The following is a 125,640-nucleotide window of genomic DNA, read 5'->3' on the forward strand; positions in this document are numbered from 1 at the left end:
TCTAGAATAGATAATAAAATGTGTACTATGCTGTTACATTGGTGTGGAAAAATGCAAAAAAAAGATGTTTATTATTACTTGATTTGGAGCCTAGCTTTTAGTTTATTTTTATTTTTTTTCCTTTAAAGAAAGAGAGAGAGCATGTGAGCACGAGGGGGGCAGGTGGTAGGCAGAGGGTGAGGGAGAGAGAGAATCTTAAGCAGGCTCCACGCCCAGCATGGAGCTCGGCGTGGGGCGGGATTTCACGACTCTAAGATCATGACCTGAATGGAAATCAAGAGTTGGAGGCTCAACCGACTGACCTACCCAAGCACTCTTTACTTTCTTATTTTTTTTTAAAAAATCACAGATATACCATCATTGGATTTAATACTCTAATGGATGTGTATTTCTCCAGAATAAAATGAAGTGGTTTTGTTGTCTGTCATTGATATTGTTACTTGACTGCACTGAGTATTATTATTCTGTGAAATAAACATTTTCTGACAGTTTTAGAACATGACTTGCAACCCTGCTTGGTAAGGATAGCTCAGAAATCATTCTTCTCCACTGGGAATTTTTTAATGAGAAGTCAGTGCATAAAAATGTAATTTTAACTAAAACCGATTATGTCATGTCTTCCATGGCCCTGCCCTCTTCAGCAGAAAGCCACTGCGATACATGCATAATGAAGGTTATTTCTGTCATTATCTACAAACCGTGTCACCAACAGTGGTTATAATCTGTCTTAAAGACTGTGCCCTGGACAAGACAGAGAAAGGTGAACTTTGTGGTTTTCCCCATCTTTCAATTTATGCCTCAGATCACTCACTGTTGCACTCATGAGCCTACATCCATTTGATATGAAAACACCTCACCTTCAAAAATGCAGGTAACCACTGAAGGACTTAAAGGAATACATCTAAATTTTTGACAGTGATGGGGGTTAAAGAAGTTTAAGGTTTTTGAGGCCCCAATCATGGCACATAATCTAGAAAATAGGGTTTTAGTGCACAGAACTGGAATGGAGACGATTTTTCAGTCTGAGGGTAAGTTTGCTGCCAAAAATGTTTTTGAGAAGCTCAGCCTCGTAACATCAGTTATGACAACCAGTTCTGCTCTAGGGAAAAGGATTGGTGGGACATTAGCATTGATTGCTTGCTTTCCCACTTCGCATGGAGAGGAGATGGAAAGGTAACGGGAGCAAGGACTGTGAATGAAGTTGTTTAGACAGGAAGGGAAATGATTTTTTTTTCCCTCCTTTAAGCTTAGTTTACAAAATGAGTTACCTATAAGAACACTCTGGAACTTGTCTTGGTGCCAGTGAAGACCCAAAGCATTCGATTGAGAGAAACTAGCGTTCAAATTTTGGCATCTTTATTGTTTCTCTTATCACTAAATTAATACTTACTGAGTTGTGATCAATAGAAACGAGACACTGTGCTATGTGCCTTCAGAGATCTACAATTCCTGCCTCAAGAAAATCTCCACTTTCATGGAGGAGCATGGAGGTGAAGATGGGGGGAGTATCTCACATCTCACACCATGTCCTGTATTGACAGGGTCACCTCCCTTGACTTGACCCCCCTCCACCACTAGTGCTCAGAAAGCAGACGATAACCTTAGAGATGAAGAAAGTGAGACCCCCAAGTTCAGTCACTTTCTTTCAGGGATCTGCATCTAGTAGAAGCAGAGTTAACGATCAACCGCGGTTCTTCCTTAAACCACTTTCTCACCTCATGAGGCTGCCCAGATCACTAAACAGACATCTTCTTAATTTCATTCAAGCCATTCTTGACCTGCAGGTAGTTTGGCTTTCTAGCACTCAACCCCAAAATCTTTCTGGCTACAGATTTTGTCTGTGGCCACAGGGTTTCTTCTCATTGGAGCTGGAGGGAATTTTTTTTCTTTTTCAAGTGCTTGTATGAAAGAATGCCTAGGGTTGCAAGTAGCTATGGTTCCAGTCTTCCCAAGGAAATTAAACCAACTTCCTCAAGACAGAAAGACTGAAAAGTTAAGAGGAGAGGAGAAAAAGGCAAAGACCTGAGGATGTTTGAACTTTTCAGTCCTGCTGTCCCTGACACAGGCTCCCCACTACCCCTTCCACCCATGCTTTCTGCAGTTTAGTTATATGAAAGGTAATTTCCCCATTTTTGCTTGAACTGGTTTAAATAGGGTTTCTGTATCTTGCAACTGGAAGAATCCTAATAAAAACCATGTTCTTCATACATTTATTTCCTGTACAATTAAAAAAAGAGAGGTAGGACACATCTTTTGTACTTATTCTTCCCTTTTTAGGCATTGAGCATCCTAACTTTGACACGTGTGTACATATAGAGTGTTTGTGTGATTAGGGGGAGAGATGTGGAAGGATCTCAACATTGGTTGCGATAAAGGAGAGGTGAATTTTTTCTTTATAAATCTTTTGTTTCACATATTATTTTTGTTCTTAAAATTTTAATAAAGAAAATAAAGCAATTAAAAGCCCAAAGTGCCCCATCCCATCACATGCATAGCACACCTTCCCCAAATATTGATGCCAACTTATTCCTAGTTTATATTTTGTTTGTATATTTAATACTGCACAGAGCACAAAAGAGAGGGTGTGTCCCAATTCTGTAAAAAAATTGGTGAGGAAAGAACAAACCAGTGGTGGAGCATGTAAAGGCAAAAAGTGTCAGCATTCTTTGGATTTTATGACAAAATCCCAAGGGAGGTGTTCTGGGAGAAACCTACCAGAAGCTCTTTAGTATAAAATTGGGTCTTTTCTCACAGAGCAAATCTTCCTTCAGCTGTAACGTACAATGGTGATTGTGGGGAGTTCTGAGAACTTTCCACAGACCTATCTTGCTTCCACTGTGTCAGGGATATTTTCCTATTCTAAGTAAAGATAACTTTTTAAAAGGCTGTGATGTATCCATATATTGTTTGAAAGCAAAGTAAAATGAATTCTGTATGTTACCCAAATAGGTCAACATTCCCATCTACTTAAAGGTGAAGTATCTGATCCTTCCCCTACTATGGAGATTTAATTTTATATTAAAAAATAATTGTTCAGAGAAAAGTAATATATGTGACTTCTGTTAATTGTCTTGAAAATGTTTTTCAGACATTAATGCCGTCAGTCGAAATGGACAGATGGCTGTGGTATAGAATTGTCTGTACAGCATAAGAGGAAATTGAAGAAGTGGATTCCAGTTTTCTATCCTTTAGAAAAAGGTCACTGTTGAACTCTGTGCAATAGATTGGGTCCAGAGGAGACAAATATTAAGCAATCCCATTTTCACTTTCTTGCTATAAAAATTTCACTAACTAAATTGATGGTCATCAATCCCTTATAACTAAAAGAAGTATTAGTCATTAGGTTAAACAAGTGCTTTCATTTATAAAGAATTTATTTCAAAGGAGAGTCAGTGCAGTAACTTGAGATTTGACTTTCTATGGAAGACTAGCAAATGTGATAAACCAGTCTCAGAGAAAACAGCTTCTAATTAGATTAATTTGATGATGACATTAAAAACTACTCACTGTGGCTAAGGTGAAGGTTGTCTTATTCATCTTTTCGTATCCTGTATCCCCACAGCTTAGGTCTCTGGTACTTAGGAGTTCAAGGTTTCTTGGGAAAAAAATCTGTTCCTCTTGCCACTTCTTCTGTCTACCCACCCATTTACTCTTCTTCACCTAAAAGAATTCTGATTTTGTTGGAGGTGGCAATGTCCCCAGCTAAAAAGTCACATTTCCAGGTCTCCTTTCCATGTATCTTTCCATGTAAAAGTAGCAGTGTGAAATCTTGTCAAAAAAAGATTTTTTGACCGATGCTCTGGGGAGAAGTTAAAAAGTAGGGCTGACCTAGCTTGAATGCATCTTTTTACTCCCCAGCCCCTTCCTGCCTGAGACATCATAGCTAGAGCTGTAGTAAATATCTTTCTACCATGAGGTGACTTTGAGGATGGAAGCATGACCTTATGCATGAAGAAACAAAGACAGCTCCTGGGACATTTGCTGCCATCTGTCATGGAACTGCCATATTAACTCTGAACTGCCTATTTCCATGCTTTTGTTTTTGTTGTTATGTGAGAGAGAACTCCTACCTGATGTAAGCCATTGCCTTGTTAGGCTCTTTTACTTATAGCCAAAAATAGTTCCTGACTACATTCATGTTAGTGATTAGGATGAAGACACAGAAGATACGCGTATATCTACTGAAGACAAAAGAAATGACCAGTATGTTGAATGCCAGACATAAAACATGATTAAAATATCTCAGAATTTTGTTCAGAACAAGTCAGATGAAATGGAACAAGTAGCCATTCTGTATCAAGATTTAAAATTTTAATGAGACAAGGATTGATATTAGTTCACGACATAAAGTCCTTGGAGTTTAAGCTTACACCTTAGAAATGAGCAAAGTGTAGTATAAGACTATTGAAAACAAGTTAATCTTGTGTTAGAAGTTTGTGTCCAGACTATAGGGAATGATTTTCCCAATCCTGAAAAGAGAAATACCTTGTTACATGTTCCAATGTTTCAGAACCAGTACTGGTGAACATCAAAGAGATAAATATTTTATCTCATATAGAAATATTCTATTAATTTGAACTACCTCAAAATGAAATGACTGCGCAATAAAGTAGTGAGAACCCTCAGAGCGATGATCAAGAATATTCCTGAATTGTACAGCAGGTATAGCTAAATGACCTCCAAATTTCCTTTTAACTCTCCAAGATTCTATGGTTCTCATACCTAGAACATATACTGGGCAATGGCAAAATAAGACTTGGTACTGGTTATCTCACTATATAAACCTGATACCATAGAAAGATCTCTAATAGAGAATTACCTTAAAAAACAAATTTCATGTACAATACTAAGACACCTCTTTAAGCAATTTAGGCAGTTCCATAGAACTGATTATAACAAGATTTATCTTTTTAAGATTTTGTCAGAGAGAGAGAAAGAGAAAGAGAGAGAGAGCACAAGCAGGGGGAGGGACAGAGGGAGAAACAGACTCCCCACTGAGCAAGGAGCCCGACCCGGGACTCGATCCCAGGACCCCAGGACCATGACCTGAGCTGAAGGCAGATGCTTAACTGAGCCATCCAGGCGTCCCAAGATTTATCTTCTTTATAATCATAGCATTGTAATAACATGGAAGGTACTTAATATTTTCTATAATTTCATTCTTTTCTCCACCTTGAGAAATCTAATTTCATTTCAAGGCTTGGATCAAATATTTCTACCAGAGAGCATTTTTAAAAAAATGTAAAATGGGGATAAATAATACCTAGGTCATAGGTTGTTAACCAAAGATGATCCATGCAAAGCGTTGGTAAATGGATTTTTTAAATGTTAGGTATTGTAATTAACAATACATGGCTTTATTATATCACTTATCCCTATATAATTTGCTTGTGCATTTGTATCCCCCTCTAAATTATGAGCATATTGAATGTAGGCAAGAGCCATGTCCTTTGCCATTGTACCCTCAAGGCTTAACCCACAGAAGTAGCTCAGCAACAATTAACATATCCATGAATCTTATACTCTCTGTTGCATGAACTAAAAAAATCATGGTATTGTGGAATGGAAGAAATCTTTAAAATGTTTATAATCAGAAGAGTACAACTCAGAATGATAAAGTGACTTGCCTAATATTACATGAAGTGATGGAGTAAGAATACAGGATTTTTTTAACTCCAAATCTAGTTGTTCAGAAGTTTTCTGTACAAAATTGTTTCAAAGATCTTTGGAATATTGGCATCCCATATAATAACCAACTGCGCTGCACTGTTTTTTTTTTTTACCTTAGTGGTCAATTAAATTCTGATTTTGTTGGCAATGACAATGTGCCTAGCTAAATACACATTTCCAAGTCTCCTTTGCATGTAGAGGTAGCAGTGTGACTACCTTGCTGTCAGAACAAGATTTTTTGGTGCTTTATGGAAAGTTAAAAATATATGTAATACATGCAAGGTGACTCTAGCCTGTTTCATTATAAATGGTGGTCTATTAAAAAATATACATCATAGTCATTTCCAATTTTCAAAATTGTACTTCAGTAACTGTTCAATTTATCGTAAGTACTCAAAAATATAAATGACCACATCTTAGTCTATGTCCTTTATAGCATATAAATAAAAAATGGAAAAGTAATTTCTAGTTCAATTTCTAGATCTTAGCTCTACACCACATTTCCTATGTTAGCTTGCCATCTTGTGGCCTCTTACTCCTGTGCAACTCAGTATCTGACCATCACACACTCACACATCCACTTTTTCATTTGTTTTATATGCAGCATGTAAGTTAGGTGCACATCCAATTTCACTCCGAGACCAACTTCATTCCAGCAAAGGTTGACAAACCTGTAGTCAGAAATACAAATGCTGGCAGCTACAAGTGAATCACCTAATTAAAAAAATAAGCTCTGAGAGACAAGTACTTAAAAAACATCTGAATATTTATTGAATAGAACATGCATACGTTTGCTGAAAAGGAGTGTACGTAATTTTTTTTGTGTGTGAAGTCAATATGAACATGGCCTCTGATAAAGATGGGAAAGCAAGGTAATAACAGGATTTAGATGCAGATTTTACCAAATCAAAATGGTGAGATGGTCTTTCTTCCCATTCTAACAGAATTATGAAATCTACTACAATGTTTACTTTCTCTGAAGGTATACATGTGTGTATGTGTACACGCACATATCTACCATTGTAACTACAATTTAAATTTTCCTTCAAGCAGTATTCTAGGTTTAACCTCAGTAAGAGCACATGGGTCTTTCAGAATAGATGAGTCAGGTGGTGACATCTGAATAAAAACTTTGACAATTACCTCCAATACCAGCTTCTTCCTTTCTATGGTTGTGATTAAATGAGTTGACATATAATGAACTCAGAGGTCTGACAAAATTGTTTATTAAATATAATCTATTGCCCATATGAGATAGATAATGCCAGATTTCAGTCTTTGGCTTCCCAAGCCTCCCTTCTAGGATCTTTGAGCTCAGTACTTTAACTGTTGCTCCCCTGACAGCCCAATTCAATGTACCAAAGACCTGAAAGCTCTGACAAATGGAGCATGTCTGCCCTTCGCTTTAGTGTTGTACTTCTGAGAAAAGCTGCCTACACAGATGTTAAGAGCTTGGTCAACGAAAAGGGAAAGAAAAAAAATGTATACATCCTATAGGACTGGGTTTCTGCTGACAGTTTTAAAATCAAAATTCAATTTTTCTCTCATTGTTGGGAATATTGGCTTAGAGAGAAAGAATAACACTGTTAAAATCTCAGTGATTACACACAACCCAGCATTTTGTGGTAGAAAGGCTCACACCATTACATTGAACATTCTGGATGTTTCTGGTCATTTCACTTCTAGCAGAACAGCTGTTGCCTCTCATACTTCTGGCTCATCAACTTTGGCTGGGGAGCTGGTGTAGGATCAAGATTTTAGAATTGCTTCAGTTCCTCATTTTATACTGGTAACATGTAGGCTACATTAAGAAACCTATTTTTAAAGTGTAAGACATCAACATATGCTGCAACATGTGACAGAACTTAGAATTTTGCCTTATTTACTCATAAGTATATTGCACTGCCTTCCATATTTGCAATGATAAATTTCACCATATAATCCTGACACTCTCCACATTCATCCTTCTGCTTTGAAATTGCAATACTTCCAGCCAGCAGGACAGTAGAGAAAGCATTCTAAGCGAGGGGTCAGACCTGTTTTGTAGGTTTACTATTACAAGTCATTTCATTTCCCCACATCACTGTCCTCATCTATAAAAAGGTTGTTACTTTTTCCTCTTATGGGGCAGGGCTTGAGAATTCATTTTAAACTGCCTAAATAAGGCTAGACCACCACCCAAATGTCATCATGGGATGAGAAAATTCCCTTTGAGGGCTTATATACTTGAGAAAAACTTTGTAATGCTCCAGCTTTAAGAAGCTGTTAAGTAGGTTTAGTAAATACTTTTAAGGATTGCTTTGAAATTTTCAAATAAGTAAATATAATGTGTTTACTAGGTAACTGTGTTTTAGGGTTGGAGGTGACAGGTAAGAATTGCCAAAATGACTTATTTGAATATTTGGACTGTATTGATTGCCGAAATATTTTTCCAAATTGTAAGAGATTGATTCTCTGTATATCCCATCCCCCTTCCTATCTGTGTTTAGGTGTTGGTTAACATCTTGAAGCCTCCACATAAAAGGGGCTATTTTGGCTTGGTGAGAAGGGGGGCACTCTCCTTTTAGGGGTGACTCTTAGGTACCTGTTTCCAGTGAAGAATTTCCTGGTGTGATCTGCTCCTTAATAGTTTGAAAGCTACTCTGTGTCCTCAAAAGCCTAGTGACATAAACACTTCACTGCTGTAGAGGGACCACAGCACGAGGGCTATCAGTATCACCCTGACGCCCTATTCCTCTTCTCCAACAAACCCCTGGGTGACAGGGGTTTTTAGGGGATCTAGGGATGGTAGTACTAAAGGCTGTTTTAAGGGCAGCTTGCATAGTGAACATCCTTTTGACATGCCCATAGTTACTTTGAGGGAACACAAGAACTTGGAAGCTGAAATGGCAGCAAACAAAACATCTACTAGTTTAATTATAGGGCTCCCAATACACACCGACTATAGAGTGAGAAGAGAGCTAGCTGGTCAGAATCCATTCAACCCCTCCACAACTGCTTATTTTCCTTTCTCTTAGCTTCTTTGGCTTAAGAGTACACAGCTGCAGCAAAAATCCCTAGAAGTAAGCCCTTTGTTCTTCTGTGCTCCCTACCTTCATCAACACAGCTACCTTCTTCATGGTGCCAGACTTGATGCCAGAAGTTCTTTTTTTTTTTCCCCCTTTGGAATCAATATTAACCGTAAACAACAACAGACAATATATATATGTATATAACATTAAAAATACCATTTACATTTACGAATCATATACTAATCGCCTGGGGGAGAATTCTCTTCAGCTACCACGACATTTTTTTTACATCATTCCAAATAAAGACACCGAGCAACTTGTTACTTCATTTGGCAGCCTATGTTTTCCAAATAAAGGCATATACAAGCTCTGGAGTCAATGAACATAGTTTCAACTCTCGGCTATGCCACATACTAGGCAAGATACTTAGCCTTTCCTCATCTTATTCATTTTAAAATGAGAATATGAGCACCTAAGAATTGATGTAACAATAAATGGAAATACAAGGAAAGCTCTTAAGCACAGTCTAGCACATAGTAGCAGCCAACAAATATTAACTGTTACTATCATTAGCAGATCTGATACATGGGACTAGGCCTGGGAGAGCTAGAAACAGCAGATTCTTGTTAGACTGTAGCCTTGGTCTTGAAGTATTCAAAGCTTCTCTCTCTTCTTGGTCACTATAAATGCCCTCTCCCTACTATCTCCATTCTTACTATTCTAATTCCTCTCCCTGACTTCTGCTTAAGCATTTCAATTCTATTATGTTCTTTAAAGAGTTATCTCTAGAGCTGTTTGCTACTTCACAAATTTGTATTCTGAAACCTTAACTGAATCTGGATCTCCCAAGACTTCTGGGCCAAGAGGATACAAGAAACTACTTCCCCCAAATCCTTACATGTCCCACATAGCCTGGAAGCATCCTCCCTGACAAACCTCTTAATTAAGGACTTCAGCACTTGACTCTGTCTCCTTATACCCAGTTCTACTAGGGATATCTTCTGTACACAGTCCATTCAATAAATTAGACAAAAATTCTTTAAATTTTTCAACTCCAGTAACTTTCATCTACATTCTAATTCAGCGATCTACTACAGCCATTTCCAAACACTGCAAGCTGCATTACTCCTAAAATCTTAAATTTCAATGCCCTGGTCTTTCATATCTAAATCTTGGCTTTATTCCCATTATGCCCTTTCTTTGGTGCCACAAAGACCTCTAGTCCCTTGACCACGCTCTTCTCTTCAGTCCTTTTGGCTTTATTTCCTACTCTAATTGGGCTCAATTCATTGATGTATTTACTCCTGCCAGGACTATCCAACCTCTTCTTTCTCCTCCATTCAAGCTGAAGAACAGTACTGGAAATAGTACATAATCATACAGATGGTGCCACTACAAGATCATGCTCTCAATTCAGCTGTGCATTGAATGCTGATCAGTAATCCTTTTATACCTGCAACTGAGCTCCTTCCCTCATTCTTCAACTCAAACCTTTACCATTTAAACCTTGATTTCCTACTTTTCCAAGGCTTGCTATCCTGTACATTTCTGTTTCCTTTCTTCATGACAAGGAGCTCAACATTTCTACTTAACAATAGTCTAAGAGAGTAGGGTGCCTGGGTGGCTCAGTCTGTTGAGCGTTTGCCTTCAGCTCAGATCATGATCCGAGGGTCCTGGGATCAAGCCCAAATCAGGATCCCTGCTCAGTGGGGAGCCTGCTTCTCCCTCTCCCTCTGCTTGTGCTGTCAAATAAATAAAATCTTAAAAAACAAACACACACAAAAACAAGCCTAAGAGAGGTCATTTTTAATTGTGTAAGGCTAGTATTTCTAACCTGCATTCTTAAGACCAGGTTCCATCTACTACTCAAACTTCGACCTCTTTAACAGGTACGTCCCCAGAATCCACAAATATTTTAAGACTCATCTTAAAATCTCTCAAATAAGGGAAAGCACTGACCAATTTCCTTTTGTCATGCAAGATACTTAAATAATTCATTGCCTTGACTTCTTTAGCTCATTCACCAATTGAATATAACTAAACAAACATTACTTGGCATCCACCAAAACTTCTTTAAAGATCCAATAACTACCAAAGATTAATTCTAGTAGCCTCTTTATTCTTAATGATCTCCCAGTGGCACAATACAGGACCAACTATCCCTCAATATTCTCCTCCAGCTTCCATAATGCCCCACACCCTTACCTCCATTCCTGGTCTCACCTAACTTAAACCTTCCTTTCCAAGTCTTCTTTTCCTGCCCACTAAGTGTTGGTGTTCCTCAGGGTTCTCTCCTTGGTGATTTATCTTTCCTTACATGCTTGCTATTGCTTTCAATTCCAGCAAAGTGTAGTAAGTGCTCACTATATCTCAGATTGAGCAAAATGCTGATGAGACAGAAGCCAAAATACTTGCACTCAAGGGATTAAAGTCCACAACTGTAGTTTCAGACCCCTATAAAGAACTGATCACTATTCCTCTCTGCCTTAATGACCTATAAGAACCTCAAACTCAATATTAACCTTTCTTCCAGCCCTATTCCTTCTATATTACCTTGGCAAACAGCGTCACCATTCACAATTACCCAAGCTAAAACTTAAGAATTTTACAACATATGCTATATTTCACATCTTTATATATATATATATATATATATTAAAGATTTTACTTATTTATCTGAGAGAGAGAGAGAGAGAACAAGTAGGCAGAGAGACAGGCAGAGGGAGAGGGAGAAGCAGGCTCCCCGCCGAGCAGGGAGCCCAATGCGGGGCTCGATCCCAGGACCCTGGGATCATGACCTGAGCCGAAGGCAGCCGCTTAACTGGCTGAGCCACCCAGGCGCCCCTATTTTTCACATCTTAACCCCTCCTCTCTACCAAATCCTTCTCAATGGAACTTGAATATGCTCAATTTGTTTATACAATGAAAAACTGGTTGGACTCCATGACACTCTTTAGCAACTATTGTATCAGTCCTTTTTTCATTTCAATAAAACACCAAAAATAGGTGTTTACACTTGCTTTCTACACTTCTCAAACTGACTTCCACTCAAACTAAGTAATTGCAAAGGTCACGGATTACTTTCTTACCACTAAATCCAAAGGATACTTTACAATTTCCTTATCTCAGGAGAATGTGACACCTTGAAATAGTTCATCCCACAAGTCTCATGATTTTTCCTATTTCTCTCTTATCTACTTTGAAATTCTGAGTTTCTCAGAGTTAGGTCCTGGATCCTTTTCTATACTCTTCCCTTAGGCAATCATCAACTCACAAAACTGCTCTTTTATCCTCACCTACCTAAATAACATTTCTTCATTTATTCAAACCAAAAACCTGTAAATTTTCTCAATTTCTATCCTCTTCCTCTTTTCCCATAACCCATAATGATCAAGTCCTGTCAAATATCCTAGATCTCTCAAGTCTGTTCACTTTTCTCCTTCAGCTATCACCACTCTTCAAGACAGTATTCGTTCTTCCCTGGACAACTTAGCCTCCTTAACTGGTCTCCTTGAATTTTCCACTGGAACACTCCCTCACCAGAATGAACTTTTAAAACCAGCCTGGAGTTTTCTCTAACTTCCCTCCCCTTATCGCCTTTAGAGAAGTCTTTGTTAACTTCTTTCCCTTACCACAGACTACATAGTACCAAATTCTCACTCTATTATATATTCTTATAATGCCCTTAGCACTAATAATTACAGTAATTGTGTAGAGTCTGAGCTCCAGGAGAGTCAGAATCAAGTTCTTTTTATCTCCCATTTAAGCATTCAAGAAGTTTTTACTACCACTATGTAGTATGTGCAAGGTACCGGATTGTTCCATGGCAAAGATTAAAAAGCAATTACAACCTGATAAATGCTATCAAGGAAAGTTGAATGGTGCAATGGAGTAATTGATAACGGGGCTGAGGCCTAAGGCCTAAAGAATGAGTGAGTGAGTACACAGTAAAATATAGCATTCCAAGCGAAAGAACAGCTAGTGCAAGGACCTTGAGATGTGAAAGAGCCTGGCTTGAGGAACTCAAGAGAAAGCAATGTGGCTAGAACACAATGGGCAAAGGATAGCAACAAGATGTATTTAGATAGGCAGGCATCATAGTAAAACAAACACCTTATTTTATTCAAAGGGCAATGTGAAGAAAAAATTTTTTCTCCACCCACTCCCCACAAACTAAAATTACTTAAAAAAAATTAACCTAGCTTTTGGTGGGGAATATTCGGAAGAAAGCTCATAAGAATATTACAGTGGTCTAGGCAAGAAATGATTTGGATGAGAAGTGGGTTCCTTTTCACTTGAGGTAAAAATGCTTATACTTGTTACCAAACATAGAGAAAGGGTGTGAAGTGGTTACCATGATGATGTTAGAGAACCTGGATTGAGAAACCTAGGTAGTGATTTCACTTACCCAGATAAGGATACCGGGAGAGGAAGAGATTGAAGGTGGGGTAGGGAAAGAAATGATTTGGGGTGTTATGTTTAATTCTGAGGTAGGCAGTTGAAATTACAAGCCTGGAACTATGAACAGTTTGGTCTTAGAGGTATAAATTTGCGTGTGATGGTACATTCATACTGAACGCCAGAGAATGGACTAAATCATCCAGAGAGAGAGTGGAGACATATAGAATAAGCCAAGGTCAGGTATTGGGAGAGGAAACAGGGTTGGACTCAAGTGATGGAGCAGCCAGGAAAGGTAAGATAACCAAGAGAGAACATTTCCAGAGTAAGTCATTAACCCTGATGAATGCTCCTAAGGCAGTGAATGAGCAGAAAAAAAGAACAGATATGGCAGCATGGAAAAGAATGGTGATCCTGATGAAAGCAATTTTCGGAACAGTTGTGGGATATGATATATGTGGGATTAAATGAGAAGAAATGGAATATTTGACAACTCAGATTAGCTCTGATGGGAACCAAATAAAAGGGATTATAGTTAGATGGAATCACCCTCCCCATATCCGCCCCCCCCCTTTTTAAAAAGATTTTATTTGAGAGAGAGAGAGACACGGCGAGAGAGGGAACAGAAGCAGGGGGAGTGGGAGAGGGAGAAGCAGGCTTCCCACGGAGCAGGGAGCCTGATGCGGGGCTCAATCCCAGGACCCTGGGATCATGACCTGAGCCGAAAGCAGACGCTTAACGACTGAGCCACCCAGGCGCCCCCCCACCCCCTTTTTTTAAGAATAGTAACTACTAGGGCACATATATAGACTGTTGAAAGGATCTAGTAGGAGAAAGTTTGATGAAAACAGAGTAGCTAATTCAAAGTTTTTGAGGTGAGGAAGGATTGATTTTTGGTAAGAGTGCAGATCTGTAGATGGGCTTATAAATTTGGTGGTGAAAAGTGGAGAAAATTCCGGTCACGTTTTTCTATTTTCTCAGCAAATGTGATTAAAAGCGCATTGATGGAGTAGGAAAACTGGAAAAAAAAAAAAAAAGCGTGGAAATCATTTAAGTTTGTGGAAGCAAGGTATTACAGTAACACTGCAGAAAAACTGCCAGTTTTGAGTCTCTTTGAGATTATAAACTTGCCTGTTGTAGTAATTTCCTCCCACTCAACTGCTCAAAGGCAGACAGGTTTTGAAATTGTTCTAGATCACAACAGAGAGAGGGGCATGATCTGAGGATACCTGCAAAGGAGTGCATGTAACAGTTGGATCTAGTCTCTAAGTAGGACAAGTTGAGGACAGGGTGAGCGGATGAATAATGAGCAGGTGGTAGGATTAACTGACTAGTTGAGATGAGGTAGAAGTATTTTTTAGTGGAGATATCCCAAGCACGTGAGCTAGCAGTTTGTGGCTGGACAAAGGGAATCTGAATTCCAAATATGGAAGTGATACATGTAGGGCTCCCATTTATGGAGAGCAGATCACTGAAATGAAGCACCTCTACTGAGCAAAACCACTGAGAAATAAAGCAGGTACTATCATTTTGTTCACTGAGAGGTAGGTAGTGTTGGGAGGCACAGATAATAAACAATATAAAATTAAAAACTGTTATAAAAGGACATGTGAAACTTATCAATTGGAATGGATAAACTGGCCAATCAGAAAAATCACCACTTGTAAACAGATGATACATGCTGCACTGGTGCACACACCTGCTGATTCTCAGCCCTGGTTTAATGAATGCCATTTCAGAGGAGTGTTTCCTAAAATGTGCTCCTTAGAACACTTAGTAGGATATATCTGAGTATTAACATTAAAAAAGAAAAATATTTTCATTGTCAGTTAAGTCTGAAAAATTCCCATTTAACAGTTAACATGTTCTCTGCACAGAACTTTCAGTCTTTAATATACTGCTGTGCACTGGATTCTTTTAAGAGCGAGCTACAACATGCAGTTTAGAAAACTTTGATGACAGAAGTTCCAACCTGGTAGTAACTCATTACAATAAACATTTTGAAAAAGGTTGCCTTACTGTTTTACTGTTTCTCAACTCTGTTAACATCTTTTCTTCTGGCCCCCACCATTTTTTGCCTCAAGTCTCCCTGCTTTTAACTTCCAACTTATCCAATCTATCCTCTATATACTACCAATTATCTTTCTAAAATTGGCATCTGGTGAAACTGTTGAACTTAAATGCATTCAGTAACCACTTAATAAATCAAAACTGAAAACTATATGGCATACAAGAACCTTCATGATCTGGCTCATTTCCTCTTCAGCTTCTCCAACCCCCTATCTTTCCACATAAACCACTTGCAATACTGCAAATGCACTATGCTGCTTCATCATAACTCCATACCTAGAATTTGTTTCCCCTATGACCATCCAAGGACTGGTCATTCATCTTTCACGAATCACTTTTCTACAGACTTTCATAAACACCCACCCCTGCAATAGAGCATTCCCTCTTTGATATCTCTAGCTATAGTATTTATGAGTATTTATGTAATCTTAATAGCTATAGCAACTGTTTGCTTACCCAGTGATCAAAAAATTGCCTTGCCAAAACTCGATCTCTGTCTAGCCCTTTAAAATAATTTATGCTGAATTTAACATTGCTGAAAATCTCCCAAACTGTTACCTTTTCACTTCACGATACATTTTGAATACGCTCTGATCTGTAGATTCAAATTCTTTGGGTTTAGAAGAGGGAAAAAAAGTCCATTTTTAAATGATAAAACCTAGGCAAACTAAGGCTGTAGGAAGAAAGTATCTCAAGACAATAGACTGAGGAAAAGTATACATGAAAAATATATACTTTAAGATTACTTTTTTAATACTTAGGCATTACATTCCATATCAAATTTTACCAACATGCTGTTCTATAAATTAATATTTTATACCATAACTTGATTTTTGTTCCATGCTAAAAAGCCCACTCTGCCATAATTACTTTTAGCAAACAGTACCTGGAATATAAAAAAAATTAATTCAGTGTTGGCAAACTTTCTCCTGACATGTAGAACAATACAGAAATGTCTAAGGGTCAATTTTCTTGAGCTAATGAGCAAAAGAAAAGCCCCAATACAATGGTATTTTCACTTAACAGTGGCTCATCACTACATTTACCAGAAATAAATCTCCTTGCTATTGTACTGTTTAGGGCAGTTTTGCCAAATGCCTATCTTTAAGAACTAGGTCAACTTCCAAGAAAACTGTACGGAAACATTCAGTTGTTAACAAAAATTTAATATTAAAATTATTCAGAGTTAAGTTATTGTTAATTTAGGAAAAAAACATGTATTAATTACCCATAAGAACAACTTTTATTTTAATAAATAACAGTGGGCTTACCAAAGGGAAGGGATTTTAATGTGTCAAGTTTTATGCATATTGGTAATAAACCTTAAGGAGGTGAAACCAACTATTCAATATAACCCATTAGGCCCTAAAAATAAAACTATAATACTTTAATAAAACTTAAAAAAATATTTTCCAAAAGAAAATAATTCACTCCTTGACCATGCTTATTTATTCAGAGTACCAGCAATTTAAGTGCTTCATTTTTCCTGCAAATCTGATGTTGCACAGGGAATATACACATTTTCATATTATTACAACATTGTCAATATCTCAGGCTAATAATATTGTGAATGCAACTGGTTTATAACAAACACAAAGTCAAAAATCAATGCTACTATTTATGGCAAACAGAAACAAAAGTAAATTCAAAAGATGTTTTCTTTTGTTTCCAGTACTGACTTTAGTTGGACTTCAAATGAAGGTAATAAACTCTCCTGAAATAACCTCTATCTCTGCCGTGAATCCACAGTATAAATATGGTGAATAAAGCTAAACCATAAGAGCTAACTATATACTGAATAACCAAAATAATCAATTATAACAACTAATACTGCTCTGGAAGACCAATCTAATGAAAAAAGTATCATTAGATGTGGTGGGAAAATACAAATCTGTACAATCTAACATCTATAAACAGTAAAATCAAAACATCCAACTTCCTTATAGAAAGTGTTTCATCTATGTAATTATAAATGTTAAGGACTCTTGCATTTTATAAACACAAGATGGGCTCACTTTGATGATACCAATTTTAAGATTTATAAAAATGTTTAAAAAAATCTTTCCACAAAAGTTTATACAGTTTAAAGCTATACACCAATCTATAAATCTCAGAAAATGGAAAAAAAAAAAAACTTTATAAGATCACATGTATAAAACAAGAAATGAAATGTGATTTTATTTAAGGCAATACTGGGCTACTTCACAAATCACCACCTCAAATATTTACACTGCTCCACACTACTAGTTTCTATCACATTCACAAAGGATTTTTTTTTTAATACCAAATGTTTAAAATCTTTGATGTAGTAAATTCTTTATTCACATTTCCATTATATTTCATGGAATCATAGTAACTATATCCAATTAGAAGCACTGAAAAAAACCTGTAGCTATAGGAAATTGCTAAAGAATCTGCTATAATTTCACATGAATACCATCCCCAAATCCTGGAGGATAAATTTACAAAGCAGAGCAAGGTGTTGATATAATGTGCCTACTTTGTGAAAAGTAATTTTGAGATCATCTTGTAAATAAATGTTTTATGTAAAAAATCAATGAACCATGGCAGAGTTTCTACTTTTAGTTCAAAAAATTCTTAATTTAAAACAATAAAAGAACAGTTTTAAAAACTTGATCACTTAGTTAAAAATTAAAATTCCAAATATAAATGTGTCATTTAATAGTTTAGACTTACACACTGCTGGTGGCAGCAAATGATTTACAGTAATAAATATGTACAAAAAAGATATCTACAGACTACTGTTCTACATGAGCAGTGACCTGGTGAAACATAACAATCACACAGATAATTCAATTTAGTTCATGGAAAGGGGAACTGGCTGATAGAAATTTGAGGTGTAGCTCAACTATTTACAATATCTGAAGTATTGATTCTGTTCCTCAAGTCCCATAGGGATAAAAAAAAAAAGTTTTACATGACAAATGTCATGTGTTTTTTTTTTTCTTTTTCTTTTTGGCCAGGTTAATTCATGTCAGCAACAAAAATTAATGAGAAAGTTTCACAACTCTAGCATGCTTGATGGCTTCCTACTTAAAATAAAACCGTAAATAATGTATTTATAGTACATTAGTTATCAGTACTGCCCTCTACCTGTGGCTTTACCCATACTAATTTCTTTCATAACAGACACATCTGGATCATTTGAATGTACTTCAAGTTTTTTCAGACTGACGGTAGGTTTCATTTCCTGAAGTTGTTTTAACACAAGTTCAGTGCAATCTTTAAGAGTCTTGTCTAAAACGATTTTTACATTATCACTGCACTGAAGCTGTGATGGATTGGCAAACTGTACAAAGGTGTCACTTTCTTTACAAGAACATACATGATTTCCACCAGTCACAGCAGTCTTATCAGTATTTTTTCTTGAATTTGAATGGGATCCTTTCTTATTTCCACTATTTGGATGGTCTTTGTCAGAATTTTTCTTCTGCTTCACTGCAGACTCCTCAAGAAACTTCAGAAATGATACTTCAAATCCCATTGGTTTAAATGAGCTCCAGTCAAAAGATGCAGTATGCTCCTCCGTGGTTTGAATTGCAACAGCAGTTTCTTCTTCTTTATGCGTACTACTTAACTCAACTGCCGATGCTGGTTCTGCTTTTTCAACTTTTCTCTTTTTATTTTGGGAGACATTTTTTTCTTTATTAACTCTCTTCAAATTACTTGTTTTTTGTTTTTCTGACTGGCAGGGGTTATTTTCCTGAAAATCATTACTTACATTTGAAGAGGTATGAGCTTGGGTCTCCACACTTGCATTATCTTCATTTATTAATTTTGTAATAAATAATTCTGTTAGCTCATCCATTTCATCTTTCTCATTTTTTTCACTTTCTCTCTGTGGAACTGTAGCTGTTCTGGAGTTATCACTGCTCTCTGATACACATGTGTCAGAATTTTTCACATCACTCTTATCACCTTCTTGCTCAGAAGTGTCCTTTAGTTGTGAGTTGCAACACCGTTTGAAGACAATGAGAAGATTACGGTGTTGTGATGTAAATGCCTTTGATAATTTATGGCATTTATAATGTCTAATTATATTGCTTTCACTTGTAACAACCGATGTACATCCTTTTATCATACATGGATACTGGGTCACAAATCTGCTTGTACACTCAGATAAGGCATCATTTCTAGCCTTTATAGAATATACGTGCTTTCCACGTTTCAGAGAATAAGGCTTATTTTCTTCAATCTGCACAATTTTTGCAGTCTTGTTCTCTAAATTATCTTTTTTCTTTCGTTTCGTCTTAGGCATTTTGATTCCTTCCTTTCCAGATCTGTGTTTTGTCCCCCGATACTTAGACTTTGTCTTTTCTTGGTTTGCTTTGCTTGATATATTTTCCTGACCAGGTGTTAATCTTCTTGGCCGAATCAAATGAGCTTTGTGTTTGTCATTATGCTTATTAAAAATGTGTCGGAGGAGATTTGACCGAGTTGCATATATACGGTCACAGCCTTCACAGTCACACTTGTATATGCCATCTTCTTCAGTTTTACTTCCCCTTATCCCAATTCCATGATCTGCCTCAAGATGAACAACATAGTTCAAATATGTGGTAAATGAAGACTTACACTCTAACTGGTCACATGGAAATTTCCCAACATCCACAGAAGCAGTCATACTTTCAATCTCCTCAGGAGTCATTTCATGAAGTTTCATGTAGTGTTGTATCAGGCCAGTAATTGCTTGGAAAATTCGAGAACAGTCACTCACCTGACATCGAAATTCTTTCACAGTCTGTTTAGTTTCAATTTCTTCACTTTCTTTACCAGCTTCACTTTCTTCTTCAACCTCTGCAGAAAATGCAGGTAGATCTGACTTGTGTACAGCCTGGTAATGCAGAATTAAGTTTTGCTGTATAGTAAAAGCGGCAAAGCAACCCTGGTGAACACATCGATAAGGTCTGTAGGGACTGTATCTTGTTGGAAACTCAAGGGAGTGAGAAACTGGCTTCTTGCGTTTTTTCTCCTCCTTTTCTTTTTTATGTCTCCTAATTTTCCGTCCTTTGGTTTGTATGTTTGTGAGAGAATTTGTATTACCTTGTTCTGAAGTAACTGTGATCACTTGCAAGGAATTTTCTGTTTTTTCAGGACTTTTTTTTTCTACAAGTTGTTTTTCTGGGATCACTGCTACATTACCAAGGGCATTTTCCTTCATTGCTCCCAAGTCTAAAGCAGGCTGCAATTCCCTTTTATTTTCCTCTGTCATAGTTAGCTGTCTTTTTACTTGTGTAACTCGTGGGGCTGACAAATTTTCACTCTGGGATTTTCTTCCATAAGGCCGTTTTATTTTTAACTTTACCATTTCTTCTGTTGTAAAATGATGGACCAACTGACAGTGCGCCCGGAGATTAGAATTTCTTGTAAATGTTTTTGTACAGGTAGGTACTACACATTTAAATGGAGCAAATTTCAACTGATTCTTCTTAATTTCAAGAATCATCTCTGGAGTGTACTGATGAATCTTACCATAGTGCTTAAATAAAGCATCCTTTGTCATAGCACTGTAATTACAGCCTTGGTTTTGACACACAAACGGTTTATTAACTTTGTCACTAAACTGAATGTTGCTTATCATTTCAGAAACTGGCTGAACAACTGTGACATTTGGAATTGGTTTAACAGGAGTGGGAGTCAGTGTCACTGATGTATTTATTAGTACACACTGGGGTGCTGGAGTGGACAGGTCATTTTCTAATTTTAATTTCTGCAAGCCTTCTAAAATTTCCTGTATTTGATCCTCCTTATGTAATACTTCAGACGGAGGAATATTACTTTTTGCTGGCATGACACCTACGAAGGAAGAAAACTGAGAAGAATCAGGTAACTTGTTATTTTGTACAGTGTTTACTGAAGGAAGCTGAATGTTATAATTTATTTGAGCATTCTGTGATGTTTCACCAACACCATGAGATCCACTTTTTACCTCAAGTATTTGAGAATTCATAGCACTTTTAATAATTTCAAGAGTCTTTTCAAAGTTTTGTATAACATTGTCTTCAGAAATCTGCAAATCAGAATTTATTGAAGTCGTGCACGAATTCAAAGCCATCATTTGGGAATCACCATTTTCAGTTTTTAATGTTAAAGGAGCTAACACTGTATGGGACTCAAGATTGGTTTTAAAGTTTTCTTTCACATCAGTAATAAATAACTGATTGTCAACATTATTTAATTTCTGTGTTAGATTTTCCACCAAACCCTGAGGCTCACAATTTGGAATTACATTTGAATGGAGGTTACTAGTTGGTATCTCTATACTCTTTGCTATAAGTCCCATTGCTGTTAAATCACTTGTTACCAAGTTTTGGGAAGCATTAGGTGCAATTAAGGGAGGAGCAACTTTCTTTCTTCTCTTCGAAGCACTGTTTCCCTTCTTATTTAAATGACTGGACCTCGTGTTCTGAGGACCACTTATAACTGAAACACGTGAACTGTTATTGGTAAAATTTTGTGATGGCCCACTAGAATTAGGGAATGAACTAGAACACAAACCATTTTCAACAGTCTTCAGTAGTAAGTCATTTGTTGGGAAAACAGGCAAACTGCTGCATTCCTCAATGGAGGAAGTTTTGGAGTTTGGGGTCCTATTCTGGTTTGTCAGCAGGGGGTTTGGGTGGCATACAGTCTGCAACAGGGGTGGCACAGCTGAATTTGGCATCACTGTTGCACTTACTTGTGCCGCATCTGAAACACAACCTGTTGGAACATGAGAAAGCATTTCGGCACCCTCAAATGTACTGGGAATGCCAGCAGTTTCCAAAGCCTGTTTAATAATTTCACTTCCTTCTTGACTAACACCAGTACTAAAGCTAGTCACACCAGTCCGAGGAAATGTATTTGGTAAAAATGTTGATGAGCGATTTTCAGCAGCAAGAAGTTGCAGGAATGATGGATCTTTAAAACATGCTTCTGGACTGAAGGTAGACTGTTGCGGCTGCTGCAAATTTACTGCATTTGTGGAGAGAATCATGCTGGCAAGAAGAGAAGGCTGTCCATTATTCTGTAGAAGTTCTTGAGCAATTTCTGCTCCATCCAGTGGTTTACAGTAAGATCGCTTAGACAAGTGTCCACCCAGAGATCTGGGATTAGTAAAAGCCCTGTAACACCTGCTACAGATAAATTTCCCATCTCTGATAATTGCAGGCCATTTAGCCCTTTTGTTGTGCTTGGGTTTTCTTTCCTTCCCATTTGGGACCCGCCCACGGTCTTTTTTAACCTTTTCAGGTGCAGACTGTTGGGCACTGGTGCTATTAAAGTCATTTGCAACACTGACTTGTGAAGAAAAAACTGCATTTTCACCATTACCTCCCTTTAGAAAGGAGGAATTAGTGTTTCCTTCAATCTGTGAGGAAAAATGATTTGTATTATTTTCCAGTTGGGAAAAAACAGAATTAGCCCCATTATCTGCTGGTGAAGGGAAGAGAGACATTGAACTACTTTCTGCAGGTAGAGGAAGAAAAGGATCTGAGCCACTGTCAATATTCAAAGGCAAAACTGTTTTGGTTAGATCTTCCATTTGTGCTGGCAAGGTAGTAGTAGATAAATTTTCCATTTGGGAACATATAATACCACCACCTTGTTCATTTTTATCCTGAGAAGGTATATTTGGATTTATGACACTTCCCACTGAGGGCAACAGTGGAGTTGACACACTTGTTAAATGAGCTGGAAAAATGGAAGGCGAGACATGCTGCAACTGATTTGAACAAGTAGGATTCCCGTTGGCTTTGGTCTGTGGTGTAAAAAATGCATTGTTAGAGCTGCTCACCTGTGATGGCAAAAAATAAATAAACTTTCCATTATTTGGTGTATTTAAGTTGTTAGATTTCTGACCTTTTTTACTTTTGCGCTGCATTTTAAATGCAGCATACTGGTCAGGGTGTGCTGTCTTCATGTGTTTCCCAATACTCTGTGAAGAATTATAGGTTCGAGTACATCCCTCAACCTGGCAACTGAATTTCTGAACTGGCGCTTTTGGAGGCACTGATGGAGTTCCTAAAGAACTACTTGGGTTGGGCTGTGGTGGAACAAATGTGATACTTTCCAATGTCTTAAGAGATAAATTATAAAGATTGGATGATGTTTTAACATTACCTCCACATTCAAACTTGGAAGCTGGTAAACTGTTTTGAAATCCTGCCTGATTTTGCACAGAAAAGGTCATCAGGTTGTTCACTTGTCTTTCTAAGTTTTGTGGGGTAAGGTCACCTATTTTGAGGGTTTCTGAATTTACTAAAGAATTCTGGGTAATCTGGGCTTCATTAAAGCAATCCTGTTTTCTTTCTTGAAAACCTGGACGACACAAAATATTACAAGTATCTCCAACTGGTGTATGTAAGTCTGTGACCAGTGATTCAGCAGTGCCTTCCACAGCTGAGTTTTCTTGCTTTCCAAAGTTATCCTCGATCCCCTGATTGAGGGACACTTTAATGGATACAGCTACTTCACTGGCCTGAAGCAGAGGAGTAGTCACAGGATTTTCCAAACCATTTGACAATGGTCCATCAGCTGGCCTGAGCTCTGATGCAGAAATCTGGTCTTGTTTGGTCACAGCTGATTCTGCTTTGCTTTTATCCCAAGCATCACTTCTATCTGCCAGTAAGGTGTTTTCAATATTATTTTCTGAGGGAAGCATAGACCCCTCTTTCTTGATGCTCACTTCTGTGTTCAGATTCACTTTAGAAGGCTGAACACAATCTCCAGATGAAGTATGTTGGTCTTCAGGAGGCAGCACTTTTTCAGGAGTACTGTGATCGTCCAGATGCTTTTCTAGCTCACTCTGAGAACGATAAACCTTACCACAACCTGTGAACTTACAAGTATAGGTATTATAATGCTGTGCTTCATGATCATACAGTAAATAAGCTTCTGAAAAAATTCTGCCACATTTAGGAAACATACACTTTGCTCTAAAGATTTGATGTTCCTTTCGGTGTGTTAAGAGCTCTGCGTAACTATTAAAACCAGCCTTACATTTCATCTGTATACAGATATATGGTTTACTGCCACAGTGCATTTGTAGGTGATCATTAAGATGAGTAACACTTACAAAATGCCGTCTACAGTACTGGCAAATAACTTTTTTGCTTTGCATTTCAAGAAAGCGCTTGGCATCTTCATTATCCTTATGCCCCTTTACATGAGCAATTAAATTTTTGAAGTACTTAAAGCCCTTTTTACAAAAAGTTACAGGGCAATTAAATTCATTAACAGGTACTGGTTTCTGGACTGGGATCACTTCTGGTTCATAAGATTTATCTTTGTCATCAGTCTCATCATCTGAACCATCATTGTCATTAAATACTATGAAGTCTGTTGAATAGAGACTATTCTTTTTTATAGGCCGCTGTTCCTGCTTGGTCACAGCATTAGTCTTCTGATTCTCATTGGTAGTTGCAATCTTAGGTGGCCTCCCCAATCTTCTTAATGGTTTCATAGCTGCTAGTCTCTCCTTACTAGATTGTTTAACATGCAATGTGACATGAGGGACAAAAGTTTCTTTAGAATTGAAGTTCTTTGCACATATAGGGCAACTGTAAATCCCATCTTTGTAATGTTTTTGAGCATGTCGTACTATTCTATGACCAAGGAATTCTTTGTCACATAGCACACAATACTGCATGTAGGCTTGCCAATTCCTAAACCTAGCAGAAATAAATCCCCTCTCTCTTAATTGTTTTATCTCTCTCTTCTTCTGCTTTTCATCACAGATGTCTTTAAGAAGGCCAGAATTAGCACCAATTCCACCAGAAAGTCCATTCATAGAAGTTTCTTTAATCTCTTCCTGGTAGTCCACTACTTTCTCATAAACTTCACTGTCGTTTAGTTCATCTATCGAAGACACAATAGACGCTTCTTCCCCCATTAATGCAAGACATTGTCGTTTTAATGTTTTCCAATCCCAGAATTCTGGATCAAAGGGCCACTGAGTTTTCAATACAAGTAAGAGCTCACAGCGTAGAGAATTTGGTATTGGAAGATTCTCTTCATCATATTTCTGATCTGGCTGGTTATACAGCATTTCCACAGCATAATATGCATCTACTGTAGGCTCAATAAGAAATTCACTCAGTTGACAAGCACGTTTAACTTCCAGATCATCAGGCAACAGGCACGAAATGGTCTTGCAAATAGATATTTTCACTTCAGTATTTTCTGTAGATTCCAAACGAAGAGCTTTTACACATAATTCTATACAGGTGGCAAGTCCAGCCCCTTCAGTCTGTGAAAAAGCAAATAGGAAATGTTAATTTAATCTATACTAACACAGGTTTGTGAATTTAGTAATTTTGAAACTGACGTTTGCTATTCTCAAATTTTGCAGCAGCAACATATGAAATGCTGCCTCCTCTAAAGCACTGTAGCTTAGCCTTGTGTATGCATGTGTGTGTAAAACGAACTGTAAAGAATAGCAGAAAAAGGATAAGCACTGGGAACAAAGCGAAGACCTGGGTATAAAGTCATCTAATATAGCTAGGCAAACTTGGAAGTTATTAACTTCTCTAACCATTCACAGCCCACTTATAAAGATCAAAATAGCATTTAAACTTCATAAAACTGCTGTGAGCATTAATGAATATTATGCATCTAAAGTATCTGATATAGTTTAGTACAATGGTACTGGAACATAAGGAAATAATCAATAAATATCAACTTTATCACCAATCTTATTTCCTAAGTTTGTATTTACAATCCTTCTGAAATAAAAACCCTCTTAATCCAATTACAGAACTGAGAAAGTTCCTGTATTTCCTAACTTACTAGTAATGAAAGGAGATTTTCATTTTTAACAGAATAAAGTAATTTGATCCTTCATAGGGGGGATTCTAGTTCTATTATACATTGGCTAAATGCCAAATCACATACCTCACTGTTGAACTATCTTAAAAATTAGAAGTACAAGGAGACACAATAAATGTTTTTCCTTTTGAATAAGTATCTTGAACTATTATTATAAGATAGCAGTAATGAAGGTTAAGAGTCATCTGAAGATATATGTAGTAAAGAGATAAAAATGGGTTTTAAAAGGACTAAGAGAACATAAATATAAGAAATAAGCCAGCTATTAAGATGTGGCCACATTCATGAGAATGGAATATGTATTATACAAGATCAAAGGCAGAAAAGAAATAAGTAAAAAAAGCTGATAGGGTCTGTATTTTCAAAGGCTAAGAAGGAAATAAAATATTTTACTAAAACAGAAGCTTAGATTTGTGGGCCAGTAGGAAAAGTGAGGGGAGGATACTAAATTGGCCTGACTCTAGGAAAAGCAAGGGCACAAAGACCAAGAAGAAAATGGACAAGAAGAGATATAAGACCTATTTTTTAAAGTGACAGTGAGGAAAGGACAACAGGGAAAGAAGTGGGACCACATGGTTGTCTCCAGCTTTTACGTCAAACCTGTATAGTTATTTTCTACTATTCTGAGATAAATCTGAGCCAGAAAACTTTTACAGCAAAATATCTGCACCTCTCTTACATGCCTTAGGGGCTACTACTAATAATGGATAATTAGGTCACTGTCATAATATGAAGGGGAAAAAAAGACATGTGGTGACGAAAGGTGCATATTAGAGAGAAGACGTCTTGGAGAAATCAAAGGTCAAGTCAACCATAAAGATGATCTCAAGTGATAATGTAGACATATACCAGAAGGACTAGTAGATATGTACAGAACGAGAATTCTGGAAAAGGCTGTATTTATTTAGAGAATTCAGGAAATGATGGAGAAAGAAATGATTTTAAGAAAGGATTCAGGAAACGGGTTTTGCGGATGCCATCTGCGTTGAGGAAGAGGACTGTAACTATTCTCTGTCATGTGACTGCTGATCCCTTCATAAACAACAAAAGCAGATTCAAAAATTCTACTTACTGTTTATAAAATGCAACTAAGATTATTTCAGAGAGAAATTCAACAGTTCTATTCTAATACAGTCTGCTATTGGATTCAAGGGTGCATCTCAACTCATTAAGGGCAAATGGCTTTGAATAAATTTGCTTCAAAAATATCTTAATGTTGTGGGCGCCTGGGTGGCTCAGTTGGTTAAGCGACTGCCTTCGGCTCAGGTCATGATCCCGGAGTCCCGGGATCGAGTCCCGCATCGGGCTCCCTGCTCGGCAGGGAGTCTGCTTCGTCCTCTGACCCTATCCCCTCTCATGTGTTCTCTCTCTCTCAAATAAATAAATAAAATCTTTAAAAAAAAAAAAATCTTAATGTTGTAATTAAATGTGAAATCTTAATGCCAACAAAACTATAACAAAGTTTTTATTCTTGTTTTCATCTCTGTGATTAAAAATTGTTGCTAGGTATATAACAAGTGTTTTTAAAGATGAATTTGAATTAGTAAGTTCCCATAAATATGTTGATTAAGCAATTAGCCTATAAAAATCTACTTAATTCATATCATTAGTTAATAGAAGTTACTGATAACACCAACTTGAATTTAAGAGTGACAGGAGCAGAAGAAAGCTAAGTGCTAAAAATTCAGAGGAGGAATAGAGATTCACCCACGACTGACAATGATCCATCATGATGCGACCTTCTGAAAGATACAAGGTTTTATCTTTGGTAACCCCCCACTTTTCTGTTCCTTTCCTCTGACTGCCTAGTATCCTTGGCCCCAAGCTACCCGAGGCTTACAGACTGATTAGTTCTCCCATGTACATCCTATTTAGCCCTTCTCCATCCACACACAGCATCACGTCTTACCCTGCTTTAAAATTCTTAAATGGTTACCTTTGTACCTCAGAATTAAATATATTCTTAATGGGGAATACAAAAGGGCCTTCACAATCTTTAATAATACCTCATCTGGTCTAGACTCATCTTTTATTTTTTGCCCTACCCAAACAGCCTATATACCAGGTAAACTGAGCTAACTGTAATTCCTCAAATATGCCATTCTCTCATTTGTCTTGATACCACTTGTGATACTGTCATATAATACATACATACATATTTTGGTTTTCATCCAGGGTTCCGAGCAAATAGCTCCTAAAACCTTTGTAATTTCCTAAGTGATTAGAGCTGTAAGGGCATCTTTTGTTCCCAGCTCCTGAAATAGCTCCAGAGCCTTAAACTATGAAAAGGTGCTATTATTAATAAGGCCCTTTTAACTACAAAAGAGTTTATGTTAATGAGGCGATTTTTGGAAATCCCCTAGATAACCACTGGACGGGGGCTGATAGGGGAAGAAACCTGTGATTAGAGGGTTGGAACTTTCAGCTCTTGCCCACACCCCCACCCCCAAGGAAGGGAGAAAAGCTGGGGTCTGAATCAATCGCCAATGGTGGCTGATGATTTAATCAATTATGCTTATGTAATGAAGCCTCTCTAAAAACACAAAAAGAAGGGGGGTTCAGGGACCTTTTGCACTGGTAAACATGTGGAGATCTGGGAAGGCAGACTGCTCCTTGCCCTATGCATATCTTCCATCTGCTTCTTCCTGAGTTGTAGCCTTTCATAAAACCAGTAATCTAGTAGGTAAACTGTCTTCTTGAATTCTGTGAACACTCTAGCAAATTAATCAAATCTGAGGAGGAGGTTGTGGGAACTTTTGATTTTAGCCAGTTGGTCAGAAGCACAGGTGACAAACTGGACTTGTGATTAGCATCTGAAGAGGGGTGTGTGTGTGGCAGTCTTATGGGACTGTGCTATCTCCAGGTAAACAGTGCTAGATTTAAGTTGTAGGATACCCAGCTGGTGTCCACAGAATCAGAGATCTGCTTGATGTGGAGAAAATCCCCACACACTTGATGACCCAAAGTATTCAGTGAGTAGTGAAAAGAGGAGAAAATTTTTTTCTGTACACCACTTTCTATGCTTTTTCTATTACTAGAAACACTTTCCCCTCACTCAGAGTCAACACAGACAAGCGGGTTAGAATGCCCACCTCTTTTATTCATTCAGCACTACTTTATACCAGGCACTGTGCTAAGCAATGTGCTCTCACAGGAGTCTTAGCACTCCACCAAAACTGAAAGACCCATACCATATTACAACTGTTTGTGTGTCTCCATTAGTAGACTATGAAAGCCTTAAGGGCAGGGCTGTATTTTTCAACTTTTAATTTCAAGGGTCTAGGAAAAAGCATGAATAAACCAGCCAATAGTCTTCAATAGTTCCTGGAATTCTCATAGAGGGCTACCGATTAACCCAAATCACTAACCCTGAGACTAAATTACATCACGTGAAAAATAAGGAGTTATACCAGAACCTAGTCACTAGAGCATTAACTTTAAGGTCTCTTTTAGTCCTAAAATAATAATAATCTATGATTCTACTTTTTGTTGTTTTTTAAATATTTATTTATTTGAGAGTGTGACGCACGCATGCCACTGGGGGTAGGGGCACAGGGAATGAATCTCAAGCAGACTCCCCACTGAGCCCCAAAGCAGGGCTCGCTCTCACTGAGATCCTGACTGGAGCTGAAATCAAGAGTCAGATGCCTAACCAACTGAGACACCACCCAGGCGCCCCTATGATTCTAGTTTTAAGATAAAACCTCTAGGGACACCTGGGTGGCTCAGGTGGTTAAGCGGCTGCCTTCAGCTCGTCATGATCCCAGGGTCCTGGGATGAAGCTCCGCATCAGGCTCCCTGCTCGATGGGAAGCCTGCTTCTCCCTCTCCACCACTTGTGCTCTCTCCCATGCGCTCTCTCTCTCTCTCTCAAATAAATAAATAAAATCTTAAAAAAAAGAAAACCTCTGATCAGATTTCAGAAAGTAAAAAACAAAGGGAAAAACATTTTTTCAATAGGAAACAAGATTTTTGGGGCAGAGTACTTAATTAGCAAGTTGCAAGTTATTCTTGTGAATAGGTGAGCTCTCCCGGACCAACTTTCTAAGCTATTATTCATGCTTTTAACTGCTTTTTTTTGGACTTTACTTCTGAAAAAAAGTCTGTCCAGAAAGATACTATTCAACAGAACTGTCCGTGATGACAGAAGTATTCTTTATGCTATTCAATATGTCACTAGCCACATGGAGCTACTGAGCACCTAAAATGTGGTTACTGGCTACCATAATGGAAAGTGTAGCTCTTGTCCAAGTTTTTCCCTCTCCAACACAATCTCCTCGTGAGAGGGGTGTAAGGTTGAGGGAGGAGAGTCACTTTTACCTAATCTCCTTGATTAATCTAAGTAAGAAATGAAATACAAACTGGTTAGAGTTACCAGGTGGTCAAGAGAAAGTCGAGATTTATACCCAATCTGTCTGGCTTCTAGTTTCAAGCTCCTTCCACTTTGCTATACTGCTCTTCAAGTTAGACATAAAGCAGTGGCACAACCTATATTTTAAATTGCAGTTATGGGCGCCTGGGTGGCTCAGTTGGTTAAGCGACTGCCTTCGGCTCAGGTCATGATCCTGGAGTCCCGGGATCGAGTCCCGCATCGGGCTCCCTGCTCTGCAGGGAGTCTGCTTCTCCCTCTGACCCTCCCCCCTCTCATGTGCTCTCTCTCTCATTCTCTCTGTCTCAAATAAATAAATAAAATCTTTAAAAAAAAAAAATAAATAAATAAATTGCACAGTTATTTTTTAAGAAATTTACTATTAAGTTCATTTTTTTAACTACAGCATTACAATATATAAAATGAAAAATCAGAATGAATTAACAAGGTTGGTAGAAAAAGAACTAGAAAGCAGATGAATCCACTCCTGTTCTTTACTCCTGAAAGAGAAATTCTATTCTCCTGAAAAGAAATTATTTCAAGGGGCGCCTGGGTGGCTCAGTCGTTAAGCATCTGCCTTCAGCTCAGGTCATGATCCCAGGGTCCTGGGATCGAGTCCCGCATCAGGCTCCTTGCTCAGCGGGAAGCCTGCTTCTCCCTCTCCCACTTCCCCCTGCTTGTGTTCCCTCTCCTGCCGTGTCTCTGTCAAATAAATAAAATCTTAAAAAAAGAAAAAAAAGAAAAAAATTATTTCAAGAGAAAAAGTGAAGATATATATAAGATTTATTGACCAACTACAGATTTTAAAAGTTACTTTTAAAGAGGGACAGGAGAGTATCCTCCAGTCTCTCCTTTCAAAAAAAAATTACAGATGAATTAAAAAATACTTCTTGGGGTTTCTGGGTGACTCAGTCAGTTAGGCGTCTGACTCTTGATTTTGGCTCAGGTCATGATCTCAGGGTCCTGTGATGGAGATTTTCTCTCTCCCTCTCCATCATGCTGCATCCATGTTAAGGATTTCTAAACACTGTTTAGCACCCCAATCTATGCAATGGCAGCAACTTTGGAAAATGTCTTCTGTGTACATTTAAAATGGAAACCAACTGCATTAATACTATAAGGGTTACTATAAGAAAATTAATTAATTCTGGGGCACCTGGGTGGCTCAGTCCGTTAAGCAGCTGCCTTCAGCTTGGGTCATGATCCCAGAGTCCTGGGATCGAGCCCTGTGTCAGGTTCCTGGCTCAGTGAGGAGTCTGTTTCCTCCCTCTCCCTCTCTCCCCTGCTCGTGCTTCCTCCCTCTCTTTCTCTTTCTCAAATGAATAAATAAAAAAATCTTTAAAAAAATCTGTAAAATGTGGATTCCAATTGAGATAATTAGAAACACATGTGCAACCTCTGCTTATCACTTTCCTCTTCACTTGTTATCTAATCTGTTTAATCTACTTATTAATAAGTGTTTTCATTTCAATGACTATGTTTATTTCTAAAAGTTCTTTTGACTTTAAAATCTGCTTGATCACTTTGATAGTGTCTTTCTCATGCTTTAATTATTTTATATCTTTAAATATATGTATTTTAAGGGCGCCTGGATGGCCCAGTTGGTTGGGCAACTGCCTTCGGCTCAGGTCATGATCCCGGAGTCCTGGGATCGAGTCCCACATCGGGCTCCCTGCTCAGCGGGGAGCCTGCTTCCACTCTGACCCTCTCCCCTCTCATGCTGTTTCTCTCTCTCTCTAATAAATAAATAAATCTTTAAATATATGTATTTTATAGAACTTTCCATAATTGTGTTAAAGTGTTAGGCAAATAATTCTATTTCTCTACTGAAATTCATTCATGCCACTCTGTTTCATATGCTTTACAAATCTTTTTTTAAAAGATTTTATTTATTTGAGAGAGAGAGCACAAGCAGATGGAGAGCAGAGGGAGAGGGAGAAGCAGGCTCCCCGCTGAGCAGGGAGCCCGACACAGGGCTCAATCCCAGGACCCTGGGATCATGACTGAGAGCCAAAGGCAGCTGCTTAACGGACTGAGCCACCCAGGCGCCCCTGCTGTATAAGTCTTGATGGTTAAATTTATTTGTCTTTATTTTTTTTTAAAGATTTTATTCATTTGACAGAGAGTAAGAGAGGAACACAAGCAGGGGAAGTGGGAGAGGGAGAAGCAGGCTCCCCGCGGAGCAGGGAGCCCAACACAGGGCTCGATCCCAGGACCCTGGGATCATGACCTGAGCCGAAGGCAGACGCTTAATGACGGAGCCACCCAGGGGCCCCTATGTATTTAAATATACATAATTCATAGTGTCTATCCTTGTATATTTAATCCTATTCTTTTTCTCTGCCAAAATTCCCTCATGAGAAACTGTTTCATGTTCCATAATTCCTGACATGAACTCATCTCAAGCGGGGCTTACCTGAGGATCCTGCACTAAGTATATGTCCCTCCAAAGAAGTTCTGCATTCTGCCAGGTATTACCAGCCCAGTACTCCACTCTTTACCTTCTTAAACATTACTTACTCGGCATGGGGATTTCTAGACTATATAAATAGGGCAAATTTATTTATTTATTTATTTTTATTATTATTATTTTTAAAAGATTTTATTTATCTGACAGAGAGAGAGAACAAATAGGCAGAGGGAGAGGGAGAAACAGGCTCCCCGCCGAGCAGGGAGCCCGATGCGGGGCTCGATCCCAGGACCCCGGGATCATGACCTGAGCCGAAGGCAGCCGCTTAACCGACTGAGCCACCCAGGTGCCCCTAAATAGGGTAAATTTAGATCCCAAATCTGTGTGAGGGGTAGACCTATGGTTACAACTTCTTAAGGGAAACATTTTTCCTTCTCTGACCCACAGCTCAGTAGGACATGCACAAGCTTCCCTATCATCTATCTGTATTAAAAAGTAGTATTTTTTTGGTCTACTTTTTCAATGAAATTCTAGGACTTCCCAGGTGGGGCTGGGGGCCAGAGAGCTCAGCTGCAATCCCCAACGTAAGAGGGCCCAAAATCTTATCTTTTATCCCCATAAAGCTATCTCCTGTCCCAATGCGCAAACCCCTTAGTTACTGCAAGTAGTAACATATCCCAATACCCAGCAGCAGCTTAAGCTTTCTGCTCCAGTTTTTAAGTTCCTCTTCATTTTGGGCCTATGGATTTCCCCTAATCCCCTTGCAATCTTAGATGCTATACATCAAAAGAAATGTTTATTTTATTTCATCAAGTATTTTGGGGCATTTTGTAGAAGGATTTTTAGATAATGTAATCTGCCAGACTGCTAGTAAAGGAAGCTATCTCTATATTTCTCTTTATACTTTCTAAATTTCTACAAAGCCAAATTATCAAAATAGTGTTAACACCTAGGAGTAAAAATTGTAGAATGATACTTTTCTTTAGGTCAAGAGCAAACCCCTGGCTCTCATTTGTATTTTTAAGTTTTTCTATATCAAATGCCTATTATAAGACTAATTAAGAAAAGCAATGTTCAAAACTCTAAATGAAATAACAAAAGTCACTGGAAGAGGTGCCAAAATAATAGTTTTTTATTAAAGATAATTAATATAGAAAAATAGCTTGGTTATTCTTACCTCTGAATTAATAACTTTAATCAGGAAGAAAATGTGATACACCGTCTTGGTTAACAGAGAAAGTTGCCGACATCTTTCTAGGTACACTTGTATAGATGGTTCTACTCTTTGCTGTAATTTACTCCAAAAGAGAGTGAGTTCCCTAAAAAAAATGTATAAAAAATAAGTTGGAGTCAGAATATAATAATCATGGACTATGTTGGTCCAGTCATTACATTTGAAATTAAAACTGGTTTTAGATTCCAATTTTACACGTGGAAATTAAATTTAAATTAGATACAAAATACAAAATATTTCTCAATTTTTTAGAGACTAAATAAAATCAGATTTTGATTTATCATTCTTTTAATATTTTTCAATGTCAGAGAGAAGCACTGCCTGTTACTAGTAAAGCACCTCTCATTTAAACAAGTTATAGAAACGGTAATTGAGCCACGTTTGAAATTTATGTAATAAAGTACAAAATGTGTTTGTGTATATATAAAATGCATATATAGATCAATGGCATATTTTTAAAAGCATTTAATTTTATCTTCTACCTGAAACTGAAAACTGAGCAATTGGTTAATTAAATTTAAAATTATTATTAGATGAATGTTAACAATCAATGACGACACAGAACTCAAAAGTAACAACTAATTTCTGTCCAATTGGTGAAATAATAAGACACTTTGAAAAATGAACTTCGAAATTTATTTCAAATACAATTAGAATCTATTTTTCACAGAAAATAATCCTACTGAAATGATGAATTTTCCTCCCCTTTACCTATCGTCCTATTTCTCTTCTGTCCTCCGTGGTTAATTTCCACAAAAATCTTCTTCCTTGCTGCAACTTTTTTCATCAAGTATTCTCCTCAGTACAGGCCTTTCCTATTATTATTTCCTCAGTTTGCACTCCTAGGAACTCTGCCCTTTCACTACCCACTTGAGTAACTTGCTCATTTACTGGATTTTAACCTATATATTGAGGACTTCAAAATCTGTCTCTCCAGTCTTGACCACTTTCACCTCTCTAGTTCTTTATAAGACTTCTCCACTTTGATCTCTTCTGAAACCTGAAACTTAATATATGAAAAAGATGATTAACATTCTTTCCAGTTCACCATCTTTGTAATTTAATGCATCATTATCAATGACCCTATTAAGTCTCTGCTTTCTATTATCCTAAAGACTGTTACCTTCAACATTTTTTCAACCCATCCTACATCCATAAGGAAGCCTTCATAACTTCCCAGCTGGACTGTTAACTAGTTTTCTAGTTGACTTTTCTAGCTTAACTCTGTCCTGCCACTTCTTCCCCCCAACTCTGTCCTCACTGTTCAGACCTCAATCCATTCTCAAGTACTTGTATTACACAGCATTTCTTAAACATAATTTTTTTTGCCCTCCTACTTAAGAGCTTATAATAGATTGCCTTTGATGATATGAAATCCAGACTTTGATAGCTTTTTTAAAGCAGTGTGAGAGTTAAATTTTTAGTCACTAATATTTATGTTACATGGAAAATCTACTTCTCCTCAGTAAATGCATGTTTTTTATTCTCCCTTCAGAATCTTTCTACCCACCTTTTATATCAATCCTCTGTGTACTGCATATATGATTTTCCCTTCACAACAAAACTCGTAACTGCTCAGAAAACCTTTATAATTGTGAACTTTATTCTTCTTTAATTACACATTTAGTTTGCCTGTCCCATATTCATGGGATTTGTATGTCATATGTCATTTGGTAAAAATTCTTAAATGTCAGAATGTTGTAAACTAAATTTTGTGTTTCCAATATTACCAACAAAACATTGAAGACTAATAACGCTGTTCACTGACCAGATAAATTGCCAGTTTTAGCTAACACATTAATTTAAGACAGCTGATCTTAAGATTTTTTGAGTCACTTGAAGTCAACATCTCTATTAGTTGTATGTTCCCAAAAGAATGTAACAGGCTTTGCACACTTGAAAATGTACCATATAAAGAAATGTGCACTCAAGAAGTTAGTGAAATAGAATGATATTTCACAGATGGAAAATAAACTGTATTTCCATACATGAATGACTAAGCTAGTTATGTAGTTAAAAGTATGTAAAATGCAGAGGAAAAAAATATACACATTCAATCACAGATGGCTTACGTATCTGAAAAAATTGTGGCATTAGACAAAATAAACCTTTCTTTCATCTTCTAACATCTAAAAATTTCCTGATCATTATTATTCATTATACACTCATTACTGGTATACTAAGGAGTTGTCCTTAATATAAAAAAATTTTGAAGTTATAATATGAACTACTTGATAATCAGTTTATACAGCATGTAGTAACTGAAAATAAGCTTTTTGTTTTGTTAAGATTTTAAAGGATTAAAAAATACATCCTTAAGCTCTCTGAATTCTCACAACCTATCTTGTATTCTTATTTAACAACTTTTCTTTACAAAATAAAACCAACTCACCAAGCACAGTACATATCTCCTTGTTGGAGCTGACGTGATAAAAATGCAGTACATAAGACAAGAGCACTTTTTTCATCACCCTCGGATTCTAAGTTACAAATCATTTCTAGTGCATCTTTGCAATCAACTTCTGAAATCTACAGAAAAAAGGATATAGAAAACATGCCATAAAATGGTTTTATTATTAGGATATACAGTAATATACTTTAGAATCTTCACTAGATATTTACAGATCATTTTTATCAGTAAAACCTCATTGACTCATATACTATCAATTCATAGTTTGTCATTACTGGGCTTCAGTAAAGAAATAATCTTTCTTCAAGTCAGAGAACCAACTATTTTCATGAACTTTACAAATATTTACTTATTTGCAATGACTAATCCTAATTATAAGTACCCTCTACCCATTAATCAGTTCTATGATACTGAAAAAGAAAAGCTGTAATTTTCCCTCTTTTATCTGGTAATTTAAAAATCATTAGCATCAGCAGAAAGGCAAAGAAAGGTCTACTGGATATAGACGAATAAAGTGTCTATTCATCTGAGGGGAAAAAAATATACTATGAAACATTTTATGTAGTTATACCACCTTTAAGTTAAGCTCACCTCAGTGTTCTATAAATCTCCATTATTTTTCTTTTCATATAAATTCATTCCATCTCAAAGCCTGTCAACAGTCATGCATGCATAAGTATAACCTAGATGAAGGCAACTTCTTCATTTAATTATACATGTATATCTACTGCTTATTTTTTGAGAAATTAAAATTTACTACCACATTACAATCATTTAATACATAAACAGATCTCTATAAGCATTTGCTGTGAGACAAGGATATAGCAAACAGCATACAACCACAAATCACTGGCGTTCCACAAAAAGATTAATTCCAACATGGTATAAATGACAAATGGGGAAAAAAAATGAAGACCAATACAGACCACTGGCACCCATGTACCACAGAGATAACCATGCCCCTCCTTGTTGATCTTCTGTCTCTCCTGATCAACTTTTGAGTACAGGAAAAGTGTATGTGTGTGTGTGTAAAATGTAAAGTGTTTAGGATGAACAAGTGACTAAATGAGGATAATCTTTGAGGAGGATAAAGGTTGCATGAGGATAGATTCAGAGGTTCCATTTTATACATTAAGTTGGGCTAGAAAACTCTAAAGACCCAACTCTGAGTCTGTGTATTTAACAACAATGATTTCTTACAGGAATCATGAAGTTAGTGGCAGAGTTAAGACTGAAACCTAACTCTTGGAATTCCCCGGTGCAGTGCTCTTTCCATTACTCCTCCATCTGACTCCTTCTAACAAATCTTTAAGAGACCCCACTCAAACAAATAAAAAAAAGGGCTGAACAATATATAATCATACAATTAAATATTTTCAAATACCTACATTAAGTGCATTATCAGACATATTTTATTATTTAATCATATATTTCCTACTAGGTAGGTATTATCATTAACATTTTATACACAATGAATGTGGGGTTCAAAGAAATTATGTAATTTGACCAAGTTGCAACAGTTAATTAAGTGGTAGAGCTACAAATCAAATTTTGTCTGACATTAAACATGCTCTTTCAATTTCATCACATTATCTTTTATTTACAAGCTGTGTTAACTTTAAACAATTACCCTGATACACACATGTAGACAAATGTTAGAAGTCAACCCATAAGTTTTGTTTTTTCATGTTAATAATAACAATAATAGCAGCTACTATTTATTATTAGTGCCAGCTTCTTCAGAAATAGCATTGCTAACCATATAGCTTGCCTGGTAGATACTACTACTAACTTTTTAGAAATAAGGTTCAAAGAGTTTAAGTTAACTTGCTCAAAGTCACATGCTTACTTAATTAGTGGCAATCAAGATTTTAACCCAGGTGCAGCTTCAAAGTCTGTGCTCTTTCCAGAATTCCCCATGCATAAGCATATTGAGGCCCTTTATTGCTAAATACTGATTTTTTTACATGTTCAGGTTTAATAAAAAATCTTATATCCTGAAAGTCTGATTTGTTTTGAATCTGATCTTTTGTTGTTGTTCTCCTAAAACCTAAGCCACTCTTCTTGAATGCTCAAATGATGCAAAATGCATACATTATATATAAGAAAACTTACTTTCCCAATGATATTACCTACATTATTAGCTTACACTTAATAATGAGAAATATGTATTTGTATGTAAAATAGCCTCAATATATTTATTTCACATATATACAAAATATCAAGTGAAACATCTGCCATATTCAGTAATACAGAAAACCTCACTTTTTATAGGTATACTAGGAAAACAATTTTTAGTGTGTACTTCATAGCTTTCATTTCCCTGGTTTGCCACTAGATGGTCCTCTCGAAAAAATAGGACACTAAAGAGAATGGCAGAGAAAATGAAACCATATTTAAACTAATGGATACTTGAATTCAAACCATGAAAGTGAAATACAAATCAAATATAGCTATCAATGAACAAGAATTTTTTTTAAATCCAAGGCAGCATAAAGTAGGAATTACCAGTATATACCTAAATAATGACTATATATTATAGACATCTTTTCTCTATTGCTTTGAAAAATGAGCAAAAATTTAAACACCAGAAAATCTGGAACTATGAAATAAATTCTTAAAGTCAGAATGATTTGTTCGTTAAAACAACATTAAAGACATATTATGCTAACTCCCTCTGTAAAACAGAAAAATCATTTCAAGAATGTGAATAATGATTTTTATGTCTTCATATGGCTCGTTATGCCAGGTATTCAAAAAATACAGAACACTTCATCAGTATTCTATATACAATTGCCAAGTGTACTTTTAAAATGTATTAGCTCTCGGGCGCCTGGGTGGCTCAGTTGGTTGGGTGACTGCCTTCGGCTCAGGTCATGATCCTGGAGTCCCAGGATCGAGTCCCGCATCGGGCTCCTTGCTCAGCGGGGAGTCTGCTTCTCCCTCTGACCCTCCCTATGCTCTCTCATGCTCTCTCTATCTCATTCTCTCTCTCAAATAAATAAATAAAATCTTAAAAAAAAAAATGTATTGGCTCTAATCACATTTTAAGAAGTCTTGCTTATCAACATAAAATTGCTTTCCAACTAAAAAAGAACTTAGAGGGCACCTGTGTGGCTCAACTGGTTGAGCGTTGGACTCCTGGTTTCGACTCAGGTCATGATCTCATGGGTCTTGGGATTGAGCCCCTGCTCCTCCCCGCCCCGCCCACTCTGTCATGCTTGGGCTCCGTGGAGAGTCTGCTTGAAAGATTCTCTCCTTCTGCCCCTCCTCCCACTAGCTCTCTCTCTAAAATACATAAATCAATCTTAAAAAAAGAAAACAGAACCTTAATGGTAACCCTATCATACTAAGAAAACATAAAATCAAATCATGAGCTACTGTTTTTTAACTCTCAGGCTAGCAAAAATTTAAAAGACAATCTCCAATGTTAGGAAAGAGGAAATTTCATATACTGTTTATGGGAGTATAAACTGGCATAATCTTTTTTGGATGATAGTATGGCTCTATTAATTTAAAATGTGTAGACTCCTTCATCCAGCAATTCTGCTTCCAGAAATCTGTCCTACTAGTGTACCTCTGACAAGAATGAAAGGATGTATATATAAGGAAACCGTTTACATGTTCCCCAGTCTGACTAAAAATATTACAAATCCGAACTATGGAATTATGAAGCCATGAGAAAGAATGAGGTTGATTTATAAATGAACAATATGGAAAGATGTCCATAATAAATGGGGAAAAAGTGACCAGCAGGTCAGGGTGTGCATATGTATGCTCGAAGCATATAAAAAAAATACATGTACGTGCATAGAAAAATATGAGAAAGGTTACATATCAAATTTCAAACTGAATGATTACTTGGGGGAGTATTAAATGGGTAAGGGATGGTTAGAGAGAGAGGATTTTACTTTTTAAAAAAATTCTATGTTTATTTTAATGACAAAACCAATAGAAATACTGGCTCTAAATAGATCCAAAATACTAAAACACTGCTCACTTTGTTTTATACCTATACCAAGAATACAGGCCAAGCTATTCCTTCCAGAGAAGCCAGATAAACACTCCTCTCTCAGCCCCATTCCTTGGCCATCTACCAGGGCTAGCTGCTATTTCTATTACAGTGAAAGGATCCTGGGAAAATCCTAGTAGATTCCTTGTCTACTGGCTCCCCTGGACAAGGATTTCCTCAAAAGGATCACAGAATCCAGGCCATGGCTGACTCTTTCCAATATCTCTTCCTACCATACACCAAGGAATGGGTAAAAAAGTCAAATGCTTATAAGAACCAGACAGGAAAAGCAAATGAATGTGTGAGAGACAGCATACCTCTTCTGAAGAGGGCAGTATCTTTGGGCAATTGTTCCCAACAAAGTGACTACCTTCCCCTGGGGCAGAAATAATACAGGCCTTGGTGACAGCCAATCTTAACCCACTTCACATGGAACAATGAAGAAAAAGTTTCTATATATTTTTAATAGGAACATAAAAGAGTAACCAAACAATTTCTAAGCAAAAGAAGACTTTTAACAAGGAATGTGTAGACTTATACATATCCTGTCCTGTTCTGCACTTTATGATCTAGTGTTGTTTCTGGGATAGGGTACAGAGACTTTGGTGAACTCTGCTTAAAAACATGGAATGCCTTACTTCTGCTTACTTAATATAAGAAGGAAAAAAAATCATTTTATATGACATCAGAGATACCTGGGGCCCTCACACAGAATTTTCCTGAGGATCTCCCAGAGCAAGCTAGGCTGCTGCTACTCAACTCTGAAAAATTAAACCAAAAGGGAACTTAGGTTCAGTACTGCAAGATCTTCTGATTATTCAAGAGAGTTAGAAATACAGATTTTTCCTGGGGATTACAAATTCATAGTCTTCAACTTCAAACAGGGACTTCGCCTAATGACCCTATGTTTAGATAGTTTCCTATTAGAAGCTAAGCTGCTTTAGGCCAAGACTTATGCCTTAACTCACATTTAACCCCCCAGTGCTTAGACAGCACACATCACTGACTTAATAAAAATTTGATGAAGGGAGGATAGATGAATGGACAGACTGACATAAGGGCAAGGAATGAACTGATAATGAAAGCTTTACTATGGAGCTGAAAAATAACAGGTAGCAGCAACACAATAATTTAAGAATTTTAGAAAAACTGTTAAACACATTTCAAAAGCTATCTCAAGAAACTTTATATGTCTGTCAATTAACTGTCTACATAGCTATTCTGAACTAATAAGAAAACTTCAATCTTCTGTATGTCTAAACTAATGATGTAATTTCCTCGGCTACAGCCCTGAGCTCTATTCTATTCAGCCTAAGAATTGCCAGACATCACTCTTCCCAGTACTCTCATTATCCTCACCATCCACAACAACCTTATTTCTAATCTTGGTCCAAGCCTACCATCTCCCTCTTCATTTTCTTAAAAAAAACAAAAACAAAAACAAAAACATACAATTACCACTATAATTACAAACTCTAACCTCATGTGGGCATTCAGCTTTTTGTCTGAGGCTATCCTTCTTCCAGACTGATTACAGTATCTGTCTACTCAGCTGATCATGCAAGCTCTCTTAATTGTCTTGGTTTGTATCTCAACTCTTCCTGTTACACATCTTTAAGTGTGTCCTTCAGTCATTTTCTTCTCCTCTCTCTATTGCTCTGGGGTTGAAGGATACTTATATTAGAGATACAAGACAACTGTGTGCATTAAATGCTCAATCAAAACTGTTCAACACATTATAGTTTTCTTTATCTAAATTATTTAAATACATATTCCCTGTTTCTTGATCAACAACTTTTAATTTTCCTACCCTGTCTCCAACTTCATTTTGGAATTACGAGTCCTCCAAAATGCAAATTCCCATTTGGACCATGACTCTATCTCAGAATTCTGTAGTATAAAACAAATACATGAATACTATGCTTTATGCCAAACCAGAAGTAAAAAAATCATGTCTCACAAAAAATAAAGTTTTACATTAAATATGCAAATAAAAATTTGATCTTTATATATATATATAGATACCAGCTATATATATATGACTTCTCCCTAGGAATACATTCTGTTTTTGAATACGCTAGGCGTGTGTGTGTATATAAAACAGAGAACATATTTTTAGGAGGAAGTCACATAAATTCTATAGTTACTTAAATTAGCCAGTTAGATTTACAAGTATCTTGAAGTTAGGTAAAACTGAAGTTAAGGTCCAATTGCTAACAAAAACACCCTACTAAATTGTTAAGCCACCTCCATCTTCCCATAATTTAACCACAGCAGTAAAAAGGTTCAATTTTAAAAAGAAGCTAGGTGAAATCAGTTTACATATAACTCTGAAAGCTGCTTAGAATCACTACCCCAAAGCATACTAAAATTTAAGACTGACAACAGTCCCTCACTTTCTAAGAGAAGTCAAAGACATTCTAATCTAATTGAAAATTAACTTCTTCACTTTTAAAAATACTCACTTTTAAAAGTAATTACTAACAAAAGAAAACATACTCACCTCTTCGATTAACTTTTCATTTGGTGATGATGTACAAAGACAAACAAGGTAAGTTTGCTTAAAACTACCTTTTGTACCAATCTCTGGATGGTCAGAACACAGCTTTGCTAGAGCAGTTGCTTGACTTAACTGATTGGTTTTGATTAGATGTTTAATTCTCATATCCAACAAGATGGGACCCTCAAAAGCTAAAAATTCATTCACTTTAAAAAACAAGACAAAATAGATTATTAACATTTGGTAATAATTCATTTGCAATACAAATACTTAGAAGGAATATCTTTTTTAAAGCACAGGAACTAATACTCTTTTTTTTGCTTTGCAATTTTCTATTACTGTCATGCCACTATAAAATACCTGACTTCATAAGCAAAAGGAAATTATATTGCTAACTTTTAAAAGTTGCATTAAATATTTTTACCCGACAGTACCATTTAGAATGAGGTAAATTAACTTCTTTATGACAAAAATAATTTTGCATCGAATTCTAATAATCCAAGCTATTAAAATTACACTAAATTCTTTTCCCCATAGCATTTATTCTTGAATATCAGAAGTTAGCATCCCTGGAAATCTGCAGTGCTGGGGCATTACACACTTATACTGGTAACCACTGGATATTCTAGAAGATGAGATTCAACTAAAATTGTGTTCAGTACTGATGATGTATTTTTTTTTTTTACAAAGGCGAAGTCTACTTTGTTTTAATAGATGTTTTAGAACAAATTAAACATCTACAGAAAAATAAATAAGGGGGAGGGGAGTCTACTGAAACTTCTGTAGGTTTGTAATTTTTAAAACATCAACTGATAAACCTCAACATTTGCTTAAGACCCACATACACATAATACATTTCTATTCTGTTCAAATCTTCAAACACTTGTTTGATCAACTACAAATAAAATTTTTTATTTTTTTGTATTTGTGAAGGAGACTTTAAATTTTAACAAGTGCAAATTTAAACTCTTCCCTATTTTCCTTATCAGAATGAGAAAATCATGTTTAAAAATTTACTTGGTGATAGCTAGCCTGAAACCTTTGGAAGGCTTTTAGTAACAGAATTTTAAATACTCTAAATAAAGCACACAATTCCTCTACTTATGAACAGACTGGAAGATATGTCTAGTAAGTAATTTGTGGGTTAAAAGATGGAGAATGAGAGATGTTCTTCCTTCTTTAGATATCTGCGACCCTCTAGGGCTTTTATTTTTTAGATCTACCTGCACTGCATCCCACTGTGAGAAGATTCTTCTACGAGACACTATAATCATGGCTCCTCAGTATTCAAACCATGAACATGTATGCATTTTAACAGAGGATCCCAAATTCCATCATTTTTTTGAAGTCTAGACCTTTGTACCTGCCACTCTCTATTCTATTCTACTCCCTGCCATGTTAAATCAAAAAGAATAAAGATTGAATACAGATAAATACTAACTCTGTGGTGCCTCTGACTAGATGTCTTACATATACAGGGTATTACTTTTCTTTTTTTAGTATCACATGATCCCACTTGGTCAATTATATTGCAAGTATCTTTTCACTGTTTAGTTTGCTGCCAAACCAAAATCAGGGAAGATTCTAAACGAAAACTTAAAAAAAAAAAGTTAAAATAAAGTTGCTCTCGCTATAAATAAATCATAGACTTAAAAAATAGCTTTAGTTTCCTAATACAATAATTCTCTCAAAAGAGAAAATCCAGCAATAAAAAGTCTGGGAATTACTTAAAATACTCCCACTAAAACTCATAATCAACAAATTCTGAGGACTATGGCAAAGAAATTATTTAAAGGTGGCAAGTATTTAACAAAACTGATAATACTGAATAGAATCTCAAATCGTCCCTAAAAATCTCAAATAGCAACATATAAATTAGAATGACAAACTGTACAAAATAATTTCTGTGCTAATTCAATATATAGGAGAATATATGTTAATATTGTAAAATTTCAAAAACATAGATTTTTTTTTTTTTTTTTTTTTTTTAATGATGGGAAACCACTGCCACACTCAGGGCAAAACTGATTCCAAAGAAATATAGAATATTAGAGCAGAAGGGACTTTACAGATCATTTTCTGTAACTCCATCATTTGACAGATGAGTAAACTGAGGCTCACAGAAAGTAAATAACTTCCTAGGGTCATAAAGCCAGTTAATGACAGAACCAGGACCAGAATAATGGGTCTTTTGACTTCCAGCTTAATATAGTCGTGGGATGAGAAAGCCAAATTCACATTAAATGTGTCTACTTCTAATTGAATGGCACTTTATAGCAGTAAAGAGCTGTGAAGTAGCATTAACTTTTAAAGGAAAATAATCATGTATTCTGAAAGCTCAGGATTCAAACGGATCAAGAGTAGATTACATTTTATTTATTTATTTTTTTAAAGATTTTATTTATTTATTTGACAGAGAGAGACACAGCGAGAGAGGGAACACAAGCAGGGGGAGTGGGAGAGGGAGAAGCAGGCTTCCTGCGGAGCAGGACCTGAGCCGAAGGCAGATGCCTAATGACTGAGCCACCCAGGAGCCCCCATAGATTACATTTTAATACTCAACTCAGAACCTGCTAAATGCTTACTCTCCCTGGCCTTTTTCCATTTCTCCTGCACTGCTTTCCATTTCCCATTCCTTTAATATCTTTCTCTACTTCTCTCCAATCCAGAACATGCTTTTTCTTACAGTGTTATAATATCACATCAAAGACGGTTACCTGTTTTAGGGCTTGCCAGACTTATGAAAAAAAGTTGTTTTTTTTTTTTTTAAAGATTTTATTTATTTGACAGAGAGAGAGCACAAGTAGGCAGAGTGGCAGGCAGAGGGAGAGGGAGAAGCAGGCTCTCCGCCGAGCAGGGAGCCAGACATGGGGCTCGAGCCCAGGACCCTAGGATCATGACCCTAGCCGAAGGCAGCCGCTTTAACCGACTGAGCCACCCAGGCGCCCTGAAAAAAAGTTTTATATTTATTCTTGAGTAGCTAGTCACATCACATCTCATTCCCTACCCTGCTTTTCCCACATCCCAGAAAAATAAAAATATCTTTAATTTTACTTGTGTGCAGTCTTTTAATCTATTTTCTCTGTATTTATGGACTTGAACAGGAAAGCAAGTTTTACCACAATCGAGCCTATCAAGAGAGCTGAACGACATAAAATGATAATGTAAATCAGTAATATTTAGCCAATTCAATTAAGAATGGCTGCTTCTCACAGAATATCACTTACATAATATTAAAAAATACAATTTCTATATTAAAGATAATTAACTTTAAATATATTACAATATATAAGTTGAATTTTTGTGATAAATCATTATACAAACATTAAATGAGCATGTCCTATGCACCAAAGCTTAGACTAACAAGGTCCTGGATTTCCTTCAAAGTGGAGTCAACTTATTTACTGGGCATGTATTTCCATGGCCATATTTGCACACAATCTCCTCTGTAGCATCTCTGAACTAGCTATTTAGCAAGCATCTCAGACTCTGCATACAGAAATCTCTATACCACAATATGTACTATCTCAATTCACTTAGTCATGCTCAAGCCAGGAACCTAACAATGGCCTTATAAATGCTCTCTTGTGCCTTCTTCTCACCCACACATCCAATCCACCACCTAATTCTGTCACTTCTAATGCCTAAATACTCCATGCTATTCACTTTTCTCCATCTCTATTCCTGCCATTCATCCACTCCTCCCAGCCCTCATTAATCCATCAGACCACTTTGTAGCACTCTGCTAGTCTTCTGCATCCACTCTTAAACCATCACATCTTCTCCCAGCTTAAAACTCTCCAGTGCTTTCCCTTTGCCTTTAAATAGTAAATTCTAAACTTTTCACCATGGCCTACCTGAATCTGCATCAACTATTCCTTTTTTAAAAATACAATTTGTATTTTCTCTTAAAAACAATTTAGCATGTGGGCAAGAAAAAAAAAAAAGAAAGAAAAGGCATCCAAATTGGAAAGGAAGAAGTAAAATAATCCGACTACAAGATTACATGATCTTTTTATATAGGCAACCCTAAGGATTCCACAAAAAAACTATTAGAATAAATGACTTTAGCCAAGTTATAGGATACAAAAATTAAAATACAAAAATAAGCTGCATTTTATATACTAACAATGAACAACCTGAAAAGGAAATTAAGAAAACAATTCCATTTACAGTATCAACAAAAAATAAAATACTTAGGAATAAACCTAACCAAGAAGGTGAAAGACTTGTACCCTGAAATCTACAAAACACGGCTGAAAGACATTAAAGACAAGTAGATGGAAAGATCCCTGTGTTTGTGGATTCAAAGACTTAACATTGTTAAGATGTCCAGCTATAAAAACTATCTAAGAATTCAATATAATTCCTGTCAAATCGCAATGATGTTTTTTGCAGAGAGAGAAAAATTTATCCTAAAATTCATATGAAATCTCAAGGGACTCCCAATAGCCAAAACAATTTTGAAAAAGAACAAGTTTGAAGTGTCATACTTCCTCACTTCAAAATAATCTGTAAAGCTACAGTAATCAAAACAGTGTGGTACTAGCATAAAGACAGACATATAGGCAATACAATAGAGCAAAAAGGCCAGAAACAAACCTTCACATATATGGTCAAATGATCTTCAACAAGAGTGCCAAGATCACTCAATGAGAAATGGACAGTCTCTTCAACAAATGGTGCTGGGAAAACTCATGTCCACATGCAAAAGAATGGAGTTGGACACTTACCATAGACCATATAAAAATTTAATCCAAAATGGATTAAAGATCTAAATATAAGACCCAAAACTATAAAACTCCTAGAAGAAAACAAAGGGGATAAGCTTGAAGACACTGGACTTGGCAAGGATTTATTGGATGTAACACCAAGGTACAGACAACAAATACAAAAGAGGTAACTACAACTACATCAAACCTAATATTTTTTATGCATCAAAAAGACAGAATCAACAGAGTGAAAAGGCAACCTACATAAAGGAAGAAAATATTTGCAAATCATATATCTGATAAGAGGTTAATATCCAGAATATATAAAGAATTCTTATAACTGAACAATAAAAAAATCAAATAATCCTATTATAACGTGGGCAAAGGACTTTAACAGACATTTCTTCAAAGATGATATACAAACGTCCAACAAACACATGAAAAGGTACCCAACTAATCATCAGAGAAATGCAAATCAAAACTACAATGAGGTATCACCTCATACCCATTAAAATAATTACTATCAAAAACAAACCCAAAAAAACCAACAAACCCAGAAAATTAGTGTTGGTGAGGATATGCAGAAATTGGAACCTTTGTGCACTGTTGATGGGACTGTAAAATGGTGCAACTTCTATGGAAAACAATCTGGAAGCTCCTCAAAGTTAAAAACAGAACTACCTACCATATGATCCAGCTATTCCACTTCTGGGTATGTATACAAAAGATCTGAAAGGAGGGTCTTCAAGTGATATGCATATGCACCCCCATGTTCATAGTAGTACTACTCACAAGAGCCAAGAAGTGGAAGCAATCCCAATGTCTACCAACAGATGAATAAACAAAATGTGGTATATCCATGCAATGGAATATTACTTACTCTTAAAAAGGAAGAAATCCTGTGATATGTTGGATATGCTACAACAAGGATGGTCCTTGAGAACATTATACTAAGTGAAATAAGCCCATCACAAAAAGGTAAATATGGTATGATTCTACTTATAAAGGTAACTAAAGTAATCGAAGTCATAGACACCAAAAGTAAAATGGTGGTTAACCAGGGGCTGGGAGAGGTGTGGTAGAGGGAGTTGATATTGAATCGTTACAGAATTAAAAAAAAAAAAATTGTTGGGGAGACTGGGTGGCTCAGTCAGTTAAGCATCTGACATCAGCTCAGGTCATGATCTCAGGGTCCTGAGACTGAGCCCCGAATCAGGCTCCATGCTCAGCAGGGCATCTGCTGGCCCCCCTCCCACTGCCCCTCCCACCACTTGTGCACACTCTCTCTCTCACATAAATAAAATCTTTAAAAAAAAAGTTACAGAATTTTAGTTTTGCAAGATGAAAAGTTCTAGAGATATGGTTTACAACAATATGAATATACTTAACACTACCTGAACTATACAATTAAAAATGATTAAATGATACATTTTCTTATGTGTTTTTTACTACAATAAAAAATAAATTTAAAATATCAATGTAATACTGTCAGTCACAAATATCCAAATTTAGAAATTTAATAAAAACACAACACTTCAAGCTGCAGGTAAGTGTTTCTTAACCATGGCTGCACAATTATGTTGATCTTCTAAAAAGTACTGATGCCTGGGGCTCAGACCCAGAGAGTCTGGTCAGAGGCAGGCCTCCACTACTGAAATTTCAGTCTAAAAACTCTCTAGGTAATTTAAGCACAGATAGGACTGAGAACCACTGCTCTAGGTATCTATATTTCAGTGTCCAAATTACCAATTAGGGATAGTCTTAATCTTCACCCTACCCCTCACTCTTTCTTGGGGGAATATGTTACATTCATAATAGAATTTTTTACTTAAAAGATTTCAGAATTTCTTAAATCACGCTGCTTGCTTTTTCATTAAATCTGAAACTTTATGGTCATTACCTGACTATGGTAAAACTTTATGATCATAACTGATTTTCTGACATGGCTGCTATAAAACAGAATTTTTGAAGACTGGGGGTGCTTGGGTGGCTCAGTCGGTTAATCATGTGCCTTCAGCTCAGGTCATGATCCTGCTCAGCAGGGAGTCTGCTTCTGCCTCCCCTCCCCTCCCCTCCCCCCACTTCTGCTCTCTTACTCTCTCAAATAAATCTTAAAAAAAAAAAAAAATTTTTTTTAGACTAAAAAAATTCCATGCCATAGATGAGCCCAGTTAGTATGCAATACTAAAATTTTCGTGTGAAGATTTTATTATGAGTTCTGAACCTAATTAAGTTGACATATTTATCCATGTAACTTGATTATAAAATACACTCATTAAAATAGAATGCTTCAAGATGTTTCAAGAAACCAATGAGTGTATTTTAAAACCATTTTTAGTAAAAATGAAAATCTAGGGGTCACTACATTTATATTTAATTATATAAGAGTATAATCAATGTTAAATACAAATATGTCATCAGTCTAAAATGGGAGTGAACATTTCTATAGGCTTACTACAGTTAAGTTCTATCAGCTTAATTCTATCCAGTCACTGATCCTCAAGGATCTAAGGGTTATATATAAGTAAAAGGCAGTCTAATTTAGAAGTGATTTTTAAAAATAAAATCTAAAATGTTCCACTTATTTTTTATGCCAAGACAAGGTCAATTAAGGGCACAGAAGAGAGAAGGACATAAGGCAAAAAAAGAGAAATCAAACAAGAAAGAAAGAAACAGGGAGAGAAAGGAAAGAGAAGAAAAGAGAAAAGAACGAAACAAAACCAAAGAGAAACAAGTTAGGCCAACTGTATTTCTAAAAGTACTTAATATAGTCTTTAAGGTGCTCTTTTTATTGACTTTCTGTAAGAAATGTCCTAACACAAAATAACTGTCAATAGATTTAAGTCTAATTTTCAGAGTCACTTTTTCTAGCATTCTCTGTATACACATATAAAGCTATATATACACACACGAAAAATATACCAGAAGTATCAGGGTGAAGGAACTGGAGATTTACTATCCAAAACTAAATGCAGCTGCATGCAATCAGATCTGACCTCATCCCATTTACCTGGAAAGTATGAGTTATCACCAGCTCTCTCCTCCCATCTCCTCTCCAAAATATCACATTTTTTTTTTAAAAGATTTTATTTATTTATTTGAGAGAGAGTATGAGAGCGAGCAAGCACATGAGAGGGGGGAGGGTCAGAGGGAGAAGCAGACTCCCCGCCGAGCAGGGAGCCCGATGCGGGACTCGATCCCGGGACTCCAGGATCATGACCTGAGCCGAAGGCAGTCGCCAACCAACTGAGCCACCCAGGCGCCCCAAAATATCATATCTTATGTATGCTAATATCTGATAAAACGGAACAATTTTTCCACCTTCACTTTTAAATGCAAAGTTTATTACTGAAATAAAGACTTATTTTCTCACAAAATTCTTAAGGATTTATAAGTACTGTGGTAAAGCTTAAGCTTTAGAAATTTCCTTTGAAAAATAAGGGGTCCTGGGGAGGGAGGGAGAACTGCAGGGCTTAAGATTCAAGAAAGGACTGGCAAGCTTACAAAATATAATTTGTACAATTGCAAATTATCCCAATATAGAAGTATAAAGGACAGATTTGAAGGAATTCAGTGTGACTGTAATAGGGCGCTCTCTCAGAGTTTAGACTGTAAAATGATGACATGTACAAAATGGAAAGCAGGCTCAGGACCAATGATGCATGCACCATAAGTGTTAGAGACCTGGTACTAACCTATGCAAAATGTTATTAAAGCTAGAACCCAAGATGACCCCTAGCTCACCAAAAATGTTGAGAACAATCAAATTGGCAGAGGTGGGTAACTCCTGGAGAAAAGACTGCTACTTGGGTTTAACTATGTATTATTTATGATGACAGAGAAAAAGGAGAATTCCTCTAATGGTGGTTCTGTTAATAAGCTTTAGATTTAAAAGGGCAGAACAATGGAGCAAATGGAAACAGATGGAAAAAGTTATTTTCAAAATGGGGCTGAGCAAAAGATATAATCCTGAATAAGTCTCAAAATTAATTATATTAAAAACATGGCTTGTGATTGTTCAGAAGATATGTGAGTGTTAAGAGCCGAGAGAGATACACTAAACATAAATTAGGTTACACTTGTCACAAAAATGATCTCAATATGTATCAGAGACCCGAATGTAAAATGTGAAACTATAAAACTTCTTTGAGAGAAATCTACAGAACTCTAGGTTTGGTAATGAGTGAGTATGTATGTATGTACATATGTATGTATTGCTATTTTTATATTATTTCATTTTAATTTCAGTATAGTTAACATAGTGGTAATGAGTTTTTAGATAAAACACCAAAAACATGATCCACAAAAGAAAAAATTCGTAAGTTGGACTTCATTAAAATTTTAAATTTCTGCTCTGTGAAAGACATTGTTAAGAAAAAGGATGAGTTGGGGCGCCTGGGTGGCTCAGTCGTTAAGCGTCTGCCTTCGGCTCAGGTCATGATCCTGGGGTCCTGGGATTGAGTCCCACATCGGGCTCCCTCCTCGAGGGGAAGCCTGCTTCTCCCTCTCCCACTCCCGCTGCTTGTTCCTGCTCTCGCTATCTCTGTCTGTCAAATAAATAAATAAAATCTTTAAAAAAAAGAAAAAAAGAAAAAAAAAGAAAAAGGATGAGCCAGACTGAAAGAACATACTTGCAAAACTCATATCTGATAAAGAACTTGTATCCAAAATATACTGTTAAAACTTAACAATAAGAAAACAAACAACCTGATCAAAAAATAGGAAAAAAAAAATCTAAAGGGATGCCTCACCAAAGATATACAGATGGCAAATATGCATATGAAAACATGTTCAGTATCTTATGTCATTACAGAAATGCTAACTGAAACAAAAATGTGGTATTACTACACACCTATTAGAATGGCTACAATTCCCAAAACAGGTAATCCCAATTACTCAATGAGGGTCTAGAGCAACAGGAATTCTCATTCACTGCTGGTGAGAATACAGAATGGTATAGCCACTTTAGAAAACAGTTTGGCAGTTTCTTACAAAGCAAAACATAGTCATCCCATATGATCTAGCAATCTTACCCCTAATATTTACCCAACTCATGTGAAACTTATGTCCACCCAAAAACTTAAATGCAGATGTTTATAGCAGCTTTATCATAAAGAGCAATGGTAGTAAACAAGATGTCTTTTAATAGGTGAATGAAGAAACTGGTACATTCATACCACACATAATATCATGGAATACTATATAGCAATAAAAAGGAATGAGCTGTTAAGGTATTCAAGACATAGATGAATGTTAAATGCATACTGCCAAGTAAAAGAAGCTAGGCCAAAAGGCTGTAATTTTATGACAATCTCGAAAAGGCAAAACTATAGAGATGGTAAACAATTCAGTAGTTATCAGGTGTTCAGGAGAGGGTTCAGTGGGTAAAGATAGTTGATTTTTTTATGGCAGTGAAACCTACCTGTATGATACTGTAATGGTGGATACATGGTAGTAAGGATTTGTCAAAGCCTATAGAACTTTACAGCACAAACAAGAAATCTTAAGGTACGCAAATTTAAAAAAATTATTTAGGAGGTTGAGGAAGCCCAGGATGAAATGAAGAATACGGCAAAAAGAATAATAATAAATAAATAAATACATTTAAAAAATCTAACTGTATTACAAATGTTATGAAAGAACTTCACTGAAAGTGGTAGGGAAATAAAGTGCTCACCTAACTAACTTTGGATGAGTGGAGTCTATAAGAAAAATGGCAAGAGAAATTGTATATAAGCATTGTATTCTAATCAGTAAAGTTGTTTTCCACAGAAGTTATCAATTCTGAAACCACTATACATGTACACTAAGACTGATTAATTAAGTAAGTATATAGATGGCCAATGGTAGGAGGTCAGTCTGAAAAGACTATATTACTGCATGATTCCAATTATAGGACATTCTGTTGAAGTGAGAGGTTACAGATAAGCAACAAGACTAGAATGACTGGACGACATCAGCATGAACCCTCCTATTTAGTTTGATATAAATACAGCTGGTTACATATGGAAATATTTACTGATGTGTCTACACACAGATTAGTATACCTACAGATATTTTCTTGCTTTGTCTGTTGAGAGGTCCTAGAAGTAATGACACCCTAGAAGCAATGTCACTTCAGTAGCAATAAACACACCCAGTTATCAGGTCTTGGTTTCTATTACTGTTCTCTAAGAAAAAAGAACAAGGCCTCCTTGGAAAAACAGCTGATTCAAGGACTGGGGCAGGATATACGCAAAATAAGCTGGAGTACCTTACAGTGCCAGAAAGCAAGAAAGTACCTCAAATAAAAAACATAATCCATAATGACAGGGGTATGTCAAAGGGACACAGAAATTAAATCAGAGGGTTCCCAATGGCCAAAACTGGTCAATTTGAGTTAACAAAATAAATAAAATAGTATTGGATTACGACTAAAGTATAAAATGAATATCCATTAGTCCATACGGATATAAATAAATGACTAAATAAATGGGGGAAAGACAAATCTGTGTACATTCCAATAATCTGTGTAGATACCGCCCCCCTTCAGGGGGTGGAGCTTAAATTTCCACCTCTTAACTGTGGGCTGCATGTAGTAACTTCCTTCCAAAGAGTACTGTATGGAAAGGGAGAAAAAGAATAACTTTAAAGTGGAGCCTGACACACTACCTCAGCCAGGTGATCAAAATTAGTATCAACAATGAGAAGTCATGTGGATAGTATGTACCCTTGATATGATGTAATAACAATGGCATTTTACCTCTGTGATCTTCCTCCCCAAATCCATAAGCCCAGTTCTAATCATGAGAGCAACATCAGACAACTCCCAATTAAGGGACATTCTACAAAATACCTGACCAGTATTCCTCAAAACTGTCAAGGTCATCAAAAACAAGGAAAGTCTGAAAAATTGTCACAGCCAAGAGGAGCCTAAGAAGACATGACGACTAAATGTAATGTGGTATCCTGGATGGGATCCTGGAACAGAAAAAGGACATTATGTAAAAACTAAGGAAATCTGAATAAAGTATGGAAGTTAGTTAATAACAAAGTATAAACACTGGTTTATTAACTGTGACAAATGTATCATACTAATGTAAGATATGAAGAGTAAGGAAAACTGGTAGTGGGGTATATGGGAACTCTTCACAATTTTCCTGTAAATCTTAAACTATTCTAAAATAAAAAGTTCATTTTAAAAAATAATAAATCAGGTCATACTAACCTATATTAAATATTATTACTTAAAAGAACTCTAGCCAAATACTTGTTATGGTGTTATGGTCTTTCATCAAATCCTTATATACAAAAAAGGAGAACCATGGAGCAGACATAAGGAAAAACAGGCATATTTTATCAAACAACCATAATCAAAGAGTATTGATTAAAGGACTGAAGGCAAGAAGGAAGGTTTCTGTAAGTATCCCAGGGGCTAGGTTTTTGGACATGACCATTTTATGATTATTTTCAAGGACCTGGATGCCAACAGAATATATGTTAATAAGAGGAAACTGGTAAGGACAAAAACCTTGAATAACAAAATCAAGACTGAAAATAATACTGAAAAGTTGCATACACAGAATCAATCTAACAGTGAAATTAAGCAGGGGGGAAAAAAAAAGCAATGCTTCATGTGCCAAAAGACAAAGCATAAAAATGTAGTTGGTAATTTAAGGGTAGCATTTATATTTAAAAATTTTTGTGTGATTTTTGTAATCTCACTGAGTTGTGAGAATGATAGGCTACCCAAAAAGTTTAATGTCATCTTAAGTAACACAAAGTATAAATTGTTAGAATGAAAAATGAGAGTAAAAGACCTCAAAGTCGGCCAGATCATATTTAGGGTACACATTAAGTTCTGAGAATTACATATTAAAGAGAACAACAAAATGCACTAAAAAAACCCCAGGAATCGCGATTTAGATTTAAAATCTTTAAAAATCTCAACTGCTATGGCATGCAAGAGGGATTTATACTTTGTTTGACATGGCTCTAGGGGTAGCACTAAATCCAAAAGATGGAATTCTAAGAACGTAGTTTTCACAACTTTCATAGTGAAGATTTTCTAATCATAGGTTAAGAACAGACTGAAGTACACAGCAAACCACCTCTCTAGCGAATAAACTGGTGTTTAAGAGAAGGCCAATTTATTAGTGATATTTAGAAGGGAGTTAAAATTGGGTAAAAAAAATAAGCATTCATGGTCTTTCCAATCCTGAGATTATGACCAAAGAAAGGTACAAGTAATATGTAAGCTTAAAGTTCCTGTGATATTCAAAGGCCATCTACTTGAATTATGTTGATTTAGTTATTAGAGTTACTTTATTCTAGGATGCTAACACCTTAAAGTGAAACCAGCATTTCCACCCACCCTCAATCCCCCAAATCAAAGAGCGTTTCTCGGGTTGTTAGCCGGGTTGTAGTGAGTCCAAACTCAGTCAATAAAAAAAAAAAGTTCAGGATTAAGTAGATTACTGTTCAAATACTGTATCAAACCTCCAAAGGCTTCACTATAAACAAACTAATGAGCATAGCCTCCTGAAGTGCATTCATTATTCTCTAAGCTCTAGTTCTCTTCAAACTTGCTGTAGTTAAGTTAAACTAAGAGGCTGGATATTTAAAACTACAAGTTCCCCATCCTTTTGAATCATCAAGTTTGAAAATGTAAATAAATTATTATTTTTGTGTAAAATGTTAATTCCTTCAACTTTTTCAAAAGAGGTAATAAACATACACTTCTAGCTTTTGTGATTATCCATAAAATGACTCCCATCAAAGAGACATTCTAAGTAGCAGAGGACCAAGTAAAGACTATGGCTGCAAAATCTCTGTCATTTAACATCTGATTGCTTCATTGAGTTGTATTAAAGTCTGGCTACCTACAATCCACTGCTATTGTAAGAAACTGCTCTTGGCTGAATAGCCCAAATTACTCCAGTAGCTATGTCAGGCAAAGAACAAGAAATAAAGCAGCACAGAGATAGGCAGAGGCTTTGTTAACAGAAACGATGTTAGGCACATTAAAGCAAGTAAGGAAACTGAGCATATATTCTTTTAAAATGAATTTTAAATCTCTGCTAAGGTAAAGGTTCCATTTTCCTGTTTTAGTGTAATGCGTGAGTTTTAGCAAAAATGCTCTTCAGAAACTGACAACAGAAAAAAGGAGTTAATTCTTTACTTCAGCCAGGTGCGATTTTATTAGGCTAGGTGCAACAGGGCATGATATAAAAAGGAGAGAAGTCTTGACTTCAATTCCTGGCTCTGCCTTACAACACTGGCAATGTAATATAGAAAAGACAACCAATCGTCCTGAGCCTCCATTTTCTCATCTGTAAAATAGGGATAATAAAGATCCTACCTTTTTCACAGGATCATCAAGGTTAAATGAAACCATGAATATAAAAGCACATTTCAAACTGTTAGGAACTATACAATGTAATCTGATATTATTATTAATATATTACATCCAGTACTTCCAAAAGCTGAATAGATTAGAAAGTATAATTTGATTATAAGAACAAAATCATAGTGGTATTAGTATTGTGGGAATATAACTAATATGCCAAAGGCAAAAAAAATTCCAAGATTCTCAACTTTTAAATGTTGTTCTTATTATTAATTTAAATAATGAGAGTCCACTCCCCATTTCTCCAAGGTCTTGAGAATACTGTAGTTAATCTGTGGATATCCTTGATGGAAGGGGGGTACTAAAAATAATTTGCTTGTGAAAATTAAGGAACAGGTAACATTGCTAGAACTATCAGGAAAGCATGGAGAAATGGTAAGAGGGGAGCCAGGTAGGAAAAACCAGCTTGAAGAGAAGTCTGGAGAATGTCTGGAAAGCCTTTCAGTAAATATCAACGTACATAGTGTTCACAAGCAACGGACCTAACACTCCTTTCTCAGCCTTCACCATTTGCTATCACATAGCAAAAAGCTAAAGTTTGCCATCAATCAACAAGCAAAGCAGCAATAAACAACAGAAGAAGTTTATTTACTTCTTTAGTTAAATACCATGGGAAAAGTTTGAGTGAAATCTGGGCACTTTCCTAAATAATTTCAAGAAAAGTACCAAAGACATTAACTGTGCTCTTCTTCATGGTATATACCATTTTTGAGCTCTGAACATTAAGTGTTATACATATTATTAGTGATTTAGCCATCTACTTCCAACAGAGTGTCTGCCAGTTTGAGTTTAACCGGGATCTTTATTGCCCAAGCTCACACAATAACAACAAAACAATAAAATAAGATGGAGCGATAAGCTGTTTGAGAAAGAGTACTAATCTTAGAGACAGAAGACTTGAGAATTCTAGATTTAATTTCTTCTCTATTTTGAGGAAAATCATTTAACTACCCTACTTCTGCTTCCCCATCTGTCAAGTAGGTTATCAAATATAAGCTAGATTGCCACCTGTCAGGATATTGCAGAGGGAATTCCTCTATTTGAAAAGGTGCTGGGAAAAAATTTTAGTTTTTCTGTTACTCTAAGACTGTGTAATACCCTAAAAATACATCTTCCCCCAAATAAAATAAAGGTGAAGGGCCTCAAGCACCTCAGCTAAAATTTAATTAAATGGTCCTTCTTTGGGAAATCTTGAGATGAATTATATTTATCAAAACAATTTTAAGTACTTCTTTTTTTTCTAATCTAATGATTCTTTTTTTTTCTCTCTCTCTAGAAAATTTACCTTTATCCTTATCCAATGGTTCCTGGGAAAGAATAGTGCACAGTACCGGGTTTTTCCACACCCCAGTCTCTTGAGCTAGAGTAGCTAAAAAATGCAATTCACAGCTGCCATTCTCCATCAGCTTTTCATGAGCTACCTATAAATATTAAATAAACATCCAAAGAATTACAACAGATTTTTAAAAGCAAGCTTATCAGGCTCTAAATATAATACTAAACTTTTGAAAAATAAGATTTTTATCTTTAAAATTTCACATCACATTACAAAGTGCTGAATTCCTTTACTTCTGATTCTTAAAGATGAATCTCAAGAACTGTATCAACTGTAAATTTTAAATAAATACAATGTATTTCTAGCGATAAGTCAAAATTATTTTTCCCCCAAAATCTAAACCAAGAGCAAAGTTACTTCTGAAGGAAGCTATCAAAATATCCAAGCATAAAAGACCTTACACATTTTATATCCTTTGTGTTAGTAAAAAACTTTTTCCAAAAAAACTTCTATCATTAATAAAGGACAGATTTGCATCAAGGCCTAAGTGACAACGTACACATATTCCAACAAAAGGGACTTATGAAAACAACTAAATGCATGATTTTTCATTTATTCATTACATAGCCTTGGCAATATTCTATTTAAAACTGACACTAAAACTTGCTTACTAGTTGTTTCCAAGTGTTCATGCAATTAGCATATTCTTCAAAACACAAAAGACCAATGGTTTTTATTCAATTCAGAAAAAGTTTATTGGGACTTTCTATGGGCAAAGGACTAGGGAAGAGAGCAACTGGTCCCTGCATTTATGAGGCTTATCCTCTAGTGGGGTAAAGAAAGTTAAAACAGTAAAACACAGGCAAAATGAAACATATGCTATTAAGCAGGTATAAAATAACCCCAACGAAGCTCTGAAATGAGAGCAAAGTGTCATGGAAACTCTTAAAGCTACATGCTATGTTTTTAGTCTATTCCTCAAAACCATAAAGTCTCCCCACTGCAACAAGTTCCAGTGCTTTAAGAAAGTTTCTTCGAGCAATTGCTAAAAGCTACCATATAAGGATTTAAAGAGTTACTTCCTTCTCATTAACCCATATGAAAAAGTATCAACTAGTGCTACTGTTTCAAAAAGGAAAGTTTAAAAGTTTATCATATGCTGACAAAATAGCATGAGGAATTCAGTATTATATTTGTATATAAACAACTTAATTCATTCTGGGATAGAGTGCCAAACAATGAAAAGTTCTAAAATAATTATTTGCCTAAAAATAAATACTTGCTGGCAAAACAACCTAAGACATGAGTTACTGATATGCTGAAGTAGAAATTGCGTGATCAAAAAGTTAGTTGCAACGTGACATGACAAGACACCTTCATTTCAACAGTTAAGTATTATGTGTAAGACACTATATGGAATCCTATAATAGTAATAAGATATGAAACCTACCTTCAAGAATTTTGCAATTGATGAAGATTTTAATGGTTTATATTAAAATAGGAAAGCTGACTTCTCTAACTACAGTTTATTTCACATGCTTCTAAAATTTGAAACTAATTATCTTTAATATATCTCCTACAGAAAAAAAAAACATCAAGCCAAAAATATTTTATGAACTCTGGCTAGAGAAAGAGAAATACTTTCTGAAACTAGCTAGCAAAAACATTCTTTTTAATCAATTAATCAAAACTTACTTGAAGCTATAGTATATACAGCACAATCTAGTGCTTGAAACAAAGTTTAACATTCTTGAAAATACTCCAAGACAACTAAGTACTAAATTGCATAGTACTTCTATAAGGTAGAATAACAACACTAAATAAGAGAGACAAAGCATGTGTTCTCAGTTATAGGAGAAAAGCATGGACTTTGGAATAAAGAACCTTGATTCAAACAACTACTCTGTAATATTAGCTGTATAAATTTAGGTAGCTAAATATTTTAAAGTATGAGCCTCAGTTTCCTCACCTTTAAAATGGGAAAAATATACCTACCCCCACAAAGTTTTCATAAGAATTAAATGATATATTAAATTCATGTAAGGCATATTGCAGATGTTCAGCAATTAAACTGTTTCTAAATACAAATTAGGGCATTTTCTTTTGTTTTCCCTTACTGGTCTGGCAAAGTGCTAATTAACTGCTCCTAAAGAACAGTGCAATATTCAACCAATCTATCTAAATGCATATCTTCATTTAACACACATTTATGAACATCTACTATATGCATGACATTAGTGTTAACAAGAGCTGCAATTAATGCTGGTTATTCCCTAGATGTTTTAAAGTGTAGCCAAATAATTTTTTAAGAATAAAGAAAAGGATATACGATATACCTAAATGAAATCTAATAGGTAAATATTCTTACCTGCACCAGTGTCTGAAATTGTTCCCACTGTTTATCTGATAACTCAACAGGCAGACACAGTAAAAGTTCAACACAGCTTCTAAAAAAACAAAAAATTGGTAAGGATACAAATATTTATTAAAATTCAAAGTAAAATAAAATAAATAATCCTAGTATCAGTAGATACCCCATAACTACTCTATTTAAAATTAAACTATCATAAGACTGAGATACCGAATTAAAACAAAAAAGCTGAATCTAATTTTTTATTTACTCAAAGGTCTACTCACAATGCCAAGCGTTCCAGAACCAATGCTACATTTTCACATTCAGAGGTAAGATAAGGTCGGGCTTTAACATAACTTTGGATAGCCACTGTGTATACCTCCAATAAAGGTAAAGGATCTTCTGAAGTTTTCCATTTCTCTGCATATTCAAGGAGTGTCTGTTTTGGAAGGAATAATAAAAAGTATCCAATGTAAATCAAAATACACACAGGCTAATCAACTGTTTTTCTTTCCTCCTTTAGAAATTTTGAAAAATAACATTTTTTATTTTTAAAAACAAAAAGCAGCTTACACCGATTAAAATATTAAAAGTAATAAAGTCACAGTCTTATTTCCAACAGCTCTCTGTAAGAGAAAAGATTAGTGTTAATTATCCAACAACAGCATTGTTTCATGAAGGATGTAAGTAGTGCAAGCATTATCTTCTTTCTTCTCTATCAAAATGACACCTTTCACCTCAAAACTCCTAAGATTTAAAAGTTATTTTAAAAAGAAGATACCTAGACCAGCTTGACCAGAAGGCATGCAGTAAAGAATTTCAAATATTTTTGTTTCTATTTTTCATATAAGGAGCATAAAATTCAACACCTAAAATAAATAAATTGCATATAGTCAGAAGACATGTAATTTTTCAGTTAATAAAAAAATAATAGTACAACCTATCACTATTTTTATGACAACCTTTATCATTTAAAAAATCATCTAAAGTACTTCAACATACATAAAGTGTATATTAAAGATTAAAGAATGATAAGGTGAAGTAACTTTTGCAATAAAGTGCTTATTTTTTAAAAATAAAAACTCTTTATCCCTTAATGAAGTAAATATTTCAAATATGCCTTATCAGAATTACCAAAAGTAAACAAACAAAAAAAGACAACACCCCAACCCCCTGCTGTTTATCCTATAGAAGGAAGAGGTGGAAGAAACTGGCAGCAGCATTTAAAGACACCCACATTTAAGACTCTACACTATTAAAATAGTGAGTTACTAAAAAGTATTATCAAAAAGGTTCTATAATTATACTAAATAAAGAAGGACTCTAGGGGCGCCTGGGTGGCTCAGTCGTTAAGCGTCTGCCTTCGGCTCAGGTCATGGTCCCAGGGTCCTGGGATCGAGCCCCGCATCGGGCTCCCTGCTCGGCGGGAAGCCTGCTTCTCCCTCTCCCACTCCCCCTGCTTGTGTTCCCTCTCTCGCTGTGTCTCTCTGTCAAATAAAGAAATAAAATCTTTAAAAAAAAAAAAAAAAAAAGAAGGATTCTAATTGTTTTTATAATATAGAAAACTGCCATAGTTGGTCCTCTTCACACTTCAAGATTTAAGACTCCTCTCCCCACATGTGGACATTCAGGTACCCTTTCCCAGAAAAGAGGGTATCTTGAATGAAAACTCCATGAGGGCTTATATCCTCTCTGGCATAGAGAAACAGCTTTTAAAAAATATGTAGATAGGTAGAAAGGTAGGAAGAAAGTTAGAAAGTTAGGAGGGAGGGAGGAAGAACTTACATTCTGTTATCAAACACTCAAAACACTGCCTTGTCCTCTCTACTACCTGTAACAGTAATAAGTGATCAGAGAGAATAAGGAAGGAAGGACTAGAAAGAGTAAGCTGGTAAATTAAAGAGCAGCATAATAACAACTCACTCTCTGAGCAGTCATATATTCACAGACCGATTCTCTCCAAGTTGGACAGAAGTGCAGGTAACCTGGAGACCCAAACTTGCCACTGACATCTGAAGTGAGGGCAGTCTTGTGGGACTGAGCCCTTTAACCTAGGGGGCGTTTGATGCTAAGTTCAGGTAGTTACTGTCAGAATTTAATTGTAGGACACCTATTTGGTGTTGGAGAGTTAGAGAAATGGTATTGGGAAAGAGCATGTATTTCGTGTTAGCAGTAAAAAAGAAAAAATCCCGCAACACAACTTATAAATATCTAGCCTCCGAGTCTTCTCCCTCTCCCTCTGCCCCTCCCCCTGACTTGCATGTGCACGCACGCTTGCTTGTGCGTGCTTTCTCTCTCAAATAAAAATAAATAAAATCTTAAAAAAAAAAAAAACTTATAAAATCTAAACCAAACCTACCAAATGAATAGAAAGATCTGCATTTTGGGATTGTTGGTAATCATCTATTTCTAGGAATGAAACAGAGTATAATGTTCTGTTTTTAATGCTGGTTTTAACGTGTTCCTTGGGCGTTTTATGGTGATGTGGCAGAGGATGACCTCACATCTTCAAGAATTTCAGAATTAACACCAACTGTGCATACAATTCTTACTTTAGCTAGCACCTGTTTCTACACAGTTATTAAATATTATTTTTTTTCTGGAAAAACATGTTTAGATGTCTAGGAAATTTCATGCCTGGCAAATGTTTCTACTCTAACATGGATTGGACTGAATGCTTAGGTTTCCCCTATTAGTCCTCTAGCAGTAATGAATCAATTTCCAGAAGAGTTTTAATTTTTGCTGGAAAAGAAGAGAAAATATAGCATACCACTTTCCCAATGGGTTTGAAATTATAAGCTTCCTCCTTTTCTTATCTCCTAACCAAAAGAAACCCTAAAAAAGGTCATACATTTCTACATATATGTACATACATATCTAGGCATACCTCATTTTATTGCACTTCTTCATTATGTTTCAAAGGTATTGCGTTTTTTAAAAATTGAAGGTTTTTGGCAACCCTGCATTGAGTAAGTCTATCAGCACATTTTTTCCAACAGCATTTGCTCACTTTGTGTCTGTCACATTTTGGTAGTTCTTACAATATTTCAAACTTTTTCATTATTATTATATTTGCTATGGTGATCTGTGATCAGTGATCTTTAATGTTACTACTGTAATTGTTTAGAGCACCACAAACTGCATCCATCTAAGACAGTGAACTTAATCTATAAATGTTGTGTGTGTTCTGAATGCTCTACCGACCATCTCTCGCCCTCTCCTTGGGCCTTCCTATTCCCAGAGACCTGACAATACTGAAATTAGGGCAATTAACCCCACAAGAGCCCTCTCGGTATTCAAGTGAAAGAAGAGTCACACATCTCTTACTTTAAATCAAAAGCTAGAAATGACTAAGCTTAATGAGGAAGGCATGTCAACAGCCAAGACAAGCTGAAAGCTAGGCCTCCTAGACAAACAGCCAAGTCATGAATGCAAAGTTAAAGTTCTTGAAGGAAATGAAAAGTGCTACTCCCATGAACACACGCATGCTAATAAAGTGAAACAGCTTTCTTGTTAATATAAAGTTTTAGAGGTCTGAATAAAAGATCACCAGCCACAAGATTCCCTTAAACCAAAGCCTAATCCAGAGCAAGACCCTAACTCTCTTCTATCTATGAAGGCTGAGAGAAGTTAAGTGGCAGAAGAAAAGTTTGAAGCTAGCAGAGGTTGGTTCAAGAAAAGAAGCCATCTCTAACATAAAAGTGTAAGGTAAATCAGTAAGTCACCCAGAAGATCTAGCTAAGATCATTAATGAAAGTGCTACAGTAAACAACAGATTTTCAGTGTAGACAAAACAGCCTTCTCTTGCAAAAAGATGCCACCTACGACTTCCTTAGCTAGAAAGGAGAAGTCAATGCCTGGTTTCAAAGATTCAAAGAAAAGGCCAACTCTTTTGTCAAAGGCTAATGCAGCTAGTGACTTTAAGTGAAGCCCATGCTGAAGACCCTAGAGCCCTTAAGAATTATGCTAAATCTACTCTGCCTGAGCTCTATAAATGGGACAAAACTTGAGGGATAGCATATCTGTTTACAACATGGTTTACTAAATATTTTAAGCCCACTGTTGAAAAAAAGATTCCTTTCAAGTATTACCACTCACTGACGATGCACCTGGTCACCCAAGAGTTATGATGGAGATGTACAAGATTCATGTTGTTCTCATACCTACTAATACAACATCTGTTGTGCAGCCCATGGATCAAAGAGTTATTTCAACTTTCAAATCTTATTATTTAAGAAATACTTTCATAAGGCTAGAGCTGCCCTAAACAGTGTTTCTTCTGATGGATCTGAGCAAAGTAAGTTTAAAACGTTCTGGAAAGGGTTCACCATTCTAGATGCCATTAAGGACATTCATGATTCATGGGAAGAGGTCGAAATATCAACATTAAAAGGAGTTTGGAAGCTGATTCCAACGCTCATGAATGACTTTGAAGGGTTCAAGACTTCAGTGGAGGAAGTAACTGCAGATATGGTGGAAACAGCAAGAAAACTAGAATCAGAAGTGGAGCCTGAAGGTGCGCCTGGCTGGCTCAGTCAGAAGAGCACGGACTCTTGATCTCAGCCGAGGTAGTGAGTTTGAGTCCCACATGGGGTGTAGAGATTAAATTAACAACTAAAAAAAAAAAAGTAGAGCCTGAAGATGTGACTATATTGCTGCAACCTCATGATAAAACTTAAAAGAGGTGAGGAGTTGCATCTTAGGGATGGGCAAAGAAAGTGGTTTCTTAAGATGGAATCTACTCCCGGTGAAGATGCTATGAAGACTGTTCAAATGACAACAAAGGATTTAGAATATTGCATAAACTTAGTTGATAAAGCAGCAGCAGGATTTGAGAGGACTAACTCCAATTTTGAAATAAGTTCTACTGTGGGCAAAGTGCTATCACACAGCATCACATGCTACTGAGAAATTATTACTGAAAGGAAGAGTCAATCCAAACAAACTTCAGTGTTGTCTTATTTTAAGAAAATGTCACAGTCACCCCTACTTCAGCAACTACCACCCTGATCAGTCAGCAGCTATCATTGAAGCAAGACCCTCCACTTGCAAAAAGATTATGACTCACTAAAAGTTCAGATGATGGTTAATACGTTTTAGCAATAAAGTATTTTTAAATTAAGGTAAGTACAGGGGTGCCTGGCTAGCTTAGTCGGCGAAGCAGGCAACTCTTGATCTTGGGGTTGTAAATTCAAGCCCCACATTCAGTATAGAGTTTATTTAAAAATAAAATCTTTCAAAAAATTAAGTACATATTTTTTAGGCCTAATGCTATTGCACACTTAATAGACTGCAGTACAGAATAATTTTATGTGCACTGGGAAACCGAAAAATTCATTTAACTCACTTTATTGTGATATTTGCTTTACTGCAGTGATCTGAAATTGAACCTGCAATATTTCCAAAGTATGCTTGTACCTACATTTTTCCCAAGACCCACATTTCTTGATATGTCTAGCTCTGCAAAGGGTACTCATACATTATTTCTTTCCTTTATGAACTCAGTTCTACTGTCCCTCAGATGAAAGAAGTTTTTAAACTTAACTCTAATAGGTAACCAAAGATGAATTCTTTTGGGTTTAATAGAGTCTGGACTGATGAGAAAAATAACTGACAAATCACAGAATGTTAGAACCAGAAAAAAACTCTCTCTTCAGGGGCGCCTGGGTGGCTCAGTCGTTAAGTGTCTGCCTCCGGCTCAGGTCATGATCCCAGTGTCCTGGGATCGAGCCCCGCATCGAGCTCCCTGCTCAGCAGGGAACCTGCTTCTCCCTCTCCCTCTGCCTGCCTGCCTGTCTGCCTATTTGTGATCTCTGTCAAATAAATAAATAAAATCTTAAGAAAAAAAGAACTATCTTTCTTCACCTCATTTTATAGATGAGGAAGAGGGAGAGGAAGCCGATTCTGGTGAAAACAGAAACCACTCAGGTGGCTATTTAGTAGTCTGGGAATAATGTAACTAGGGAGAGGGTAGAAAGATGACAGCAGACTGAGATAATATGAGAAAAGTGATGATATGCTCATAATGATTCCATATAAGAAAGTAAGTTAAAAAGCTGGTTAAAAAACAAAATATCTATGTATATAAAGCTTTGAGAGTTGATATTTAGAGCCAGTAAGTGTGTTAATAGTAGAGCTTCCCTTGTTTCTCTAGGCACTAAGTTCAGGAGAACCACTGTGAAACTGAAGTATCCCCAACACAACTGGTTAATAAAATTATGCTTTCTTCAATTAAAAAAAGATTTACTTATTTATACCTCCTGCCTTAATCTATACAAGGGCTTTCTGGTGGAAATTTCAGAATGGTCTCCTATTCTTTTCACAGAATTAGAAGAGACCTTAAAGATCATTTAATTGTTTTACAGAGTAGTAATTAAAGGGTCCACTGACCTGCATACTATTAATAGAATTGGTAATTAGCAAAGCCAAGCACCCTCATTCTCTGTGAAACATTCTGTCTACCACAAATACTGGTTGCGTACTGTAAGAGAACTATATATCTGTGGTGTTACTCTGTAACTACGAAGTACCTTTTACCTCTATTACTTCAATTATTCCTCATAACTATGAGATGAAGTACTATTTATCCAATTTGCCAGCCATACTAGAATTAAATAACCTTTTTATTGATTCAGCTTATTTTAGTTGGAAGTCAGACTCAAAGCAGCATACAAGAAAAAAAAAGGAAATTTTTTTTTTTAAAGATTTTATTTATTTATTTGAGAGAGAGAGAATGAGAGACAGAGAGCATGAGAGGGAGGAAGGTCAGAGGGAGAAGCAGACTCCCTGCCGAGCAGGGAGCCCGATGCGGGACTCGATCCCGGGACTCCAGGATCATGACCTGAGCCGAAGGCAGTCGCTTAACCAACTGAGCCACCCAGGCGCCCCGAAAAAAAAGGAAATTAAGAGGAAGGGCAGTTCCAGGATTGGTTAGTGAAGTAGCTCAACAATGTCTTCAAGATTGTGATGAGCACTGGGTGTTGCATGTAATGAATCACTAAAGCCTATACCTGAAACTAATGTTACACAGTATATTAACTAATTGGAATTTAAACAAAAACTTGAAAGAAAAAAAGTACAAACAAATAAAAACAATGTCTTCAAGAACCCACCTATGTCAAGAACGCACCTATGTCTTCAGTCTGCTCTCCTCAGGTAGTACCTTAATCTATACAAGCGCTTTTCAGCAGCACTGAAGCCAAAGGAAAATGAAGCACTGTATTAAAAACTGAGGGGAAATTATTTCTATCCAACCATCATAAGTATTAAGACAGCAAAGTTATTTTCAGACATGCAAGTTCTCAAAAATTTCATCTTCTAAGCACATTTTTCCAGGATGCTACCAAAGAGGGAATTTTGCCAAAATTAGAATAAAGCAGGAAAGAACTGAGAATGATATCCAAGAAGGTAATCTAACAAAGAGAGAGGTGATGAAGATCCAAGAAGAAAGCTGTGTAACAGGCCTGAAGAATAACTGCAACCTAACAGTTCTAGCAGAAATTTCTTCAAGAGGAACTTGATAAACTACCTAATGTGCCTGAATAAGCTGAGAGGAGATTTACACAACTGAGGGAAGAGTTTGGATTCAATTAGCAATACATACACAGAAAATTCAGCTAAGGCAGTAAGTCTACAGAAAATGGCAAACAATTAGAGAATGAACATTCTTTACAAACACAAATAAAATATTTACAAAAACTAACCACAAACCAGTCACACACACACACAAAACACACAAACAATTAATGTCATACATTTCATTCTTTGAACACAGTGAAATAAAGTTAGAAACAATTATCACAAGAATATCCTATAAGGAAAACTACAAACTTGAAAATCTTTAAATGTACTTCTAAATCATGGCTAAAAAATCATAATAGAAATCAGAGAATAATACTTAGACTTGAACTATAGCAAAACACAACGTATCAAAATTTGTAGGATGCAGCTAAAGCAATCTAAAAAGGGAAATTTATAGATGCAAATGTTTATACTCCCAACTTCTGCTATAGTTTTTTCTTTAAAAAAAAAAACAAAAAACAAACCCACACATTTGTTTCAACACAGTATGAGCAAGACATGAATTTCCCACTTACGTGTGATTTTTTTTGGTGAGAAACATCAGGTAAAAGCTGAAAACTGAACCCAGTGGAACTGAGCTGTGCAGGAATATGCAAAATATACACAACTAAAAACATGTACCATCTATCTCAGTTCACCAGGTGTGTTGAACCACACTACACACACATGGTATTACACTTTCCGTCCAATGTCAGAGAACTCTCCTTCCACCACCTCACAGTAACTCGAAAGCTGTATCCCTTCTGACACCTACTTCCACAAGCAAACTTCAGGTCTTTTTCAAGGTCAAGTACCACATTCATTTTAGTACTTACGTATGTCCTAACCACTAAATGTATATAAAACAGTACTACTGTTTTTATAAGGTTCTCTGTGGGGGGGAGGGGAGGGAGGAAGGAAAGGAGGGAGAGACGGAAAAGGAGGGAGGGAAGGAGAGAAAAGGAGGGAGGAAGGGAAGGAGGGAGAGACATGAAGTTTTTGAATGTTATTTCTCTAACCCCATTTTCTCCATAAACCCTGTGATTTTTGTTGTGCAATTCTGCACAACAAGGTGATTGCTAGGAATACATAGTGATAAAGCAAAACTGACTGCATTAGAAAAGATATAATGAAAAACACTTAGAATATTATTGGGACAAATACAGAAGTCTAAACATATACTGTAATTAGATAATATTAATGTGTCAGTATTAAATCTCCCAAGTGTGATGATTGCCTTTGGCCTTAGGATATAAAAATATAAGGGGGACAATGTCATGACGCCTGCTAACTTTAAAAATCCAGGAAAAAGAGAAAAGAAAGTGTGAGACAAAGCAAATAGAGCAAAATGTTAACCAGCAAATCTTGTGAAAGGTATCCATTGTACTATTTTGTAATTTTTCTGTAATAAAAAAGATTTTTGTGATTATGCAGAAATTTGTGAAAACTAAGTAGCCAACTTAAGCCAACTTAACTTAGACAATGAACAGAATAAACTCAAAGTACAATAATTTTTTAAAAGTAAAATAAGGCTAAGAAATAAATGAAATAGAAACTAAAGATACAAGAGAAAGAATCAACAAATCCAAACACTGATCATTTGAAAAGATTAAAAAAGAAACCTTTTGATGAAATTTATCAAAAAAACCCCAAAAAACACAAAGCACAAATACAGAATTAGGAATGAGAAAGAGACCACCACTACAGAAGCAATACAATTTTTAAACTCTTAATACATTAAATAACCTTATTTCTTATTTGAAATGCTTAAAAATCTTTTTTTTTTTTTTTTACTTAATTGATTTTTAATGAAAAAGCTTAAAAATCTGAATGGGAAGTATTTTAGAAAAAGTTTCTAAAACTATCTCAAAAAGAAGTAGAAAGAGTCATTTACCCACTAAAGAACCTGAATCCAGTTAAATAAAAAAAACACCAAATTTTTACAGGAAAATCCAGCTAGCTGTTAGAAAACAGATCATCTCTTTATTATAGAAACTTTTGGAAAAAAGGAGAAAATGGAGGGAAAGAAAACTCTCCCAATTCATTGTTTGAGGCTACTATAAACTTGAAAACTGGGCATACGTAGTATGAGAAAGGAAAATCACAGGCAAACTCACTTACAAGCAGAGATTTTAAAATCCTAAATGCTGGGTGCCTGGGTGACTCAGTCGGTTAAGCGTCTGCCTTTGGCTCAGGAAATGATCTCAGCGTCCTGAGATCGAGCCCCACATTGGAGCCTGCTTCTCCCTCTTCCTCTGCCTGCTACTACCCCTGCTTGCACTCTCTATCAAATAAATAAATAAAATTTAAAAAAAAATCCTAAATGTTACTAAATCAAATCCTACAATAAACATTTAAAAATTTTAAAATATTTTGAAACAATCACAAAGTTACAGATAAGTTGGAAATACAGTACAGAGAAAAATTTTCCCTGAACCATTTGGAAGTTAGTTGCCAACCTGATGCCCCACTGCCTTTAAATATTTGTGTGTATTTCCTACAAACAAGGACCTCCTATGTCAACAGAGTATGACCATGAAAATCAGGAAATAAATATTGATAAGTTAATGCCATTTAATTCTCAGACACCATTCAAGTGTGCCAATTATCCCAATCATTCCTTGTAGAGAAAAGGACAGAGTTCAGAACCATGCAATGTATTTAGTTATCATTTAGGACCATTATACTATCAAAGATTATGGGCCAGTTATTTTGTAGAATGTCCCTTAATTTGGGTTTGGTATTTTCCTGTAATTGTATTCATGTTATGCATTTTAGCAGGAATACCACAGAAGTGACAGTGATTTCTTCTCATTGTATCGCATTGTATTAAGTGGTACCTGATTTCAGTCTGTCCCATTAGGACATTCCTTTTGATCACTTGATTAAAGCAGGGTCTGCCCTCCTTCTGGGTTCTGACTTAGCATGCTGGAATTGGCTGTCTCTCTAGGTAATTCCACCCTTCCCCAACCACCCTTCTCCTTCTGCTTAGGCTCTGACAGAAATGCCCCTCTGCAGAAATGCACCCCTTACCCTGGTCTGGCTGTGAAGCCCCACCTCAGGCTGCTCCCTTCCCCCTTCATGGATGCTCTCTACTCATTACACTTGGGTTCTAAATCTCCACACACAGCCATGTGAGCCACCTCCCTATGAAGCATATGTCATCCTAACTGGGCCCTGACTCCTGCCCCACTGAGCTGCTACTCTGTGCAGACATCCTCCCTGCCCAATCTGGGCTCTAACACTCACTGTAGGTCAATGCAGCACCCCTGCTCCCATCCCCAGATTACCTACTTCACCCTAAGCAATGGATTAAAGATAAGGACTGAGTTATTCGGGACAGAAAGAATGGCTACAATGTATTTTTAAAAAGTATTCTGGACCCAGTAAGATTTATCCTAGCAATACAAGGACGGTTTGAAATTAGAAACATCTGGGCGCCTGGGTGGCTCAGATGGTTAAGCATCTGCCTTCGGCTCAGGTCATGATCTCAGGGTCCTGGGATCGAGTCCCGCATCGGGCTCCCTGCTCCTTGGGAGCCTGTTTCTCCCTCTGCCTTTCTCTCGCTCTGTCTCTCATGAAAAAAAAAAAAAAAAAAATCTAAAAAAAGAAAGTAGAAACATCTATTTACTAATTTACCATAATAATAGATTTAAAGGGGACACTATATGATTATTTTAATAATTACTCAAAAAAGAACATATAAAAATGCAACCCATTCAAGGTAAAGAAAAAAAATAAAACCTTCATTGCAACAATGAATAAAAGGAAAGCTCAACATAATTGAGGGTATTCAGTAAAACCCACAGCAAATCTCATACTTACAGGTGAAATGTTAAAAATATTTCCCTTTAAAGTCAGAAACCAAATAAAAATGCCTGCTATCATTGCTTCTATTCAACACTGTAGGGCTAATCAGTGTAGTAAGAAAAAAAGTTTAAGTAATAAAGGCTGGATAGGAAAAAAAAAAAATCATTTATCGGGGCACCTGGGTGGCTCAGTCAGTTAAGTGACTCACTCTTGGTTTCTGCTCGGGTCAAGATCTCAGAGTCCTGAGATTGAGCCCCACTATGGGCTCCGCACTAGACATGGAGCCTGCTTAAGATTCTTTCTCCCCGCTCTCCCTCTGCCCCTCCCCCTGCTGGTGTGCACGCACACGCTCTAATAAATAAATTTTTTTTTTAAATGTCATTACTGCAGACAATGCATACATAAGAAGTTGAAGGGAATTCAGTATAGTTGCAGGGTTATCAAGCCAATGCAAAAAATCAATTCTGTTCACAAGTAAATAAGTAGAAAACATAACTGTTAAAAAAATACCACTCACAAAACCCATGACTACCTAGGAATAAATTTAACAAAATATTTTTAGGGTCTTGTCAGAAAAAAAATATGAAACTTCATTTAAAGACATAAAAGAAGGCCTGAATAAATGGAAGTAACCTCATTCATGGATGTAGTAAGATAAAATTAATAAAGATGGCAATGTGACCCAAATTTAATCTATAAAATCAAAGCAATGTCAATGAAATTCCCCACAGGATTTTTCATATAACTTGGTAAGTTGATTTTAAGATTCATACAAAAGGACAAACCAACTTTGAAGAGCCAGGTGGCAGTATCTGCCCTAATGAGATAGCAAAACTTATCCTAAAGATAAACTAAGAGAATGTGATATTGGTACAGATACAGATGATAGAAGAGAATCAGAGCTTTAAAAGAGCGCTACTAGGTATACATAGGAGCTTGGTACATAAAAGCTGTGCCATTAGAAACCAGTGAGTAGGGGCACCTGAGTGGCTCAGATGGTTAGGCGTCTGCCTTCGGCTCAGGGCATGATCTCTAGGTCCTGGGATCGAGTCCCACGTCCGGCTCCCGGCTCAGCCTCTCCCCCTGAATCTGAGTGTCAAATGAATAAATCTTTAAAATAAATAAATAAAATAAAATAAAAAACAAAAAAACAGTGAGTAAAGTACAGACTCTTCCTTAAAAAACAATGAAACCACCAGTTATCCAGGGGGAAAAAATTACAACTATTCCCAGCATACAGCAAAATTATACACTATATGGACTGAATACAAAAACGGGAAAAGTAATACTTTAAAACTGTAAGAAGAAAACATAAGAGGAGAATATCTCAAGGGAAAATAAAGGACTTCTTAAATAAGACACAAAATACAAAACCATAAAGGAAGACAATGACAACTGCAGCAACATTAAAATGTAAAACTTCTGTTCATCAAAACCCCACAAAAAATCAAATGAAAAGCCACAAACTGGGAAGAAATATTTGGAATCCATATTCCCAAAGAATACTTATTAATATATTCATTAACAGAAAAAGAACTCTTACAAATCAGTTTAAAAAAAAAAAAAGAAAAGAAACACACACAATCCAACTGAAATGGGCCAAGGATAGAAACAATTAGCTAGATGGCTAATCCAGTGTAAAGATAAAATTGTGATCAACTAAAATCCCAGGAAGACTTTGGGGTAAAAGGTACCTCTGACTAGAATTGGTGAAAATGAAATGTTAAAAATCATTTCCCTTTAAAGTCTGAAACAAAACAAAAATGCCTGCTACCACTGTTTCTATTCAACACCATAGGACTAATAAGTGCAATTCAAAAAAGAAATGAAAGTAATAAAGACTGGAAAGGAAAAATAAAAATGTCATTACGGCGGACAATGCAAATACGTAAGAGGTCCAAGAGAATTCCAACTACCAAGCTTGTCAGAAGTCTGACTTAAAGAACTGATGTTCATCTACATCACTTAAACTCCCAAGTCTGCCTCTGTATCTCAGGTTTGAGCTTTCCATCACCATATTTTCTTCTGAGGATGCTTTTATACACCTTTCTCCTAAACAACGAGAATTCAGGAGAGTCTCTTACTTAAAATGAAATCCAAGATCATTTTATCATCTTACTTCAATATAGATGCTATAAACACTCGCTCTCCAGAGTTTCTCAGACTCCAAGGCCTACCTTCTTTGCAGCACTTTGGTGGCATGAACATCATGATCTCCAATTTCCTATTCCCTACCCTGACATAGCCCAGTTCTTGTAGAGTATATCCTTTGCAATAAGGAAGGCTTACACATGCAACCAGATCAGTTTCTTGGTGTAGAGGGTGTCAATATTGGATCAATATGAACATGTTTGATACTAAACTATTCACAATGCTCACAAGTGACTAACTTCCTATGAAACTCGATGTAATGGAAGTAGTGAAAAAAAAAATGCCTACTACATAACCTAGAGTAGGAATGTTTTTAGATCCCATCCAATGAACTAATTCTCATAATGCTATATAATCATTTCTGTACATAGGGCACCCTAAAAAGGACAATTTTGACTTTGTATTTATATTCCAAGAACCATAAGGGCGTATGTCCGGCAGACCTGTACCTTTATATAATGATTCCAGTAGTCAAACAGTCATAGTGAAGGGAAGAATATGGCTCAAGTCTAGAAGGATGACTTTATTCCAACATATAGCTAAATGCCACACGGGAGGTCCAAAATCCTGCAGGGGGAAAAAACAAACACCCTCTACACAGAATTTAACCCTAGTATATCCAGGAACCTACAAACCCATTTGCACATAACCATATTCAAAAAAGCAGAGTCAAGATGCCATAAATAACAACAGCATGAGTTTCAATCTGAACTTGCTGGGGCTCAGCCAGAAAAGGGACCAGAGTCTACTGGGTATGTCTATCATGGGCCAATGCCACATATATGATATCCCCACTGCTATGGACTGAATACACGTGTCCCTCAAAATTCATATGCTGAAATACTAACTCCCAAGATGATGGTATTAGGAGGTGGGGCCTCTGAGAATTGATTAGGTCTCTTGAGGGTAGAGCCCTCATGAATGTGAGTGTGCCCTTATAAAAGAGGTTCAAGAAAACTCCTTTGCCCTTTCCACCATGTGAGACACAGCAAGAAGGCGCCGTCTATGAACTGCAAGTTGGCTCTCACCAGACACTGATTCTGCCAGTGCCCTGATCCTGGACTCTCCAGCCTGAACTGTGAGAAATGAATTTCTGTTGTTTTTAAGCTACACAGTTTATGGTATTTTTGTTATAGAAGCCCAAATGGACTAGTATACTTACCTTAGAACATGAAATACAATTGCAGGTACCCTAGCTTAAAAGATGCTCAATTTCTTTCATTTCTGTAACTTTTAATAGCTATTCTGGATGGCAATAAAATTAATTAGAAACCAGTTTTCCCCTAGTCACTTTCATTATACTCAATGATCCACAAGGAGCTTTGATTAAAAACAAATTAAAAAGTTACTTCTTCCCAGGAAAAATGTTAATCAACATAAGCTGAGCTATGAAGGGATGTGATCCATTCTCAACATAACAAATGGTACTGGTACAACTGGATATTCACATGCATAAAAAGGAAATGAGACATTTACATCACATATAAAAATTAACTCAAAATGGACCATACTTAAATGAACAGCCAAACCTATAAAACTCCTAGAAGAAAACGTAGAATAAATTCTTAGTGACAAAGGGTTAGGATAAGAGTTCATAGATACAACACTAAAAGTGTGATCTATAAAAAGGAACAGTTGAATTGGATTTTATCAAAATTAAAAATTTTGCACTTCAAAAAATGCCATTAAAAATGAAAAGACACAAATTCAGTAAAGTTGCAAGGTATGAAACCAAAATACAAAAATCAGATGCAAGACATCAATTAAAGAAATTGCAAAAGATACAGTTTTCCCGTTATCTGAAAGTTCGCTTTATGCTACTAGGCTTTTACTGAAGACCTACATTAGTACCTGTTTTCACTAACTGAAAGAAATCTGAAGAGGATTTTTGCTTTTATGAAATGGTAATTGCTTCTTCACTTTACACAATTTTGGCTTATGAAAAGTTTCATAAGAATGCTCTACTCTGGATAGTGGGAGAAACCTGTAAATGCAAAGATTAAGTCCATGCTCATGGATTGGAAGAATATTGTTAAAATGTCTGTAAATACCCAAAGCAATCCACATATTTAATGCAATCCTATCAAAATTCCAATGACATCTGCCACAGAGAAAGAACAAACAATCCTAAAATTTGTATGGAACCACAAAAGACCCCAAATTACCAAAGCAATCCTGAGAAAGAACAAAGATGGACACATAACATTTCCTGGTTTCCAAACTATATTATGAAGCTAGAGTAATCAAGACAGTATGGCACTGGCATAAAAACAGACACAGAGATCAATGGAATGTAACAGAGAGCCTGGAAATAAACCCATATATATATACGGTCAACTAATATTTTGACAAGGGTGCCAAGAACACACAATGGGGAAAGACTCTTCAATAAATGGTCTCTTCATTAAATGGTCTCTTCAATAAATGGTCTTGAGAAAACTGAATATTCACATACAAAAGAATGAAATTGGGACTCCTATCTCATACCACTCACAAAAACAAACCTGAAAATATATTGAGGACATAAATGCAGATAAGACCTGAAACCATAAAATTCCTAGAAGAAAACAAAACAAAACTCCTTGACACTGGTCTTAGCAATGACTTTTTTTGGCTACGACACCAAAAGCACAGGCAACAAAAGCAAAAATGGACAAGTGGGACTACATCAAACTAAAAAGCTTCTGTACAGCAAAGGAAACAATCAACAAAATTAAGAGGAAACATGAAATGAGAGAAAATATTTGCAAATCATATATCTGATAAGGGGGTTGATACCGGAAATATATATATCTGAAATATATAAGGAACTCATACAACTTGGTAACGACAACAAAAAATCCAATTAAAAAATGGGCAAAGGACCTGGAAACATTTTTCCAAAGGCTACAAATGGCCAACAGGTATATAAAAAGGTGCTCAACATCATTAATCAGGGAATGCAAATCAAAACCACAATGCGATACCACCTCACACCTAATATCAGAAAGGTAAGAGATAAGTGCTGACGATGGTGTGGAGAAAAAGGAACTGTACACTACTGGTGGGAATGTAAACTGGTATAGCCATTACGGAAAATAGTATGGGGTTTCTCAGAAAATTAAAAATGGGCCTACCACATGATCTAGCAATCCCACCTCAGTATCTCAAAGAGGTATCTGCACTTCCATATTCACTGCAGCATTACTCACAATAGCCAATATATGGAAATAACCTAACTGTTGGCAAATGAATAAATAAATGTGATATATATTCAACACAGAATATTATTCAGCCATAAAAAAAAAAAAAGAAAATCCTGCTATTTGCTACAATATATATGAACCTAGAGGACATTATGCTAAATGAAACAGGCCAAACACAGTCAAATAGTGTAATGACGTCACTCATACACCGAACCTTTAAAAAAAAGTTAAACTCACAGAAACAGAGAATACAGAGTGGTGGTTGCCAGTGACTGGAGGTGGTGGTGAGGGAAACTGAGAAATGCTGACCAAAGAGTATATAAACTTTCAGTTATAAGATGAACAGATTCTGGGGAACTAATGTTTAGCATGGTGACTAGAGTTAATATGTACTGTATACTTCAAATTTGTTAAGAGAGTAAATCATAAGTGTTCTCAACGCATGCACACACATGCAATTGGCAACTGTGAGGTGATGAATGTTTTAATTAACTTGACTATAATCATTTCATAATGTACATATCAAATCATCATCTTGTACACCTTAAATATATATAATTTTATCTGTCAATTATACCTAAAAAAAAAATGGAGAGTAAAAGCATTTCTCATTTAAAAAAAAGTTAAAAAAATGAAAAGAGGCACAGGCTAGAAGAAAATGTTTTTAAGTGATATTATCAGATAACGTAGAATACATAAACAACTATTACAACTCTATAATAAAAAGACAAATGACCCCTCAAAAATAGGCAAAGGTTTTAAATGGACAGTTTGTTAAAGAAAACAAATGGCTTAAAAAGTACATGCTATATCATTAGTCATCAGGGAAATGCAAATTAAACTACAAGAAACCACTGCATATCCACTAGAATGGCTTTAATTAAAAAGACAATACCAAGTTTTGGTGAGGATATAGAGAAAGTTTGTTTGGGATTGTTCTGTGGAAGCAGACTTGACAAATTTTAAACAAATTAGTGTCACTTAAGTCATAGATCCCTGGCTGTCTGAATTTTCTAATATAAGTAATCAAATTTATAGAAATAATTTGAAACTAATGAAAAATACCAATCAACATATATTAAACATTGCTTAAACATTAATGGTTCAAAATCATATTATTTTTTTAAAAAACATTAACTATAATTCAGAGGTACCTGACAGAAGGCTTAAAAAATACTCCCTAAAATAGAAATTATCTGAAAACTACTTTTACTATAGCACGCTCAATACCCAGATTCAGAGATGGAAAATCAAAACTTTTGAAAGACTTCTTCATTGCAAAGCATATGTGTAAGAAAAAGAAATTAAACCTCCAGAGTTGCCAGAAATAAAAAGATTACAAGGAGACACCATTTCACCCTGCAAAAGGGCAAAAATTGTAAAACTTTAAAAACGACCAGTGTGGGGCGCCTGGGTGGCTCAGTTGGTTAAGCGACTGCCTTCGGTTCAGGTCATGATCCTGGAGTCCTGGGATCGAGTCCCACATCGGGCTCCCTGTTCAGCTCGGAGTCTGCTTCTCCCTCTGGCCCTCCTCCCTCTCATGCTCTCTCTCTCTCATTCTCTCGCAAATAAATAAAATCTTAAAAAAAAAAAAAAATTAAAAAAAAAACGACCAGTGCTATAGAATGTTTATCAGTACAGTCTTCTGGAGGTCAAGCTGGCAATACAAACATTTTACATGAGCATAACTGCTAGACTAAAAATTCTGGTTCCACAAAATAATCCTAAACAAATACTGTCACATACATGCAAAAATAGAGATATAAGGGTATTTTGACATTTCCTGTAGTCCAAAATATTGGAAATAACATGAATGTCACTAATAGAAGACACTTTAATAAGTTATGGTATGTCCATACTATGAAATGTTTTATTTAAAAAAAAAATGAAGTAGAGGCGCCTGGCTGGCTCAGTTGGAAAAGTGTGTCTCTTGATCTTGGTGTCATGAGTTAGAGCCCCATGTTGGGTATAGAGATTACTTAAAAAAAAAAATCTTAAGGGGTATCTGGGTGGCTCAGTCATTTAAGAGGCTGCCTTCGGCTCAGGTCATGATCCCAGGGTCCTGGGATAGAGCCCCACATTGGGCTCCTTGCTTCTCCCTCTGCCTCCTGTTCCTCCTCCCCCGGCTTGTTCTCTCTCTCTCTGTCAAATAAATAAATGAAATCTCTTAAAAAATAAATAAATAAAAATCTTAAAAAATTTTTAAAAATAAAATAAAAAGAATGAAGTAGTTTTGAATTTATTGATTATTGATATGGAATGATGTCCACGGTATATCATAAGGTGGAAAAAAAATGTATGGCACAGAACAATATACATGATCCCACTTTTTAAGCTTGAACATAAAAATACGAATGAATTATACTTATGTGAATAGACAGGAAAATGTCTGGAAAGATACTCAATTTGTAACTAGTTACTTCAGGAGTAAAGAGGGGAACAAGATGGAGAAGATAATAATCTTTGTATTGCTTGGATTTTTAAATAACAAGAATGTTATTTTTATAACTTAAAAAAGGAAACAGTGAAGAAAAAACTGGAATTAGTATTAATACTATGTACTAGAGAGTTGTGACCACCCCAACCATTGACTTCACTGGCTCCTAGTAAATCAAACTATACAAACTGTTTATATATGAAAGTCCAATTACTGGAAATGAGTTTTATATCACCAAAAACTATTAAAGTTGATCAAAAGTAAAACTTATGCTTCAAAGATGTTTTTAGCTATTTAAACATTCCTTTGAAGGAATTTTTTCTTCATTCTTTTTTTTTTTTTAAGATTTTATTTATTTATTTGACAGAGAGAGACACAGCGAGAGAGGGAACACAAGCAGGGGGAGTGGGAGAGGGAGAAGCAGGCTTCCCGCAGAGCAGGGAGCCCGATGCGGGGCTCGATCCCAGGACCCTGGGATCATGACCTGAGCCGAAGGCAGACGCTTAACGACTGAGCCACCCAGGTGCCCCATTTTCTTCATTCTTCTTAAAAATATCTATCCACTTGCCTAAAAGCTCCACTTCCCGGTAAATTTCCCTGTAGCAAGCATGGGCATTCTTCACTGCTTTGAGAACTTCCAAATTTTTCAAGATCTTCTATCTTGACACAGTAGTTGAATTTTGTTAATTACTGGGTTTTAGGGTTAGCAAGGGTGTAAAAAAGGAGGGATAACTAGTACATAAAATGTAACCTGTATTTTAAAATTTTTCTTCTAGATAAAAAAACGTGCTAAAACACACCCACATGCAAAACACATACACGGACTGGGGTGAAGAGCTATGTCAAAGGAATACATGAGTCAACTGAAATAGCTCCCAATGCCCAAAGCTGGAACAATTTGGGCAAGAAAATACAATACTGGATTATAACCCAGAGTATACAATAAATATCCATGAATCCATACTGATGTAAATAAGTGACTGAATAAATAAATGCAGGAAAAAATTCCCAATAATTTACCTAGATTCCACTCTCAAGGAAGTAGAGTATAACTTCCCACCTCTTAATTGTGGGCTGTATGTACACAGTGACTTTCCAAAGAGTACAGTATGGAAAGAGCTAAAAAAGAATGACTTTACAGTGGAGAAATCTGACAAACAGTGCTAAAGCCAGGTGATCAAGGTGAAGATCAACAGTTAGGTCATGTTGGTAATATGCACCCTTGATATGACTGTGATGACAATGGCACTTTACCTGTGTGGTCTTCCTGCCAAAATACCGTAACTCCAACCTAATCAAGAGAAAAACATTAGACAAATTCCAACTGAGGAATATTCTAGATAATATCTGACCAGTACTCCTCAAAACTTAAAGTCATCAAAAATAAGAAAAATCTGAGAAATCATCACAGCTCAGAGGAGCCGAAGGAGATATGACAACTAAAAGTTAATGTGGCATCCTGGATGGGATCCTGACAGAAAAAACATTAAGATAAAAACTAAGGAAATCTGAATATAGATTTTAATGATACTGTATCAATATTGGTTAACTGTGACAAATGTACCATACCAATGCAAGATGTGACTAATGTGGGAAACAAACTGTGAGGTATTTGGTAATTCAATGTACTGTCTTCACAATGTTTCTGTAAATTTAAAACTATTTTAATAAAAAATTTATTTAAAAAAAATGATTTGTCAGGCCACCTGGGTGGCTGAGTCAGTTAAGTATCCGACTCTTGATCTCAACCCAGGTCTTGATCTCAGGGTCCTGAGTTCAAGCCCTGCGTTGGGCTTCATGTGGAGCCTACCGCAAAAAGATTCATATTTATAATTATTTATTTTTAAGATTTGTATTTTTTTTAAGGTTTTATTTATTTACTTGAGAGAGAGAACACAAAAGGGAGAGAGCAAGGGAGAAGCAGACTCCCCACTGAACAGGGAGCCCAATGAGGGGCGCTAACCCAGGACCCCGGGATCATGACCTGAGCCAAAGGCAGATGCTTAACCAACTGAGCCACCCAGGTGCCCCTAAGATTTTTATTTTTATTTTTTTATTTTTTTTTAAGATTTTATTTACTTATTTGACAGAGAGAGACACAGCGAGAGAGGGAACACAAGCAGGGGAAGTGGGAGAGGGAGAAGCAGGCTTCCCGCGGAGCAGGGAGCCCGATGCGGGGCTTGATCCCAGGACCTGGAATCATGACCTGAGCCGAAGGCAGACACTTAACGACTGAGCCACCCAGGCGCCCCAAGATTTGTATTTTTAAAAACGCTTCATTATTATACTCATTTTCATACTTGATACTGGCTACTTTTACTTGGTTATCAGACTTGATATTGGCTCTTTCAACACAGTGAACTAAACTTGCTAAAATAATCAGAAGCTAATACAGCTGGCCATTATTAATCTAAACGAGAATTTTCTCAGATAATGCAAAAAATTAAGCAATGTTGACATTCTATAAACTAATTTTAACATAAGTATATTTTTAAAATTTTAATCATGTAAGTTGCAAGTTAACATGGTTGCAAGCTAGAGTTATCTGACTGGCTCGCTTCCATCCTTCCACTGAGATATTCATTAAATCACACTTGGATATACACAATGTTTAAATAGTTAGAAAGTTAAAATACTGGCTAAATATCTGTCAGGCCTCAGGATAAATTAAACAAAGCAGGAGAAGACAACCAGGAAGATGTTAAGAGATTTCTACCTATCTGCCAATGGGAAACTTTACCTTAGAGATCTATTCCAAATTAGGTACCAAAACAACCTAGTTGTTTCCCTCACCTTACTTTATTGGCTATTTGTACACCTCTCTTTCCAGACGCATTCGGGAGACTAAAATTCCCAGGGATGCAAATGAAAAATGGAAACACACAGACTGTGATGGAATCATAAAGAACCAAAACTCACTCTGAGGGAGGAGTTGTTTTTCATGTCCTGTTTCTGGCAAACGATAGATTGCTCAAAATATCCAGGAATAAATTTAAATTACCCAGACATGTTTTCTTTGGCTCATACAGTGTATGGGGGTGCTTCTCCCCCAGACATTTTTAATTAGTTGCCAATATTTCAAAATTGTGATTTTATACTAAGAATCTGGATTTCTAGTTCTTGAGAAACCAGAAGATCTAGCAAACCTAGGCCAGAATTCCCACATAGCAGTAATAAGGAGGTAGTCAGCAATTAGTGAATCTGGGTGGGAACTCTAGTTGCTCACTTTCTTTCCCTAAGTCATTCATTTTACTTTATATTCCTGGGGTTTGTAGACATTTATTGTCACTGCTGGCAGAGACAAACAGTTAAGTAATGACAGTAGTTTTTAATCCAGAACCAAACTATATTTGGTCACCAATAAATATCAAACATTTGTCCACGGAATAGGTTCATCCAACAGCCCTTCAGCTGTAGATTTGGCTATGGATGTATGTATTTTCCAGTACTAAGTGGCCAGGCCTTGGAATCCAGAGATTTAGTCAAGTAAGTTACTGAACAAGATGATTTTTTTTTAAAGATTTTATTTATTTATTTATTTGAGAGAGAAACAGCATGAGAGGGGAGAGGGTCAGAGGGAGAAGCAGGCTCCCCGCCGAGCTGGGAGCCCGACGCGGAACTCGATCCCAGGACTCTGGGATCATGACCTGAGCCGAAGACAGTTGCTTAGCCAGCTGAGCCACCCAGGTGCCTTGGACAAGATGATTTAAAAAAAGAAAGTTCACTGATACTTATCACGATTGACCTGTACCCATAATTCACAATACTTTTTATGTATTTAAGTCAAAAAGAATTGACAAATTGTTATATGTAAGGACTTTTTACCTAAAAATTTGATCACTATTTTTATTAGGATGAGAAATTCAACACAGGTCCCTTAAATGAAAAAAAGGTAACTTACTCACATAATAACTGTTAAAAACCAGAGTGATGATGGCACAACTGGAATCCTGAACTTACTTGCCCTATTCATCTACTCCATGAAGCCTTGCTGCTAATGTAATATAAGTAGTTAGGAAACACTAAGAATCTGACCCAGCAGTGCCTAAACAGGGAGGGCCATGGAAAACAACTCTCTATGGTATAAGAAGAACTGCAGGGGGAATTGGGGTGTTAGCTGCTGGCTCTCCAGGAAGGAGACATGATGTTTGGGGTGTGCAATGTACATGTCAGGGGAACTATGGTGAGATGGTCACTAAGTTGGGGCTGGGGCTGTGAGCTCACCAAGAGTGTGTCTACTGTGGGCACTCAATCTGGGGCAGAGGACCACTGGATGTCCCCATTATCTGTCCTACTAGCAGTCATGCAGTAGGAGCAAGAAACCAAAACTAAAGCCCCTTCCTTGTGTAGTGTCCCTTCAGTATGCTCTACTAACAAAGCTGAACATCAATCAAAGAAGAAATGCTTAAAGGGTCAAACTCCAATACTGCAGAGCAAGTAATTGAGGTGATTCAGAGCTGAGAGGGAATCTGGTAACTGGGACACTTAATACTCAGGTATCTTCATAAAGGGTAAAGCATGACAGAAACAATAAACTGGAAATATACACTACATTAAATTTGACTAAAAGACAGTAATTAAAATCTGCTGTCACTGCTGTCGTATCTCCAGTACACTCTGAAAATCGGAAAAATAAATCAGGCAGTTATTTACTAATTTATCTCAGAAACATCAGCTACTCATAGCACTATAAACTAGCGGTTTCCAAAGGAAGCATACAGTGTAGTATAGAAAAAACTTCTTGTTCTATTGAATTTATCTAAAACATAAATTTTTAATTTAGTACACAGACTGAAATAACTATATAAGCTGTAATAGTACATATATGTGGTGTGCGTGTGTACACACTTTCAAAATACCTTATTGTGCTATACTAACCCTTCTTCTTCTTAGGATGAAATTAATTAACACCTACCCAATGAGATAAAGTGAAGTGAATGACATAGGCACTGTGATGCAGCATTAGGCTACTACTGACCTGTGTTAGAAGGAAGATCATCTGCTCTGGACCACAAATGACCATGGGTAACCGAAACCACAAAAAGTGAAACGAAGGACAGATAAGAGGGGGACTACTGTGTATACAAACATATACAATTTATAATTAGATACTCCTATATTGAGGTTTCATATTCAAATGTTTACTGGTAGAATACCCAATTAAAAGCTGCATAAAGGGCGCCTGGGTGGCTCAGTTGGTTAAGCGACTGCCTTCGGTTCAGGTCATGATCCTGGAGTCCCGGGATCGAGTCCCACATCGGGCTCCCTGCTCGGCGGGGAGTCTGCTTCTCCCTCTGACCCTCCCCCCCCCATGCTCTCTTTCTCTCATTCTCTCTCTCTCTCTCAAATAAATAAATAAAATCTTTAAAAAAAATAATAAATAAAATAAAAGCTGCATAAAGATCACTGATGTGACAATGACCCTATTTTTCTCCAAGAGTTTTAGGTACTTCTTTGTGCCAAATAAAAGAGACAAAACACACCACAAATGCAGATTTTTTTTTCTTAATCCAATAAAATAAAGAAATTATCTCGCTTATATGTGGAGAAAAAAAGATTTATTATGTGGAGATTAGAAACCAATTTCTTCAACAAGTTGCTCCCATTATAGTTCATAAATATGTATTGATTACCTTTAAAAGACTTATATATTACTCAAATAAATTCAAAACTAATAAAATTCCCACCACTGCTAAACAAAAAACCCTAATTAACACATTCTTAAAGAAGGCTATTAACTTAATCTTCACTACAATAGTAAAATGCTTATATTCATTGTTCTGCTTTCCTGATAAATTTAGTTTCAAATTATTAAAGTTTACTATTGTAAATTCCTTCTGTAACCTAAAACAATTTTCAAAAAAACAACACCTACATATTCCTCCCAAAAAAGAAAAAAATGTTTTACTTAGTTTGTGTTTTGCTTTTCCTGTTTTTGTTTTGTTGTTGTTGGTGGTGGTGTTTTAAAGGCTCCACACCCAGCGTGGAGCCCAATGCAGGGCCTGAACTCACAACCGTGAGAGCAAGACCTGAGCCAAGACCAAGAGTCGGATGCTTAACCGACTGAGCCACTCAGGTGCCCCTCTTGCTTATTTTTTAAACATTAAATCCTATTACTTGACTTAGACAAGTTATTTTACTGCTTAGTCCCTTAGAAATCTCACATGTAAATAGGAATAGCAACTCTACCTATTTCAGAGGGTTGAGGATTAAAGGAGTTCCTCCCTCTCAAGCTCTTTCCCTTTCCTGCCAACATACATACTCACTCTCTAACACACACACACACACACACACACACACTTTTAATAGTTCTGGCACATAGTCAGCATTTAATAAATATAAGCTATTGACTACTACTGATCATGTACTCATGTTTGCTTTATAAGAACTCTATTTGACCAAACTCAATCCTTGCCCGAAAACATATACCCAATGTTAGAACTGAGATGAAATAAGAGTGGTCAGAGCAAACAATTTCAGTAAGTAACAGCCTCTTATAAGCAAAAAATTTACTCTCCCCTCCAATAATTAAAACCACCTATTCAAGGGAAAAAGAAGAGACAAACATCCAACAATATTTAATTACCTATGATTCAGTAAAATAAGGCATGGCCCCTGCTTTTTATTTTTTTTTTTTAAAGATTTTATTTATTATTTTATTTGAGGGGTGCCTGGGTTGCTCAGTCGGTTATGCATCTGCCTTTGGCTAAGGTCATGATCTCAGGGTCCTGAGATTGAGCCCCATGTCAGGCTCCCTGCTCAGTGGGGAGTCTGCTTCTCCCTCTGCCCTTCCCCCTGCTCATGCTCTCTCTCTCTCTCAAATAAAAAAAAATATTTGTTATTTAGGAGAAAGAGAGAGGGGAAGGGCAGAAGAAGAAGGAGAATCTCAAACAGACTTCACACTGAGGGCAGGGCTCAATCTCATGACCCTGAGATCATGACCTGAGCCAAAACCAAGAGTCCAAGAGTTGTATGCTTAACCAAATGAATTACCCAGGCACCCCCTGGCTCCTGCTTTTAAGGAGCTCCAATTTGGGGGTAAGGTGAAGAGACAAATGCAATCATAACACAGAGAAACTATGATAAAAGCCAGAAAAACATATAGTCTAATATAAATATGGGAAATATGTCATTAAATCCATTTAGGAGTGTAGGAAGGCCTCCTTAGAAATTAATACCTAGGGCGCCTGGGTGGCTCAGTCGTTAAGCGTCTGCCTTCGGCTCAGGTCATGATCCCGGGGTCCTGGGATCGAGTCCCACATCGGGCTTCCTGCTCGGCGGGAGGCCTGCTTCTCCCTCTCCCAGTCCCCCTGCTTGTGTTCCTGCTCTCGCTATTCTGTCAAATAAATAAAATCTTTCAAAAAAAAAAAAGAAATTAATACCTAATAATTTTATTAGGGAAAGAAATGTATAGACATGGGGTTGATAAAAGGAGGAAACACTAAAGGAAAAAGCTAAAGCCAAAGCACAGACATGAGGGAGGATATGAAAAATGCAGTATAAGAACAGAACATAAAGTTCTAAGGCTACAGAGAAGTAAGGAATATGGCTCCCCCATCAGCCAGGCTGGTGCCCTGGGAACCAGGTCATGAAGGTCATGAAGCCAGGTCATCTAGCCACAGAAGGCTAGAGGAAGCAGTGCATGAGTAAAATCAACAGAACGTGGTGACTAGGTTGTGGAGGTGAAAGAAGGAGGAACTAAAAATGACTCAAGGTTTCAAAACCTAAATGTAAGTGTGAGTGGGGGCAATGTCACCAATACCAACAGGCTTTCTGTTTGGTGGGGAGTAGAGGAATGTAAAGGAGAGTGGATAAGTTCAATTTCAAACATATTTAATTAGAAGTACCTACTGAACTCCACGAGGAAGAGTTCCATAGGTGGCTGGAAATAGGAGCCAAGAGCTAAGAGCTAAGAAGAGTAGTAAGGTCTAAAAGAATGGATAGATACTGGAAATCCTATTCAGACCAGGTAATAAGAGATGCTGTCAGCATGGATGACTGCTGAAGATTAGTATGTAAAGCATGGATTATCAACCAGGGCATCATGAGTCACTTTCTGGTAAGGGTCCAATCTCAGACATGATGATAAGGTGAGAAAAATGGCTGAGGGTCATTCACATAAAATGCAAGGAAGAAAAGCACATTTGAGGAAATGCCACCAAAAAAATTCTGCAATTTTGGATCTAGTCTTCTTAAATATATTAATTTTAGCTAATAATTACTGTGCTATTCCAGCAGGTGAAAAGAAGAGTCAGTGGAGATGACCAAGGAGCAGTCACAAAGGTAAGAGATTAGGAGAATCGTGTAAATAAGCTGAAAGGAGATGAACTTAAGATGGGATCACAAACACTTTAAAATGCCAACAGGGGCTGAGCAGGCAGCCACTCCAGCCTATAGCCATGAATGAGTGCAATACTGCCAGATCTTCTGACTTTCCAAGATAAGCCAAACATCCATATTTCAATATGAAAGCTTGTAATTTTAAAATTCTGGACAATTACATTTTCTTAAAAACAATGCAGCAAATGAAGTAATCTGAGCTGGTGGATTGCTACTTGGATCTACAGTTAATAAAAGTATTACAGATATGCTGAACAAGTGACCTTTGAAAGAACATCTTCTTTAGTATGGTGAGGGGTAGAATCCAAACTGCAATGGAAGGTAAGAAATGAAGACAATAAATAGGGTACTTTTCCAAGATGCATGGCAATAAAGATTAGAAAACGAATTTAAAACGCCCCCTGTATAAGGTAAGAAAGGTCTCATACGTGAAAGAAGGCTTTAAAGAAAACAAAGAAATCTGAAGATAAATGACTAACAAAGCAAAAAGATGAAAAAGACACACACACACCTAAAGGCTCAAGGACAGGAGTGATGGAAAGAAAAATGATGAAGACACAATAAAAGGGGAAAGGTTCTCTGAGGGGATGGGGAATCTACTGCACAGATAAAAAGATCCACTTTCCAGGGAACAGCCACTTCTCTGGAAAACTAAGGAAGAAAATGAAAGAGGCAGAGAAAAAGAGATCAAGACTGGGAGGAATGTGTAAGATGGTGCAGGTCTTCTCCATGAACTTTCAAAAAGAATTAAATGTTAGCACTGAGTATATTTGTGGAAGTGTGCATAAGTTTCACTATTATTTAACATTTATTGTTCCTCTGATAAAGTACCATTTCCTTATTCATACTATATACATGTCAGTGCCATGCTTCCAGAGAAATAAATGTATTTTAAATATTAGGTACCCCAAAAACGAGTTTATTTAATGTGCCTTAGTATGTAAAACAAAACTAAGCAGCACAATTAAAACTCTTTAAAAATTAAATAAAATACATGAAAGTTCTCAGTGATGGTTTTATTATGTCTCTAAGACAAGAACATTCATTATGTTCTCCAAAATACAGAGAAGAAAGCAGTAAAATGAAGAAAAATAGGGAAAAAAGCCACACCTGTTTAAGAAGAAAATAATGTCAGAAAAGTATGCTTGAACTCCCTTTACAACCTCTGGCAATGGTATTCTTATATGCTAGATTAGTACTTCTCAAACTTTTCTGCAGAGGTAACTTTGTTTTATACATCAAGATATCAAGTAAGACTTTGGGGTAAAGGGAAGGGGTTCCCTTAATTTTTTTTAAGTTTTAAAACCACTATCTAGATGACAATAAAAAGTATTTTACTAACACTAAGATTAATGTTCTTTTACGAGGGAAAATTTCAGATCTAGTCCTCTTAAGTGTATTAATAGCTAGCATTTACTGTGTACTTCCAGCATCATAGCATGCAAAGTGCTCAGCAAACATCATACCTGAATCATGACAGCTTTAAGGCAGGTATTACCTCCAGTCTGTAGATGAGGACTCAGACACAAAACCAAGCCTCAAGTCCATAAGGAAGTAAGGGAGTTGTAATTCGAATCATAGTTCAAAATCTGTACTTTTAGTTACTATGTAATACTACCTTCTCTTATCCCAGCCTCTCAAATGCCATGTTTAAAATTTTGTACAAAGGAAAGGTTTCAATTGTAAAACTAATAATCTTCTCCTGGTGCATTCCACACATCAAGTAATCTCTCTCCTGCTCACCCCCCCAAAATCAAAATAATTTTTTATAAATTATTATGAAATAAAATTCCACCTTCTCTAAAATATAGACTTCAAAAAAGTTGGTAGATCAGTACTCTAATGTTATTTTTCAAGGTGATGATAATAGATGGCATTGAACCTGACAGAATTATTGTTTTCAGATTATGCTAGGTCATTATCATATATAAAACATCAAAGGTATTCCAAAGTAGTCTCTAAGTGTATATGAAAATGCTGCTTTATAACAATCATTTAAAATAACTATGTCTTTGATCAATTCTCACAGTGTACCATTTCCATTTCAAGGATAAAGCAGCAAAGTTATAAGTAGCATATCAACGGTCATAATAATTCTGTGAAAATTAAAACCAGTGTCCTTAGAATCCCAAGACTTTAATTCACACTATCTAATGGGCTGTCAAGCAAAGTATGTATGAAAGAAAGAATGTAAAGAGTAGGTTTTTCCATTAAGTAAAACAAGATCTATAAAAGACGATTCTCAGGGTTGGGCGGGGGGGAATCAAACACCACAAATGGTTTCATTCAAGATAAGTAAATCCTCAAAGGTCTTTTGGTGTTAAAAATAATTTCTCTTTGGCAGCATTTGCAACATCAGGTCACCTTTTCAGAAATATTTTATAAATAGGTCACAATATTGAATATGCTAAGTGTGACTTGCCAACATATTCAGTTTTACATAATAGGGTGAATTCTTAATTACTAAAGAAAGAGCAGTTATGACACGAGCATTCAGAACTGTTTCCTATAAAATATCTTCATGCTGACCATGAAGTTCATGATCAATTTGTTTGAGGATATAAATTTTATTCATAGTATCTGCTGTTACATACAATATCCCACTTTAGGCAGGTAACTTTTTTTTTTTAATTTCCCTAATAGAGCTTTAAAATAAAGTTATACAGGGGCACGTGGGTGGCACAGTTAAGTGTGGGACTCTAGGTTTCAGCTCAGATTGTGAGATGGAGCCCCAAGTTGGGCTCTGCACTCAGCATGGACTCTGCTTAAAGACACTCTGTCATCCTCTCCCTTGTGCCTTCCCCAACCCCCCTCGCCGCAGCACAATCACGCTCTCTCTCTGAAATATATAAATCTTTAAAAAAAATAAAGTCATGCAAATATGGTTTGGATAAGTTGTGGTCAGTCACAAGATCAAACCTAAGTATCAATTTTATTAAGTATTTTATTAAACTTTGTTTTATTCTTTTGAAATATAATCTTGTGAAAGTTTTGTTCAAAAAATTAAAAATAAAAATTTGTATTTTTCAGAATATAAATTGACAAAATGATAATGCTTTTGAGTTAAACATACAATGTTTCAGGTTTTTTATTGACTGAGATTTATCATATTAGCAAAAATTAGGGAAAGATCAAGAATATGTACAAATATTTATACAAAGAATACAAAATGTAAGCTATTAATTTGGAGAAAAAATTCTAAATGCCTCATTTTGATGATAATGGCTCATCTAAAAGAAGCAGTAAAATCATTCTTATTTAATGAAAATAATTTTCTCTCAAAAATCACAAATATCTGCTTCAATTAACTTTGGTAAACTAAAATTACCACAGGAATTAATTTAAATATCTAATACGCTAACTTTCTAATAGCCCTATAAAATTGGGATGGGAATCCAGTCAATTATTAATTACCACTTTTAAATTCAGATACCTCTTTTTAAATATAAAACCTGTACCTGAGAGTTATGAAGTTAATATATAACGTTGCCTATGTCAGGCATCAATAAGGATGCCAAATATTCCATATGAATACATTGTCCAGATATGTGAACTGCTTCATTTTAGCCATTTAACCAAATATCTCTGTCTTCCTAAACAAATGCCTAATAAAATTTAACATCTTCTGATGATTCAGTGTCATACTAAACAATTATTATATAGTAATGATGAGATCCTAGGAGGCAATTTGGTTTAAGCGAGATATTTAAACAAACTGAATGGTATTTAATCCTATGATCTCACAGGTCTTCAGAATAAACAATTCACTGTTAGTAAAGCATCTAACAATTCTGAACATTAATTCTCTTCATCTTCAATCTTAGTAGAGCCTCTAACTCCAAAAGAAAGCATAAGCTAAAGATCTTGTCCAATTAGAGAGGAGCTCATATCTGAAATCAAATCCATTTGGCTTTCCACTACATAACACTGCTCCTCTAAGCAAAATCACAAAGTAAGTAAAACGAACAGGGATACTTGTGAGGAATGAAGAGACCAATTTAGATGGAGCAGAAAGTTCCTGTTGAACAGTGAAAGGATGGGAAAAAAGTAAACAGAGCAAGCAGAGACCTGGGCTGAGGCTTAAATTTGTATGTTATCTTATGCACCAGAATTTCTCAAATTGGGTTCCATGGCCATAATGCTGGGTTTCTAGCATTCACAGTAAGAAATTTAAAAATGTATTTTAATTTTGATGCTCCTCCTAAATAAACTGTAAGAATGTTCTGAATCAGCTAGACTAGAAGGTCACCTTAGAACTTAGGACTGCCTGCCTACCTTTCTGCTTACTACTAAACGGAGCACAGTGATCCCCCTATAAGTAGTATTTTTCAAACTGTTGGTTATGACTATTCAGTGACTATAAAATCAAGAGCAGCTTTGCAAAACAATAATAAATAAAACAGAACGCATCACACACCTAGTAAGGATAAGTACTGTTTTGTGATATTTTTGTTTCAGTGTAACTAGGTGGTGAAGTTAAAAAAAAGTTACATCTTATTATAAGCTGAGTCAAAACTTGTAACTCTAAAGATCTAGACTTACTTTCTTGGGTTTCTGCAAACTCAAACTTGAGAAACACTGTTACAAGTATTGGACTGCCAGTTAGGTAGAAAGATAAAAGCAGGATACTGGGGACTTTCACAAATTGAAAGTAAGGTTAAAAGCAAGTTCACCAGTTACAAAAAAAAAAAAAAAAAGAAGAAGAAGGCTGAAGATAGGACAAGACCTAGGATGCTATTATTGGACTACACAATGTTCAGACAGCATAAAACACCAAACTGAGACCATACTTAATATTAAGGTATAACTATTGTAAATAAAGAGGTTGTTCTACAAATTTCCCAAAGTTTGAGTGATGTAGTGGAGACACCCTTCTTCTACTTAGAGACTGAGATTAGAAAACGGGACTGGAAACCTTTAGCCAAACTGAAAGAAAAGGAGCAAAGAGATGTGCTTTGATTACAGAATATGGATTGACAAGAAAAAAAGCAGAGGCAGGGATACAGAGAGGAAAAATTGAAATCTGGCCTATAAAAGTGCCTGACATTGCAGTGGGGAATAAAGAGAATTGGGGTATGTGGTAGATTGTTATATTACAGAAAGAATCACATCTCCTTGTACCCCAAAGAAGCTGGGTTTACCACTTTTGTACCCAAAAGGACCTTGGCAAACATGACACAAGCAGAGGCTTAAAAGTAGTTGTGCAACAGAACTTGTTCTCTTCTTGCCATGTAAAGAAATCCCAGGTAACCTTACTAGATGGTAAGACTGGAGCAGATGAGCCAACCCAACTGAGGAACCTTGACCAACCCACCTGACAACAAGACAAATGAGTGAGACCATCTGGGACCATTCCATCCCAGACAACCGACCAGCTGACAGCAAACCACCCAAAAGACCCATAAACTTGTGAACATTAAGAAAAACATCTAGTCTTCTGGGGCACCTGTCTGGCTCCATTGCTAGAGCGTGTGACTCTTGATCTTGGGCTAGTGAGTTCCAGCCCCACATCAGGCGTAGAGTTTACTTAAAACAAAACAAACAGACAAACAAAAAAACAGCTGTTCTGAAGCCACTATGCTTTGGGGTAGTTTGTTACACCACAATAAAACTGATACAGGATACTTCAAGAAAAACCAAAGTTGGGGGTGCCTGGCTCGCTCGGTCAGTAGAGCGTGTGATTCTCAATCTCAGGGTGTGAGTTCAAGCACCACACTGGGCAGGGAGCCTACTTAAAACACAAACAAACACCTAAGGCTGTAACATTCTGAACTTCTTTTTGTGTGTTTCAGTGTCCCAAATTAGGAGGGTGAGTCTTTAAGCAATGTAACCATATATTATCTATACTTAAAAGATTAATTAAAATTCCTTCTTTCGGATCCTAAACCCTTACTCTGGTTCTCATCTATCTTTTCTACCCTATTTTTCGATCCAACCCCTGACATTTTTCTCCAAGATGCCAGTTTGAAGTTGTTCCATTTTCTGAGTGTTTATTCCCACCCTTCTCCCTTCTGTTTACTTATCCAAATTGATTCAAGACTCAATGTAAATAAGTGTTTTCCTTTCCTGATCAATTTTTATTAAATTAACTTTAAAATGTGGGCTCCTGGGTGGCTCAGTTGGTTAAGCGACTGCCTTCGGCTCAGGTCATGATCCTGGAGTCCCGGGATCGAGTCCCGCATCAGGCTCCCTGCTCAGCAGGGAGTCTGCTTCTCCCTCTGACCCTCCTCCCTCTCATGCTCTCTCTCATTCTCTCTCTCTCAAATAAATAAATAAAATCTTAAAAAAAAAATTAACTTCAAAATGCTCTTTACACTCCACTTACTGTTATTTATCACTAGATACTTTAATATCTAATACTATTGCTTAACTGTTAACATATGCATCAAATTTGTAAGGGCTTTGAAGGCAGAGATCTCCATAATTCTCCATAGCTCCCTTAGTGCTCCCACATGACAAATTCAATTACCTAATTAAAATAAATTAAGAAAGGGGCACCTGGGTGGCTCAGTTGGTTAAGCGTCTGCCTTCTGCTCAGGTCATGATCCCAGAGTCCTGGGGTAGAACCCCACATCGGGCTCCCTCCCACATCTCCCTCTGCCTGCTGCTTCCCCTGCTTGTGCTCTCGGACAAATAAATAAATAAAATCTTTTTAAAAATGAATAAATTAAGAAAAAATATATGTAACGGACTGAATTTTAACACATCTTCTTGGCTAAATATGCATACTCACAGACCATAAGGTGTTTTTTTTTTTAAAGATTTTATTTACTTATTTGAGAGAGCGAGAATGAGAGACAGAGAGCATGAGAGGGAGGAGGGTCAGAGGGAGAAGCAGACTCCCTGCTGAGCAGGGAGCCCGATGCAGGACTCGATCCCGGGACTCCAGGATCATGACCTGAGCCAAAGGCAGTCGCTTAACCAACTGAGCCACCCAGGCGCCCCATAAAGTTTTTGTAATGTAAAGTTAAGGGGGAAAAAGGTAACATATTTCTTCTCAGGCACACTGTGCAACTCTCAATACTAAAAAAGAAATAATGAATCAAGAGATGTTCCTGGAAACAATATATAGTTAAAAAGTTATATGGGGTATGTAACAAATTCATTAATAAAAAACAAACTTTCCATTTTATAAATGATGCTCCTCCCATAGTGACTGGTTCATTTTATGAACTGGATTTATGTGTGGGAGTTGGAAAAAAGTAAGGTAATTTCTCAACTCTGACAGAATTTCAAAGAAAATAAATACAGCAGCAGCTTCATATAGTTAAGAACATATATTTTCAAAAATCCTTGGTTTTGCAGGCTAGTCATATAAAATATTATGAAGGGCAATTGCAGAATACATCTTATCTTCCTCCATTTCAAATTAGGACCAGGAAGCGTCAAGAAGGAGGCAAGCAAAATTTGGTAAAGTTTTCCTTTGCTAAAATTGGCATAAGCATATTCTGGAAAGTGGAATATCTCCAATATGCAATCATACTAATTATGAACATTTAAAAAATTATTTCCCTTGAGCATTACCTACACTTTTAAAGTTTAAATGACTTATTACTCCCTCAATACCTAAAGTAATTATCACTAATTAACAAGCAAGCCATCCTTTCTTCCCATTTGAAGTGTCCTAAAAATTAACTTAAGATATCCTCTAATAATCAAAAGAAAAAAAGCCTAGCTTTTTTTTTGAGGAAAGTGAGCATTTTCAAAACACTTGCCATATAACAAAGCTAAACAGAAGATGCAGGTAAAACAATCAACTCGTACCAAACAGATGAAACAAAAATATATTCTGAAATATTTTAACTACATAATTTAAATACTCAGAAGCTCTAACAGTTTTATTTTGATTTTTCTTCTTATTCCAATAAGACATCAGTTAATAAAAGCACTAAGGTCCAGCTCAAATCCTATCTCAGTAAAGCTTTCTCTGATATCCCAGCCAGAAATGCTTACCTCCTACTTTGAACAATTTATTGAAATTACATAAAATTAACTTATTAAATAGCCACCAATAATTAAGTGATTAAACACAGCCATAAACTGGAATTATTACGGTTTATTTTTTTAAGATTTTGTTTATTTATTTATTTGAAAGAAAGGAGAGAGCCTCAGCAGGGGGACTGGGAGAGGCAGACTCCCCCCTGAGCAGGGGGGTGCCCGCTTCTCCCTCTCCCTCTACCTGCCACTCCCCCTGCTTATGTGCGCTGTCAAATAAATAAAAATCTTAAAAAAAAAAAAAGGCCACAGATTTACATGAGGAGCTATGGAATGATCTCGAAGATATATTTTTTGGTAAATAAAAGCAAGATGCATTGTACAGTGTGTCCTCATCTTAATTTTTTAAAAAGAGCAAACATGTATTTCTGGAAAGAGGGATAAAAAACTATTAAGGGACTGTCTTTGTTGGGGGTGACAGGAGGTCTGGGATGGGAAGATCAAGTTTTTGTTATACGCCCTTTCTCTGTTTGAATTTGTAAAAAAAAAAAAAGAAAAGAAAAGAAATCAGTACACTACACCAACACTTCTATTTTTAAAGATTTTATTTATGTGCCAGAGAGACAGGGGGCACAAAAGCAGGGGGAGCAGCAGGTAGATACGGGGCTCGATCCCAGGACCCTCGGATCATGACCAGAGAGGAAGGCAGACACTTAACCAACTGAGCCACCCAGGCATCCCTAAACTACACTTTCAATTAAAAAACAGAAAAAAATTAAATTTGTTAATGATACACTGCCTTTTGACACCTCTTCAACTGTCATCTTGAAGTTTTATTTAAATCTTATTTTATATACTACAAGTCTTCTGTATCTTATATCCCCTGCTAACATCTAAATCTAATCTTTGCATTAAATGCTTTCTTAAAAATACAGAATTTTAATTATCTCAAAAGGTCAAATCTGTGCTTTAATCAGGATAATTAAGAATGCTGAAATTGCTACCCTCTTACCCCAGTAAAACTGAATTGTTTTAGTAATTGTTTAAGTAATTGCTTGTAATTTCTACTAAGGAAGGAGAAATTTTCTTGACCTCTCAAGCTCAGTGTGAATTTAAATATGGTTGAACAGCATTTACCTGGACCTGTTCCAGATTAGCTATATTTCTTAATATAACTATATTATCTTAACATGAAAAGATCATAACTAAAAAAAGTCTTAATATATTATTTTTCTTTCTGTTCAGTGTTTCTCAAAAGAACACTGCGAGTATTTAGGCAGAGGAATACATTTCATTGGGGTGGGACTCTCCTAATCACCTCAGAAAATTTAGTATCCCTGGCCCACGGGCACTAAATGCCAGTATCACATCTGCAGACACTGCAATGACAGAACAACTGACCCCACATATTTTCAAATGCCCTTGAAGAGAGAACTTCAGGGGAGAAAGTACTAGGCAGTTGAGAAACATTGCTTATATGAATTAAAGAAGTGTGTGCATGTGTGCACGTGTGCAAGATACAAACATATTTCCAAAACTGCAATTCAATCTCTTAAAACAATTATCGGCCACCAGAAGATAAATAAGCAAAACCAGTCACAACTCATGTATTAATCAACCAGTCATTCAGTCCTGCATATAATGCTGTCAACAAATACTATGTCCTGACAAACCGTTCTTCAACTATTACAATGGCTTAACTTTTTAAATGAATAATTATTTTAAAATTCTTTTAGAACAATTCTTCTACTGAAATGCTTCTGTTTAAATTCCCAAATAAATAACCTTTCACTGTACTGATCTCCTAAATAAAAGATATGAATCACAGTTTACAACAATTAGTAGTTGTCTACCTTCCTTCAAAGACTGTAGGCTCCTTGAAGCCAGGGACCATGATCATGATTGCCTGGCCCACAGTATAGGTATTCAATAACAATGTTGAGTGAGTGAGTGAATACTGACCCCGTCTAATACAATAAATAGTCCAAGAAGTTCCTATTATAATCAATTTTTATGTATAGTAATGATCCTCACACAAATAAATCCAAGAAATTATTTCTGGTTATCCTATATTCTTATTCTAAGTTGATTTTAAGAAAATCAGTGAAGTAATCTACATTACCCAGATTAAAGCTAGCTTGTAAAGATTTAAAGAAATTTGACATTTTTGACAGGCACTCCCTTATACTCATCCTCTACCACCCTTCCCTCCTCCTACTTAACTTTAAGCAAATGTTCAGGTAAACAAGTAAAAGTGGGGCATACTTCCAACACAATATAAAGAACAAAACAATACTGTTTACAGTAAGAAAAACTTACTTTGTTTCTGTTTTACTTCTCAGAACTCAAGAAATCTGTTACATTGTACTTCATTCAAAAAGAAAGAAAATCTATAAACTAGGATGCATAAGCAACTTCTTCTTTTGTAGGTTTCACTATATTCTCCAGAAACTCATCTTCTGCTGAGGTAAAAATTCAAAATATAAACTAGTTCATTCTTTAAAATACATGCAACAATAAGGATTACACAAGCACTAAGTGTTAACAGGTACAGAATATTAAGTCTGAAACCCACTAACTGACAAATATTGTTCATCTTTGCCTTTCTGAAGCATGTGAATATCACAGTTTTACAGAAAAAGCTTACAAAGAAAAAAGCTAATCTCAAGGTTAGAAACAAGACATAATTTCTGGCTCCTAGCATTTCCAGTACTGTTTTTAAATTGCTCCAATAAATTCTTTAATTGTTAACCACTGCTTTGCTCAACTCATATCTGAATGTTAAGTAATAATGGCTAGGATACAATTTTAAAGAAACAATTGTTTCAAGTTACTGCCCATTTGACCAAATCACTAGAACAAACAGATTATTAAAACAAAAAACAAAAAAACCCATAGCATTTGTTATAGAGGGGATCAAATATCAGATACATTCTGTAACTGTTCAAGTAATGGAGATTACTTTTAAATGCATTTAAGTTATTGTGGGATTTTAATGCATGAAATAGTTCCTTATTCTTGAAATCCAGAAACCCAGCATGTTTTATTACTGTTTCCTGTAGCACTGGTCAATAAAAACTATATACATGTTATAAAACTAATCACTTAAAACACAGTAAATTCCTTTTATATTGATAAAAAAACAATGGTGTTTCATCCATTAAAAATACTTTTTAAAGTGATAACTTTATGATATTGCATACACTCAAAAAAGTCCAACCTGCATGAGATTTCCATTTTCCCAGAATCACTAATCCTGCTTATAAATACTGCTCGCCAAGAATATTTACGGTAATTAGCCTTAAACCCATCAGTGGATAATGCTATCTGAAAAGTATCTTTCAGCAAAGCTAGACTTTAATACTTTTCACCGGTTAAAGCAGACTTTACTTATAAAAGAAACACTTCCTTTTATGGGTACTTCAAGTATTCTTTTACAACAAAATAAATCTTTATATCTAAAAGACCAATTAACAATGAGTTGGCGCTGCCAGGGTAGGTCAAAATGGCAAATTTCAACAATTCTTTAAAACAAGGATTCAAAGGAATGATGGAATCTCTAATTCTGCCATAGGTATTCACCAGACCTTTATTACCTTAAGTGGGGAGTTTTCACATTGCATAGACTCCTAGACAAGTCACCACTTGATCTCACAAAGTTTTTTTTTTAAGATAATGAAATACTATCAAATAATTAGTGACAATAACGTGCATACATTAATGGAAAAATTTTTTGTATGGGTTCAAGTATCCTTGATCTTCTAAAGGAAAGATTTCTGAAGACTAAAAATTAAGTGAAAATGTAATCTAATTCTAAAATAGTCCACCCATTGTTCGGCCTTAGGCTCATTATCTTTCCAGAACAACTTCTCTATAATGATACATTGACAAGTTAACTCTAAATGTGACCTGTATAAATTGTCCTTTTTCCTCCTCGAGACGACAATCTAACCAAAATCTTCACCACAGCCAGCAGCAGCTCCTTGAAATTTCAAACTAACTGGAGGATTTGTAATCAGGTCCAAATGTAGACCCAAACTCTCCGATTTCTATCGAGCAAACAGTGCTTTTAACGTTCCAAATCCTGGTTAGAACGCAGTTAGTGGAAAGCAGTGTCCTTGTTCAAGAAAAGAAGGAAAGGTCTGAAACTGCCCTGAGCACAGGTCCACAAGACCCTCAATCCTCAAGAACCTCCGTTTCACCAGGAGGCCAAATAGGGAAGGCTCCAAATAATAGGGGCGGTGGGGAGATAGGGAAGGAAGCGCAGAGGAAACCGTACTCCTCGAAGGGTGAAAGCAAAAGAGAAGCAGACTCTGGAAAGCCGCCCTACAGGATACAGGGAGAGCTCCTCTCTTCTACCGAGGAGAGCAACCTTTACCATGGAAGCGGTGCACCAAACAAGCAAAGGCAGGAAGGGACAACCTCTGCGCCCCCACCCCAGAAGGTCTCGGCCAGCTAGAAGGGGTCGGCGGGGACTGTTCCTCTGAACATCAACAAAGGCCCCTTCAGTCCTAAGGCGAAACTCGAACAACAAAGGCCGGGAGACAGCGAGGACGGGGCCGGGGGCGGGACGGTTGAAAGCAGGGGGAAGCAAAGGAATCAAACCAGTGGGGGCGGAGGCCCGTCGGAGTGGGAAACCAGAGGCGCAGAGGCGGGGGGCGCGGTAATCCCCAGTGCACAATAAGAGGAGGAGGAAAAAGAGGACCTGGCCTCCATTCCTCCTTTACCCTCTCCCTGCGGAAAAGAGGACTTCAGTCCTCGGCCGTCTACATCTCCTGGGCCTCGGGGACCAAGCAGTCCCGAGTTCGGGGAAGGGAAGGGGAGGGGAGATTTTCCGCCCCGACCACAACTCCCTTCCCCCAGTCGGGAGCTGCCGACAACAACCGCCACAACGGCAGCCACACAAAGGCGCCTTCCTCGTACTCCCCGCTCCCGCCTGGGCGGCGGCGCCAACGATGCCAAAGAAGAGACGACCACCGCTCAGCCCCCAGGCGCTCGCTCGCCCTCTTCCCCCTCTGGTTGGGGAAAAGGGGGAGGGGACCCCCAGGCGCCCTCACCTGGCACAGCTGCTGACAGTACTCCGTGGCCGCTTCCACGGCCGGCACGCGGCTCTCCCGCAGCTGTCGCTCCAGCTCCTGGAGCCGCTCGCCCAGGCGCTGCAGCTCCGCGACGCAACCGCCTCCGCCACGACTCAACCTCTCCTGCTCGGCCTCTTCGTCCGCCATCTTCACACCCCGCTCCGTCGCGTACGCACCTGGGTCACGTGATAACACAATGCCACGTTCGGCGGGGTCACGTGCCGGGCGCGCTCGCACGCCGCCGAGCACGTACAAAGGGCCTGGTGGGGAGGATGGGGGAGAGGGGAGAGTGGCGCGAGGGAGCCCGAGGGAAGTGAAGGGAAGGGGAAAGGAAGAGGGCGGGGTTGGGGCGGTGCGGAAAACCGCGGTTTACTTACCCAGAGCGGGAAGTGGGCTGCAGCGGCCGAAAGGGGCGGGCCGGTGGAGGCCTGCTCTCGGTCACGTGGGCCCCGCGACTGGGGGTGGGGGAAAGCCTGGGGAGGGGCTGCCCTCTCGAGTGTCCCGATTCCGGCGTCCCTTTCCCCAGTCCCCGAAGTCTTCTACGGACATTTGCCCCAGTTCCCCAAGAGGATGGGTGAGAGAAAGCTCTGGGTGGGCTGGGGCAATGGCTGCATATGCGGTTGGCCTGTAGGCAAGCCAGAACAGGGGAAAAGGGAGAAGGTAAAACCTACCCATGGACCGCAAGCGTGAGAGCCAAAGCGGGACTACGAACTGTCAAAATTGTCTCTGCCTTCTCACCAGGCGGGGGAGGAGGGATCTAGTTCCTGAGGTGCCAGATCTCATCCCACTAGGCTGTCCTCTTCAGCCCCAAGAACGCCTCTCCCTTGGAAACACAATCTCTAGGGGGTGGAGGCAACAAAGAAAAATAACAATTGGATCAGAGCAGAATGAGGTTCAAATCCTCAGTCTGGAAAACGGAGAGAACTCATGAAAAGCACAGCTTAAAAGATTTCGCTCTATGAAATTGTGGACGTTGTAACCAGATGATTTTTAAACCACGAAAACATTTCTAAATTAAGTGATAGCCAACTAATCTGTTTCACTGCGATTTAAGACTTTCTCCTATACGCTACAGAAATCACCATCACTGAAAACACTCTACATGAAAGCTCTTGAAAAGAAAGTAGGTCAAGAAAAAAAAAATAAGAACTCCATTAAAATCACAACGAAGGAGGGGAAATTGATGCTAAAATAAAAGAGCAAGGTTACCAAGAATTGTAAATTCAACAGCATTTTTTTCCTGGTGCTGCAAATAGAGATGGCATTCTCAAGCATATTTTATATGGTTACCTGAAAGGAATGAATATGTGACACTTGAACAAAACAGTAGAAGAGGTACAACAAAAAGTCAAGTCCTTAACCCTAATGTTCAGAATAATGAATATTTTGTTAGTAATAGAAAATTAGACAAGCTGCTTATCTTTCTTAAAACTGAATGGCCTACAGAAATTCAGAAACAATGATACTGATCAGGCACCTAGGCTTTTCACTATCATTCCAAGTGAAGTATATTTTTCTAGTATAAGAATTTAAAATAAGAATTCCTATTGTGTGCAGCATCCTCTTCCAGAGATTTCTAGCAGGTACAGAAAATATTCTAGGTAGTATGTTGTCCAGAATGAATGTTTTGTAATGCATCAGTGGTAGCAACATCTGTTAAGTGCCAATGTATAAGGTGAGTGAGCACAACTGAATCCCTTATGAATAACAGTATCCCCACTGTGTAGTGATATTACATATTAACAAGACAAGTTCTTCAAATATCTACTTATGGAAGAGTCTGGGGAGTATAAAAGGCTAAGGAGTGGGTATATTTTTTAAAGTATCACTGATAGCTGAAAAAGCAACAATTAAGACAGCTAATAGATTTTAATATTTGCAGCTCACTTTCCCAAGTGAAGTATTTTAGACAGCCAAAGCCAGGTTTCTCCAATTTATGTTATTTTAGGATGATGGTGCAAATATAAAAAGTGAGAAATATGAAATTAGCCAAATGTACCAGTAAATCAAAAAATAGATATCAAAAGGTTAGCCACGGCATATTTTCAGTTCAAGTATAATGGCATATACCACACCTAATCTACAGAAAGAAAGAAAAACGGAAAAAAGAAAGGAAAATACATGAAAAGAGAAATATATCCAAATACTGATTTAAAAAAATATCCTGAGAATGTAGGTCATTCCCACCTCTTGCCCAGGATAGCCCTAAAACCAAGGAGACTTGATTAGCAAATTGATTCTGAGCACTCTTAAGGTCTTGCAAATGTCCCTCATCATGAACGTCTAAGTCCTTCACTTTTATCCATTATCTTTGAGCTCCACCTCCCCATTCCTCTGTTTTAGAACCTACAGGAAATGGAAGGACTAGGAGTGAGTGGTGTTATATTTAATCATCACTTACTGAGTATTTTTGCACATGCACTGCTTGGTTTGGGAAAATCAAAGGTGAATAAAAACTATTCCTGCCTTGAAGAAGCTTACAGTTGTGATGAAGAGTCACCTGCAAAGGCATTATTTACAACATGACAAGTGTTCTATTATGAAAATGCATGTAGATTCAACTCAGAACACAATAGTCTGAGGTGCTAACTAGAATGTCTACAGAATCTCAACAAAATACAGGTTTTTAATTAAATGAGAAGGGTTGGAAATACTCTCCCTTACGAGGTCGTGGAGATCTCAGAAATCTCATTCTTATCCATAGAAAACATGTATCAACAAGTACACGACTGGTTTGTACCTAAGTCCATTTGTTCTTAAATACCAAACTGTCAGTTCATTACAGAATCATTACACACACACACACACACACACACACCTACTTACTGAGATGTTCCTGGGGGAATTCGGAGGCCTGTTCCATCGAGAAACAAGAATAAACCCTAGGGCCAAGAGAATCCTTCTCTCTGGGGAGCTCAGTGTCTGCACAGCGAATGCCCGTGCCCATCTTGGGCACAGCGCGACTGCTATGGACATGATCTAATCATATGGACTTTCACTCCCAAGAGGCTCTATTTCAGAGTAAATCTGAGAGACCGGAATAGACCCTTACCCCACTCCCGCGATCAGTAAAGCTGGGGAAACCTTTAGGGGACAGGTGTGTTTGCTTTCAGGCCACCAGTGCCTGCCTGCTTCGCGAGTTGCCCTGCCTGCCCAGGCCTGCACCTCGCCAGTGCACATTTTTTCGCTAGAATTCTTGAAATAGCAGGGCCCAGGGGCAGGAAGGGAGCTGGGTTGTGCCTGCTAACAGAGCCAGAGGGCCGTGCCAGGGATGCAGCGAGCGCGGTGTTTGCAGAAAACGGATCGCGGAGGGGTGAGGCCGGGCAGGTCCTTCCGACCCCGGGCGCAGAGAACCACCGCAGCCGGGCCCCCACCCCAACACGCAGGGAGAGAGCGCAAGGCCAGGAGGTGACAGAGACAGCGCGCCGCTCTCGAGTGGCTGTTTCTCCCTTCCCCGGCTCTCTCCCTGGGCACCCGCGGCCGAGAAGGTCCACAGGACCAGAGCCGGACCAAAGCTCCGCTCCGCTGCGCTGACCCTGTATGCGGGTCTCCAGTCGGCGGAGGCCAGACTTGGCTCCCCGGACCGTGGCCCATCGCTCGCTAGCCCGGCAGCCGCGGGAGCGCTTGCGTCCTCGGTCCTGGGGCCGCCGCCGCCGCCGCCGCCCGCGCGCAAGCGACCAAGCCTTGGCCAAGGCGGCTTTCCCACCCAGCGCTGTAGATCAAGTCCACAGAGCGGGTGTCTCCTGGCCCGGGAGCAGCGGCCGCCGGGGGGCCTCCAGGCCCAGAAATGCTGGAGCCTCAACAGGGTGCGGCGGGGCGCTGGGCCTCCGGAAACCGACCGGGAGGGGATGCTCCAGTCTGTCCTGCGGAGGCCGCGATGCGGGCACTGCTGCTTGGTCTCTGGCAGGCTCAACCTGCTCTCTTCCAAAGAGCTGGGCCAACGGCCCAGACAGGCCGCCTCCTGGAACTCAGAGGTGAGGGCTGGAGCCTGTCTGGGGTTCGGTCCAGTAGAAAGTATCCCCAGAGTCTGGGAACCACTGCCGTGCCCAGAGACACAAAGAAGGAGCATGGGTTTGAAGCTCTATTGTCATCGGTTAAAAATATACCACACTTTGACAAGGAAGACATTTTTCTTGAGAGGAACAGTGAGGGGAGTCAAATAATATGTTGAAAACACGAGGCAGGTGCTGTTCCACATGCTGAAATGATTCCAAAGGCACCGGGACACAGGACCCACATTTAGGAGGATTAATTTTAGTCCTTGAGTTGTCCCAGAAAGAAGATGGACAGGTAATTAAATGAGGAGGGATATTTTTATTGCCTATTTGGATAATTTTTTTTCTTTCCACAGGAGGAAAAGCCACATATGAATGAGAAAGAGGAACAACACCTTAAGGAAATGCTTTTTAATACAGCCTCAATTATTCAAACTTATAAATTAACCAAGGTGAAAATAATCACTAAAGCAAAATAAAATCTTGTAAGCATGAAAATAGTATGCACTGTTTCTGTATAGAATCCTTGAGTTAGTTCACAGTCTCTCTCCAAAGAAGCAAAGAGAGAAATGTAGAAAGTGACTTTCTTTTCTTATATTTCTGTTTTAATCACTGTATCTCATTTACCTCATTGGAAATCCATCAGAGAGTATTACTTTTGTGGCATGAAGGGTCAGAAATGTTTTCTCTGCTAGGTTCTAGTGATTAAATAGTTATGAGACAGATTAACAGGAGAAAACAAAGTTCAATAACATGTATACCTCCTGTATCCTTGGAACAGACCCAGGAAAACTGTAAGCCGGGGTATGGTTGTTACGCAGATCTAAGTCCTGGTCTTTTCTCTTGATATGAGTTTCTAGAGATTGAATCATCCCCTTCTTCCAGACACAGTGAAGGATGGAGACACTCTTACAAATGGAGATTTCCCTTATAAGTATAAATGTCTCTTACAAAAGAGTAACTTCGGGGCGCCTGGGTGGCTCAGTCGTTAAGCATCTGCCTTCAGCTCAGATCATGATCCCAGGGTCCTGGGATGGAGCCCTGCATTGGGCTCCCTGCTCCGCGGGATGCCTGCTTCTCCCTCCCCTACTCCCCCAGCTTGTGTTCCCTCTCTTGCTGCGTCTCTTTCTGTCAAATAAACAAATAAAATCTTAAAAAAAAAAAAAAGTAACTTCTACTCAGTTCTCAGAGCTTACCTGTGTCTGTTGTTTCTTAAAAATAACCAGTTTAAGGGGCGCCTGGGTGGCTCCATTGTTAAGTGTCTGCCTTTAGCTCAGGTCATGATCCCAGGGTCCTGGGATTGAGCCCCTGCATCGGGCTGAAGCCTGCTTCTCCCTCTCCCACTCCCCCTGCTTGTGTTCCCTCTCTCGCTGTGTCTCTCTCTGTCAAATAAATAAAATCTTTTTTAAAAAAATAACTGGTTTAAGATAATCCACAGGCTAAGAGACACATTTTGGGGTAATAAATTCTGCCGCCCTTTAGTCCCACCTTTGAAACTTTAAATAAGAAATTTCACAGTCAAGAAGCCAGAGTTGCTCCATCTCACTGAAGCTGTCTCTTAGTCCTGACAATCGGTCAGTTCAGTTAAACACTCGCGTCTCATTTCAGAAGGCAGTCTAGGTGGGATCCCAAAGTTAGGCCTATATTGTGCAAGCAATCAGGTAATTAACAAGAACCATTTCTGTGGAAACAAAAGAAAAGCAAAGGTTAATCATTGGAGCAAATTATAAATCAGTCTGAGCCCAGGGGACGGCCAGTCAAGAGTTCTAGTTGTCAGGGTTGGAAGCACCTTCAGATGGAGTGAGGGGAGGCAATGACAATCTGAGAGATTTTCCCGGTTTGCAGTTTGAATGCCTCTGATTATATCATCTGTGTACCGATAAACTTTCTAAGAGGACCATACAGCAACAAGCGTGAAGAAGATTGTCTAAATATCAGCTATTGTGGCGATTTCTCTGAATTTTTAAAGAGATTAATTTATTTGAAAAGAGAGAGAGCACGGAGGCAGGGATAGGGAAGAGCAGTGGGAGAGGGAGAGAGAAAGTCAAGCTGACTCCAAGCTGAGCATGGAGCCCAACTTGGGGCTCGATCTCAATACCCTGAGACCATGACCCGAGCTGAACTCAAGAGTCAGATGCTTAATGGACTGAGCCACCCAAGCGCCCTGATTCCTCTGAAATTTGTATCAGGTGTCTAGTTTCAGTTTGCAGGGCTTCGGGGTGAAGGACAGTTTTAGTTCTCAGTGATTCCAAATCAAAGGATGGGAGAAAATTGGAAAAGTTAGTTTGGAGATTGTAGCCAGATGAGGAAACTAGGAGATTTAGGATCCATCCAATTTATAGGAAATACCAAAACCTCAAAGACAATTAACATGACTGGAGTTAACAGGACTAAAATCTGGTATCTACACATTATAATTTCTACTGAGGCATTTTTCTTTTTACTTTCTACATTTACTTTCTAATTTTTCTTTCTACAATCACTATATTTTATCTTATTTGAAAATGATCTAGATATTCAATCAATATCTCATCATTTATTTTAACTTAGCAAAACTAAAGTTTCAAGTTACCGAAGAGATTTGAGAAACTGTTTCTAAGAACACATACCTTAAAATATAATTGTTGCTAAAGAGTTTATCTGTAACTCTTATTCTACTTACATTTGTCTAAATAATTTGTTCCCAACAATTATGTTTAGAAGAACTTGTTTTTAAGCCAATTAAATAGAGCTCTCCTACGAATTAATTTTAGCAACAAAAATATCACACATCTATAACATGTGTATACATGCACAGATACACATAAACATGTAGACAGACTCAAAGAAATCTTAAAGCTTTGTTTTAAAATTTTAGCCATGAGGGATGTCTGGGTGGCTCAGTTGGTTAAGCATCGACTCTTGGTTTCAGCTCAGGTTATGATCTCAGGGTTGTGAGATCAAGCCCTGCACTGGTGCCCAAGCTTAGCGTGGCGTCTTCTTGAGATTCTCTCTCTCCATCTCCCTCTGCCCCCCTGCTCATGCGCTCTCTCTCTCAAATAAATAGATAAATAAATAAATAAATAAACTCTTAAAAAAATAAAGTAAAATAAACTCTAGCTGTGAGATGGGCATAATAATGCAAAACTTACTGGTTTATAAAATAGAAGTTGGATCCAAGCTGTGTTTCTGGCAAATGGAAAAAATTAAGTTTACCTCCCAAGATGGCTAAAGCTTTTTCTACTAATATTTGTGAAGAATACATTTAAGATTTTTTATTAGCCCACTTTCTAAATACCTACCCTCTTTGTATTTCTTCTGATGAGAAACTTCTCCCTAAAGTTTGCATTTCAAAAAAATGGTTCTTAGTTCCCAGAGAAGATGGGAGTAGAAAATCTACATCACAAAGGCACAGAGACATTATCCAGGTTTTCTCCAATATAGTGAGAGAGGAAACTGAAGGGACCCAAAGAAAGAAAGCTGGTTTTTTTTCTTTGCTCCTTTTCCTGCTTCTATTCTTGCTAGAACCTGCACCCCTGCCTTAATGTATGTCCTCCTTGTAAAGGTCAAGGAGTTAATGATTTTTGTTGGGGACTTCCAGCGTAATAGATAACATCTAAGGAGTCACCAGGCAAGGTTATCAAGTATGTTTTCCAAGACCACTGACTACAGACACCCTGACACCAAGACCCCTGGCTTTAGGGCATAAGTGACTTATGGAGGACAGCTGAACACTTGTCTTTGTTTGACCAGTTCCTGAATGCCCGAGAAGACACGTACACCAGATGACTGTTCTCAATAAAAACACCAGACCCCAAGCAAAAACAAGACTCATTCTCCTTTTCCTTTCTGAGTCTCCCAGCCTCTCCATCTGTATCTACTCTCTCTTCATATATCATCAGTAAACTCTGGTCTCACTTCCTCCTGGCTCAAGTTTGATTTCTATCCTGCATATAGCCAAGGACCCTTCTGGCTGGTCATTCAGGACCCCTTCTGGGTCCTCGGACTTGGCAAGGCCTCACAGTAGGAGTTTTGAGGGTGTGTTTGCCTATTATCAGAGGTTTAAATTAATTACTATTTTGTTTTGTTTTGTTTTGTTTAAGTAGGCTCTCTGCCTAATGTGGATGTTGAACTAATGACCCCGAGATCAAGAGTTACATGCTCTACTGACTGAGCCCGCCAGGCGCCCCTACATTTGTTACTATTTAAGTTTTTCCTTTCCTTAGGTGCAAGACATTTGTGTTTCTAATTTCCTGATCTTTTACAATAGCTACAAGAATTTTGAGATGAGTAGGGGTTTTGGGATTGGTGAGAATAGTAAGCTTTGAATTGCTTCTAGAACCATATTTCTGGCTTTGTAGAGATTTGCAAGATAAAGACCGTTGCTTCCAATTCTTTAAAGAACTGAATTGCAGGGTGCCTGGCTGGCTCAGATGGTTAAGCGTCTGCCTTCAGCTCAGGTCATGATCCCAGGGTCCTGGGATTGAGCCCTACATCGGGCTCCTTGCTCAGTGGGGAGCCTGCTTCTCCCCTGCCTGCCACTCCCCCTGCTTGTGCTTCCTCTCTCTCTTGCTCTCAGGGAGAAGGAAAGAGAGAGAATCTCAAGAAGACACCACGCTAAGCTTGGGCACCAGTGCAGGGCTTGATCTCACAACCCTGAGATCATAACCTGAGCTGAAACCAAGAGTCGATGCTTAACCAACTGAGCCATCCAGACATCCCTCATGGCTAAATAAATAAAATCTTAAAAAAAAAAAAAAAAAAGAACTAATATTGCAGCCTGAATATCAAGGGGATGACCTACCCATCCAATTAAATTATCTTCAATTTGTTTCTTTATACCAGGAAGACTTCCATTGCAAATAAAATGGGAATTTAAAAAGATGTCTTTGTTCTAGAACTTCCGGGCTTAATGTTTTATGTCTTTAAAAAGTCTGTATAAAACATTTAACAAAGGCCTTTGGATGCTCTTCTTTCTGAATGCATAACTTAAACTTAGACCAATTCACTTTAGGGTGAAAGCCTCTAATATTGCTCCTATCAAACCCCTATCAGCCTCCAGCTGAGCTATTTCCTGGTCATTTGTAGAAGGGCCTGGAAGAGATTCTGGTCATCTGTTTCCTTTGGGGGTGGGGGGGGAGTTCCCCCAGGGAGCCATCTGGCTTGTCTGATAACTATAGTATAATCTTGCCAGGGAAGAACACCCCTTAACAGCCAATCTAGGTCCCTCTGAGTGGGCTTGTGAATGACCACTAATCTTTCCAACTCCCCTTTAAATTTGGTGGGGTCTTCTAAAAGGGCTTTATTGTTTAGAAAATCTGTTGCTGTCCAGGGGATATTAAAATTTTTGTAGTGGAGGTCCAGGATACATCCACAAAGAACATTGTATAGGAAAGCCTGAAGTTGGTACAGTGTGATTACAGAGCCCTGGAAAGTAGGGAATTGTAAGAAACAGCAGTGTGAGCTCTACCTCCAGTATCAGGTGCTTCTGCTAAATTCACTTCCTGACTTTTAATGTTTACATGAGTAACCTGTATACCCTGGGACCCTGGGGCTGGAAATCAGACTAGAGTGCTCTCTACAAATCTTGCAGTGAGGGGCGTCTGGGTGGCTCAGTCGTTAAGGGTCTGCCTTTGGCTCAGGTCATGGGCCCGGGGTCCTGGGATCGAGCCCCGCATCGGGCTCCCTGCTTGGCAGGAAGCCTGCTTCTCCCTCTCCCACTGCTTGTGTTCCCTCTCTCGCTGTGTCTCTGTCAAATAAATAAATAAAATCTCTAAAAAAAAATCTTGTAGAGAAAGATAAGTCAAAACAGGCAGGTGGGGGGCACCTGGGTGACTCAGTTGGTTAAGAGTCTGCCTTCGGCTCAGGTCATGATCTCAGGGTCCTGGGATTGGCGTCCTGTAATGGAGCCCCATTGACAGCAGTGGTGTTGACTCCCTGCTCAGTGGGGAGTCTGCTTCTGCCTCTCCCTCTAGCAAGTTCTCTCTCTCTCTCAAATAAATAAATAAAATCTTAAAACAAAACAAAACAAAACAAGCAGCTGGGTATTTAAGGGATTTTCTGGGGAAGATGGAAGAGTTTTAGGTATGTAAGGGACTTTGCTGGGGCAATGGACTAGATTTTGAAATGGGGGTTAAACCAGGGACCCAGAGATATAAAAGATCTTCTGGAGGATCAGGGACAGGGAGGTGGGGATAAAGGGTTATATGAGAGAGTGGACAAGGGGAATTTACATTAGATGTGGACTTTAATTTTTGTAAAATGTTTAATTTCTGTTCTTCCACCTTATTAAGGGAGTCAGTCCCTAAGGCTAGCCATCACCCTTTTTATCTGCTTTTCAATTTGGTCTTTCCATGGGTACCAATAAGACAATTGTTTAGGATAAAAGCTCTTTGGAAAAAAAATTTAAATACAGAAATTTGTCCAGTTCAAAGGCTCCATCATCCAACCACTGATGAGTAGGAACTTATTTTAATCTTAATAATGACTGAAACCAACAAGCCTTTTTATGGCTTAACCACAGATACAAGAAGTGTCCCCAAGGGAGAGTGCAAAAGTTGCAGCCCTCACAAGATTCAGAAAGCTCATTCCCAGAGGTAGCCTCAGAAGTCAGACTTCATTGGCACAGGTGGTAAGAATGGTGTAGTGCAGTGTATCCAGTTTCCCACGAGAACGTGAGATGCTGAGATGCCTCCAGTCACAGACCCGCTAATCTGTGACACTGGGCAGGCACTACTGGAATGGGAATTTTCCAGGACTAACAAAACAGCAGAGGTTGAGACAACAAAGGTCCCTTATGAACCGGGACCCCTTATAACAAACTCCCCTGAGTACTGGCACAGTTGGACAAACAGAATGTGGCTGCCAGTTGCAAGTCCAGGTTGTTACCCATACTTCTGACCCACAGGCTATAAACCAGAGGTTCCCATGACTCCCCCTCTTTTTTGGATCCACAGCCTATTGGGCTGCCTGTCAAACAGACATCGGTACATGCATCCTACAGTTGGCAGGGAGAATATTCTCTCTGGTCACAAAGCCATGGTCCCAAGACACAGAAGACTAAAGGAAAGCCTCCTCCAGTTTTTCTGATATGCGCATTAGCAACCTGAAGCCTTGGGTCTCTTGAAGTCAAACTAATACCTTAGAGGGACTGCATGGTGTTTTACGAAGTGTCTCATTGCACAAAAATTGTTTTGGGGTTGGTGGATGGCTTTGTGTCAATCTAACCTGTTCTGTGACCAACTTCTCCTAACATGGGGGTCTTTGGGTTAGGTGGCAAGCACTCTAACCACTCTTAAGTGCTCCATTTGTGCCCACCAATTTAGTGGCTTTGGCTTCCAGGATGTCCCTTAGCAGCAACAGCCTTCACCTCATGTGCGCATTAACCTACAGTCAAGTTTGTCCGGACAGATGCTGGTCAGTTGAGAACCGTGAACAGCCAGCCTGAGGCAGGCTCAAACAGCATGTATAGAGGTACGCCTATGCCTACATTTTACCCTATGGTTTTCCTCTTGATGACAAATAACACAATAGACAGAAACTAAGAAAAACTTTGTCTCTGGGAGGAAAAGGATCAATAAAAACCGAGAGTACTCAAAACAAATCTTTACCAGAGTCACTATACCCAAGGAAATAGTTCCACAAATATTTTCTCTGCTCATATAAATTTAGAAAAGCAAAGCAAATAAAAAAAATAAAAAAGGACTCTCATCACTTTCACTTCCACCAGACCCTGCAGGCAGAGGTCTGGGAGACTGATGCGGTAAGAATTCTTACCTTCTGCCAGCTTTCTGTCAGAGGTCCCAGAATCTCTCAGCTGCAGCAACCCTAAAGCAAACAGCGTCTGGCCAGCGAAGGTCCCACCTGGCTTGCCAACACCGTAGGGGTGGAAAAGTTTTCCTTTCTTACCATCTAGGTTCCTTGTCTGGCCTAATCATTAAATTGATATAAAACAGATTAATGGGAGAAAAATGAAGTTTAATAACATGTATATGAAGGGGTTCAGGACAGGCCCCTCCCTGAATGTGCCACTTTGGCCTGTGGATTATTTTGAGCTGAAAGCACTTGAGACCTTGTGGGCTCAGAAGACTTTTTTTCCTCCCTTAACCACACAGAAGAATCTAAATTGGGGGTCTTTCAGACTAAGAATTATTAGCAGATGTAAATTTTATCTGAGTGACCCATCTCTGTGGCAGGGCAAACATCTAATTACCAAGCATCTGCTCTTCTTATCACCCTGTGAAGTGCATTCCTCTCCTCTGAAATCCCAGACCCCCACTCCCTCTACTTAGTTCAGAATGACATGTTTGCCTCATTTTGCCTGACTGTCTTTGGAATTTCCTTGTCTATGTGAATTCCCTGTGTGTACGCCTATTAAATTTGATTTTCTCCCGTGAATCTGTCTTATGTCAATTTGAATCTTAGTCCAGTTAGAAGGAACTTTGAGCGGACAATGTGGGGTAACCCGATTGCTTGGAGCCTGTTGGCATGGGTGGAGAAAGAATGTACCCAAGGCAGAACAAAGGAGATAGAAGGTTTTTAAAAAAATTTTTAAAAGATTTTATGTATTTGACAGAGAGAGAGAGAGGGCACACAAGTAGGCAGAGTAGAAGGCAGAGAGAGAGGGAGAAGCAGGCTCCCCGCTGAGCAGGGAGCAAGATGTGTGTCTCTATCCCAGCACCCTGGGATCCTGACCTGAGCCGAAGGCAGAAGCTTAATGACTGAGCCCCCCAGGCGCTCCCTGGGATAGAAGTTTATTGACTACAATGCAGGAGAGCAACAGGCAGGACAGCAAAGGAGAGACTGTTTGCCAGGAGGCAGGGATGAGGGGCTATAGTGAAGGGGGGAAGGTGAGGAGCCATGGGAACATATGGAATTTTCCCTTTTTGCTTCCTGTGCCAGGTTGTAAGTTGCCCATTGGTCTACTAGGGCCTATGGCTATTTCAGGGTGGGTTGCCCAATGAGCCAGTTTGCATTCAGTCCCATGATTGCTGTGGGCCCTTTTATCTCCATCGGGTTTCCTTTGCTCAAGCCTGTTGCCTAAAAGTGGCCTCTGCAGACAAGAATTCCTGCTCCCTTATATATACTTTCTGTATACATGGGAGAGATCCTGGAAAACTGAGTAACTCCCCCAAATGGCCAAAGCCATCACCTTAAATATCATCTTCAGCTAAAGACAAAGAAGATGTTGGGCGGGGGGAGTCAGTTATGGGAGTTACCAGAAAAGCACACCAAACCAGGGTATGGTTGTAATGCAGATTTCAGTCTTGTTTTCTCTATTGATAAAAGTTTCTAGAGAGGGCGCCTGGGTGCCTCGGTTGAGCGATTGCCTTGAGCTCAGGTCATGATCCCGGAGTCGTCAGATCGAGCCCCACATTGGGCTCCCTGCTCAGCGGGGAGCCTGCTTCTCCCTCTCCTTCTGCCTACCGCTCCCCCTGCTTGTGCTCTCTCTCTGACAAATAAATAAATAAAATCTTAAAAAAAAAAAGTTTCTAGAGATTGAGTCATTCCCCTCTTCCTGGCACAGAGAGGGAGACACCCTTAGGAACAGAGATTTCCCTCATAAATATAAATGTCTCTTACAAAAGAGTGACTTCTACTCAGTTTTCAGAACTTTACCTGTGTCTGCTGTTTCTTAATCAGTTTATAATAATAATCAGTTTAAAATAATCCTCAACCCTTAACTGTAGGAAACCAACTGAGGGTTGCTGGAGGAGCGGTGGGTGGAGGGATGAGGTAACTGGGTGATGGGCATTAAGGAGGGCACGTGATGTGATGAGCACTGGGTGTTATACGCAACTGAAGAACGATTGAACTCTACATCTGAAACTAATGAGGTATTGTATGTTGGCTAATTAAATTTAAATTAGAAGAAAATAAAATAAAATAAACCTCATGTTAAAGAGACACATTTTGAGGCGGCAAATTCTGCTCCCTTTCAGGCATCTGGATTTTTTTAATGCTTTCTTTTATTGAAATAAAATCAATGTACAATGTTATATTACTTTTAGGTATATAACATATTGATTAAACAATTGTATCCATTACTCAGTGCTCACCTCAATAAGTATGGTCACCATGTGTCATCATACAATGTGATCACAATATTATAGACTATATTCCCTGTGCTGAACTTTTCATCATCACCATGACTTCTTTATTTTATAACTAAAAGTTTGTACCTCTTAATGCCCTTCAACTATTTCACCCATAAGCATCTGGATTTTTAAAAATAGGCCTGTCAAAGTGGGATGAACTTGGAAATGCACAGGTCTTGTCCCATTTTAGGACATCAACTTTAAAAAGGTTTGCTTTAAGAAGTTTTGCTGATTTCTGTGAATCTTACAGACATATTCTTCAATAAAACAATAATAATAATTCAGCTAATATCACTTGGAGTATTTAGTCTTCTATTCATATACTGGGCAGAATCAGTCCCACTAAGCACTTACCTTCTCTCATACCTTTACAAAACTGTTCTCTTACTATTTCTCTCCCCACATCCCCATCCTCTTGAGTTCCTTTCTAACCAGAGCTCCTCTGTGAAGCCTTCCTTGGTCTGCTTGGGTGGAGTGAAGTCTAGGTGTAACATCGTCATTAGAGTAGATTTGACTCATTTGTTCTGCTTTCCCTTACCTACCCTTCCCATACAGAAATAACAGCTCTTCAAAACTCTCATACCTTTGATTTGCTACTTACTCTATTTGGTTTGGAATCTGTCACTTTGCCTTTCATTACAGTTAATCTATAGATGAGCCTTGCTCAGGAGCCTGTAAACCCTTTGAGGGTAGAGACTGTGTTTTGTATTCAGCCTCAGTTCTCTAATACCCTTTGGCACATCACAAGGTAATAGTACGTAGTCAATAAATGCCCACTGAAACAAATTCAGTTCATTTTATATTTTACAGTCCTATGGATACGGATTTATACTTATCCTCATTATTTAAAATGTCCTAGACCCTGCAGGGAGAACATATGCCCTCCAAACTTTAGGAGCTTATTTACAACTGTCTTTCAAATATTTGGGGGATCTATACTTGAACAATAAAATTGTCTATAATCAAAAGATGTAACTCAAGTACTATCCAAAGAGGACAAGATATATGCTCAGTTGTTACGCTATAACAGAGGAACTGCAAACATGTGGGCTCTAGCTTTCTCTTTCACAAACTTAATCTGTGCTTTGGGTCTAGTTTAATTTTGTCTTTGCTCTTAGTTTTTGTCACAATATTGATTTTTTTTTTAATCATCTTCTTGAGAGATTCTAAATTTCCAACCCAATGGTTTTCTTAACATGACTAGTTCTTTTCTCAATTTCTTCACCATGAGTTTACCAACTAATGTTCAATGCACAGCTTAATATGGACCCTTACTACCTTCTTGGAAATCTAAGGAGAAAATTAATGTGAGGAGACTACTTCTGGGTGCAGGTAAGACTTACTCTTCAGTATCTGAATTATCTGAGAAAAGCTTTCAAATTGTGCTGTAGTAAAGATCAACTGGACAAGTTAACTTAAATGCAGATTCCCAGACCACATTTCTAGAAAGTTTGTCTGATTCAGTAGACTAGAGTTGGGCCCTGGAAACCTGCATTTCTAACTAATACTTTAGGGGCCTTCAGATCATACTGTTTTAGATATGATTGTCTACTTCTGCCTTTCCTTCCTTCCCTCCAACTCATGGCCCTTGCATCAATTTTTTTTTCTTTCTTTAAGTAAACTGTACCAGGGCGCCTATGTGGCTCATTGGTTAAGCTTCTGCCTTTGGCTCAGGTAATGATCTCAGGGTCCTAAGATAGAGACACACATCTTGGTCCCTGCTCAGCGGGGAGCCTGCTTCTCCCTCTCCCTCTGCCTGCCACTCCCCCTGCTTGTGCTCTCTCTCTTTCTGTCAAATTAATGAATAAAGTCTTAAAAGAAAAACAAAAACTTTACCCCCAACATTGGTCTTGAACTCAAGACCCCAAGATCAAGAGTTGCATGCTCCACCCACTGGGCCAGCCAGGTAACCCTACCAATTTTGTAAAAAATGTCTAAACACCTTCCTTCTACCTTCACTCACCAATGAACACAAACCAGTTTTTAAAAACTTATAGCTAACCCTTCATAATTTGTTCTGATCATTCTAATTATCAAAAGTCTTTGTTTTGTGAATCATTTGGATTCTAAGCCCGTAGTTCAATGCTGGGCACATAATTGATGTGTTTTCAGTAAATGTGCATTTTTCAACCCCTTCTTCATACATTCTCTAGTGAGGTTACTTGTTGAGAAGAACTTTATTACTTCTTAAGAGCCCTATCAGAGGGTGCCTGGCTGGCTCACTCAGTGGAGTGTGTGACTCTTGATCTCAGGGTTGTAAGTTCAAGCCCCACGTTGGATGTAGACATTATTTTTTTAAAAATCTTAAAAAAAAAAAAAAGAGAGGGGCGCCTGGGTGGCTCAGTTGGTTAAGCTACTGCCTTCAGCTCAGGCCATGGTCATAATCCTGGAGTCCCAGGATCGAGTCCCGCATCGGGCTCCCTGCTCAGCAGGAAGTCTGCTTCTCCCTCTGACCCTCCCCCCTCTCAGGCTCTCTCTCTATCTCATTCTCTCTCTCAAATAAATAAATAAAATCTTTAAAAAAAAGAGAGAGAGAGAGAAAGGGTGTGCAGGGTTAGAAGGAAGAGAGTTCAAAACTTTCCTGGTGTTTATCTGTTATGATAAAATGCATTTTAAAAATACACATAAGGGTAAGTGGAAAGGGACGGAAGACTTAATTTAAAATTTGATTCATGAATTCCAGCACTTTCTATTATTACTGATTAGGTGCCATTTATTTTAGAATTATAAACATAATTCATGTTTGCACATATTTTTCAAGCAGCAAAGACAGACATAGAGTTTTAAAAAATCTTCCTCATTCTTGACCTCTAGTCCATCACTGAACTCAATAACAGTTTATTTATTCTTAAGAATTTTCTTCTGCATATGTAAGCATTTGCATGTATATCACAACTTCACTTTCTTAAACAAATCAACTCACACCACTCAGGCATTTTTCTATTTTGCTTTTTTTCTCTTAATAATTCATTTAGAAATTTTTTCATATCAGCATTATTTGCAATGACTGTATGGTATTCCATGGTATAAATGAAGATAGTTTAATTATTTATATCATTAATGAGCAATTAGGTTATTTCCTTTTTTATATTACTATAAAAGTGCTGCAGTGACCTTCCTTGTGCATATATCTACTTATCTGAGCAAGCAAACATCTATGGGATAAATTCCCCCTACAAGGAATTATTGGATCAAAAGCAATGTGTGCTTTTAATCTACTCACATATTGCCAAATTGCCCTTCCAAAATGTTGGACCAACTTACAGTCCCAGCAACAGTGGAAGAGAGCCTGTTTTCTCTAAATCCTTAGTGGAACTGTTTTGTCAAGCTTTTAAAACAATTTCATAGTTTAAAAATAGTATCCCATTTTAACGAGCATTTCTTAAATTTTGGGTCAAATTGAATATCTCTTGACTTGTTCATGGCTCCTATTAATTTCAGAAGGATATAATCAATTAAAATCAGATGGTATTTTAAGCAATTGTTAGCTCTGCGTAACATTAATATGGAATTCCATTAGTATATTGTGCTTGGAATAGTTTAAGTTAGATTTAAAATATACCTGTAAGGGAGTACCTTACTCTTAAGTCGATAGAAGAATATTAAGATGGAGCTAATGTTTCTTATTTGATATTTCTGCCCACTGAATAGCTTTCTGGTATATTATTCCTCTTTTGAATTAGTGACAAAGGTAAATGGCTTGATTTCTAGGGAGAGTTACTTATTTTATGCATGAAATATAACGTGAAACAAGGAGGCAACTTCCTTTCCCCTTTGCTTCAGGATGCTCAAATCTTGCTGTCCCTTCCATTCTACTGTAGCATTTCCTTCTTTGGTGCTCTGCCCTATTTTGAGTGTAGAAAGTAACAGAACATTTATAAGCACTCAACTGTCTGCAGCTTTGGTGCATCATTTAGAAAGCAAGAATCATTTCTTGCAGAGTACTGACTGGCACAACACAGCAGGGGAGTAAAGCTGAAAGGAGAAACCACTAGAAATTTGTTTTCTTTTTGCTCGAGCTTCCTGTCAAACGCATAAAACCAGGACTTAAAAATGAACCAGATGTGGTTCAAATGAACTTTCAAGATTAAAGTCAAAACATGATTTTTTAACTTCCAAATGATCAGTCTGTATTGCTCCTCACGGGATTATTAGAAACTGCTCTGTACTTTCTATTTGAGGTTATAAAACTAGAAACTTTAAAAACTAGTTTTATGACAAACACAGTTTTTGGAGTATTTTGCGTCTTTCATATACTTGCACTATTTATGTGGGACGCAAAAGACTATTTTTAAAAGGGTAACCGATTACCATCACTTCCCTGTATAAGGTTTTTTTTGTTTTTTTGTTTTGTTTTGTTTCTTTTTTGCACTGAGAATTTTTGCAGTTACTCCAAATGCTCCAAAAGCACAGTAAAAGTAAAGCACCTCATTCTGTTAAAGATGACTGCAGATGATCACATGTGCCTTGAGTGTGTAGTGTAGGATGCCCAGAAACTTGCAGTGAAGACCTTCATGAATTGAACCTCAAGCTCCTTACTTCCACCTCTGATCTCATAAAGCCCTTAGTTTTACAATTATTTTGGAGAATAACTGCTTTGTGACACATTTACCATGATTTTTCCCCATAAAACTTAAAAAGATTTTAATTTCCAAGTCTTTTTTGAGAAAACAAAATCAATGCAATGCAAATCAGAACATCTAATTAATAAATTTAACAAGAAACCATGTAATTTTGTTGCCTACCTTCACCCATTTGTGATATGGTTAGCATGGTTTCAAATGGTGGAGCTTCTGTCGGTCTCTCAATTCATTCAATCTTCTGATGGCAGACATTACCGTGACGGCAGAAGTGGTGTTAGGGGTCTAGGGACCACTGGCTACTGTTTTTTGCAGGAACCACAGTACCAGATCCCCACAGCTGGTCTCTTCACTTCACTGCCACCGAAGGAAAAAGTGTACTTGGCATGCTGGCTTATTTCAATTTTCCGAGCCATTTTCTGGAGGGAGGCACCATAATGGGTCCTCTATTTGCTGACGATTCTGACCTTGGTGTGTTTAGCTATGTTGCCACAAACTAGGACCAAGCCCAGAAAGAGCCACATTTGCACTATTAAGTTTCTAGTTTGGGGATGTATCTTCTAAGGTCCTTAAGATCTGAAATTGCATCTTCGTTGCTCAAGATACTGAGTTGCCAATTATTTTCTTTTTTCTTGCCTCCAGTGATATAATGTAATTCCATTATATTAGATCTCTGATCTCACTAGAAACTCTTCAGGCTGCTAAATGTTTTTTTAAGTTCCTGTTATCAATCTTTTCTTTTCTTTTCAAGATTATATAAATATTTGCCTTTATTTTCTTCGAGTATTCTGCTATCAACGTTTTCATTATATCCTTTCCTTTGGCAATCTCATCCATGTTCATGGCTTCAACTTTTATTTTTATGAAGATAACTCCCCAAATCAATATCTCCTATCTGAACTTTCCCTGAACTTTAGCTTCACACATCCACCTGCTTATAGGGCAGCTCCACCTAGATGTTTGGTTGGCATCTCAATCCTCGGATGAACTCATCAAGGTCCCCTCCCACCTTTGCTCTCACCGAGGCTCTTGCTTTCCTCTTTCTGTTTGGGGCATTACTATCCTTCCAAGCTTTAGGTTCCAAACCTTGATTTCAGCTTTGACTTTTTCCTACCTTTTCCTTGTTGCCATAAGCTGTTCAGATGTGCCAAAGAAATCATTGTATCCTTTTTCTTCTCCATTCCCAATGTCATTCCCAGTGGCTCTCCTAAATCTCTCCTAGGGTAAGTTTTCTTAATTTGTCTTTTTACCATCTGCTGCTTCTTCTGTTTTGTGCTAAGGATTTCCAGCTAGAGCTGTCCTTCTAAAGTACAATTCTGATTTTGAGATGAGACAATCTAAAAGAGTTGAACCCCAAATCTGGAGTGAGCTAAGTGTGGGGGATTGGTTAAGCCACTTTATCTCTCATTCCTTCTTTCCTTTCTTTCTTTTTTTTTTGTTAAATATTTTATTTATTTGACAGAGAGAGACACAGCGAGAGAGGGAACACAAGCAGGGGGAGTGGGAGAGAAAGAAGCAGGCTTCCCCCCAAGCAGGGAGCCTGATGCGGGGCTCGATCCCAGGACCCTGGGATGATGACCTGAGCCGAAGGCAGACGCCCAACAACTGAGCCACCCAGGCGCCCTCATTCCTTCTTTCCCTATTTGTATCGTGGATTTTAATTATTCCCACAACCTATACTTGTTGCAACTGAATGGAAATGTGCACATGAAATTCTTATCCCTGGCACATAATTAGCACTCGATAAATGTTAACAGTTACTATCATGTCACTTTGCTGCTCCAAACTGTCAATGGTGCCATGTCAGCCAAACGGCTCAGGTCTAACCTACCTTTCTAGCTCAGAATCCCACTTATCGACCTGCTAGAACTCTCTTTAGTCATATATGCTGAACTGTTCTCTGTACGCATATTGTTTATCTGAGATGTTTCTTACTTTCTAGTTTGTCTTCTAGCTATTTACGTGATTTCCCCTGTCTTAGTCAATGTTCTCTTAGTTACAGATGACCTACACTCTTCATAGTAAGTTAAGTAAAAAGGAAGGAAATTATTAACTCACAAGTGTGGGCTAGCCAGGAACTGGAAAGCGCTCAGGGACCATGGAAGGCACTCTCTCAAACGCTCTTGATTTGGGGACCTAGGGGCTTCGTTTTCTGCCTCTGCACTTTGACTTTCTCAACTTCTCCTTATACCCAGGAGCAACACATCTCTCCATTCAGCCCTTGTTATTTCCATCCACTTGCTTCCACACACAGATCGAATAGCCTTACATCCCACTTCCAAATTTCGAGGAAAGAGAATCAGGTCAGTGCTCATTCTAAGTCAGTTGGTCAGTCACAGCAGCAGGTCAGGTCATTTCAGAAAAACCTGGTTGCCAGGGCGCACCCTATGTGGCTGGGCAGTTCTCAGAGAATGTCTCTTCAGGGTCAGATGCTCCAAAGATATTTAATGTATCAAAAAATCTGGTCATTAGAGCCTGAGTAGTGTTTTATCATTTTTGTATTTTCTCATCGTTGCATAGACCCCTTCAATAAGTTGTTACGGAAAGAGCTGAAAATTTCTATTGTGAGGTTGCTAGAAACAGTGCTGATATTAAAAGTGAAGTTAAACTGATAATTTACTTAATATGCAGTGAACAATACGGGTTTGACTGGGGACTTCACAATGCAATGGAAAATTTTGCCACAAAATGAAGGAAATACTTGAACATGTCTAAATCAGGGAACTTTGAAGAAATGAAAGAAGTCATCTCAACTCTTCTTTGGTAAAACTCCATTTTGGGTAAAGCTTTGTGTACTTTGGAGCCCATTAGAAGAAAGATGCTGATAGACTAGAAAGTATCCATACAGAGTTAATGGGGGTGATAAGGACAGAGAGTATGCATTAGTTTCTTAGGCCTGCTGTAAGACAGAAGTGCTTTAATAGCACAAGCTGCATGGCCTAAAAGAACAGAAATTTATTGTCTCATAGGTCGGGAGGCTAGAGTTTCAAAATTAAGATGCTGGCAGTGCTATGTTCACTCTGAACCCTGTGAGGGAGAATCCTTCTTTGCCTCTTCCTAGCTTCTGGTGGTGGTGGCTGTAAGTCCTTGACGTTGCGTGGTTTGCAATTCCAGTCTCTACCTCTGCCATCACATGGCATCCTCCCCATGTGTCTCTGTGGTGGTTCGTCTATGTATCTATGTGTCACAAGGCATTTTCACTTTTTTTCAGGATACCAGTCATACTGGAGTAGAGCCCACCCTGATGACTTCATCCTAACTCGATTACATCCGCACAAACCCTATTTCCAAGTAAGGTCACAGTCACAGGTAACAGAGGTCAGGACTTTGACATAATTTCTGGGGGACACAATCCAACCTGTAACAGAGCATGACCTATAAAGATCTTTTAAAAGTTGCAATATGTCTTAGTCCAAAAATGAGTCTTTGAGGATGTGATAAATTACAATAAACATTAGGATACAGTGGTGGTCAGAATGATGCCTTCTCACCTACAGATGTCCATGCTCTAATCCCCAGAACCTGTGAATATGTTAGTTTACAAGGCCAGGGAGGATTATGGTTGCAGATGGAATTACAGTCGCTAATCTGACTTTAAGATAGGTGATTATTCTGAGGGGACCTAATGTCATCACAAGTGTCCTTTAAATGTGCAAGAATTCAAGGCAGAAGAGGTCAGAATGATTTGATGTGAGAAGAGCTTGACTAAGCATTGCCGGCTTTGAAGATGGAAGCCAAGGAATGCAGCGGCTTCTCGAAACTGGAAAAGGCCAGAAACGGCATTTTGCCCTAGAGCCTCCAGAAGGAGTGCAGACCTGTCCAAACCTTGATTTTAGTACAGGAAGACCCATTTAGGACTTCTGACCTCCAGAGCTATCAGATAACAAACTGGCATTGTTTTCAGCCACCAAGTTTGTGATAACTTTATTATAGCAGTCACAAGTGCTAGGGTCATCAAAGGAAGATAGTATTTAAACTGGTCAATTTTAATATAATGAGGAGGAAAACTTGAAACTTGAAAATAGACATACTTCGGGTAGATGATAGTAATTTGGCTCAGATAATGATTTATCCAAATCAATTGCTAATGTGTTTCTGCTGGAGGTAGTTAAAAGATGCCATGTAAAATAGGGATTTTGATGCAGAGAGTGTTTCCATATTTGTTCAGTAGCATATACTTAGAAGACAAGTAAGTCTTTCAATCATATTATTTGTGCTTTGTTTCCCTTTACCAGAATAAAATTTACTAAAATGAGTATATGCCTGTTAGAGTGTGTTGGACTTAATGAACATAGCTGGATCTAGAATTTTAATTTCATTGGCAGTATCAGAAAGTTCACCTGTAACCAGCTCCCTCTGGAGAAGATTGCCTTCCTGTGTAATCTGATTTCCACAGTTACATGGAAGGAGAACCTGGCCCCTTGAAAACAAGGTATTGATCTGGTAAGTATCTACCTTATTCTTATTCATAAAAGCTGTTTTCAGTTGCAAGCATTTAAGTTTCCAAAAACCACCCTATTCTAAAGGAATACTAACTAAAGCTTGAAGGGATAACTGTTACCCTAATTTTGCTTCTAACATTTTATGGGTTGCTATATAGCCAGAGATAATATTAGCCATAGAGAAGTCAAGAAGTTTCTGGCTCTGACTTTTCTCCGAACTGCAAATTTCTAATGGTCCTTATCCCCTTTTGGTTTGTTGGTCCTTTTCAACAAAATACCTCTGATTCTAATTTCTAAGCCAAAAGGCAGGAGAAGGGGAAGGCTAGCTCTCTGACAGCTTTTATGGAGAGGTCAGAATGACTATAGAATGATTTGTGAGCCCAGAGAGTTTATGGTTATTTTACAAAATTCCCCGTATCTTGCAGAGATTTATAGTTAATTGTTGTGTTTTTTTTAAAGTTTTAAAAAGATTTTATTTACTTATTTGATGGGGGGGAGTGCAAGCATAAGCAAGGGGGAGCAGCAGAGTTAAAGGTAGAAGTAGGCTCCCCACCGAGAAGGGAGCCCCATGCGGGGCTTGATCCCAGGACGCTGGGATCATGACCTGAGCCAAAGGCAGATGCTTAACCAACTGAGCCACCCAGGTGTCCATATAGTTAATTGTTAAATTTAATTCTGTCCAAAGTGTTTACTCCCTTCCTTTCTTTTCTTTCTCTCTACTATCGAAACATGCCCTGGCAAGTTTCCTTTATAACTTTTGTGTGCACATACATGCATACTGCCATTCCAAATAATGCCGAGTTCAATTTCATGAGGATGATGTGTAAAAATCATTGCAGTAAGTTCTTTAAATTGAGAGAGAGTGTTTATACACTGTTACTGCCCTGCCATGTTAACATAAGTGAGAAATTATTCATTGGTAAACACTCAACCATGAAATTCTTCCTGGCAGGTGGGAGAAACCTGCGGGTGGGTTCCAGAACCCAAAGTAGTGCAGATTGGACTATGATGGGCTATGATAAGGGACTAGGTACCGTACTAAGGAGGATTATACTATACACAGGAAGCAGGAATTCCCAGACACTCTGCAGACATGGAAAATGATGTATGAAAAGTTTGAGGTCCTGGCGTAGGAACAGTTGATTTCTATTATCTCCATATTTTCTGTATCTGGAGTTTTCTGGTTTTCTTTACCAGGACCTCTAAGTGCTAGTTAGATTCTTTTGATATGTGTACCCACCCACAGCCACATTTTCAAATTTCTTTAATTTTAATTATGTATTTCCCGTTCTACTCTCAATATCATATTCTAATTTAGGTGCTACAATCACTTTAATAATTTGATCCTTAAGTTTTTTCTTTTCTTTTCTTTCTTTCTTTCTTTCTTTCTTTCTTTCTTTCTTTCTTTCTTT

General features: G+C 37.5%; 1 protein-coding gene across 1 annotated transcript; it reads right to left on the reverse strand.

Annotated features, from left to right (window-relative positions):
* Positions 1-16,335: 16,335 nt before the first annotated feature.
* Positions 16,336-101,292, reverse strand: ZNF292 (zinc finger protein 292). The gene is made up of 8 exons (XM_021693336.1): positions 101,115-101,292; positions 60,924-61,078; positions 60,655-60,733; positions 58,296-58,431; positions 42,914-43,116; positions 36,381-36,517; positions 33,932-34,073; positions 16,336-25,398 (listed from the first exon to the last, which is right to left on the reverse strand). Exons 1-8 carry the CDS (start codon positions 101,280-101,282, stop codon positions 18,247-18,249), a joined length of 8,172 nt encoding a protein of 2,723 aa, XP_021549011.1. The 5' UTR covers positions 101,283-101,292; the 3' UTR covers positions 16,336-18,246.
* Between the last annotated feature and the right edge of the window lie 24,348 nt (positions 101,293-125,640).

The sequence above is a fragment of the Neomonachus schauinslandi genome, chromosome 8, assembly GCF_002201575.2.
Source record: "Neomonachus schauinslandi chromosome 8, ASM220157v2, whole genome shotgun sequence".
NCBI lineage: Eukaryota > Metazoa > Chordata > Mammalia > Carnivora > Phocidae > Neomonachus > Neomonachus schauinslandi.

Coding starts and splice junctions, on each gene's coding strand:
- ZNF292 (XM_021693336.1), bottom strand. CDS start 101,282: ATGGCGGACGAAGAGGCCGAGCAGGAGAGGTTGAGTCGTGGCGGAGGC. Junction 61,079..101,114: donor ACTGTCAGCAGCTGTGCCAG/GTGAGGGCGCCT, acceptor CTTCCAAAACAG/ACACTCCTTGAATATGCAGA. Junction 58,432..60,654: donor AATTTCAGACACTGGTGCAG/GTAAGAATATTT, acceptor TAATATTTATAG/GTAGCTCATGAAAAGCTGAT.